We start from the raw sequence: 144,179 nt of genomic DNA on the forward strand, positions 1-144,179 counted from the left end.
GCGCGGTAGGTCTTTGTCGCCACGAGGCGAAAATTTTGACTATAAACACTTTTTGACTGTGCGGAAATTTAAGATCTTCCGCAACTCTAAGAATGACATACATCCATGTGCATGGTTAGATCAATTTATGTACGCACTTCCACCAAATTGGCCACTAAGTCACAAACTGGAATTTATGTGTGGATATTTAGAAAACGAACCGGCGACGCGGATGCGCGCACTCATTAGAGATTGTAATAATCTAAATGATTTTTATCATGCATTTATATCGGCATATTGGTCCGAAAACACGCAAGACAGAGTCAAACACAGTCTTATTATGCAGCGTAATTTCAAACAGTCTGAGTTCCGCACGCCAGCAGAATATTTTGAAGACATGATTCGAAAGAATCAGTTCCTGTCCAACCCTTACAGCCCGACTGAATTAATTCGCATTTGTTTAACTAAGCTGCCACAATTCATAAGACAAATTGCTTTAGCCGGAAGATGTAAAGACGACATTGAGACTTTTAAGACTTTGTTGCAAGAACTTGAGTATGACAACGACGACGGGACTTCTTGTAACTTTTTCAGTAACAGTATTTACAATAGATTTTCAGAGAAAAGAGATAGTGATCGGAACGGGCGTTATGTGAGTAACTTTGAGAATGACAGACGTAACAGACAGGACAATAGATACCAGCCTTATGACAATAACAGACGTTCTAACAGAAATTACACAGACAATTATAATAACGGTAATTCGTACCGGAATGATCAATCATACGGAAACAGTAATCGGTATCATCAGGACAGAAATTATTCATACAGTAATAGAAATTCTTACTACAGAAATAACCAGGGTAGTAGATACAACAATAATTTCAGAAGTGACAGTCGAAATTACACAAGAAGTAGTTATGCAGACAGACAGGAAAACAGAAATTTTAATAACAGACACAGCCAAGAATTTGCATCTAACAGACAGGAAGGACCTAATTGGCATCCTCCACGTGACAGAACTTCAGAGAGACAAGTGCAAATCGTAGAAATTGATCCGCGAAATGACGCGAATACTCAAAGACGTGACGCAAACAATCGACAATGACTTGCAGCTTCGGCTTCTGGCAGCAATATAGACGGTTCAGAAAGTAATGACACTACGACTTTACACTACGTACGCCTGGAAGACATGAGAGACATTTTGTTAGATGAAAAGGAAAATAATGTAGACGCATTTTTACATCCTGTTATTGAAGTATGTGTGGGTAAGAATAAGTTCACTGCAGTTTTAGATTCTGGGAGCCCATTGAATGTCATTAGTGAATCAGTTTTTCGTATATGTGAAAGAACTATTGCCTGTCCTGTGTTACCTATTTCTAAAACTACAATTCGAGGTGCTATTTCTGGAAAAAGTGTGGAAGTCAAACAACAGACCAACTTAAATTTCATTTGTCAAGGATACGAATTTTCTGCTAATTTTATCATTGTTCCATTACTCAGTACCCAAATTATATTAGGTATGGAGTTTCTTAACGCACATAAGGCAATTTTGAACTTTAAAGAAGGAAGTGTGAATTTGACTGTTGCCGGAGTGCCGAAATGTTTGAAATTTTTCGAGTGTTTAACAAGATCTGAGTCAGATACAAAATGTTTAAGGTTTCTTACTTCTGATGTTTTCGTTGAGCATTATGACGACAATGTGTTCATTCATGACAATGACAATAGATACAGAGACGCGATGGATGATATAATTAATAGCGAAGAATTAATTAATGAAAAGGTTAAGAAAGCTGAAGTGCCAGATGACGTTGCAAGAGAAGAGCTGCACCACATTTTGACTTCACATGCTACAGTGTTTAGTCATCACACAGGAACTATACAAGGCTTACAATATTTATTTAAAGTAAAAGAACACACACCATTTCGCGGGAAAACGTACGCTATTCCTTTGGCTTACAGAGACAAGGTTAAGAATGAACTTCAGTATATGTTAGATCAGGGCATTATTGAGCCTGCAGTCAGTCCTTATACTAGCCCATTACACGTTGTTCTTAAAAAGGATGGGTCAATTCGTTTGGTTCTGGATTCCAGACAGATAAATAATATCATCATTCCTGAAACTGACCGTCCACAAAATTTAGATGAACTTCTTCAACATTTCCATGGAATTAAAGTTTTATCCGCGATTGATATGCGCGCAAGTTTTTGGCAGATAGAACTCCACCCTGATTGTAGAAAATATACTGCCTTTTTAGCCTTTGGTAACTGTTACCAGTTTCGGAAATTACCGTTTGGACTTACTGTATCTTCAGCAGCATTCATTCGTAGTTTAAACGAAATTTTACCTGTTTATCTTCGTGACAATATTACTTCATATGTTGACGATATTCTTATTGCTAAACATTCTTGGAGTGAGCACAACAAAATTTTGGATTCATTATTACGTATTTTTGCAAGAGTTGGTATTAAAGTGAACTTAGAAAAATCTGAATTTGGTCGTTCTCAGGTGAAATTTCTCGGTCACATTATTGCTACAGAAGGTATTCTTCCTGAGCCAGAGAAACTAGATGCTATTCAGTTCGCAATGACATTCTTTTTAAACGAAAATCGGTCGACAACTCTGTTTGGTTAGTTTGTATTCCTGATGAGTGGGTTAATAAGCTGATTTGGTATACACATTTCAGTTATGCACATTTTGGTCCCAGAAAATGCTTTCACAAATTACGAGAAAATTGTTATTTCAGTAATATGGAAAAACGTATTCGATCTGTTCTGGCCAAATGCAAATTATGTCAAAAGGCTAAGCCGCCAACAGTTTCTCACAGAGCACCGTTGTTTCCTATCATTCCAGCGAAATTAAAGGAGATGGCTGCAGTCGATTTGTTCGGTCCAGTGGTTCGTTCTACTAATGGTTTTGCGTACATTTTCGTAGCAGTGGAGTTGACGTCAAAATATGTATGTTTTACACCTTTACGCAAAGCAACAGCTCGTTCAGTATCTAACGCTTTTATCAAACATTTTCTTAAAGAAGTTGGTCATGTTGATAAGGTTATATCAGATAATGGATCACAGTTTCGCTCTAAAATTTGGCTTCGTACTCTACAGCGTCGTAAAATTAAACCAATCTTCATTTCACTTTTTCACCCTCAATCTAACGCTTCAGAGAGATGGATGAGGAAATCAACAAATTGTGTCGTCTTTATTGTCATCAGAATCACAGAACGTGGGATCAGTATCTTCATATTTTTCAAAACATTCTGAATGAATTCTCTAATGATTCAACTTCTTTACCGCCTATACTGGTATTAAAAAATAAAGCACCGACAAATCGCATATCTGAAATCGTTCCTTTTCCGCCTTCACGGAAACTGCGGCATTCTGAAGTTGTCAACCTGGCTCTACGAAATATTGCATCTGCAGCTGCTAGAAAAGAGAGAAAAAAGAGCTAAACGTCCTGGTCGTTTAAAAATCTTGTCAGTTGGTCAGAAGGTGTTAATTAAGTCCCACCGTTTGTCTCACAAAGGAAAAGGCTTGTGTCGCAAATTTTTTCTGCTTTATAACGGTCCATATAGAATTCGTAAAATTATACATGATAACACTGTTGAAGTAGAAACTCTTAAATCTCGACGCTCTAAAGGAATATATCATATATCTAACGTAAAAATTTTTGTGGAATGACATACTTTAGAGAAACTAACAGCTACATGTAAACACGCGGAGTGTACAAGGATACCGCGCTGTGTTTTGGCGGCGGCACATACTCAAAGCAACAGTCAAGTCTGCGCGCCGCACAAGGCAGTCGTTGACCGCGAACAATTGCTTCCTACGTCACGCGCCTACAGCTGATCGAGCGCTCAGTGCGAATGCACTGACAGCCGTACACAAATACACAGTTTAATTTCTCCGACTACATTCAGTATAAAGCTATAGTGACTTGATGAATTATGTTATTAACATTCAGTATTTTCCAGGATACGGTTCTATAAAATATTTAAGAACTTCAGGTAAATTCTGGGCGTGTCCGACGTTAAGACGTCTTGCTATCGAGAAATTTTCAGGAAGAATGTAATTTCGAGGAAGAAACTAATAAACTAAAAAGGGTAACTATTAATTGAGTTCATTTTTCAGGTAACATATTTCCACTTAGGTACGTACTTTAGACGAAATTTGCTGCTCACGATTACGTGATTCATACTTTGTGCTAATTTCATGTTCTATGAAATTACTTGTGAAGCGACGTGCTTGCATACGTTAACTGATTTTTGTCAATGTTTTATTAATGAACAGGGTTGTTATTTGTACATATTATTCATCGCTTGGCTGCACTGCTTTTTCACTGATGTCATATTTTTTTTATTATGTGTCTGCTGTGCTTATTTATTTAAATTATAATTGTAACCTGATTAATTGTGCTGACTGTGATTATGTATGTAAGTTATACTTTGTGATTTATCTGCTTGCGCCTTCATGTTTACTTATTAAGATGACATATGAACATTTATTTGCTTATGCTGATATGATGCTAATGACCTGTTTATTATGTTAGATAACATATGCTTGCTGCTATGCGTATGGATTGCATATTTATACATATCTGTTGTTGTCATAACTACTCTTTAATTTGGTATATAGCAATGCTGATGTACAGTGTACGAACATAGAGTTTAGGTTACAGTATGGTGTTAATTATAGATTGTTTGCTTGGCAGAGCCTCGTTGTAAGGATTGTGCTGCATCCACTTTTTGACATTCTGTTCTCTACTGGTATATTTACTCGCTATTGCTTGTTTTGCTTACGCTAAGTGCCTTATATTTTTAAGATAAGGAAATGAACTGCTATAATTCGACGAACGACATTAGTACACGAAACTTCATAGAAGTCACATGAGCTGGAGGTTTTATGGAAGCTGTATAACTTTATGCTAATAGGAAGGAAGCTAACGACATGACATACCATTACTAGGTTTACACCATTAACAGTTATTACACTGCATTTTTCGTGAGCAATTGAAATAGGAAGTGACACTTGATACAAGAAATACTCCACATGTTTGCTTCTGCCATAATTCTTGAAGTGGTGTACACACTGTGAAATATTGTGATCATTCACATTCCATAATCGTACTTAATTACTGAGAGTTATTCGATCTAAGTCTGTTAGAGGTCATGTATGCATTTCTTTTGTTTATAATTCATAATGAGTAGAAGATTTGGCTCAGATGGATTACACAGAGGTTGTGTGTTGACAATGTGTCTTCGGATTGCATGGGATGATGAGGTTTGCATTAGGATTTTATCTGTACTTGTTCGAGGAGACTGACTATAGGAAAGAGTTGTTATGGAAGTGAAATGATATTGGTAATAAGGTTTATATGTATCGACGCACTGAAGAGGTATTATTGAGGTATTATTGAGATTGTGTGAAATTGATGATTATTGGAGTTTTGGTGGATAAGAGGTAAAGTAAGTGAGGAGCACATATTGGCAATAAGGTTTATACACTCCTGGAAATGGAAAAAAGAACACATTGACACCGGTGTGTCAGACCCACCATACTTGCTCCGGACACTGCGAGAGGGCTGTACAAGCAATGATCACACGCACGGCACAGCGGACACACCAGGAAACGCGGTGTTGGCCGTCGAATAGCGCTAGCTGCGCAGCATTTGTGGACCGCCGCCGTCAGTGTCAGCCAGTTTGCCGTGGCATACGGAGCTCCATCGCAGTCTTTAACACTGGTAGCATGCCGTGACAGCGTGGACGTGAACCGTATGTGCAGTTGACGGACTTTGAGCGAGGGCGTATAGTGGGCATGCGGGAGGCCGGGTGGACGTACCGCCGAATTGCTCAACACGTGGGGCGTGAGGTCTCCACAGTACATCGATGTTGTCGCCAGTGGTCGGCGGAAGGTGCACGTGCCCGTCGACCTGGGACCGGACCGCAGCGACGCACGGATGCACGCCAAGACCGTAGGATCCTACGCAGTGCCGTAGGGGACCGCACCGCTACTTCCCAGCAAATTAGGGACACTGTTGCTCCTGGGGTATCGGCGAGGACCATTCGCAACCGTCTCCATGAAGCTGGGCTACGGTCCCGCACACCGTTAGGCCGTCTTCCGCTCGCGCCCCAACATCGTGCAGCCCGCCTCCAGTGGTGTCGCGACAGGCGTGAATGGAGGGACGAATGGAGACGTGTCGTCTTCAGCGATGAGAGTCGCTTCTGCCTCGGTGCCAATGATGGTCGTATGCGTGTTTGGCGCCGTGCAGGTGAGTGCCACAATCAGGACTGCATACGACCGAGGCACACAGGGCCAACACCCGGCATCATGGTGTGGGGAGCGATATCCTACACTGGCCGTACACCACTGGTGATCGTCGAGGGGACACTGAATAGTGCACGGTACATCCAAACCGTCATCGAACCCATCGTTCTACCATTCCTAGACCGGCAAGGGAACTTGCTGTTCCAACAGGACAATGCACGTCCGCATGTATCCCGTGCCACCCAATGTGCTCTAGAAGGTGTAAGTCAACTACCCTGGCCAGCAAGATCTCCGGATCTGTCCCCCATTGAGCATGTTTGGGACTGGATGAAGTGTCGTCTCACGCGGTCTGCACGTCCAGAACGAACGCTGGTCCAACTGAGGCGCCAGGTGGAAATGGCATGGCAAGCCGTTCCACAGGACTACATCCAGCATCTCTACGATCGTCTCCATGGGAGAATAGCAGCCTGCATTGCTGCGAAAGGTGGATATACACTGTACTAGTGCCGACATTGTGCATGCTCTGTTGCCTGTGTCTATGTGCCTGTGGTTCTGGCCATGTGATCATGTGATGTATCTGACCCCAGGAATGTGTCAATAAAGTTTCCCCTTCCTGGGACAATGAATTCACAGTGTTCTTATTTCAATTTCCAGGAGTGTATGTATCGACGCATTGAAGAGGTATTATTGAGGTATTATTGAGATTGTGTGAAGTTGATGATTATTGGAGTTTTGGTGGATAAGAGGTAAAGTAAGTGAGATGCATATTTTTTTTGTTGGTCTTATGGAACAAGGAGGATGAAGATAGCAGACTAGAACACTAAAGTAGAAGGAAGATAGTCTATACACACACTTTGTTAAATCACTAAGCAGTATATATTTTTTTTGAAGAGAGGAAGTATTTGCATATCTTGGCTCACTGACAGTTGTTCAACAACAGTACATTTGATCTGGCTTGGCAAACATTGGTCTTGACATGATGGCTATGACGTTGACCTAACTATTATTGACTGTTATACATTGCTGCCACTACTGCTTGATACACATGATGAACATCAGATTTTGACAGAATTACATTTACACAGTTAACACCATTCAATTACACAGTAGTACTTAATGTGGATGAAAGATGAATGAGTGTGTTTTGTGTGTTTTCCTTTCCTAATCCTACCCACCTATCTCGTAAATATTATTTTATTTGTTTGTAGTGGCTTGCACTGACACCCATAAATATTATAGGTTTACTGATATTTGAGTATTTGTAATTGTTAATATGAAAATTATCTGACATCATTTGTGTGTTTGTTATGATTTGTATGTTTAGTGTAAAAGCATTTGTATGTGCATTCAAACTATTGTTCATGCCTGAACTGTCTGATTAGTGAGGGTAAATATTATGAACTGTACCTGCACTTTTTCAACATAATGTGTGACACTTAGGAATGATTAATTTCTGCTGATGAACTGTGTGATCAGTGATAGTGAATATTATGGACTGTTACTTGTACTTTTTCTACATGATTGGTGCCACTATGACATGTTTAATTTCTGCTGATGAACAGTGTGATCAGGGACAGTGAATATTATGGACTGTTACTTGTACTTTTTCTACATGATTGGTGTCACTAGGACATGTTTAATTTGTGCTTATATACTCTGATGAACAGTGTGATCGGTGATAGTGAATATCATGGACTGCTCTCTGGACCTGCTCATCATTGCTAGGTGTAACTGATGGACTACTTGTATGGAAATGAAGTCACTTGTTGCTGTCTGCACCTACTCAACATTGCTGGGTGCCACTGATGGACTGCTTCTACTGAACTAATGTGACTTGTTGCTGTGTGTACCTCTTCAACTTTACTGGGTGCCACAGATGGAACTGCTTCTACTGAAATGATGTCACTTGTTGGTGTCTGCACCTGCTCAACATTGCTGGGTGCAACTGATGGACTGCTTCTACTGAAATGATGTCACTTGTTGGTGTCTGCACCTGCTCAACATTACTGGGTGCCACAGATGGAACTGCTTCTACTGAAATGATGTCACTTGTTGGTGTCTGCACCTGCTCAACATTGCTGGGTGCAACTGATGGACTGCTTCTACTGAAATGATGTCACTTGTTGGTGTCTGCACCTGCTAAACATTGCTGGGTGCAACTGATGGACTGCTTCTACTGAAATGATGTCACTTGTTGGTGTCTGCACCTGCTCAACATTGCTGGGTACAACTGATGGACTGCTTCTACTAAAATGATGTCACTTGTTGGTGTCTGCACCTGCTCAACATTGCTGGGTGCAACTGATGGACTGCTTCTACTGAAACGACGTCACTTGTTGGTGTCTGCACCTACTCAACATTGCTGGGTGCCACTAATGGAACTGCTTCTACTGAAATGAAGTCACTTGTTGCTGTCTGCACCTGCTCAACATTGCTGGGTGCAACTGATGGACTGCTTCTACTAAAATGATGTCACTTGTTGGTGTCTGCACCTGCTCAACATTGCTGGGTGCAACTGATGGACTGCTTCTACTGAAATGATGACACTTGTTGGTGTCTGCACCTGCTCAACATTGCTGGGTGCAACTGATGGACTGCTTCTGCTGAAACGATGTCAATTGTTGGTGTCTGCACCTGTTGACCATTGCTGGGGTGGAATTATCAACTATTTGTTTTTTTTTTTTTTTTGAATAATTAAAAGTATTTTATGTGAATATTTGTATACACTGATTTTTTGTGTATTGTGTAAACTCTTATGTAAAGTCACATGTATGAAAGAATTTGTATTGCCTACTGTATTTTATATATTAGGTTATTGAAAGGTCAGTGCAAAGCCAAAATTTTAACTAATTATGTGATATTTAGGTATTAATATTATCTTTTATTTTTGTCTGTGTTTTTGTGGACGAATTTGGTGGTATTTTCACCACCAATGCTGGCAAAAATACCATCAAATTCTGGCCTGTGGAGGAGGGGCATATGAAAGGTGGCTACACTGAGCCACTGCGCCAGAGATTGCGCCAAAGAGTATTATTAAGCCGCCTGCACAGTGCTTGTCGAGAGCTCGTAGTAGTCAGTGCCTGTTAAGAACTCGTAGAAGTCAGTGCCTGTTAAGAACTCGTAGAAGTCAGTGCCTGTCGAGGTCTCGTGGTAGTCTGTGCTGAGATGTTGTAGCAGAGAGTGTTTGTTGAGATGTGCTATTAGGCAGTGCTTGCTGAGATGTGATATTGGAGAGTTCTGGTTGAGATATAATGTAAGGATTAGAATGATTTTCATCAATATAAATGAGGTAATTACCTTCGTTTGTTTTTATTTCAGTTTCCTAAATAATGCGTCATTACAGGTTCAGTCAACAAAGCATCTGGCGTGTGTTCTTGTATTAGAGTGTAATTCTGCTTTCCTCACGCAATTATCGTATTTCTAATTTTCTTTTATCACGTCAGTATAACTGGTATTTAAAAATTCTTGTCTTGTTGAAGAAGAACCGTGCCAGATGTGTACGTTGAGTCACACTCCCACACACAGAACAATTACATTTGTGCTTGGGTTTTGTAGGTTTTATAGTTGCTGGGGACTTAATTAATTAATTGTGTTAACGAAAAATTTCATTTCATTCTTGTTGTTGTTCTTTGCAGTCAGATAGCGTAATAATACTAGTCAGGGCCAACCGTTTACGAGACACAGCGTAATCGGACTAACAGCAACGAAAAACTAAAAATTATTTTCAATCATATTTAATTAAGCCCCCATGCAACCTTATTGTGAATAGCAGAGTAATCACGTAGATGTAGATATGCAGATAATTTAATATGTTATTCTACAAGTACAACTTCGCTATTATGAAGCCATCGCAAAACTGTACGTCGTTAAATTAAAGCACGATTTCCATTTATTTTGTTGTTGGTCTGGTGAATCCAACAAAACATGTCCCAGATGTGTATCTGCTGTAGTTTTCCAGAACATCCAGAGAAGCAAAGATTATTATACAAGTAAATTTGTTTAATTTACATTAAGAATGTAGAAACGTTATGTCATTGTTGGCAATCGTTAGTGAGTTGTTTCAGTCGTTATCTGACCTTGAAATTAGTTTTTTTTCTGTATTGTTTAGTGCAAGAACATAACAACAGTGTACAAATTGAAATCACATAGTAACTGTTGTATTGTAGTTTGTAGACTATTTATGAAATAGGGATGCCTTTCAAATTTACGACAGAGGAGTTCGCTAATGTGGTGTTATTTATTGCAAATGTGATGGTAATGCTACGGCAGCAGTTAACGAATATCGCGTCGTTATCCAACTTGGAGGTTTCCGATTGCACGCACCATTAGCGGAGTATTTCGATAGTTACGGGAGACAGGTTCTCTTCTAGTGTTCATAATCACTATGAGCGCTCGATACGTGAAGACGATGTTGAGAATATTATGGATGCTGTGTAACGTAGCTCGAGTACCAGTACACACCGTATCTCTCAACGATTAGGCATTTCACACACCAACGTATGGCGTACACTGAAGTACAATAATCTGTATCCGTACCATAAACAAATAGAGTTGTCCAACTTGTTAAATACTAATGGTGGTTACACAAATACATTTTATTTAGTGATGAGGCACAGTTTACTCGACATGATATGCACAGTTTACATAACGAGCACATATGGTCTGAAGCAAACCCACGTGCAGCAGTGCAACGCGATTTCCAGCAGCGATTTACCATAAATGTGTGGTGTGGTGTAATCAACACGCACTTTATTGGACCATTCGTTTTCCCAGGACGTCTAACTGGTGAAACGTGCTTACAATTCCTTCAAGAAGAAATGCCCTCTTGCTCGAAGATGTTCCACTTGCTACGCGATTGAAAATGTATTTTCAACATGACGACGCGCCACCACACTTCACCAACGCCGTTAGTACACATTTAAATGAACATTGTCCCTAGAAATGGACTGGTCGTGGTGCTACATGACTGTGGCCATCCAGATCGCCCTATTTAACACTAAAGGATTTTTATGTATGGGGATGGATGAAAGACATAGTTTATAAGGACAAAGTCAATACATGTGAGGCATTACTTGCTCGCATTATGAAAGCAACATACAAAATTAACAACAACCCCGTGAAACTGGAACGAGCATAAAAATCTGTTCATAAACGTGCAGCTAAATGCATTGAATATATTGTGAAACTGTATGTACACAGTACAATTTCCTTAACACTGAGCTTTGTTTTTTACAGTTTAACATGAATTCACGTGTGCTATGGCATTAATTAAAGCAAATTCTCTGACACATTCACACAGTTTCAGCTAACGTTATTACCATCACTTACTCAAAATTAAATTCTCTACAACTTCTGTTGAAAATTTTGTGCCATTGTATGGAATTTAAAAACCAAATTGGGCTAAGTAGTTAATAAATTAAAAATTTTACGAAACTACGTCTTTGCTTATCTGGATGTTCTGTAAAACTACTGCAGATGCTCGTCTGGGACATGTTTTATTAGATTGCCGGGCGCTGTGGCCGAGCGGCTCTAGACACTTCAGTCCCGAACCGCGCTGGTGCTGCGGTCGCAGGTTCGAATCCAGCCTCGGGCATGGATGGGTGTGATGTCCTTAGGTTAGTTAGGTTTAAGTAGCTCTAAGTCTAGGGGACTGAGGACCTCAGATGTTAAGTCACATAGTGCTGAGAGCGATTTCAACCATTTTTATTAGATTCACCAGATCAATAACAACAAAATAAATGGAAATCGTGCTTTGCTTTAACCTCATACAGTAATGCTATTGCTTCATATTAGCGAATTTGTTAAATTTCAGGCAAAATCTTTTATTGGCCGTATCTCCGTAACTAAACATTTGAGAATCTAGTTCATCTGAACTTTTTTCTTTAGTTTTACCTGTAGAATAACATATTAAGACATTTTCATATCTTCATGAATCGCCCTATGTACTCTGACGGAGGTTATTTAGCGGTACCATTCGATAACTACTTTAACTTGCGGCAACATAAATCAGACTGGTACCTTCTCGACTTAAACTAAGTTAGTTTAAGTTGGATTAAATAGTGTTTAAGCTTAGGAACTGATGACCTCAGCAGTTTGGTCACATAAGACTTTACTACAAAAAAAAAAAAAAGAAAAAAAAAGACGCACGTGCGATAGAATTATAGTGTCACAAAAAGCTTGTCCGGTGATTGTACCATCTTCAAAGATTTGGCACTCAATACGCTCATGCAGTATCATAACTCGCCACACCATAACACCTATTCAATTATAGCCCACTTTGTCCTGATTGAGATGTTATAATGTCTCAGAACTATCCTGTGTAAACGCAGAATTATTGAAAAGCTGGTTTACAAAACGCTTCCTCCCGCGTAAAGGTGAAGGAAGTACTTCGTTTAAGTTTTGATAAACATATACCTGATTGACTTATCCTTGATCTTTTGGAAACAGCCGAATTGAAAAGTATTGCTTTGTTGTGTCTGCACCCGCAAACTACGAATTATTCACAGCCATTTGATACAGCGTTCTCCATATCAGTAACTCTTGTTGTTACGTAACTCACAGAGAATTGATGAAAGGTTACCCGGAGAAGGAAGCTAGGATGTTTGCACTTTAGTGAACTACTAACACAGTGCTAGGGGAAGTCATCGAATCTGAGGTCAGTATGTGTTTATTCTGTCAAAAAGTTTCATAGTTAAATAAAACCACGTCAGTTCGAATAAAATCCTCGGGCTTTCGAAGGGTTAAGGAGGGAGAAGGGTAAAGAGAGGTGGGAAGTGGCAACAGGCAACAGGAGGAACAGGCCTAGAACTTTGTCTGACAGCTTTATGGTGAATGTGGAAAATAGATTTGACCTGTTGCTTCAGTTAGAAGCTGGTGAGCCTCAAGCAGTTACAGGTGTAGACAGGGCACAACAAACTTTCAGCAGCAAATTGAAAAGTAAGAATGTAGGGAAATCAGTAAAGAGAAAGAAAGTGTTGTTGTTAGGTAGTTCCCATGGAAGAGGTGTTGGCCAACTCCTGCAGGATGAACTAGGATCAGAATACCAGGTCACCAATTTTTTTAAACCTAGTGCTGGTCTGGAGCAGGTGACAGAGGATTTAGGATCACTTTGCAAAGATTTCACTAAGGAAGACACCGTGGTTATAGTGGGTGGGGCAGGTAACAGTATTGACAGAGATCCTGGGTACAGCATAGAGTGTGACCTGGCGAAGATTGCATCAGCATCGAGGCATACCAGTGTTGAGTTTGTATCTGTTCTTGGGCGCCATGACCGACCTCATTTGAACTCTTCTGTCAAGAGAGTTAATTTGGAGCTGGAACGGCTGCTCATGTCGGGTGCGGGGTCACACATTGGTGTGGTTCATGTTGATTCTGTCAGTAGGTGGGATTATACTAGGCATGGCCTTCACCTCAACAGGAAGGGGAAGGGTAAATTGGCTGGGGAAATAGCAGGAAAGTTAAAGGGGGGAGGCACTGTCATGAGTGGTAAAATACCAGTGGTTATAGGATTCAGAAAAGACCCTTTTTTAGGGTAGGGAGGACAGAAAGAAAACAAATTTTAAGAGAGGTTAGAACTGAGACAAACCTTCAGTTTGAGAAAGAAATCAAAAAACATAATTCCAGCTTATTACATCAACATAAACAGCCATTGGTTAAGAATTTTCAACTGTCAGCAGATATTTTAACTCCATCCAATTTTAAGTCAGTCAATGTGAAATGTCAGCTATCTTTATTGCATCAAAATATTCGAGGACTGAGAAATAAAATTAATGAATTAACTATCTGCATAGATGAATTAGAGTCTTCAAACCCAGCTGACATAATCTGCCTCTCTGAACATCATGTGACCACTGGTATAGAACTTTTAAGTGTTACAGGGTTTAGGTTAGCATCTCACTATTGTAGATCAGAAATGGAGAAAGGAGGAGTTGCCACATTCATCAGGAACTGTCATAAATTTAAGAACATAGACATTCATAAATTTTGCCTAGAACAGCATATGGAAGCATGTGCAACAGAATTAGAATTTCACAAAAAATCTTTCATAATATTAAGTGTATATCGAGCACCTGCAGGTAACTTTAATCTGTTTGTAAACCACCTTGAAGCTGTACTGGCCCATTTAACAACCAAAAACAAAGAAATAGTGGTTGCTGGTGATTTCAATGTAGATTTCCTTAAAGACTCTCCCAATAAGAACCTATTTGAGTTAGTAACACTATCATTCAACTTAATTCCCACAGTAAAGTTCCCCACTAGGATAACCACTTGCTCACAAACAGCCATTGATAATATCTTTATAGAAAAGTCAAATGAACAAAATTATATTACAAAACCAATAGTCAATGGCCTCTCAGACCATGACATGCAGTTCCTTCTGTTAAATGTTAATACTGAACAAGATATAAAATCTGTTAAATCTGAGCTCAAGAGGGTAATCAGTAAGCCAAAAATTGATTATTTTAGGACACCCCTCAGAGACATTCACTGGACTGATGTTTACAGTGCTCATGGCATGAATGAAAAATATAACATTTTTGCTAATAAAGTGCTTACCTTATTTGAACACTGCTTTCCCCCAAAACTTACCAAGGTTAGAGCAAAGTCTACAAAGAAGCCATGGATTACTCGAGGAATAGGGGTATCTTGTAAAACAAAAAGAAAACTGTATCTGTCAATCCGAAACATTTCCAATGTTGATGCTATAGCACATTATAAGAAATACTGCAAAATATTAAAGACTGTAATATGGATGTCAAAGCAAATATATTACAAGGAAAAGATAGTCATATCAGATAACAAAATAAAGACAGTATGGGATATAGTGAAGGAGGAGACCGGTAGAACCAGACATGAAGAGGAACAAATAGCATTAAGAGTAAATGATGCATTGGTGACAGATGTGTATAGTGTTGCAGAACTTTTTAACAAACATTTTATAACTGTTACTGAAAAGATGGGGTTGTCAGGTTTGGTAGATGCTGCTATGGATTACCTTAGACCAGACATTTCAAGTAACTTCCATAATATGAATCTGACCCTCACTACCCCAACAGAAATAATGTCCATCATAAAATCTTTAAAATCAAAAACATCTAGTGGGTATGATGAAATATCAACAAAGTTAATTAAAGAATGTGATTCTGAGCTAAGTAACATATTAAGCTATCTGTGTAACCAGTCGTTTATCAGTGGAATATTTCCCGAATGGCTGAAATATGCTGAAGTTAAGCCACTGTTTAAGAAGGGAGACAAAGAAATAGCATCAAATTTCCGTCCAATTTCACTGTTGCCAGCATTCTCAAAAATTTTCGAAAAAGTAATGTACAGTCGTCTTTATAACCATCTTATCTCAAATAACATACTGTCAAAGTCACAGTTTGGATTTCTAAAAGGTTCTGATATTGAGAAGGCTATCTACACTTACAGTGAAAATGTACTTAATTCATTAGACAAAAAATTGCAGGCAACTGGTATATTTTGTGATCTGTCAAAGGCATTTGACTGTGTAAATCACAATCTCCTTTTAAGTAAACTAGAATATTATAGTGTAACAGGAAATGCTGCAAAATGGTTCAAATCTTATATCTCTGGCAGGAAACAAAGGGTGTTATTAGGAAAGAGACATGTATCACGCTATCAGGCATCATCCAACTGGGAACTAATTACATGTGGGGTCCCACAAGGTTCCATTTTGGGGCCCTTACTTTTTCTTGTGTATATCAATGACCTTTCATCAGTAACATTACCAGATGCCAAGTTTGTTTTGTTTGCTGATGATACAAACATTGCAATAAATAGCAAATCAAGTGTAGTCTTAGAAAGATCAGCCAATAAAATATTTGTAGACATTAATCACTGGTTCCTAGCCAATTCTTTGTCACTAAACTTTGAAAAAACACACTACATGCAGTTCAGAACTTGTAAGGGGTGTCCCAAGAGTATATGTCTAACATATGATGACAAGAAGATAGAAGAAGTGGACGGTGTTAAATTCTTGGGATTACAGCTTGATAATAAATTCAACTGGGAGGAGCACACCACAGAACTGCTGAAGCGTCTTAACAAATCTCTGTTTGCAATGCGAATTTTGTCAGACATAGGGGATATAAAAATGAAAAAGCTGGCATACTATGCTTACTTTCATTCCATAATGTCATATGGGATTATTTTCTGGGGTAATTCATCAAGCCAAGCTAAAGTTTTCCGGGCACAAAAACGTGCAGTAAGAATTATATGTGGTGTGAACTCAAGAACATCCTGCAGAAGCCTGTTTAGGGAACTAGGGATACTAACTACAGCTTCCCAATATATTTATTCCTTAATGAAATTTGTCATTAAAAATATATCACTTTTTCAAACCAATAGCTCAATTCATGGAATCAATACTAGAAATAAGAATAATCTTCAGAAGGATTTAAAGTCACTTAGTCTTGTACAAAAAGGTGTGCATTATTCAGGAACACACATTTTCAATAACTTGCCAGCAGCCATAAAAAGCTTAACAACCAATGAAATTCAGTTTAAGAGAAGCCTAAAGGATTTATTGGTGGCCAACTCCTTCTACTCCATTGATGAATTTCTGAGGAAAACCAACTGATTTGTATATAAGTACAACATATCTTCTGCACAATTTCAGTGCAGTAATGTGTTCACTGAAAATTTGTGTGTGTGTGTGTGTGTGTGTGTGTGTGTGTGTGTGTGTGTGTGTGAGTATAATCTAACTTCTGCACCATTTCAGTGCAGTAATGTGTTCATTGTAAATAAGTATGGTACATTAGCTTATTTGTTTTAGTTTAAATATTTGTCATGTATTGTTGTTTTTCTGACATGTTCCACATCCTGGAGGACCTCCTCACTACGGATCAATTGGAATGAAAGTAAATCTAATCTAATCTAATCTATCTCCTCCATCGTCGTCAGGAGTTCACTGACTGCCGGGGCTCGCCAAGGATCTTCAGTGGGGGATGACTTCAAGCCGTGTGTTTACGGAGTGTCCAGCCTTGCGGCTTCTCTTCCCGAGTCTGAGTTGGTGAGAGAGAAGGACTTCGCGGTATGTTTGTCTTCTGGGCGATCTGACTGCCGGGGCGGTTGAGTTGGTGAGAGAGAAGGACTTCGTGGTATGTATGTCTTCTGGGCGATCCGACTGCCGGGGCGGTTTTTTTTTTCTTTGTTGTTATTTTGCACCTCATACAAGGTGGGCTGGCAGCGGAAAAATGTTACTCTGCTCTTCAGCCACAAGCAGTACAATAAAAGAGAAAACCAATGAAGACAGAAAAGTAACATAATGGTGGTTAAAAAACAGTAGATACAATAATTAAAAAACATGAAGCCGTTCACATGCGACGAAAAACAAGAAAACTGTCGGCACAGTGCACAAACACTGATGATTTAGACGACACACGTGAACGAAGGAGTGTGGGCAGCGAAAAACACTGAATCACAAACACAACGGCACGCACGAAAAACTATGGCGATGATCTCTGGCGCGCGAATGTCCACTGAACGTGTGCGAGTCCAGGGACCTGCCAAGAGGGTAAGAAGGTGGTAAAGAGGGGAGAGCAGAGATGCCAATGGCAGACAAGATGGTGGGAGGAATGAAGGTATGGGGGTATGGGAAGCCTGGGGTAGGAGGGGGGAGGAGGGGGCAGGAAGGGAGGAGGGAGGGAAGGGAGAGAGAAGGGAGGGAGGGTGCCCTAAGGAAAAAATACAAGCAGTGGGAGGGGAGGATCAAAGTTGATAGGAGGGGTAGATGGAGTGGAGGAGGGCATCATCAGGGAGGGGGAGCTGGCAGAAGCCACCTTGGGAGAGGGTAAGGAGAGTGGAGAGATAGAGAGCAGGTGGGATGTGGAAATACAGGCACGGCAGCGGACGGGGGCGGGAGAGGATGTGAGAGACAACCGGGTGAGGGGGATCTAGTTTATAGGAGATGTAGAGGAACCGTATTCATTCGAGAAAAGGAGGAGGTGGGGAAATGGAATGGGATAAGGTCGTACAGGATCCGTGTGGGGGAGGAGAGACGGATATGATGGGTGAGGCAAAGAGCATGGCGTTCGAGGATTTGAAAGGATTTGTAAAAGGTAGGAGGGGTGGAGATCCAGGCAGGTGGGCGTAGCAGAGGGTAGGGCGGATGAGGAATTTGTAGTTGTGGAGGATGGTGGAGGGGTCCAGACACCATGCACAGTCAGAAAGGAGCTTGAGGAGATGGAGTCAGGAGCGTGCCTTGGCTTGGATTGTCCAGAGATGGGGGGTCCAGGAGAGGCGACATTCAAGGGTGACGCCATGGTACGTAAGGGTGGGGGTGAGGGCGATAGGACAGCCATAGATAGTGACATAGAATTCGAGGAGGTGAAGGAAGGGGTGGTTTTGCCTACAATGATCGCCTGGGTTTTGGAAGGAATGACCTTAAGCAACCACTAGTTGCACCAAGTTGTGAACCGGTCAAGATGGGATTGGAGATGGTTTTGGGAGCACTGCAGGATGGGGGCAAGGGCAAGGAAGGCGGTGTCATTGGCGTGCTGGAGAAGGTGGATGGGGCATGAAGGCGGCGGCATGTCCGCCATATACAAAAGGTACAGAAGAGGGGAGAGGACGGAACCTTGGGGCACATCAGCGGAGGGGAAAGACATGTAGGAATCCATGTTATGGATGGTAACGTAGGAAGGACGTTGGGAAAGAAAGGACCCAATCAGACGGACATAGTTGATAGGAAGGGTGAAGGTTGGAGCTCAAGGACGAGACCAGAATGCCACACATGGTCATAGGCGCGTTCGAGGTCGAGGGAGAGGAAGATAGTGGAGTGACGGGAATTGAGCTGCTCAGAGAGGAGATGAGTGAGGTGAAGGAGAAGTTCATCAGTAGAGAAGGACGGCCAAAAGCCACACTGGGTAACGGGAAGGAGGTAGTGCTGGCAGAGATGCTGGTGGATGCTTTGGTTAAGGATGGATTCCAGGACCTTGCTGAAGACTGAGGTAAGGCTGATGGGATGGTAGGAGGAGACAGCAGATGGCGGTTTGTCGGGTTTAAGGAACATAAGGATGCAAGAGGTTTTCCACAGGTCAGGGTAGTAGCCGGTGGACAGGATAATATTATAAAGCTTGGCCAGTGTGGAGAGGAAGGAAGCAGGAGCTTCACGAACATGGCAATAGGTGACACGATAGTGACCGGGAGCAGTGTTGCGTCTCGTGCGAAGTGTAGCGATGATATCCTGAGTAGTGATGGGGGCACTGAGTTTGGTGTGTGCAATGTTGTCTAAGTACTGGAATCCAGGAGCGAGGGGAGGGACAGAGGTGTCAGTTCGATCGTGGACATTTGGGAAGACAGAGTAATCGAACTGGGGATGGTCTGGGATGGTAAAGACATGAGAGAGGTAGGAGGCAAAGTGATTGGCCTTACTAAGGTTGTCAGGGAAGGGTTAATTATCATGAAGGAGAGGGTAGTAGGGGGAGGGGTTGGATCCGGTAAGGCAGCGGAAGGCTGACCAGTACGTGGACGAGTTGATAGGAAGTGTAGCATTAAGACGGGTGCATGTCTGTCGCCAGTCCCAGCGTTTCTTAGCCGTGAGCAAGTTTCTGATGTGTCGTTGTAATTGTCAGTGGTGTCATAGTGTGTCTGGGTCACATGTGTGAAGGAAGGCACAGTAGAGACTGTGGGATTCAAGGAGGAGGAGGACGGCCTATGGGGGTAAAGTAGGACGGTGGGGGTGGATGGCGATGGAAGGGACGTGGGCCTCCATGGCCTCAGACAAGGTCTGCTCAAGAAAGGAGGCGGCATGGGTAGTCATCAGGGTGGTGGTAGGTGACGGGGTGGCTATCGACCTGGGTAGAGAGGGTATCCCAGTAGGCATTCCAGTCGGCACGGGAATTATCATGGACGTATTTCAGGGGAGGGTCATTACGAGGGTCGGGGCGGGGGCGACGACCATCTGAAATGGTGAGAAGGACAGGGAGATGGTCACTACCAATGGGGTCCAGGACATCCACCGCTATGCGGCCAAGGAGGTTAGGGAAGGAGAGGATGACATCGGGATTGGAGTTGGATTCAGGGCTGGGGAATGGGGACGAAGTCGCCTACCAGGGTTGTTACGGTTTCTCGCTTATATAGGCAAGATGACATCAGCAGCAGCCAATCAGATCGATCCAATGTGGCGCGCGTGCGTAAGTCGATCCGGGCAGCTAGCAGAGCTATTGCCCTTGGCAGCATCGGTGACGTCAGGTGGCGCAAGGGGCAGGTGTCACGTTTGAAATTGCCACTCCCGCGTCGCGCATCTGTCTCTGCTTTCTTTCTATGTCCAACGCTCGCCCCCATGCCCTGCTGAGTGTGTATCCCTGGTCTCAGTTGAAACTGTTGTTGTTTAAACGAATCTCAGCCGCTTCCTTTATAACGGAGTCATAATATGTAGACGCATGAGTCAACACTTTTGTATTTTCGAACTGAATTTCATGTCCGTTTCCTAGGCAATGCTCGGCTATGGCCGACTTGTCAAGCTCCCTTTGTTTTATATGGCGCTTGTGCTCAGTACAACGCTCCACAACCGTGCGAATTGTTTGTCCAATATACGTGTTCCTACATTCACAGGGTACACCATACACACCGGACACTTGAAGAGCAATGTCGTCTTTAACATGGCGCAACATATCTCGTATCTTGGGGGCGGGCCGGAACACTGGTCTTAGTCCATGTTTGTGCAGCAGACGTCCTAACTTACTGCTAGTTGCTCCACAATATGGCAGGAATACAGTTCATTTGGCCTCTTCTACTGATTCAATCGGTGTCTTTCATCGGCGGCCCTTGAAAGCGTTTGCGATGTCTCTTTTTCTGTACCCATTTTCCCCGAAAACACGTTTTAAGTTCTGCAGTTCAGACTGAAGGTGGTCGTCGTAAGAAATAATCTTGGCTCTATGAACCGACGTGTTCAGGAGAGCTTTCTTGTGTACAGGGTGGTGGAAACTATTGACGTTCAAGTACCGATCAGCGTGTGTTGGTTTCTGGTACACTGAATGACCAAGCTGGCCTCCTGCCTTCCGCTCAACGAAAACATCCAAGAATGGAAGCTTGCCCTGCTTCTCCATCTCGACAGTAAATTTAGTGTTGGGATGGACACCATTCATATGATCGACGAACTGCTGCAGTGTATCTTCACCATGAGGCCATATCAGGAAGGTGTCATCAACATATCGTAGAAAGCAAGATGGCCGTAATGTCGCAGTTTGCAGAGCCTGCTCCACAAAGTGCTCCATGAAGAAATTTGCGACTGCTGGAGACAGTGGTGATCCCATGGCTGTGCCATCAGTCATCTCATAATATTCATCGCAGTACAAAAAGTACGTTGTCGTTAGGACGTGACGGAACAACTTAATGATTCCAGATGGAAAATGTTGGGCCAAAAGATCCAGCATATCTTGTAATGGCACCCTCGTAAAAAGTGACACACTCAGCAGGGCATGGGGACAGGCGTTGGACATCGAAAGAAAGCAGAGATAGATGCGTGACGCGGGAGTGGCAGTTTCAAACGTGGCGCCTGCCCCTGATGCCACCTGACATCACCGGTGCTGCCACGGGCAATAGCTCTGCTAGCTGCCCGGATCGACTTACGCACGCGCGCCACATTGGATCGATCTGATTGCCTGCTGCTGATGTCATCTTGCCTATATAAGCTAGAAACTGTAACAGCCTCGGCCCTACTCCCACAACCAGGCCCACTTTACCTTCACCCACCTCGACACCCTCGTTTAAGCCCGTCTCCCCTTCCCGCACCCTTCCCACCTCAAACCTCCTGGCGCGTCAACAGTATCGTCTCTTCTACCTCAACATTCGCTCCCTCCCTGCAAACAAATACCTCTTCATGCATACCATCTCCGAACACCAGGTTGACTCATTCATCCTTAATGAAACCTTCCTCCAACCCCACAATGTTGTCCGCACCTCCCCCTATCTCCTACATTGCACTGACAATCCCTTACCCCTAGCCTGAGGCAGGGTTGCTATAGGCCATCTCAGGCATCTCCCTGCCCGGCCACAACCCCTCGTCAATGACCTGACCAAACACCTCCTCAGCCTATTTTTTCCCTCCCTCACCATCACCTGTGCCACTATCTATATCCGTCCCGCAGCTCCTCTCCCCTTTGACTTCGTTTCCCATGTTGACCGTACCTTCTCCACCTATGTGATCGCTGCTGACCTCAACATCCACAGCCGTGACCCTGCCACCCTTCGGAGGTGGCATCAGTTCCTTGCCACCCTCCATGGTGACCTTGTTCCTCTTCCACAGCACACCCATCCTGAAAGTAACTCCCCCCTCGATGTTATCCTCGCTTCCCCCAACCTCCTTGGTCGCATCGCCGTTGATGTCCTCGATCCCGTTGGTAGTGACCATCTCCCTGTCCTCCTCACCATCTCCTCTACCCGTCCCGCCACTGCAGCTACCCGCCCAACTGCCCCTCCAAAGTCTGTCCATGACTACCACTGTGCCAATTGGGATGCCTACCGGGAATCCATTGCCTTACAGGTCGAAAGCCACCCCCTCACTATTCACCACCCTGATGACCTCACCCATGCCTCTTCCTTCCTTCAGAAGACCATCACTGACGCTGTGGAGGCTCATATCCCTACCAAACTCATCCACCCTCACTGCCTAACGCTTCCTCCACAGGCCGTCCTTCTTCTGCAGGAATCCCACAGGCTCTGCTGCTCCTTCCTCCGCACTCGTGACCGGGATACTCTCACCCGCCACCAGCAATTACAGTGACATATCCGGAACCTCCTTACAGCAAAGAAACGTCGGGACTGGCGCCAGACCTGCACACGCCTCAACTCCACCCTCCCTGTCAACTCCTCCAAGTACTGGTCAGCCTTCCACCGCCTTACTGGTAGCCATCCCACCCCACATTACCCCATCCTCCATGACGATTGACCCTTTCCTGACAACCTCAGTAAGGCTAACCATTTTGCTTCCCACCTGTCCGAGGTCTTCTCCATTCCTGACGATCCCCATATTGATTACTCCCTCTTCCCCACCATCCTTGACAGCACTGACACCTCTGTCCCCTCGCCCCTAGCTTCCAATACTTGGATCGGTTACCCCCCTCAGACATCAACACTCCCATGACCGCACAAGGCATCACACTCGTCCTCTGCTCCAAACGCAACACTGCCCCTGGTCATGATGGCGTCACCTACCGCCATCTCAAGGAATCCCCTCCATCCTTCCTGTCTGTCCTTGCTACCCTGTACCCTCCTCTCCACTGGATTTTACCCCGACCTGTGGAAGACTTCCCATGTCCTGCTGTTCCCTAAACCTAACAAACCCCCCTCTGATACCTCTTCCTATCGTCCAATCTGCCTCACCTCCATGTTCAGTAAGGTCTTCGAGGCCATCCTCTCTTGCCACATTCACCGCCATCTTAACCAGCACCGCCTCCTTCCTCTTAGCCAATGTGACTTCCAGCCTTCCTTCTCCACTGACGACCAGCTCCTTAACCTTACCAGTCTTCTTTCACTCAACTCCCGTCACTCCACTATCTTTGTTTCCCTTGATCTCCAGAACGCCTATGACCGTGTCTGGCATCCCGGGCTCCTCTTCAAACTCCAGACCTATGTTCTCCCCATCAACTTCGTCCATCTTGTTGCTTCCTTCCTCTCCCATCGTCTCTCCTATGTGACTGTCCACAATTCCAACTCCCGTACTTTCTATTCCTCTGCCGGTGTGACCCAAGGTTCTGTCCTTTCCCCTCTCCTCTATCTCCTGTACACTGCTGATATGCCCAAACCTCCCCTCCTGTTCATCTTCTCTAATTCGCTGGTGACATCACCTTCCTAGCCCTTTATCCTACCCTTCAATGGTCCCAACGTACCCCCCAAACCCACCTTGACCAATTCACCGCTTGGTGCAACCTGTGGTTCCTCCGTGTTAGTCCCTCCAAGACCAAGGCAATCATCATAGGCCACACCATCCGCTCCTTCCACCTCCATGATTTCTACCTCACCATTTATGGCCATCCTATCCACCTCACTCCTACCCTCAAATACCTTGGCCTCACACTCGAACGCCACCTCACCTGGACTCCCCATCTCATTACCATCCAAAACAAAGCTAACAACCGCCTCCGCCTCCTGAAACTCCTGGCCGGCCGGACGTGGTGTCTGCATCCTTCCACCATCCTTCACACCTACAAATCCTTGATCCGCCCCATTCTCTGTTATTCCAGTGTAGCTTGGATTTCCGCCCCTCCCTGGTTCTATAAAGCCCTCCAAACCCTCGAACGCCATGCGCTCCGCTTCGCCTTCCGCATCCGCCTTCTGTCCCCCACGCACATTCTCTACGACCTCATCCCCTTCCCCCACCTTCTCCTTTTCCTTGAACACATCCGCACCCTATAATTGTCCGCCACCTTGATCCCCCTCACCCCCTGGTGTCTCCCTTCCTCTCCACCCCAACCAGTTGCCGCACCTTTACCATTGTGTCCCACCCTCTCTCCATCTCCACACCCTCCATCTCCTTTCCCAATTCAACTTCCACTGTCTACCCCTCCTGAATGATGAGCTTCACCCTGACATCTACCCTCCCTACCACCTCCAACCCCATCTTCTTAACTCGTCCTCAGAGCTCCCTCTCCTCCCCCTCCCTCCTCCTGAGCGGCTTCCCCCTCCTACTTCCCCTCCATCTCTTGTGCCTCCTTTCAGTGTCTCTGCACTCCCTCCTGCCCTGTCTTCCCTCTTCATCTCCCACCCCACGTGTCTCCTGCCTCTTTGTGTATCTGCTGACGCCCCTACTCTCTTCATCCCGCCGCTTCCCCTACTGCCCCTTGCTCTCCCATCCTTTTCCATCCTCTCTGGCCTGTCCCTCAGCAGGTCCCACCTGGCAGTTTTATTCTTCGTCGTGTGTGCTCGAAGTGGGTTTTAAATGTGTTGTTCCGGAGTGTTTTTACTACTGTGGCCGACTTTTAACGTGTGCATGTCCATTCAGTGTCTTCTCCGAGTTTTGAAGAATCGCCAACTGTGTTTTTTAACTTTCTGGTGACTTTTATTTTTAAACTCCGTGTTAGTCTATTTTTTTACCTCCATTTTTCCCCATTATTATGTTTTAAGTTCCCCTTTATCGCCTTATGTATGTAACATTTTATTCTTATTTTAAGTTGTCATGCCACTCGGCTGAAGAGCAGCGGATTGTGCCACTGACAGCCCTCCCCTGAAATCACAATAACGAAAAAAAAAAATGATGGCCATCGAAAGCTCGAGGATTTTATTCGAATTGACGGGGCTGGAAAACCGAGAACGTATTATTCATAAGTTACTTGTATGACTGGGTTCCGCTGTGATAATGCAAGCACTAGTAACGTATTTTCTTAACTGTATTCAGATTGATAAAGGATACACTGATAACGTATTTTGACACTGAGGTTATCTAGATATTACCATATGTGAATTTTGGGCGAACGTTTTGTGAAGAAATCATCTTTATACGCAATATTCCGGACCAACGTGCTCTTACAGTTAGACTGGCGAATTTTATCATTCTGATTTTGTGCTACCTGTTGTTGATTAAAGAAAGGAAGATGTTCTTCCTTCGTAGCCATGGCTAGTAAACTAGAAAGTTCTATTGACCTACGAGAAGCTTACACATATAAATTATAACACATGTATCGTATGGTTGTTAGCTGACAGATGTGGGTTAAATCTGAACTGCCTTCATTTACGAGTGATGAAGAAACAATATTGACATATATATACACTGTGTAATAAACAATATTACTAGAAATGTACGAGAAATTTATTAACGTAGTAGTGTTAACAAACAAACAACATTATTCTGTAATTGAGTTTTAGTCAACAATGAAACTAAGAGTGCGTACAAGACTACACTCCATGAAATAAAGTTTAGTGGATACATTACGAATTATTAGATAATTTCATGGAAGTTATTAACATTATATTTAAGTTTGCGATCACTCTTTTCAGTAACGTTTATTTTTGGACAAAGGCAATGCCAAATGGCGAACGCTTACCGTAATCCGAGGGGCCGGTGCCATTGTAGTCAAAATAATAGAAGTGAACAGGTACACTGCTGGAGTTCGCCACCACCCTAGCGAATGAGTCCGCTGGATGAATGAAGTACAGATCGGATAACAGCTGCAAATAGTGAATTTGTAAGAACAGACATTTAATTTGTAGAAATATATAGATATCAGTGAAGTTTATCATACAGAACAGTGTTTCAGAGGATTAACCTTGTGGTGTCTTCCAACTAATTTATAAAATTCTGGCATGTGTTTTCACTTGTGATAACAGCGGTAGAGAAACAACGGTTTGCCGATTGCAATTGTGTGATCAGAATGATGGTAGTCCTGTAAGCCACACATCCGATTGGTTTGCTTCACAGTTCTGATGTAATAGAGCATGTGATAGGCAGATACACCATAGGAATATTAACGATCCAGTAGTTTACTCCCTCAGCTAACCAATTTGCCTAGACCATACAACCAGTGCGTCATCATTTTATGTGTTGAGCGTTGATTCCGTGCTTCGTAACTACCTTTATCGTCCTATGTAATTGACATCACAAGCTGAAGATAAAGAGATAGAGAAAGTGTATGAGGATATTGAAAGGGTAATACAGTATGTAAAGGGGGATGAAAATCTAATAGTGATGGGGAACTGGAATGCAGTCGTAGGGGAAGGAGAAGAAGAAAAGGTTACAGGAGAATATGGGATTGGGACAAGGAATGAGAGAGGGAAAAGACTAATTGAGTTCTGTAACAAGTTACGGCTAGTACTAGCGAATACTCTGTTCAGGAATCACAAGAGGAGGAGGTATACTTGGAAAAAATCGTGTGATAGGGGGAGATTTTAGTTAGATTACATCATGGTCAGACAGAGTTTCCGAAATTAGATATTGGATTGTATCGTGTACCCAGGAGCAGATATATATTCAGATCACAATATAGTAGTGATAAAGAGTAGGCTGAAGTTTAGGACATAAGTCAGGAAGAATCAATACGCAAAGAAGTGGCATACGGAAGTATTAAGGAATGACGAGATGCAGTTCAAGTTCTCTAAGGCTATAGATACAACTATAAGGAATAGCTCAGTAGGGATTACAGTTGAAGAGGAACAGACATCTCTAACAAAGGCCATCACAGATGTTGGGAAGGAAAACATAGGTACAAAGAAGGTAACTGCGAAGAAACCATGGGTAACAGAAGAAATACTTCAATTGATCGAAGAAAGGAGGAAGTACAAAAATGTTCCGGGAAACTAAGGGATACAGAAATAAAATCCGCTGAGGAATGTTATAAATTGGAAATGCAGGGAAGCTAAGACGAAATGGCTGCAGGAAAAATGTGAAGACATCGAAAAAGAAATGAGTGTCGGAAGAACAGACTCATCATTCAGGAAAGTCAAAACAACCTTGGGTGACATTAAAAGCAAGGGTGATAACGTTAAGATTGCAAAGGAAATTCCACTGTTAAATGCAGATGAGAGAGCGGAAAGGTGGAAAGAATACATTGAAAGCCTCTATGAGGTGATGTGATAGAAGAAGAAACAGGATTCGATTTCGAAGAGATAGGGGACCCAGTATTAGAATCAGAAGTTAAAAGAGCTTTGGAGGACTTCACATCAAATAAGGCAGAAGGGATAGATAACATTCCGTCAGAATTTCTAAAATCATTGAGGGAAGTGGCAACGAAACGGCTATTCACGTAGGTGTGTAGAATGTATAAGTCTGGCGACATACCATCTGACTTTCGGAAAAATATCATCCACACAATTCCGACAACGCAAAAGCTGACAAGAGCGAGAATTATCGCACAATCAGCTTAACAGCTCATGCATCCATGCTGTTTACAAGAATAATATACTGAAGAATGGAAAAGAAAATTGAGGATGCGCTAGATGACGATAAGTTTGGTTTTAGGAAAGGTAAAAGGATGAGAGAGGCAATTTCCACGTTGCAGTTAATAATGGAAGCAAGACCAAACAAAAATCAAGACACATTCTCGACCTAGAAAAAGCGTTCGACAGTGTAAAATGATGCAAATGTTCGAAATTCTGAAAAAAGCAGGGGTAAGCTATAGGGAGAGACAGGTCATGTACGATATGTACAACAGCCAAGAGGGAATAATAAGAGTGAACGACCAAGAAAGAAGGGCTCATATTAAAAAGGGTGGAGGTCATACAATATGTACAACAGCCAAGAGGGAATAATAAGAGTGGTCGACCAAGAACGAAGTGCTCATATTAAAAATGGCGGGAGACAAGGATGTAGCCTTTCGCTCCTACTGTACATCGAGGGAGCAATGATGGAAATGAAAGAAAGGTTCAGGAGTGGAATTAAAATTCAAGGTGAAAGGATATCAAAGATACGATTCGCTGATGACATTGCTATCTTGAGTGAAAGTGAAGAAGAAATACGTGATCTGCTGAACGGTCTAATGAGTGCAGAGTATGAAATGAGGGTAAATCGAAGATAGACGAAGGTCATGAGAAGTAGTATAAATGAGAACAGGCAGAAACTTAATATCAGGATTGATGCCCACGAATTACATGAAGTTAAGGACAATAAAGTAACCAAAAACGGACGAAGTAAGGAGGACATCAAAAGTAGCTAGCAATGGCAAAAAGAGCATCCCTGGCCAAGAGAAATCTACTAACATCAAATATCGGCCTTAATTTGAGGAAGGAATTTCTGAGAATGTACATCTGAGTGTACAACACTGTGGGGTAGTGAAACATGGACTGTGGGAAAAGCGGAAGAGAACCGAAGCATTTGAGATGTGCTACAACAGCCGAATGTTGAAAATTACATGTACTGATAAAGTAAAGAATGCGGAGGTTCTGCGCAGAATCGGAGAGGAAAGGAACATGCGGGTAACACTGATCAAGAGAAGGGACAGGATGATAGGACATCTGTTAAGACATGAGGGAATGACTTCCATGGTACTAGAGGGAGCTGTAGAGGACAAAAACTGTAGAGCAAGACAGACTGGAATACATGCAGCAAATAACTGAGGACGTAGTTTGCAAGTGCTACTCTGAGATGAAGAGGGGAGGAATTCGTGGCGGGATGCATCAAACTAGTCAGAAGACTGATGAAAAAAAAGACAGAGAGGAGACATATGGAAAGTCGTTTTTCTTTTATTCTATTTGCGTGTGGAACAGGAAAGGAAATGAAGAATAGCTATAAGGGGTAACTTCGCTACAAACCGTAAGGTGGAGTGTGGAGCATCGATGTAGAGGTAGATGCAGCACAGAACGCGGCAAGCATTACAAAGCGGTGTTTATCGACAAACGTGTTGTTTTTGTTTTAGGGCGCCAAAACGACTAGGGTCATACACGCCAATGTCAAAACTGTAGAACAGCTGAAAACAGAGACCTGGAGAAAGGTCTATGACGTACGCCATATACACTCCTGGAAATGGAAAAAAGAACACATTGACACCGGTGTGTCAGACCCACCATACTTGCTCCGGACATTGCGAGAGGGCTGTACAAGCAATGATCACACGCACGGCACAGCGGACACACCAGGAACCGCGGTGTTGGTCGTCGAATGGCGCTAGCTGCGCAGCATTTGTGCACCGCCGCCGTCAGTGTCAGCCAGTTTGCCGTGGCATACGGAGCTCCATCGCAGGCTTTAACACTGGTAGCATGCCGCGACAGCGTGGACGTGAACCGTATGTGCAGTTGACGGACTTTGAGCGAGGGCGTATAGTGGGCATGCGGGAGGCCGGGTGGACGTACCGCCGAATTGCTCAACACGTGGGGCGTGAGGTCTCCACAGTACATCGATGTTATCGCCAGTGGTCGGCGGAAGGTGCACGTGCCCGTCGACCTGGGACCGGACCGCAGCGACGCACGGATGCACGCCAAGACCGTAGGATCCTACGCAGTGCCGTAGGGGACCGCACCGCCACTTCCCAGCAAATTAGGGACACTGTTGCTCCTGGGGTATCGGCGAGGACCATTCGCAACCGTCTCCATGAAGCTGGGCTATGGTCCCGCACACCGTTAGGCCGTCTTCCGCTCACGCCCCAACATCGTGCAGCCCGCCTCCAGTGGTGTCGCGACAGGCGTGAATGGAGGGATGAATGGAGACGTGTCGTCTTCAGCGATGAGAGTCGCTTCTGCCTTGGTGCCAATGATGGTCGTATGCGTGTTTGGCGCCGTGCAGGTGAGCGCCACAATCAGGACTGCATACGACCGAGGCACACAGGGCCAACACCCGGCATCATGGTGTGGGGAGCGATCTCCTACACTGGCCGTACACCACTGGTGATCGTCGAGGGGACACTGAATAGTGCACGGTACATCCAAACCGTCATCGAACCCATCGTTCTACCATTCCTAGACCGGCAAGGGAACTTGCTGTTCCAACAGGACAATGCACGTCCGCATGTATCCCGTGCCACCCAACGTGCTCTAGAAGGTGTAAGTCAACTACCCTGGCCAGCAAGATCTCCGGATCTGTCCCCCATTGAGCATGTTTGGGACTGGATGAAGCGTCGTCTCACGCGGTCTGCACGTCCAGCACGAACGCTGGTCCAACTGAGGCGCCAGGTGGAAATGGCATGGCAAGCCGTTCCACAGGACTACATCCAGCATCTCTACGATCGTCTCCATGGGAGAATAGCAGCCTGCATTGCTGCGAAAGGTGGATATACACTGTACTAGTGCCGACATTGTGCATGCTCTGTTGCCTGTGTCTATGTGCCTGTGGTTCTGTCAGTGTGATCATGTGATGTATCTGACCCCAGGAATGTGTCAATAATGTTTCCCCTTCCTGGGACAATGAATTCACGGTGTTCTTATTTCAATTTCCAGGAGTGTAGAAACGGAGGTCGAGAACTAAAAATTAAATGGCTTTCGTCATATTGCTACGACGGATAAAAAGTAAAACGAGGTCGACAGCCTGTGCGTCTTTTGCTGAAACGGCCGATAACTCACACGGAAAACACAAACGTGGTCAAGAAAAGGGCATTCCGTAAAGATATGGCGGATCGTCAAAAGTTGAACGCAGTGTGTACGAAGTGGTGGGGGAGCACCATTTAACAAATGGCGATGGCTAAAAAGACAGTGTCCAATACGCAGCCTAGTTAAAGTGTTAAAGTGATCTCTCGGCGAGAGGTCATAGAGGATGTCGTCCAAGCCTCTGGGAGAGGCTTAATAACCCTGACTCTTCGTTCTCCGATAGATGTCTACCAGCGTTTGTCCTTCAGATAGCCAAGGAAAGAATAATAACATGTTGGTTTTCTTTGGACGCATTTAGTAATAACATTCCCACATCTCAAATTTCCGAATTTGCCGCTCGGATGTCAGAAAACACGAATGCCACACAGATGCCTTGCCTACATATCGGTGCTTATACACCCGCATTGGAGATGCGCTACGTTACCGATACGCAGCAGCAACGCCCTCAAATGGACACTTTTTGATCGCCTCTTATACAGGAGACAGAGACTGTAGCCAATTCGACACGATATGGCAAGTATCCGCAGCCATAAGAGAATGTGTTATAATTACATCAACCACTGCCTGCATCTGATCCATGGAGAAGCCCTCGTCCCCGAAGTAGAATTTCTCCAGCTGCTCCGCCGCACGAGTCCGCTGTTCCTCCGTGGGCAGCGGCAGCTGGGAGCCGATCAGCGCCGTGAAGTTCTCCTTCATGTCGGTTTGCCCCGCTTCTGTCAGCAGTTGAGACACTGGAACACACAAACAGCTCTCCAGTAACAGCCAGCTTTTGCGAGAATGACACTTTACAATTCCAGGTAAGGTGCATCTAGCACGTTCTGCTGGCTAATGAAACGTACACCACAAATTCGCGTCTGTTTTAGTATACACTAGCATGTAGTACTTATCATCAGTTGATGTTCGTAGCAAATTTCTCATCTGTGTGCAGAGAGTAGGCACACACGTTCATTAAAATCCCTGTTGTAGAATACGCCTATACTTACACCTTATAGTGTTACGATAACTGAAAAAAATCAGTGGTCAATCTTTAAACCCATGTTTCTCGGTAATTAATTACGCTTCTAGCCATGAAAATGGCAACACCATGAAAATGGTGTGCAACGAAATCCATGTTTCTCGGTAATTAATTACGCTTCTAGCCATGAAAATGGCAACACCATGAAAATGGTGTGCAACGAACGTCTAACTGGCAAGTCGTGCATTAGCTGCTTGGGGTAGCAAATGAAAAGCATTTCACCGCAACTGAATCTAAGGTAAGGTTTTCTAATTCCGAAATCGCATTTCAGCGTTGGTTATTTGTGAGAAGATCGTATTATGTCTCGTGGAAGATGGAGAAAAGTCTACCAGCTCGCATCGAAATTCGATAACTGCAGGATCGTTGACCATCGAGACTATTTTATCGTCCCGCGATATCGCTTCACGTGTTGGTCGCAAACTCACGTTTGTCATGCGTATATGGAAGTGACAGATTCAGAGCGGCCATAATAAGAAGAAACAGAACCCCTCGACGACTAGAGATAGAACGTTCATATTAGCATTTGAACTATGTCGACCCGCTGGTTCATGGTCAACATCGATATCGCGACGCAACAGCACATACCGGTAAAATGTGCCTGTGGCTCTCGTTGCCGCTGTAAACCGAAACTAATGGATCAGTGTGACTTGAGCAGAAGTGTAGGATGACTCGCAGACGCATGCGCGATCCGGACTGTCAAATTATTTAGTCTGAAAGAGGTCGCGTTATTAGCATGAGAGAATTTGATGGATTCATCTGGCAAATTGCTGACCCGCCAGGGTAGCTGAGCGCGCTAACGCGTTGATTCCTGGACTCGGGTAGGCGCGCCGGCCCCGGAACGAATCCTTCCGGCGGATTAATGACGAGGGCCGGTGTGGTAGCCAGCCTGGATTTTGGTTTTTAGGCGGTTTTCTACATCCCGCTTCGTGAATACCAGGCTGGTCCCCACGTTCCACCTCAATTACACGACTCACAGACATTTGAAAAACGTTCGAACTATTTCATGACTTACACTCGACACAGACAGCTGGGGTACACTACTTCCGTCCCGCGGGGTTCGAGGTGGCGGCAGGAAGGCCATCCAGCCACCCTGTGCCATTAATACTGCCAAATCTGTCATAACAAAGCCGACCCCGCGTTGGAGTGGGACACAGGCCTGAGAAAGAAAGAATCTGGGAAATTGCTGCTCTTGTAGGACGAAGTGTCTTGGCATTGGAACAGGTGTGTACAGAATGGTTCACGGAAGGCCGGAGAACACGACAAGATGGGTCAGGTCGCAACACCCAGATCACCCCGCCCCCCCCACCCCCCAGGGAGATCGACACCTCATCCGAATGGTATTGCAGGACACATCTGCGTCTTCCTCGGATCTGGCCCAACAGCACACACAGTAACACATCTTTAAGTATCAGAGGTGACAGTCCATCGCCATTTATTACGGCATGGGTTACATGCCCGTCGTCCAATTCTCCTCATACTTTTGACGAATGTGGAGAAACATGTTAGTCGGAAATGGTGCATGGAATGACGTCAGTACAGACAGAAATGGCATCAGATAGTGTTTTCGGACGAAACCAGTTTCTGTTTCTTTGAAAATGATGGCGACATTTTGGTTCACCAACAGGAGTGGCATCGCAGTGACTGCATTCGCACCAGACAACCAGCACCAAATCAAGGCCTTATCGTGTGGGGTGCTTTTGGGTACAACAACAAATCACATTTGGTACGTGTCCAAGGTACTGCGACAAGTGTGACCTACATAAATGACCTCATGTGACTGGTAGCCATAACGTTTCTACACAACGCTCCAAACGCCATTTCTCAACAAGAAAATGCACGACCACATGTGTCTACACGAATACGTGCCTTCTTCGTGTCACAGGATGTCAGCCTTTGCCCTGGTCCGCCAGATCACCATTAAAAATGTGTGGCATATTATGAAACGATAGGTGTAGCTATGTGACACAATACTAACTACCACAGATGAACTTTGGAATCAGGTGAATGCAGCATGCATGGATATACACTACTGCCCATTAAAGTTGCTACACCAAGAAGAAATGCAGATGACAAACGGGTATTCATTGGACAAATATATTATACTAGAACTGACATGTGATTACATTTTCACGCAATTTGGGTGCATAGATCCTCAGAAATCAGTACCCAAAACAACCACCTTTGGCCGTAATAACGGCCTTGATACGCCTGGACATTCAGTCAAACAGAGCTTCGATGGCGTGTACAGGTACAGCTGCCCATGCAGCTTCAACACGATACCACAGTTCATCAAGAGTAGTGACCGGCGTATTAGGACGAGCCAGTTGCTCGGCCACCATTGACCGGACGTTTTCAATTGGTGAGAGATCTGGAGAATGTGCTGGCCAGGACAGCAGTCGAACATTTTCTGTATCCAGAAAGGACCTGCAACATGCGGTCGTGCATTATCCCACTGAAATGTAGGGTTTCACAGGTATCCAATGAAGGGTAGAGCCACGGTTCGTAACACGTCTGAAGAGTAACTTCCACTGTTCAAAGTGCCGTCAATGCGACCAAGAGGCGACCGAGACGCGTAACCAATGGCACCCCATAACATTACGCCGGGTGATACGCCAATATCGCGATGACGAATACACGCTTCCAATGTGCGTTCACCACGATGTCGCCAAACACGGATGTGATCATCACGATGTTGTAAACATAACCTGGATTCATTTGAAAAAAATGACGTTTTGCCATTCGTGCACCCAGGTTCGTCGTTGAGTCCACCATCGCAGGCGCTCCTGTCTGTGATGCAGCGTCAAGGGTAATCGCAGCCATGGACTCCGAGTTGATAGTCCATGCTGCTGTAAACGTCGTTGAACTGTTCGTGCAGATGGTTGTTGTCTTGCAAACGTCCCCATCTGTTGACTCAGGGATCGAGACGTGGCTCCACGATCCGTTACAGCCATGCGGATAAGATGCCTGTCATCTCGACTGCCAGTGATACGAGGCCGTTGGGATCGAGCACGGCGTTCCGTATACCCTCCTGCTAACAGTCATTGGATCTCGACCTACGCGAGCAGCAATGTCACGATACGATAAACCACAATCGCGATAGGCTACAGCCGGTCGGGGTGGCCGAGCGGTTCTAGGCGCTACAGTCTGGAACCGCGCGACTGCTACGGTCGCAGGTTTGAATCCTGCCTCGGGCATGGATGTGAGTGATGTGCTTAGGTTAGTTAGGTTTAAGTAGTTCTAAGTTCTAGGGGACTGATGACCTCAGAAGTTAAGTCCACGAGTGCTCAGAGCCATTTGAACCATTTGATAGGCTACAATCCGACCTTTGTCAAAGTCGGAAACGTGATGGGACGCATTTATCCTCCTTACACGAGGCATCACAACAACGTTTCACCACGTTTCACTAGGCAACGCCGGTCAACTGCTGTTTGTGTATGAGAAATCGGTTGGAAACGTTCCTCACGTCAGCACGTTGTAGTTGCCGCCACCGGCGCCAACCTTGTGTGAATGGTCTGAAAAGCTAATCATTTGCGTATCACAGCATTTTCTTCCTGACGGTTAAATTTCGCATCTGTAGCACGTCATCTTCATGGTGTAGCAATTTTACTGGCCAGTAGTGTACTACAGGACGCCATTCGGCCCTTTTAAGCTTCGATGCCCTCAAGCATGGAACAAGTTGTCAGGACTCCTGACGGACTCTGCATCTATTAGGCAACAGGACACATGCTGAACAGAGGTGACTGAAATATTAATGTTTTCTGCAGAACATAGTAATGTAGATGTGTTGTGAGTATGAAGAGTCTATCTCCAGTCGTTCAAGGCACTGTTCCTTCTGAACATGAGTGTATAAGGAAGAGTATCCGTTTGTCTGTTTCTTTGTAATTCAAACACTTATACGGCTTTACTCCGGTCTTGATGAAATTTTGCTCACTTCACCTACAAAATAGGAGGAAGATCACTGTATAAATAAGATTTTGAAATCTGATTTGAAAAATATGTGTGTAATAAATAAAGGGGAAAGTTTGTTACCAAAAACCTCTAAAAGTTCTTGATCGATCTACTTCAAATTTCTACACGAGCCCTTAATGAACATTTGGCCTGGCATATGCTATGTATAGTATACGCAGATTGTAAATATACGTATAAAATATATAGAAGGGGAAACGTTGTTGCTAAACATCTATCTCTAAGAGATCTTTGAAGTAGTTTACTTCAAAGCCCTTGGCCGATTTACTTCAAATATCTGCACTGAAAAGAAAAAATGAAGAAAATTAATGAAACATTAAATGCCTTAAAAACGAAATACATCGTGGTAAACTGATTGTAGTTTCCATCGCTTTATAGACTTGTAAAGCCATCTGAAGGTCAAAACCAACGGGAAAATAATTTAGACAGCGCACGTGTATGGTGCGAAAAGTGGCAACTGACGCTAAGCAATGAAAAGTATGACGTCATTCACATGAGTAAACTTTCGGTTATATGGTAAATCACACATATTTAAAGGCTGTCAACTCAACAAAACAACAGGAGATAACAATTACGAACAGCTTAAATTCGAACAATCCCGCACATAACGCTGTGGGAAAAGGGGACCAAAGATTGCGGTTTATTACTTTATTGCAACTTCGAACATGAAACAAATCCACTAGAGACCGCCTACAATACTACTACTCTCTTTTGCTCGAGTATTGTGCGGCATGAAGTTACCAGATAGCACTGACGGAATAATTCGAAAGACTTTAAAGGAGGGCGGATCGCAAAAAATTGAAGAGTGTGCCACGATATGATACTCGAGTTCCAATATCATCATCATTTTCATCGACTTTCATCGCCGAAGTGGCGTTATCTACAAAGACTTGCAATACTGCAGACGAACTCCCCAGAATGGGGCCTCCCGGCCAACAATGCCATACGATCATTTCCATTTTTTTTCCAACAGCAGTCATTTAAACAAAAAGTCGTTTTCAATTGCGGCAAGACATTTTCGTGAACTTTCGATCTCCACTTTTCTCCTCAGATTGCGAAAGTATTTTGCTCAGGCCCACTTGATAGGGAGGATTGATTGCTGGCCGGGGTGGCCGAGCGGTTCTAGGCGCTACAGTCTGGAATCGCGCGACCACTACGGTCGCAGGTTCGAATCCTGCCTCGGGCATGGATGTGTGTGATGTCCGTAGGTTAGTTAGGTTTAAGTAGTTCTAAGTCCTAGGGGACTGATGACCTCAAAAGTTAAGTCCCATAGTGCTCAGAGCCATTTGAACCATTTTTGAGGATTGATTATGGTAATAAAACAAATCAGAGCTTCCATGATATGATTTAAGTTTTCGTTTATCCTGCGAGCTGTTCGAGTGTGAGATGGCACAGAAACACTGTGAAAGTGGCTCGATGAATCCTCTGCCATGCACTTAAGTGCGAAGTACAGACTAATCATGTAGACGTGGTAGATGTAGAAATTTGCTGGGTAATTTATTCTTATATGTAAAATGTGTTACTCCTGCCTGCTGGAAAGTTAATCATTTACACATCAAAGCAGGTAAAATAGATGTTTGTTGACCGCATTCCTCCATTAATGCTATTGTAAGGGTCACATATAGTCGTGGGACACTACGGTGTGTCGCGCTTAAATTGGTCCTCATCCGCTATGTCAAATCAATACACCATTTTCCACATAACTTCTAGCCACAGTAGATATCACAACATCCACATCAGTTCGTGTTCGGTTTGAGATACAGGGACGATGTATTTGGCTAACTACCGTTCTCAAAAGCGAGTATATTTTGCTGTAGGTTAATACTCGAAATTGTGTTTTTACGTACCGTGACAGTCAGGCTTCTCTTAACGATGTACCGCACTTCTTGAAATGTTATTTGATAGTTGATAAACCGGTGGTCACAATAACATGAATATATGGATGGCGATACGTTTCAACACTGGCGTGTGGGCTATCGTTTCGACATTTTAATCTACCTTTCCTCATGGAAGTAGCCAATGACTTTTAACATTAGATTTTCTCTTTCAAGACGCCTAAGGTGGTCTTCAGAACGCAAGAAGCAATGTAGCTTTTTTAAACCAATAATATTTAAACAAGTAACTTGTAAGAAAGAACAATCAAAATTTATTTCTGGCAGAAGTAGAGCCATAAAAATTGATGTTTTAAACCGAAATTCACCACGAGAGAAGAAGGACGATGGGTATCCCACATAGGAATCGATAGAAAATACTTTGAGAAATGAATGTTTCGTGAGAAATACACCGAATACGTCATTACTTCGTTAAATTCTGACAGCAGTTTTAGCGACCCTATAAACATCAGTGAAAATGAACCACTGTATTAGTGTAAAGCATCCGTTGGTAGACAAACTCTTCACCAAAAATTCAGTTTTGTTCTCTACATACAATTTCTTTTTGGTTTATTATGAAGACTCATCTAATGGATACAATTCGCCTTTGTAATCGTATTTACGGTATTGACGTATCCATAACAATGGCTAAATCTGTTACTCTTACTGGCACTACCCCTAAGACCCTATGCACTGATGAAGAAGACTGAGACAACAGTTTCGGAAGTGAATGTTTTTTTTTCAGTTGCAGTCCGCGATCAACCATAGTATTATTGCGTGAGTATGTGGCATCCCAGCCAGCCGCATCGCCGCCCACGTCCACTGTCATCTGACGAACCAGGTTTATTTATATTCGAGCTAAAGAACAGTTTCAAACTTCAACGACTAATATGCTTGACGTAATATGAACGAGTGTCTAAGGTTTGTACTAGAATGTGCTGTATTCACACATTCTAAGGCATAGAGAACCTGACCCACATGACGTTGAATTTACCTGCGTACCAAAAAGGACAAATAGAACGATGTTCAAATTGAACCTACAACAAAAGTTGCAAGTGAGTCAAATGACTGAAAGTGACGGAAGTGGAGTCAGATTTTGTTACGTACTGAAGAGTCCGACAATTCCTTCTCCGGAAGTGACGCCCAGTATGATGGGGACCTGGTTGTAACTGCCGGCCCTGATGATGTCAACTGGAGGCTCGGTGATCACTGCAGAGTCTGATGCTGGCTCCACGACTGGGGGGAAAGCTATCTGCCCTGGGCAGCGCTTCTCCTGCACAGTGAAATCAGAGTTAATGATAGTACAACATATGTTAGAGATTTGTGTCTCTAAATAATATTCGCCGTAACTATACACAAATTATCAATTGGACACAAATTTCCTAAATTAAAATGGAAAGACGAAAGGTTATACAGGATGTTACGGTACTACGAGAACTAGGTTACAGCTCTGTGTGCGCGAGGCAAGCTTGAAAAAGAGGGAAAGCTGCTCGGCAGACTGTGATGTTCCGGACGCTCCCCTACCCCCATTACCGCCATTGTGTAGTGGGAAGGACAGCGTGGTAGCGTATAGTTGGTCTGCAGGGTCAGTGGCAACATACAGCGGTGAGGACAAAAAGATATATGCCGCAACATGACGTGAGTTGTCAGATGCTCGAATAACGAAGCACAGAATGAAAAATGCCCCAATCGTAGCACAAAAGAAAGGCGATTAAGTCGTGGGCAGAGTTAGGGATGTAAAAGAAGGGAACTAGCTTTTGGACATATTTGGCAGCTTTGGAGACATTTAAATCAAAACATCTTGACAGATATGAACTTTTTTTACCTCTTAGTATTAACATCCTCGTCATGTAATGTAATGCACCATGTCCATTACACGTGATGTTACGTCATCTGATATGGCACATGCTATCATGTCATCCATCATGGCATTTGTCATGTCGTGCTAGATGGCATATGGTCTCATTAAAGTTTAGGATGCATGCATCCCCACTCTGGGATACCTCATATTACAGAAGTACCCCCTCTCCCAAATACTTCCTATTATAGATGTGTCACACTCTCTAGCAGCAACCAAATTTGTGTCTTTTTGTTCTTACACCGCTCATCATACATGTAATAGGGGGTGGATACAGGGGAGAAATGGTCCCGTCGGGGAAAAAAGTCAACTCCCCTCACACATAAATCAAAAATTGTTTTAGCTTCCCACCAGGAACAAATCCAGCCACAGAAAAAAATTTAAGGTAACATTTTATGCACTTCCGCCACATGGTATTATGTATTCTTTACTATGGCTGAGAAAATCTTCTGAAGTTCTGGGCACAGGATCAGAGATTGAGGCCTATAAATTGCAAGATTCAGTTGTACTAAAACGGTGCAGCTCAGAGAGCTCACTGTGTTGGGGAAATAAGGTTAACTCGTAAAAATGTGTGAATATGTCAAGCTTTTCATACTGGTTCCCAACTCTCACTCTACCATAATTCTGACATTAGCCCGCCATAGCTTGCAACCGATGTAGACTTTTGTTGACTCTGGCGATGACTGACTCGGTACAGGTTTTTTTATTGTCTTTCGAACCTTGTGCCAATGGTTAAGGCTTTAACAAAACAACAGGACGACAGTTGATTACATGTATTTCTCTACCTTCTTACAGAATTCGTACCGATTCGCACAAGCTTGAAACATTGAAGTGACGTGCTTCAAACACCTCAAACACCTGTTGGCGCGCGTAAAAAAATAACAAAAAGTGTATTTTTTGCACTTAAAATCCGAATGAAACTAGAATTTTGAAACAAAGTTTTCAGTTTTATCGCACTAATGCGTTTTCATTTGTTTGATTCACTTCTAACCGTTTCCACACATTCAATTCACATAAGAACTAATCTTGTGTGCTATGTTTAGCTAGAATTTAAACCATTGTATCTCGACAACGGGTAAAGATTATTAGACAAAAAGTTTCGTTTTGACTTTCTTCATTTATCTACTTTTGTGCAAAGTTTGAACCGATTCGTACATGTTTAAAGTATATAAGTGGCGCCCTTAAAAAGCTACCTAGAAGAAGAGGGCTACATCTAGCTCTACATTTAATCATCGTTTCTCGACAGCAGATAACGATTGTTGGAAGATAAAAATTCGTTTTCACTTGATAATTTGAACCGATTCGTGTAAGTTTGATGTGTAGAGATGGCGCACTACATAAACCTCCAATAAAACATGTTTGTTTGAATGTTTCTGCACGTAAAATCAGTACCTTACACATACAAATGGAGCCATTAGCTGAGCATTAATTTTAGTCCAATTAAAATCTTTTACAATAGGAATTAATTGATTCGTACAATTTGCCTGGGCGTTAGTTCCCTTTCGTCGTTCAAACCTTGCCTAATATGTTCTAACATAGCTACAGTAAGACAAATGTTTCAATGGTTGTACAAGCGTCCGCTGGTCCGGGTTATACCAAATGCCTGTACACCCCATGTACCCAGCTCAAATACGAACCGAGCACCAAGAAACACTCCCCCCCCCCCTCTCCACCCCCCAGACCACGATTATGCTCGCGGTCTTTTGAGAAATATTAGTTACAGCGCGCTTGAAATGGGGACTTTTACAAATGACCTATTTTGATGAGTAACTCTATTTTTTGGTACGAGAAAGTGACCTGATTTTGCAGGTTGAAGAATCTGAGCCACCCAGGAACATATAAGACAGTCCAAAGACGAATTTTGCAGATTTAATAAAGAAATTTGGAAAGTCTCCTGTTGGAGGACACTGCTACTATACCTGATTTGACGCATGAGTACGTCTGCTGAAAAGTCGCTAAGGTTTTAGTCATGAGGTAAGCAATGGCAGTCAGCATAATACGTAAAATTTAGTCTCAAATGCACATCTTTTATCGTACCACAACCGGTTGCACTGTCTTCTTCAGTTATCATTTTAAAATAGATTTGTATGTCTAAAATCGGTTGCGATACAATAAAAAAGGCTCAGTTTTTTTTATAAAGTGTTTCTATAAGGAGCTGCGTATTCCCAAACTAGAAAAAACAGTTATGACAGTCAGGTGGAGTCATAGCTGGTAGACGCCTTGTGTAGTCTGACCTGGTCACTGACATGCATGCAGACTGCCTTTCTCCACGAGCAGTTTGGACATTGCCCGAATGCCGATTCTGACAACACACCAGCTGCACACTACCTGGGAATGAGATTCACGAAAGCGTTCGTATAAATGTCTGCTTGGCACGGTTCTATCAAGTTCATAGCAGTAACTATCACCCAGGGAACTAACTATGAGACTTTATTTAATACAATGATTTTACTACGTTTTCTGATCAATCTCAGTTTCTTTATAGAAAGAGGTTATTAATCCTGTTAGTTGATGCTGATTTCAAATACTGTAATCATGTGTAATTTTTATAGTTAACAAATGTAATCAATTCATAGCAGGATAGCAAAGTATAAATAGCCACATAATACACTTCCAGTGCAACTGCACACAGTGATCCACAGACCACAGAACTCTCCAATTAGATCAATAGATGTTTGACAGTGTTTGCAGGCTAAGCTTCCTCTTGGTTACTACTTTTATTGCTCACAAATGGCTGAAGCATATCCAGGAATGTATGCAAATAATTTCATTTACACTTTTTAGCTAGGCAGAATAGTTACAGTACATAAAAAACATGAGTTGCAGTTAGATTTTTCTGACTGCAAGAGGACTAACGAGGAAAGTAACTGTATAATTTGCAGCATTTTATATATATTATGCTCATCTTTTAACACTATAAAACGTCATATACACTCTAAAGACGTATAACGAAGGATTATACGAATGGGATGGAAATCCTCACATGCGAGGTACATGTACAGACAAACAAATGATTAAAATTTCGGAAGAAATAGAATGATTTGTTCAACAGAAGGGGCTCCAGGAACTGAGCAAGTCAGTTACGCGTTGGCCCACCTCTGGCACACAAGCGAGTAGTTATTCAGCTTGGCGTCGTTTGACATAGTTGTTGTATGTCCTCCCGAGGGATATCGTGTCATATTTCGTCCAATTGGCTCTGTAGATCGGAGCTCAATTCGAAGCGCGACTGATCGCCGATAACAATTAAACTCCAGTCAATAAGATTCCAGGGAGAACACCTTCAAACATTTTGTCAGCTAAAATAGAGCCGTATGAGGTACGGCATCAGCTGCTCTGATTTGTGGTTTCCGTAGCTGTAGAAATCGATTTCAACGTAGGAAGTATGGATATAGCGCAGCTGAAGGTGGAGTTGCCCAATAATTATGTCAACGTCAATAGCACCGTCCTCGACGGACGGCTCGAGGAATGGTGACCATGTTACCAAACAAGGACAATGCAGCAAACACACGTCACACACGTCGCTCTGAATGCTGTGCTTGCAGTGACTGTTAGGACTGATCATTGCACGACTGCCTACTTCTGGGAAATTCAGGGAAGGGCGAGGTTAAAGCTTCATACACCTGACATCTCTACGCTGCAAGTACTATTTTCTACCGACTTTATGCGACGATTATTTTTAAGACATTATGGATGTCAGTAATTTGTTTTTGCCAGAAGCGATATTTCATGTGTAATTAGGTGATAAAGTTACATAGAAAATATCCTATGCACTGAACAGTTGGAGCACTTACGAAATCAGAGAGAGCGATATCGGAGTCACCGGCGATGTCTGAGTAGTTGGCGGCGCGATGGAAGGCAACCAGCCGCGCGTCGTCGTTGTCAGTGTGGTTATCGCTGTGTGCCTGGAAGCCGAGCGCCTCCGCCATCCGGTACGCCCTCTCGCGGGGTTTCTCTGTCAGTGCCCAGGGGGTCGTCGCTACCCCACTCTCCATGATCACACCGCTGAAGAGACCTGCCGACAAAGTTAACCTTTAACATTAGAGCTACACCGACCCTATGGTGTCATAATTCCGAACGAAATTCTTTCCCTACAGTGATGTATCAAATGTACAGCACAATCGTAAAAAGAAAATAAAGCTTCAGGCTATTATTGTAAAACACATTCCGACATTTCGTGAACAGCACTCTTTCAGATTGTATGAATGCGTGGTGTCTGATCTATGGGATACGTCCAAGAGAACTGAAACCACGCATTCGTATAACTGATTCGCCTCTATGGGCACGAATTGACCCACCTTTAGTGTGGATGCACAATTACGTTCGACGACCTCCAGGAATCTTACAGTAGCGAGAATGGAGGAAGGGGACTGCGGATAGGTGCGACACATACTGTGCCCGTGTAGCGCAGTGCTTAACGCAGCTGCCTAGTAAGTAGGAGACCCAGGGTTCGAGTCCTATTACAGCACGTGCTATTACTCGTTGCCACTGATTCCGCACAAAGCCTTGACCAGATTATTTCCTCCCATTTCCCTTCCTTTCTCCCTCCTCAATTTGCAGAACATGTTCCAGACTGGCCACGTGAGATAACGTTTTAAAATGAAAATAGTATCGACGCAGGATTTCATCGCAAATATCTACCTTTTGCGAGTAGTAATCTTCCACATCAACCAAAATAAGAAAGTACTTTAACCTCCACCCCTCAGCATTCACTATAAATAATCTAGGGCAATTATGCAAATCCTAAACCGTAATTAGACGCGAAATGATCCCACTACTCCCGCATACGAGAACATCTACGATGTCTACATGTGAAACCGGCTTCCCTCAATGTAACAGCTCGTTTAATTTCGAAAGGTGGTGTCCTCAGTTTGTACCAGAGATATAACTTGGATGGGTTGTATTGTATGTTAACCGGGGACCTAAAAACGACGAAGAGGCTCCGTCCCTGTCGCAGCCGCAGTGGTCCACAACTTCACGACGACTACCGCAGTCGACTTCACCCAACCGCCGCCCCACACCGAACCACTCTTTCAGGGTTATTGTGCTGTTCGTCCCCCGGTGGATCCCCCCCCCCCCCCCCGAGGGAACGTCTTACACCAGACGAGGGTAGCCCCTGTGTTTGCGTGTTAGAGTAATGCTGGTGTACGCGACCATGGAGAACTTGTTTGTGCAGCAATCGCCTACATAGTGTAGCTTAGGTGGAATAAGGGGAACCACCCGCATTCGCCGAGGCAGATGGAAAACCGCCTAAAAACCATCCACAGACTGCCCGGCTCACCGAACCTCGACACAAGTCCGCTTGGCGGATTCGTGCCGGCGACCAGGCGCTCCTTCCCAATCCGGAAAGCCGTCCGTTAGACCGCACGGCTAACCGGGCGGGCTTGGATGGGTTACTCATTTACGAAGAGCGTGGTGTAGCTCGAGCCAGGACGGTTGTGTGCTTTGTAGCAGGAGCCGTTCAAGAGAGCCGAAGCACAAGGACACAATGAAGATACACAACATTGTAGTACATGGCTAGAAAAGTCTTAAAGTTATTAATTACTTTTCAATAGCCTTTCACGATTCAAGCAATAGTAATACTGTGAAGATTTTAGAGTGAATTTTATGAAAGTGATTTAGTGGTGAATCAATATGGCATTTGAAATGTAACGCGCTCGAGACTGGTTACAGTGAAAACAACTTGGACGCTATACGACAGAAAAGAGTAAGAAACTGAGAAAGGCACCGGATTGTCGCTCTCATTTGATTAATCTGTGAATTTTTCTACAATATTCAAGTAAACGGCAGCTTCCAGTTGACTCACTGCGAATAGTAGTCTTTTAAAATCACGGATTTAACCGCTCCATTGTTTTAATCCAACTCCTGTGCTACGTTTTAAAATTTTTATTTATCATCATAAGTCTAAAAAAGTTCTGGAATAAAATTACTAACACACGTACCTATTGTGCAGTTTTATTTATTACAATCAGATTCAGCTCTCATATTCACAAACCACGAATGGTGCTCGTTATAACAAAGGAAACAAAGAAAAGTTGCGAGAATAGCTGTACATCTGTTTGCTTAGCGTACATCAAAACTGTTCATTGGGTTAATATATCCTTGGAGTGAGCTTTCAGATGCGTCTTCAAAGGGAAAACCAAGGACTGGCGAGTACGAGAAGATAAAGCTACCAACGAATGTGGATAAAAGAGAGGAGAAACGTACATAGCCTACAGAAATGAGATCCTGCAGCGAGGGTAGGACAGGCCAGTATTTCGCAACTTCTAATTGAAAACTATTCGCAACATTGTATTCCTCCGAGATATGGAACACGTGATTACGCGGCGCTCCACCGTGGCCGTGCAGAGAACTACGACGTTATCATAACAAGCAGTACACTGCGACAAGAGGTCACGTGTCATGCAGACTGGAGCAGAACGCGGTTCTAAACATTATAATACTTCCGCAGTGTTTATTACCTGCGCACCTAACTATCATTTGGAGAACAGTCGTGCAAGTGGACGATGAATGTTGCAACCAAACAATGAAAAATTGAAATGATTCTGATTTACGGAAAATATAGGAGAAATACTGAGGCTGCTGCCGCCTTGCAGGCCGAACGTTTTCCAGAGAAAACTCTCTCTCTCTCTCTCTCTCGTTGGTTCTTTTACAAGGTCGTGAACGCCTTTATGTCTGATGGCAGCGCACTGACCAGCAGAAGCAAACAAAGCAAACGTGTTACAGGAGAAGCTAACGAAGTAACTGTACTATCGGCATTGTACCACAATCCTCGGATAAGAGCCCGGCAATTACACCGCGATAGCGGTATGTCCGTAGGTAGTAAGTACCATCCATACCCCCTGTCTCAGCATCAATAACTTCATGGCGCCGATTTCGATAACCGGGTAGAGTTTTTCGAATGGGTACGTCAACAAATACAAACGATCCCTACTTTTTTCGCCGAGGTACTATTTTCCGATGAGTCTACATTCACAAACAATGGTTGCCTTAACCGGCGTAACTGGACTGTCTACAATTCCCACTGGTTACGGCAAGTTGGCCGTCAGCATCCCTGGTCGGTTAAGGTATCGTGAGACATGTTACACATCCACGAGGATCTCCTCAGTACGGATCTATGGAACGAAAAACTAATCTAATATAATCTAATCTAGGGAAGAAACTCACTGGATCATCATTTATTGTCTGCAAACAAATATCGAAAATTTTTGTAACAGGGACTATCGGCACTACTGAACGACGTTCGACAACATATATGGTTTCAGCTTGACGATTGGCCGGCGCATTACGCAACTGAAGAACGTTAGGTATTACGTTGTGTTTACACTTGCCGGTGGGTCGGCAGCTGTGGCCCCATTAGTTGACCCACAAGGCCGCCGGATTTGATTTCTTTCTGAGCTGATATTTAAAAGAGGAAGTGTTCCAGCAAGTGCCAACAGGCCGTGAAGAAATAGTGGACCGCATCAGAAACGCCTGTGCTGACATTCCCGCAATTATGCTTCCGTCCTGTGCACGGTCACGTGAAAAGCAGATCACTAATTGTATTGAAGTCGGCGGTACTACGTTTGAATACTTACTCTAATTGGAAAAGTAAAGTAGGTTTCTCCTCGAGCCACGACCACAGTGGTGCATCGAGTAGTTTCCTGTTCGATAAGTCGAGGGAATACAACGATGCCAATAGGGTGTGCAATTAGAAGTTATGAAATGCTGGCCTGTCCCAACCTTGCAGCAAGGAGGTGAGGTCTCACGTGTCATTGGATACTCAAGGGTCACTGAGTAGCATGTCTTAAATTAAGATTGTGTACCCATGTTTATTCCTCCGATTACAGCGCCATCTGTGACGAAACGAAGAAAATGCTTCAAAGAAAACAGATGTAGATTTTGCCGTTGAATTTTAACTTGCAATAAAAATAAGGAGATCCCACTGAAAATTTCAAAATAGCCCCCCCGCCACCCACGCACGGTGTGGGGACGGGGTTCGTGTATAGTATCAATGGACGTCCCCCTCAGAGAAAAAAAATTGGAATTCTGATTTTTCTTGATGCAATATGTAGTTTTCGAGGTATTTCAAAGTATTCAGTTATAATGGACACCCTGTACTGCCATGCCATGTTATAAAACTTGGAAACGCCGAAATATTCAAATAACCGACAAACTTATACGCACTAGTCGGTTGGCTATGGAGAATCGGCGTTACATCAGCATCTCAACGCTAGAACAACAACGTAACAGTGCTATTCGGCCCCTGGAAATCCATAGAAGTCGCAACGGCAAACTGGGACACAAGGCCTGCCGGAAACCCACCCCCAACAAGCAGTACTTGTACGCTAGATCCCACCATCATGCGGCTCATATGTTACGCACGCCAACCCCCGAAACCACCGCATCAGTGCAAAAAACAACAGCAAACAAGAACTGAAAGAGCCATCGGATACGACAGTAACACAATAAGATCCACAAAGTTTAGGAGGAAGCCAGGTACAGAAAATGGAGTAATAGAACAGCTCCCCGTGGCTCACTTGTCACAAGTTAAGGGCGACAGTGATCGAGTAGGCAAAGTGCTTCACCATGGAGACATCAGACCAGTTTTGCGGAGTGGTGGCAGCATCCAGGATATGGTTGTTTGGATTTGGATGCAGTCAAAGCATTCAACGACGCAGATGCATACGAGAAACGGTTAGCACCCTAGCCAAGCGGTCTAAGGCGCTGCAGTCATGGACTGTGCGGCTGGTCCCGGAGGAGGTTCGAGTCCTCCCTCGGGCATGGGTGTGTGTGTTTGTCCTTTGGATAATTTAGGTTAAGTAGTGTGTAAGCTTAGGGACTGATGACCGTAGCAGTTAAGTCCCATAAGTTTTCACACACATTCGAATTTTCGTTAGCACCCGCATAGGAGACGATGGGCGCTCTGTTCGGTCCATGTAGCACAACAGATCGGCACTAACGGTGTACCGTCGCAAGTGAAGAACGAGTACTTGAGAGACGGTCGTGAATGCCCATTTACGGAATACAATTAACGACTGAGGTCTTCAAACACCTTGACACCATCAACAGAGAAGACGGATGGCTCCTGGTCGCAGGAATAACGGTATAACAGGCCGTGTATGATGGCAGGGTAGCGACCTAACTGGTCACTGGTGTGACCGGGTAAACGATGAGTGCACGCACGATGTGTATGAAAAATGTAAGTCATGGATTATGTTCACAAAAGCAGTGTCTTTATTCAAAATAGTCTCCACCTGAATCAATAAACAGTTAGACTTGTTTTAAAAGTGTACTGAAACAGACGCTATAGTCCTTTTTCGGAATTATAGTTAGTACTACGGTACAATTTCCTTGGATGTCCTGACTTGGATAGTAACTGCGACCTTTCATTTCCAACTTCAATTCGAGGAACAACCAGAAGTCAACTGGGACCAAATCGAGCGAATACAGCAGGCGATCAAGGACTGTGGTGCATCTTCTGGCCAAAAACTGAAATAGCCAACGAATACGACAGTAAAACAATGATATCTACAAAGTTTTGTACGAAGCCAGGTACAGAAAATGAAATAATAGAACAGCTCCTAGTGGTCCAGAGCATTGTCGTGGAAGAGTGACCAGGAGTCTGAATCTAGGTATTCGTGTCAAACTCCCGGAATTATCGCCCACAAACGATGGAGGACTCAAACAACTTGATGTTGCATGAGTGCTCCACTGCCGTTTTCCGAAAGATGTCAGACATTTGTTGTTACATTCGTGGCAATACGCCAACTGCAGTGAAGCTAGACCTTCTACATGGCTGTCGTTAAAATTTTAAGAATCGTAATGTCACAACTCGCCATGAAATAGCATTGCAGTGTGGAATTTCACACAAGCAGTCCTAATGGAAAAGGGAGACACTGAATGCAATTAGCGTCGATTTCCCATAACTAATTCTTGGAGAACACCTCTCAAACCCTTCCCTGCTGAAACTCGTCGCTGATTCGTAGTCGATTGCCAACTGGTGGTAAGCTGTGTTATCCATAAATAGTCTGCCATATAATCCATCCCTCTGTCCCAACACAGACCGGTAGTATTTAAGACTCAATTAAATTTAAGAAATGTGACGTCGGTGGTGTTGTGTCACTTCAGAAACGCTGTATGTTGAAGCATCCATCCTTAGCTCGTCTTTACCTGAAGAAGGTTGCTGCAACATGGCCAAAGATCAGCTGTATTAGTAGTATTTCATTGTTTTACATATTTAATAAGAGGCAACGCCAGTACATCTAGAATATTTTTAATGTAATGCTCCAAAGGGGTTGCAACGAAAAAAAAAAAAACCGAAAGCTGTGCGTTAATTTCTCAGCTATGTTAATATATCTGCTTTCCTTAATTTCCGTATCAGTGTTACAGTTCCTCAATGAATACACACAGTATTTGCTCTTGACAGTTTAAGGAGTGCTCACCCCCAGTCGCCGGCGAGAGGAACAGGTGTGACGTGGCGGCGCCACCAGCGCTCGCCCCGAAGATGACGACCTTGATGGGGTCCCCTCAGAACGCCGCGATGTTCCTCTGCACCCACTGCAAAGACAGCACCTGGTCTTTGAGGCCCGCGTTGCCTGGGATGTCGTTGTTCTGCAGGCTCAGGAAACCTGCCGAAAGCCGACACAAAATTACGATTTGTCGGAACCTGCAGACTACCAGACGTCATCGATCTTGTTTATCCTACAGACAAATTACTTAAGATTCAGTTTCTGATTTTTTTGTTATGAAACAAAGTGTCTAAAAAAATATACGTTGTGTATGATTTCAAACGCAACGGTAAGGAGAGGTGGGCTACAGAGTGGTGCTGCGACCGTCGTTGTAGGAAAGCTGGCAGGAGCAAAAATAATTAGCGTACATTAAAACAGCAAAGAGGAGATATATTTCTCCAAGCGAATGAAGACTTGTTACGATTAATGCAGGAAGGATTAGTGAGCTCATACAGTAGAACCTAGGATGAGGCTCGCTGTACTACAATGAACGGTGGTGATGTAGCGATGAGACTTCAAGTGCAAGTGGGTTGAGTGGCTGCCGCTGGCCGCTTTATATTGCGCTGGCAGAGGGTGCCCGTAGTTCAGAGCTGCTGGAGACATGGCTCAGCGGGTACGCGCCATTGGGTCCTCCAGATCCCGCGCGACAACTACCGGCGTCCAATGGAAACTTGCAATTCCATTACCAACTTCAGAACGCCAGTGAGGTGGTATCGATACATGACACGATAATATACAGGGTGGTTCATTGATAGTGACCGGGCCAAATATCTCACGAAATAAGTATCAAACGAAAAAACTATAAAGAACGAAACTCGTCTAGCATGAAGGGGGAAACCAGATGGCGCTATGGTTGGCCCACTAGATGGCGCTGCCATAGGTCAAACGGATATCAACTGCGCTTTTTTAAATAGGTACCCGCATTTTTTTATTACATATTCGTGTAGTACGTAAAGAAATATGTATGCTTTAGTTGGACCACTTTTTTCGCTTTGTGGTAGATGGCGCTGTAATAGTCACAAACGTGTAAGTACGTGGTATCACGTAACATTCCACCAGTGTGGACGGTATGTGCTTCGTGATACATTACCCGTGTTAAAATGGACCGTTTACCAATTGCGGCAAAGATCGATATCGTGTTGATGTATGGCTATTGTGATCAAAATGACGAATGGGTGTGTGCTATGTATGCTGTTCGGTATCCTGGACGACATCATCCAAGTGTCCGGACCGTTCGCCGGATAGTTACGTTATTTAAGGAAACAGGATGTGTTCAGCCACATGTGAAACGTCAACCACGACCTGCAACAAATGATGATGCCCAAGTAGGCGTTTTAGCTGCTGCCGCGGCTAATCCGCACATCAGTAGCAGACAAATTCCTCAGGAATCGGGAATCTCAAAAACGTCGTCGTTGAGAATGCTACATCAACATCGATTGTACCCGTCCCATATTTCTGTGCACCAGGAATTGCATGGCGACGACTTTGAACGTCGTGTACAGTTCTGCCACTGGGCAGAAGAGAAATTACGGGACGATGACAGATGTTTTGCACGCCTTCTATTTAGCGACGAAGCGTCATTCACCAACAGCGGTAACGTAAACCGGCATAATATGCACTATCGGGCAACGGAAAATCCACGATGGCTGCGACTAGTGGAACATCAGCGACCTTGGCGGGTTAATGTATGGTGCGGCATTATAAGAGGAAGGATAATTGGCCCCCATTTTATCGATGGCAATCTAAATAGTGCAATGTATGCTGATTTCAAACGTAATGTTCTACCGATGTTACTACAAGATGTTTCACTGCATGACAGAATGGCGATGTACTTCCAACATGGTGGATGTCCGGCACATAGTTCGCGTGCGGTTGAAGCGGTATTGAATAGCATATTTCATTACAGGTGGATTGTTCGTCGAAGCACCATACCATGGCCCGCACGTTCACCGGATTTGACGTCCCCGGATTTCTTTCTGTGGGGAAAGTTGAAGGATATTTGCTACCGTGATCCACCGACAACGCCTGACAACATTCGTCAGCGCATTGTCAATGTATGTGCGAACATTACGGATGGCGAACTACTCGCTGTTGAGAGGAATGTCGTTACACGTATTGCACTGAGGTTGACGGACATCATTTTGAGCATTTATTGCATTAATGTGGTATTTATAGGTAATCACACTGTAACAGCATGCGTTCCCAGAAATGATAAGTTCACAAAGGTACATGTATCACATTGGAACAACCGAAGTAAAATGTTCAAACGTACCTACGTTCTGTATTTTAATTTTAAAAACCTACCTGTCACCAACTGTTCGTCTAAAATTGTGAGCCATATGGTTGTGACTATTACAGCGCCATCTATCACAAAGCGAAAAAAGGGGTCCAACTAAAACATTCATATTTCTTTACGTACTACACGAATATGTAATAAAAATGGGGGTTCATGTTTTAAAAAACGCAGTTGATATCCGTTTGACCTATCGCAGCGCCATCTAGCGGGCCAACCATAGCGCCATCTGGTTTCCCTCTTCAAGCTAGACAGGTTTCGTTTGTCGCTTATTTCGTGATATATTTGGCCCGGTCGCGATCAATAGACCACCCTGTACGGGATTCTACAGATAACCATAGAAGTTTCGTTCGATGTATCTGAGAGACAACTGATGTACTGAACCATCAATTTCCTAAATTCACTGCCTTAGAAAAAGAATTGAAGTACCCTGGAAGAGAGGAAGAAAAGAAATGAAACCTCTCGAGTCAGGAGGGAATGTGATGTTATTTCAGCGATTACAAAACTGTCAAATTTACAAAAGAAATTGGCAGTATGGTGTTGTATTGCCTCTGGCCTTTATTCGTTCACTGATTGGGTTGTAAAGTGTGTCGTAAAACCTTTGTATCTTTTGCAGAGATAAAATGGCCCTCAACTGTTGCAATTCATCCTTCATATCCTGATTAAGGGCACTGTGACTGAGTCGACATCTGACCTGGACCTACACATGTGCTTTTGGAGACTGAGGTGTGGGTCTTGCTGGCCACTGGAGCACATTTACATCGCGCAATCAGTTCTTAGAGACACATTTTGTATGTAGAGGAGCATTATCCTTTTGAAAAATGGCACCAAGAAACTGTCATGTAAGAAATAGCACATGAGGACACAGGATTCATGTGTTGTCCATTTGTGCCATTGGAGTATTCTCAGTCACCACTAGTCGTGATACCAAACGGATACCTGCGCCATGACACCAGGAGTAACACTTGCTGGGTCTCCCTAAAACAAAGAAAGAATTGGAGCTGTCCTAAGCTCACCACCGAACTCGCCGGCCATGATCATGCTGATTGTGCAGATCCACGATCCATAGTTGAACACAATAGCCGCTTTCTTCAGCAGTCCATGATTCCAGGTCACCACACGACTCCACAGACGTTTATGTTGCGGTGATAATGGCAGTCTACACATGATGCGGTAACTCCGTAGTGCTGCTAGTTTCCGACAAATGGTGCGCGATGACACAGAATGTAGCAGAGAGTCGATTACACGTTCTCGGATGGTAAGTGCACATGTGACGATGCTACGATGTGCACGGTACGCAGTATGGAGATCCCCCTTTGTAGTGGTCAGACGTGGTCGACCGAAACTTTGAAGACGCGTATGTCTTCCCTGAAGTTCATATATAAGCCGACGTTGGGCCAGTGTTACATTCGAAAAACTACGAAAATCTGGATATTACATGATTTGACGGTGTGACCAAATGGAGACCCACAGCGAGGCCCCTTTCAAACTCTGTCAGATGCTGATAACGCTTTCTCAAACGACTACACGGCAGTTTCGTGTTCTTCACAGTAATCACTCTACATCGAGCCCTGTTAACGCCACTTATGTACCCTACCACACCAGGTAACAACACACTAATATACCTCTGGCTAGTCTATCTGTCACCTGTCATGCACATGCGACTCTGATCATTTACATACCCACCGATGAAGTGCACGTGTACGAAGTTGTATTGACATGTCTTCTTTGTCTTTTACTTTTTTCTCAGACAATGTACATTGCTTGAACACGGTGGACATAATAACTCAGTAAGGGACCCCCTAAAGCTTACAGTCAGGTCTGAATTTACAGTAGTAATTGAAAATGCGAGGAGCCTACAAATGGTATGCGTATAAATCGCCTCTTGGAGTAGATACCAATCAAACGGTTTGTTTACAAATTTATCTTCACAGCAGAACTGTCAGTGGTTGCTGAAACGAGCATATCATAGGGGATTAGAAATTGTCTGGCTTCTGCTCATTCACATGCGTTCTTATAAGCTCTAAAATACTAGCTTCTACAATTGCGTCACGTTCTTCAGGATGAAAGACGTATATTATGGCATGTTTGCTATTGGTTATTTTTGTAAAGTGTTTGAGTTTCATTTCATCGCCTGGACACAGAATCATGACTCGGTAGTATCAGAGGGAGTTTTCTGGCATGATTGCTGGTGACAAAAATTCCGGTATATAGTTATGCTCCGACATGGTGTATAGGCAGCATAAGGGCGCTTGAAAACTTTTGGGGCAGACACCATTTGGTGCGCAGTAGGCGGATTTTAACCAGCCACGCTCGAGGCAAAGCTGCCAATCGTTTCAAGATTTTCTTACATTCTCCCAGTCATGTTTCGCACACAAAAGCATCTTACGACACAGGCCACGGCTTTCGAAAGGCCGTTTTTGTTGTACAGTAACTGTTAAGATATCTTATATGAATACTGCTGTACCACATCACATAGAGCTTAAAATCATGTATTCTGCAGCTTTTTGAAAAAAAAAAAGTTGTAATATGTTTGTAGATAAGTACCTGAACGTCTGGGAAATTTTCACCTTTTCTGATAGTACAGTTTATTTTCATTTGTGTGTGTATGAGAAATCTGGCGACATATGTAGGTTTCGGGGATCGGCCGGCATAGGTGACACTCCAGCAGTCAACGTGTGAGGTTAAACTGTTTCCTGAAACTTCCCCTTTGAACAATTATACATGACTGTTCTTAAACTGACACACAATATTTTGTTAGCGCAACGCAATCTGACTTTCAAAATTCCCTACAAAAGAATGGCCCTGACTAACATTAAACTATACCTTTCACAAATCACTTACCTCACAAAAATCTTCGCTGCTCAAGCTACTGCAATACAGCGAGCCCCACTACTGCCAGCTAAATAAAAGATTCAAACTATGGAAGGTACTAACTACTGATAGGGATAGTTAGCAATTGAAAGATATTAATAGAGAACAAACAATGTATTTACCTTGATATCATCATATATAAATATAGCAGTTCATGACAAATTTCAAAACTCCGCCATCTCTCTCCCCACATCCACCACTGCTGGCGGCTCACCTCCAACTGCCCAATGCTACGCGTTGTTCACATCCAGCTGCCGCTGCCCAACACTACAATGGCGAGTATTACAACAATGCAAGGCAGCCGCAGACTGCACACAGCACAGCCAGTGATTTTCATACAGAGGTGGCGTTACCAATAAAAAAACCTAAACAGCCTACTTACATAGCCCCCATGCTCCCCACAAAAAATTTTACAAATTGGATTGGGCAGTGGCCAATACAGATTTGAAAATTTTTTTCATAGTTACAATAACAAAGAAATCAAATGCACACACTTATTGATACTATGTTGGTCAAAAGCTAAAATTTCCTCACAGTCCGTAAAGATAGTCCTGATCATTCATCATAATAGTAATTACAGGTTTTTTTTTTCACAAAGTCTCATTAGTACATAGCCCCCATGCTCCCCACAAAAAATTTTACAAATTGGATTGGGCAGTGGCCAATACAGATTTGAAAAATTTTTTCATAGTTACAATAACAAAGAAATCAAATGCACACACTTATTGATACTATGTTGGTCAAAAGCTAAAATTTCCTCACAGTCCGTAAAGATAGTCCTGATCATTCATCATAATAGTAATTACAGGTTTTTTTTTCACAAAGTCTCATTAGTACATAGCCCCCATGCTCCCCACAAAAAATTTTACAAATTGAATTGGGCAGTGGCCAATACAGATTTGAAAAAATTTTTCATAGTTACAATAACAAAGAAATCAAATGCACACACTTATTGATACTATGTTGGTCAAAAGCTAAAATTTCCTCACAGTCCGTAAAGATAGTCCTGATCATTCATCATAATAGTAATTACAGGTTTTTTTTCACAAAGTCTCATTAGTAAAAGAAATTGCACACAGAAGTAGTGGATTTCCATGCAGTCTTGAAGAAGTACTGTTGTCCTTCCAACTGAAAGACAGTGCTGACTCTTGACATGCTGACAGGTAATGGGCCACAACAGAGCAAACCCACAGCAGAGTCATTCGACAGTTTGAAGAAGATTGGTAGGTAGGTCATCACAGAGCAGACCCACTGTAGTCCTGGTAGAGAGTATGGTATTGGTGGGCCACCAGAGGTGCAGACCCACTGCAGTCCTTGTAGAAATAATGGTATTGATGGATCATCAAAGATGTAGACCCACTGTAGTCCATGTAGAGATAATGGTACTGGTGGGTCATCAAAGATGCAGACCCACTGTAGTCCTTGTATAAATGGCCAGCAGCCACTTGTTGCGACTGTGCAGGTGCACAATCACCATCGAAGAGTCTTGCGGACAATATAGCAAGTCCATAAACCACCACTTGTGCACTCACAAAGTTTTTGAAATTGTCCTTCGAACCAGTAATGCTGTTATCCAGTCCCTTGCTGAATCATTAACACACGTGCAAACACTATCAGTCCCTACTTCTCACATATTGTCCATATACTATGACCAACGGAAATGTGTGCAGTGAAATGAATGCTTACATGTTACTTAGTTTGATAAACTGGTGTCAATTACAATTTTATAACATGAGAATACAATAACAAAGGTACAGAATACATCATTAAAGAACATAACAATACAGATAACATTTGTAGCAAAACAGGCTTTACAAAAGAATAGAAATAGACATATACATCTGTGTTACAGGAATTATGACATAAGTAGATACATAAAATATCAGAATAACTTTTGGAACATCAACTTTATACATGAGCATTAAAACAAAACAGAATAAATAATGTCTAAGCAAATTTACAAGGTAAATAACATATTATTAATGCAAATTATATTTGAGGATAACAGTATTCCTCATCATAGTGAATGTAGCTTAGTATTAGAAAATTTCTACAAAATAAGTCTTATCAGATAAACATATAAATACAGGAAAAACATAAATACCCAAGGGTACACAAACATATAGCGGAATAATACAAGGAAAGGACAGGGTTTGTTTTACTGCAGTATTTTGCAAACAAAACTTTCTTTACTTCTTGGAGATCTCCCTTCGTTCTTCATTATTTCCAAAAGTCCTATCTATACCTGCTTTCTGTACTTTTCTCGTATAGCCTCTCAGTGCATTTCTTCAAATTCATCGCAACTCATTCTCTTATAGGCTACCCCCTCTTAAGCTAACTTAAATCTACTGAGCTCAGATGCTAAACTAAGGGACGAGGCAATGCAGCAGCACATAAAACAATTAATATAAACAGCAATAAAAAAAAATGGAAAATCGCAAAGCAAGCTACAGTAAATCTAAATTACCAACCAATGCAACATTACAACTAATATGAGCCAATGTGCAGTAACAAGAAAAATAAGTCAGTAGTAAAACTAGCTTAACAGAATAATACAAAGTCAAATTCAATAACACTATGCCTGGCAAACAGCAGCAACTTATACCTAAACATGACATAGCTCAAGCAGAAAAAATATTACAGTAAAAACAACAATGCAGATAAGGGAAATGTATATTCACATCTTAATGTCTAAGTAATTAAAGTGGTGCACCACAACAACTTATTGTAAAAGAAATATTACCATGTACTTGAAAAGAAAATTATGTGTCCAGTTACTGTTACTAGTCCCTTCTTATTGTTCTTTCCTTTCCAAGTGCTCCTTTTTTTTAAAGAATGTGGATTACAAAATTATCATTTAATAGATCTGTTGACAGAAAGTGTTCACATTAGCAAATGCATCTAAGTTTATTTTATAAAACTAATGCTGTAACACAGCTGAAAAACAGGTATCAAATGAAATAAGCAATTACGCAAACCAAAGCATAAAAATATCATTCAATAGTCATGTGACATTTCATAAGTTAGTAGAAATTCTCTCAACTCTCGTAGAAAGACGCTTGTCGTAATCAGGTGTGCAGATGTAAAAATATTTCTCGTCATTTCATTAGGCATTTCAGTAAATATCAGAAAGTACGATATGTTTCCAAGTAATTAGCGTGTCGGATTTGCGATGCTTTCTCTAAAGGAATGACAATGGCCAGGATAATGGCCTCCCTTTTTTTTCTTTTTTTCTTCCTGTGCTCTGAAAGGCTAATGGCTTTTTTTTCGGGCAACTGTCGCCCAGGTGGGTGCACGCGACGCATTACGTGCAGGTGGTCACTTAACTTTCTTACGGAAATATTTACGACAGCAGTTTCCGCTACAGTGACAGTCTCACATAAAAATATTTCACAGGTCAAGAATTAGCGTTGCAAATCTGTAGAAAGAAAATCCTATAAATATGTGTCCAAATAAAATATTCGTCAGCATTGTGATACAGTCACGCATTTACGCACATTTCATAACTCTTAAAGCATGATTCTTGGTTTCCAACATACTTCTTATTCCTCATATACGGTAGCATCATCTTATTGATCATAAACATATCTCAACAGCATAGTACCCATCGTCGTCGTAATAATAACATCATAACACCTCAGTCAAATCTCAAAAACGTCGTAGCTTTCTGCAATAATTTCAAAACCTAAAAAAAATTCTCTGCTCATTTCAATAGTGCCATCTACCTCAAACGTACTTCAAAATCGTGCTCCCTTACCAAATACATCATTCAAAGCTCTCATAGTATCACAATGATTCCGAAAAAATATGAACAGTTTACAAAGTACAGACAAAATACAGTTTCATAAGTGTGAAGTTACCCAACTGTGTATTGCGTAAACATGTGTCACTGATGTAGTAAAAAAATGTTTATCTCTCAGTTAAATGATCAGATAGCTGTGTAATTTGTGTGTTAGAGAAATATGGTACTGATGTGTAAAGTTGTATAAGCAAATACCATATTAGCTAGGGTTCCTTGTGGTTGCCACACACATGGTACACAAAGTAAGCGTGTACCCCCCTGAGGATTAATGTAATTATACCCTCAGGTGTTACAGATTACAGCAATGGAATGAAATGTATCACGGAAAACTTTCTTTGTAATTCAAAAATCTTTAAAAATAAATGTTTTAAGTACAAAATTAATCACTCAAATACGTGTACTGTAGCGCTAAATGTTCGTCTTGTTGCAACATAATCTGTGTGGAAGTGTCGTAGTTATCGTCCTCCGAAAGCTAAGTTCTGCAGAAGTCAATATACTTACCTCATAATACACAAAAGTGAAATGCATTGCGTATAAATGTCTTAGTTATTACGCTTATTGCCGTGATGAGGAAAGTACTGTGCTGTAACGTATTGTTGTGCTACGGAAAAGGCAGTCTCATTGTAGCTATACCACAAAAGTTACTACTAAAACCTGTTTTACTTTCCAGAATAAAACAGAAAACTGTGCAGATATAAAACAGAAACACTGCAAAAGCAACATTGTAAATTGTCACTCATTAGTAGCGTCGTGATAAAATCGTGTAGCTGTCACATAAACTAACCACTGTGCCATCTGGTATCTCACTGAAAGTACTTTAAATCCAGAATATATTTTCAAGTAAACCAAAATGTTGCATTAAAATCTCATTAGCAGTACTGGTAAATGTTCTAAGTATGCAAGCCTTATAGTCGTTCCATAATCGTGCAACTAACAAGCAAGAATGTACACACACAATAACACTGTGACTTCTGTCCACTATAACAATGCATTCGTCATTTCTGTTTCAATAAGTTCTCTTGGTTCTTGACTGGATATTTAACTTCAAACATTGTTGCATGTTAACAGATTCTAAGTCTGACAACCATACTAGTAATGTAAAGTGAAAAGTTTTATGGCAATGACAAAGTTAAAAAGCAGATTATCTTTCAATAAACGGTTTTACATGTGAAATGTGGTGTAAACCTTTACTCTTCCTAGTACGCAGAGTTTCAACTTCAACGCAATCATCATGTGGTATACGTCGGATTCTGTAAGGTCCATTGTAAACTAGAAAGAATTTGTGACTCAAGTGTTTCTTCTTATGTGACAATGAATGAGCTTTAATGAGAACTTTCTGACCAATATATAATTTCTTTGCATTTGCTTTACCGTATAGTTCTCTCCTTTTGTCTGCTGCAGATTTTATATTTTTAAGAGCCATATCAATTATGTCTTTGTGTCGAAGTTTACGTGTATTCGGGAAAGGTACAAGCTCTCTGATTCTGTTCGGTGGTTCTTCATTCTTCAGTACAAGAGTAGGTGGTAAAGCAGTGGAATCATGAGGCATTTCATTCAGCACATTTTGAAATAATTGTAGATATCTGTCCCAATGCTGATGCTTTCTGTGACAATAAAGTCTGCAAAGCTTATTGATTTCTTTCATAATCCGTTCAGACGGGTTGCAATGTGGTGAGTACAATGAAATAAAAACAGGTTTGATTTTATGATTCCGAAGCGTGCGTGACCAAACAGCAGATCTAAATTGCGGTCCGTTATCTGAAATGACTTTAGCAACGTGGACAACTTCACGTAAGAAATTTTTAACAAAGGCGTTGGAGACAGATCGTCCAGTGGCTTTATGTAACGGAGTGAAAGAAACAAATTTTGAAGTAAGTTCAACAGCGACTAGAACGTACGAAAATCCATTGGATGTTCTGACAAGCGGTCCCAAGAGATCAACAGCAGCAAATTCTTTTAATTTAGAAGGAATAATAGGAAACAACGGAGCACGATGTGAGACAGTAGATGGTTTCGCCTTTTGACAAAGTTTACAAATAGACAAGACTCTTCGAATTCTTTTTTCCATATTGTTAAAATAACAAGTCGTTCGAAGAATATGATAACATTTTCGTGGACCAAAATGTGCGTAGCTGAAATGAATGTACCAAATGAGCTTATTAACAAAATCGTCAGGAATGCAAAGTACCCATAGCTTGTCATCAACAGTGCAGCGTTTGAACAGTATGTTGTTTCTAACCAGATAATAATGCCGAATCTGTGTGTGTGTCTTTTCATGCCATTTGCTCTTGATGTCTTTCCAAATCGGATCTTTATCTTGTTCATGAGCAATGTCCTTTAAAGATGTGGTGATGAAGTTTTCAAAGGCGACTTTCTGAATGTAAAGAATACTGAAATTTTTCTCGAGGTTGCCTTCTGTGGTACTTTTCTCAAGCCCAGCCGGTGCGCGTGACAGTGCGTCCGCAGCAATGTTCTCCTTGCCGGGAATGTAGACTATTGTGAAGCGGAATTCTTGCAGAAACAATGCCCAATGTTTTAACCTGTCATGATTTAATTTTGAAGACATAAGAAATTGTAATGCACGATGATCATTGTATACTTTTACGTGCTTACCAGAAAGAAAGAAACGGAATTTGTTAAATGCCCAAACGATAGCTAAAGCTTCTAATTCAGTAACGGAATAACTTTTTTTCAGATTTTGTTAGCACTCGTCTAGCAAAAGCAATGGTTTTCTGAATGGTAGTGTCATTTTCTATGGCTTCTTGAAATAAATGGGCACCAAGACCGACTTTAGAAGAATCCGTGCTAAGGCAGAAATCTTGTGACAGATCTGGATGAGCTAAGATTGGCGCGTGAAGTAACGCTTCTTTCAAAGAATTGAATTCCAATTGTGCTTGTTCGTCCCAGTTCCAAATAGTATTTTTTCCAGTGAGAGAACAAAGTTTTGGTGTAACAAGAATTTGCATATTCAGAAAACGACGGTAAAAATTTACGAGACCTAGAAAACTGCGGATTTGTCTTTTTGAGGATGGAACTGGAATGGCTCTGATTGCTTCTAACTTTTCAGGATCCGGCTGAATGCCTTCAGAAGAAATAATATGTCCCAAAAACTTCACCTTTGTCCTACCGAATTCAGACTTTTCCAAGTTAACTGTAATTCCAGATTCTGCAAAAATACGTAACAAATTGTTGAGGTTGCGATTATGTAGTTCCCATGAAGCTTCTGCTATTAGAATATCGTCCACATATAAGGTGATGTGACGTTTTAAGAACTCAGGTAATATGGAATTTAGCCCGCGAATGAATGCTGCTGAAGAAATGTTCAAACCAAAGGGAAGTTTCCGAAACTGATAACAAACGCCGAAACAAAGGAAAGCTGTGTATTTTCTACATTCTGGATGAAGTTCGATCTGATAAAAGCTGGATCTGAGATCAATGGAAGACAACACTTTTACACCATTAAAATTTTGAAGAAGTTCTTCCAACGTTTGCGGCCTGTCTGTTTCAGGAATAATGATCGTATTGATTTGTCTCGAATCTAAGACAAGCCTGATCGATCCATTTTTCTTCTCAACAACATGTAATGGATTGTTGTATGAGCTTACTGCAGGCTCAATAATGCCCTCGTCGAGCATAGATTGTATTTCTGTTCTAACACGGTCCCTATAATGTGCTGGAATTACATATGGTCTAACACAAAATTTAGTATGCTCACGAACACGAAATTGGTATTGAAATCCCTTGATTGTTCCTGTTTTATGAGTAAAAACTGTGGAATGTTCTTGTAAAATCTCAAAAAGGTCCTGCCTATCAGTGTCATTACAATTCTCAATTGTTTGAATTTTATTCGGAATTAACTCATTAATTTCAAATATGCCGTCGATATCATCCCTGTCAGTTCTTGCAGAGTGATTGTTAGTGTCTAGTTCCGTAGAAAATTCCGAACTGTTGTCCAACAGAAGGTAAAGCCGATTGATTTCTTCGTCATGGTTTGAGAGCCAATCTTCAAATTTCAAAGCTATTGACTTACCTTCCTTCTCTAAACTTATTTCAGCATCGTGAAAGTTTAAGATTGCTTTGAATTCATTCAAAAAGTCTACTCCCAATATAATTTCCGTCGACAATAATGGAACAATAAGAAAGTTCGTAGAGAAGCTGTGGCTTTGACAAAAGAATTCTAAGTTGGTTTGTTGGCGTACATCTACACTTTTTCCAAAGATTGCACCTTGTAATTTAATCTTACGTAACGGAAGTGTGGGGCAATCGTTCGATTTGTTGCATTTGCTAGAGGCTGTTTCACTAATTACTGAGATGGGACTGCCAGAGTCAAGTACTGCCTTAAATTTTACGTCATTTACAGTAATGTGAATCACAGGATATGCAATGTTGTTAAGTTTTACGTCGTGTTCCTGGAGTAAGATGTCCCTAATGTCTTCCATTTTTACGTAATTACTAGCTACGGCAGCTGCGTCATCAGTTTCATAAGTACGTTTTGTTGCTGCCAGCGGTGTGAGTCATTGCCTATTGTCTCTTTGTTGGCGCGCGTCGTTATTGGGATTTGGAGACCTAACTTCTACAAATTCACCGTGACGAGAGGGCCCTGCTCTGTTTGAATCCCGCCAGTTCTGATGCAATTCAGGTCTGTCGTTACGATCATATCGTCTGTCGTCATGTCGGTAGATTCCATAGTTTCTTTCTTGTCGGTCACATGGTGGAGAATTTCTCCCTGAATCGTAACTGCGCGCTGGTCCGTTGCGTCTAAAGTTATTCTGTCTCCCTTGATAGTATTTATTTTGGTTCCCATATTGTCTGTTTCTCTTATTGTCTCTGTGATAGTCATTACCACGGAGAGGTGATCTTTCCCTGTAGTTATTACTACTCTGCCAACGGTTGTCATACGGGTGGTGTCTGTTTTGGTCACGATTTGTGTTGTGAGAATAGCCTTGTCGTGTCAAGTTATTACTTCTTTCATCGCGGAATTGCGACGGATGTGACCTGTAATTGTTGTGTTCCTGGTTTCGCGTTCCGCGATTGTCAGTGTCAATTTCTAATTCTTGTAAGAGTCCCTGAAATGCTTCAATGTCGTCTTTGCAACGTCCTGCCAAAATAATATGTCGTAAATGTTCAGGCAGTTTGATTAAGCAAATGCGGATGAGTTCTGAGGGGCTGTATGGGTTTGAAAGATACTGATTCTTATGCAACATGTCTTCAAAATATTTCATAAGACTGGAAAATTCAGATTGTTCGAAACGTTTCATCATTATGATGCTATGCTTTACTCGGTCTTGTGTGGCCTGAGACCAATATGCTGAGAGGAAGGCATGGTAAAACTCTCCTTCACTGTGGCAATCGTGAATTACCGATCGCATTCTTACAGCTGGTTCATTCTGCAAGTAGCCACACATAAATTCTAATCTGTGTTCTAACGACCAGTTGGGAGGAAAACAATGCGAGAATTGATGGAGCCATGCTTGTGGGTGAATGTCGTTGCCAGAATTCTTAAATGTTTTGAATTTACGTGTAGTAATGAACAGCTTATAGTCAAAATCATCATGTCGGCGAGTCGCATATCGGTCATTGTTAGGTCGTGTCGGCCGTTCCATCTCAAAATTCGGTGCACATTGCCAATTTCTTTCATAACTTCCGAAATGCCCTGTGTTATTATTTTGTGGCTGTTCCGTATTTCTGTGTCCCTCTTCCCGTATTGGGGCGCGAGTATCCTCTGAAATACGTAATTCTTGTATTAACTGTGTCAGCTGATCTTGTACTTCCCGGATTTCTCTTTGGTGTTGCGTATTAATCTGATTCTGATTTTGTTTGAATTTCCTAATTTGTTTGCACTCTTCTGTGTCATTCAGATTATCATCTACCTTCGTAGATAGATTAGTGACCTGATCCGAAAGTTCGGCTACTTTCTCCGATAGTGTACTTATTTCCTCAGTGTGTTTTTCTGAACCAAGTTTCAGAGTGTCCATTTGTGTTGAAATCGTATCTACTGTGTCCTTTAAGTTTTCTTGAGTTTTTGCAAGTTGCGTAACCGAATCGGTAGATGCAACTGAGTCAATTTTAGCTTGCAAGGTGTTGTGATTTTCATGAACAATAGTTTGCAGTTCTTTTATGGCTGCTTCATGATTCTGTAATGCATTTTCATGACGCGAAAAAATAGGTTGGAAATGCTCACAAATTTGTGTTTTTACGTCATTACAGACTTTTTGACATTTCGATTCGATGTTATGTAACTCAGTAGTTAAATCTTCACGTGTTTGTTCAAGCGTGGTGTGAAGATTTTGTTCCATTGCGTCTAACTGTTGCTGTGTTTGTCTCTGGTGTTGTTCCATTGTGTCTAACTTTTGAAGCTTTTGCTGTGTTTGTCTCTGATTTTGTTCCATTGTGTCTAACTTTTTAAGATTTTGTCCCATTTGTCTCTGATTTTGTTCCATTTGTTGCATTAATTGCAATAATAATGTATTAGTGTCTGGAATCTGTTTCTCTACGTTTTTCGGCAGTGCATTTGCACCGGCCACGTTCACATTTTGACAAGCAGAAAATGTGTCTTGACTTATTTGAGAAAACGGTGATGACCCAAAACCTGAATCTACAGTATTTGCGAAATTGTGTCCTGTGATTTCGGATTCCTGAGGCGAGCTGTTGCCGACCGATCGCTCGATAATGCTTCCCTGTTCACTACCTGTTTCACTGTCTACGCCATTGTTTGCAGCCCGCTCCATTTCCCTATGCACAGTTACCAAATTACTACTTTGAACATCAGTTAATTCATTACTCGGTGGCGCTAACACACTGCTTTCATTTTCACTGTCATTTCTCAGTTTACTTTGGAGCCTAGTACTACGTTTTTCACACGCCATTATTGTCACAGTATTTCACACGACAACACAGAAAAACACAATTTGAAGATCAAAAATAAGAGAACACATTAACATAGCACTGAAAATAATATCTAGTTAATTGCAGCTGCGAAATACTTGGTGCAAATCTACATGCATGCCACAACTGTTTTACTCTACAACAATGAAAGACTGCAACTACAAAGGAGATTCTCTCTACAATTACGCGCTAGCAATAAACAAAGTCTACACTAATTACACAAACTACTACAAAAAATCAGAAGATTACAGTGAGGTATCCTCGGCTAAGGGTCGACATATGAAACTTCCCCTTTGAACAATTATACATGACTGTGCTTAAACTGACACACAATATTTTGTTAGCGCAACGCAATCTGACTTTCAAAATTCCCTACAAAAGAATGGCCCTGACTAACATTAAACTATACCTTTCACAAATCACTTACCTCACAAAAATCTTCGCTGCTCAAGCTACTGCAATACAGCGAGCGCCACTACTGCCAGCTAAATAAAAGATTCAAACTATGGAAGGCACTAACTACTGATAGGGATAGTTAGCAATTGAAAGATATTAATAGAGAACAAACAATGTATTTACCTTGATATCATCATATATAAATATAGCAGTTCATGACAAATTTCAAAACTCCGCCATCTCTCTCCCCACATCCACCACTGCTGGCGGCTCACCTCCAACTGCCCAACGCTACGCGCTGTTCACATCCAGCTGCCGCTGCCCAACACTACAATGGCGAGTATTACAACAATGCAAGGCAGCCGCAGACTGCACACAGCACAGCCAGTGATTTTCATACAGAGGTGGCGTTACCAATAAAAAAACCTAAACAGCCTACTTACATTCCGAATAATATTCAGTAAATAGAATTTGCTCACGTGAAAAGAGTAGGCAGTTCGTATTGTGCTCTTTTTCGGAACATCCTTAGCCATGTAAAGTTTTTGCACTCTAAGGGATTACAGTGCGCTAGTTTCATTCAGTACTCACTGTTAGGATTAATATTCTAACGGGGTACATTTGTGTTTCAAAATCAACATAAATTTCTTATGCCTTTTAAAACATCATCATATGGAATTCTAACTGCGCATAACTTCACTGTTTCGACTTTACACAGTATTATAACGGTAATGCTGTGTACAAACTATAACTGATTAGAAAGCCGATATATATAGAGACAAAGTGAACGTAGGTGAAGACGCACGTGATTGGTTAATCAACTGCGACGCCATGTTAAGTCCATGTGTCTCTTCCGATGTGTTGGTAGTAATTTCCGGTGTTGGAATATTGTTTTCGACGTTTTGCGAATGATTTCAATGTACTTTTGGATTTGTTACGCACTTTGTATGTGTTTGCACTTTGGTCAGACAGCAAATTGTGTAGATTTTACGTCTGTGAGCATAAATACGAGCATTTATCTGACAATGTGACCTTACAGACTGGCAATCTTTCACTTTATTCATACTTGTAACGTCAGAAAGTTAGTGCCCGGTAATCAGTTTCCAAAAGCAGAACGCTGCAACTCTAAAAAAAGTCTAAAAACCTCCTTTGATGCTTAAAATATTTAAAAAATACGAACATAACATCGGTAGTTGAATGCTTCGTGTCAACGTCTGGTGATTGTGAAGTATCTGGTTCAGATCTCGTTTTTTACTTTTAATCAAATTCTTTGTATATCATGAAATAGAAACGATAATAAGCAATTATATACCCACAATTTTGTTTATAAAAATAGCTATACCTTTTCCATTACTGCCGCTAAGAAAATAAATTAAAATTTGATCCAGACAATCGAAATATCTTATTATAAATTAAATACAATATTGAACAATCTTAAGATATAAAAAAGTGTATTTCTTTCCTTGTATTTGACGTTTCGCACTTTCGTATCGAACTTTTAATCTACCGTGAAAATTCACATTCTCGTATGATCATTAATTAAAAATAAAAGCTACTTTTTTATTAAAAAAAACGATTAAATATATTTTGATGAACACTTCCATTTTCAATAAACATAGAATGTAAATGAAAGGAAAAAAGTTGCAAGGTGGATTTAGTAGGCTTGTATTTCCACGGAATGAGGGAAAAAAAGTGAACATTTGCAGTGAAGAAAGGAGATATAGCTCACATACGCAAAATAATGCATTTGCATTCCACTAACCTGTCTTTCTGGGGAACATGAGAGAAGCCTCCACAAAGGGTGTGTGCTGACAACTAAGCCTTACACATCCGGGCGTCCCCTGGGCGTCTAGGTATACCTAGACGGCTGATTCTCTCACACCAGAAGCAAACAAACATGGGAGTAAATAAACGGTCCTTATCAGAGCCAACTTTAACTATCATAACTATAAATATTGAAGACATATAATCAGCCAAAGAACATCTGTTATCCAACCTATGCCGTGACAAAAAATGCGACGTCCTGTGTATACAAGAGACGCATAGAGATGAGCGACAGAGACGACCAAAAATACCGGGCATGAAACTAGCTGCAGAAACACCGCACTCTCAGTATGGAAGTGCTATATTTGTAAGACCAGGGCTTCAGATAATCAGTGCTCACTGCACTGTAGAAAATAACATCGAAGTCATCTCAGTGGAGCTGAGTAACTGCGTGGTTACCTCTGTGTATAAGCCCCTTTCGGCTACATTTTCCTTCACACCACCCAGGAACTTCCATAACAGCAAGACGTCTGTAGTAATCGGTGACTTTAACAGCCATAGTCATTTGTGGGGATACTCTGAAGATGACGAAAATGGGGAGGCAGTCCTCTCCTGGGCTGAATCCTGCCAGTTGTCTCTTATACATGACAGCAAGCTACCCCCTTCCTTCAACAGTGGCAGGTGGCAACGTGGATTTAACTCTGACCTCCTCTTTGTGAGTGAAGACATCACACAGCTCTGCTCCAAATCAGTGTGCTCGCCCATACCAAAGACGCAACACAGGCCACTACTGTGTCAAGTTCTTCCAGCAATAAGGCCACAGGAGGAGATACAATTTCAAGAAAGCTGATTGGAAAAAATTTGCTAAGATGCTGGACAAGGAGATTAAGTCTGTGCGACCTATTCCTGAAGAGTATGGCAGCTTTGTTCAAACTGTCAAACATTGCTCCCGGGCATCAATTCCAAGAGGGTGTAGGACAATGTATCTGCAGGCTGTGACACCTGAAACAGCTGCTCTGCTGGACGGATACTATCGACTATATGAAGAAAACCCTTATAGCGAGGAAACTTATCTGGCTGCGCAAAATACTCTCTCCTCAATCTCTGAGGCGAAGAGAGAACAGTGGATTAAACTGATGACAGAAGTAGAAGTAGTCAAAAGGCCTGGAGATTGTTACGACACCTTAACAATGATCCCTCCCAACCCAATACGCATACAAATGTGAAGGCAGACCAGATCGCACACCAGCTTTTGAAAAATGGTAAACCTGACCATACCAGTAAAATCGGGAGACGAACCCTGGAAAGGGAGCTCGAACAAGAGGGAAACATTCTGTCTCGACCATTCATTTTGAATGAGCTCGACTCAGCTCTAAATAAGTGCAAAGTCGGAAAAGCAGCAGGGGTAGATGACATAAGAAGTGAACAGACCAAGAACTTTGGTCCAGGCGCAAAGTGCTGGCTACTCGAGCTAATGAATAATTGTGTCAAGAGCGGCAAGATACCAAAATCTTGACGGAAAGCAAAAATTATAGCTATACATAAACCAGGGAAAGACCGGGATGACCCCAAAAGCTATAGGCCAATCTCCCTCCTATGCCACCTGTATAAGGTATTGGAAAGGTTGATCCTCCAAAGAATTACAGATATGATACAACCATTACTGATCCCTCAACAGGCAGGATTCAGACAAGGGAAGAGCTGCACAGCACAGGTGTTGAATTTGACACAGTACACAGAGGACGGCTTCCAAAGGCGGCAGATAACAGGAGCGGTGTTTATAGATCTTTCAGCCGCCTACGACACTGTCAACCACAGACTCTTGTTGCTGAAGCTATACATCCTCACCAAGGACTACAAACTAACCTGTCTAATTAGAAATCTTCTGCAGAACCGAAGATATTTTGTGGAATATCAAGGACAAAGAAGCAGATGGAGGCAGCAGAAAAATGGGTTGCCACAGGGCAGTGTATTGGCACCCACCCTCTTCAATATATGCACTAACGACCAGCCGTTACCAGAAGGAACACAAAGCATCATATATGAAGATGACCGAGCAATCACAGCACAAGATCACAGCTTTGAGAGGATGGAGCGGGAGCTAACTGATGCTCTGAAAGAATTAACTGCCTATTACAGGGACAATCAATTGAAACCAAATCCTTCTAAGACCCAGACCTGTGCTTTCCACCTCCGAAACAGACAGGCTAGTAGAACCTTGCAGATAGATTGGGAAGGAACCTCTTTAGAACACTGCAAGACTCCAAAATACCTCGGAGTCACTCTGGACCGTGCTCTTACATATAAGGAACACTGCTTAAAAACAAAGCAAAAAATGGCTGCCAGGAACAATGTGGTTAGGAAGCTGACTGGAACAACATGGGGAGCACAGGCAGACACAGTGCGCACATCCGCATTAGCCCTCTGCTACTCTGCAGCTGAGTACGCTTGCCCAGTATGGTGCAGATCTACACATACAAAGAAAGTTGATGTTGCTCTGAATGAGACATGTCGTATCACTACGGGTTGTCTAAGAGCCACACCTGTGGAAAAACTGTACTGCTTATCCGGCATAGCTCCCCCGGACATCCGAAGAGATACAGCAGCACGGAGTGAAATGAAGAAGGCATTAACATCCGAAGCCCACCCACTACATGGCCACCAACCGGCATAGCAAAGACTTGTGTCTAGAAAGAGCTTCCTTCACAGTACAGAACCACTCGCTGACACTCCACATCAACACCGGGAGAAGAGATGGCAGGTCAGATGCCAGCATCTGGAGGAGTGGCTGATCCCGCAAGAAGTTCTTCCCCCAGGCCACACAGAGAAATGGTCCACATGGAAATCACTCAACCGCCTGCGCTCTTCTGTCACAAGATCCAAGAGTAATCTGGAGAGGTGGGGCTTCCAGGTGGACTCTCTCCAGTGTGACTGCGGAGCTGCTGTGCAGACATCAACACATCTACTACAATGCACATTACCTCCAACTGTGTGCACCATGGAGGACCTCGTAAACGCTACACAAAGTGCACTGGACGTTGCAAATTTTTGGGCATCCACTGTATAGATTAAAATCACCTTATGTTTGACAACACAATACGTGTCTAATCATTTATTTTATTCTTCACTAGTTTAATTTATAAACCATAAGGTATGTATGTATGTAGTAATGTATCTAATATTGTTTTTTTTAGTCTGCTTCTGACACGATAAATAAATAAACCTGTCTTTCTGTGGACGCTGTCCTGCCTTTTGGATCTATTTTATGTAAGAACAATTTATTGCCTGACCCCTACGAGGGCCACCTGTCATGATAAATGTTTGCTTTTTTATATCACCCACAGTGACTCGCAAAGTCCCAGGTGACTCTTTCAGTGTTTTCTTGTAAAAATCACTAGCACTACCAGGTGGGACAATGTACTGGTTTTTTGACGCACTGCATTTCTTTTAATTTTCTTGATTTCGATCATCGGGTTTCATGATACAGGCTCTCTATTCCTGACCAGCCTGTAGTACTATCTACTGGCTATTCGTATAACTGAATGAAGTTTGTGATCTACAACATTTTACAATGTAATGTTTAAGTTCTTATCCAGATCTCGAATACATGCTGACAGAATGTCATGAAAATGTGAAGCCAACGTTTATTTTCAATCTAAAAAATATTGTGAACACTGAAGATTGGCTAAGATTCAAATAGGCATTGTCGAAATTTGAAATACTAATTGTTTACGAGAGAAACAATGAACGCAAAACACGACTGAGGTCAGCGGTGTGCTGTAGCTACGAATAGGGCTACTCTCAACACAAAATTTCAAATAGTGATAATCATAGAATATAACGAAAGACTTCCGAAACTAACGTTGCAGTTTAGGGCACGTTATTTTAACTCTGCCAGCCTCCAGTTCCTCTGTGCAGGATAATTATTAGATATCTGGGCTATTATTAATACTTAAACTGTTGAACTGAAGATTGGAGTAACATAGACCTATCTGCATACTATTTCGCATAGAGTATCGCTCGTAGCAGCTTTTACTTTAATTTGAATAGTGTTGTGCATCTATGTTGCGTTTACGTAGTCCGTATCTTTCATTCCGATTACTGTGCTATGTACTTAGATGTATGCGATTATGAAAGTGTACTTGAAGCCTGTATATTCTGACACTCATAAGTAAATGCAATTATTTTTTTGATCTTGTTTGCTGCATTCCGCATGACATGACATTATGCCACTGTATGAAATTGCGTTATGTAACTGTGCCCGTGTTTGTGCTCTGTGGTTATTATTTTGTCTTCTTCTTCACAGATGCACTACAATGAATTCCAGTACCTGTTACACGTAACAGTAGGTAGTCGATAACGTAGTAAACATATCTTTAGAGCAACTCTGAGAAAACATGTGTCATTGCAACGCAATATAATATGCAGTAAACTCAGTTCTAAACAAAGAAGGGAAAGCAGAAAGGTGGAAGGAGTATACACAGGGTCTATTCAAGGGCGATGTACTTGAGGACAATATTATGGAAATGGAAGAGGATGTAGATGAAGATGAAATGGGAGATACGATACTGCGTGAAGAGTTTGACAGAGCACTGAAAGACCTGAGTCGAAACAAGGCCCCAGGAGTAGACAACATTCCATTAGAACTACTGACGGTCTTGGGAGAGCCAGTCCAGACAAAACTCTACCATCTGGTGAGCAAGATGTATGAGACAGGTGAAATACCCTCAGACTTCAAGAAGAATATAATAATTCCAATCCCAAAGAAAGCAGGTGTTGAAAGATGTGAAAATTACCGAACTATCAGTTTAATAAGTCACAGCTGCAAAATACTAACGCGAATTCTTTAAAGACGAATGGAAAAACTGGTAGAAGCCGACCTCGGGGCAGATCATTTTGGATTCCGTAGAAATGTTGGAACACATGGGGCAATACTTATCTTAGAAGAAAGATTGAGGAAAGACAAACCTACGTTTCTAGCATTTGTAGACTTAGAGAAAGCTTTTGACAATGTTGACTGGAATACTCTCTTTCAAATTCTAAAGGTGGCAGGGGTAAAATACAGGGATCGAAAGGCTATTTACAATTTGTACAGAAACCAGGTGACAGTTATAAGAGTCGAGGGGCATGAAAGGGAAGCAGTGGTTGGGATGGGAGTGAGACGGGGTTGTAGACTCTCCCCAATGTTATTCAATCTGTATATTGAGCAAGCAGTAAAGGAAACAAAAGAAAAATTTGGAGTAGGTATTAAAATCCATGGAGAAGAAATAAAAACTGTGAGGTTCGCCGCTGACATTGTAATTCTGTCAGAGACAGCAAAGGACTTGGAAGAGCAGTTGAACGGAATGGACAGTGTCTTGAAAGGAGGATATAACATGAACATCAACAAAAGCAAATCGAGGATAATGGAATGTAGTCGAATTAAGACGGGTGATGCTGAAGGAATTAGATTAGGAAATGAGACAAAGTAGTGAAGGAGTTTTGCTATTTGGGGATCAAAATAACTGATGATGGTCAAAGCAGAGAAGATATAAAATGTAGACTGGCAGTGGCAAGTAAAGCGTTTCTGAAGAAGAGGAATTTGCTAACATCGAGTATAGATTTAAGTGTCAGGAAGTCATTTCTGAAAGTATTTGTATGGAGTGTAGTGAAACATGGACGATAAATGGTTTGGACAAGAAGAGAATAGAAGCTTTCGAAATGTGGTGTGCAGAAGAATGCTGAAGATTAGATGGGTAGATCACATAACTAATGAGGAGGTATTAAATAGAATTGGGGAGAAGAGGAGTTTGTGGCACAACTTGATAAGAAGGAGGGACCTGTTGGTAGGACATGTTCTGAGGTCTCAAGGGATTAGCATTGGAGGGCAGCGTGGAGGGTAAAAATCGTAGAGGGAGAGCAAGAGATGAATACACTAAACAGATTCAAAAGCATGTAGGTTGCAGTAAGTACAGGGAGATGAAGATGCTTGCACAGGATTGAGTAGCACGGAAAGCTGCATCAAACCAGTCTCAGGACTGAAGACCATAACAACAACAAATATTAGCCATACTAGTAAGACTCGATTTTTCGAATAGGTTTGTATCACGGCAATTAGTCTTCGACATGCATTCTTACGTATACTGTCAATAAATCCTAATAAGATTATATCCAATCTTAACAAATAAATTTGCTGATACAGGCACTGACAATTTAGTTGTTTCTGATGTGGAGACTTCAGGCCATCACCACATATGACCTTTAGGCATACAGGTTCTGCACTGTGAAGCATTACTTGTGAGGTTTTTCATGACTGATATCTCCTAATTTGTTAATTAATGAATATCACCTCCAGTTGATACTACGTTCTTTGTTTTAATCCACCATTGGTTTCATTTTTTATATTAAAGGCATTATCTCATGCAAATCCGAAAATGGTGCTATAGTGAACCAAGTGTTGATTTAGTGTCATGAAATGGCTTCCATGTTGGCGCAACAGTCTACTGGAGCTCAGAATATATCTTGCCAAAGACGAAAGTTAACAATAATGTTCAACTTTAAGAGCTGCGTTCTTATTTTATCTCCCTTATAAGTAGGAGTACGGTGCGATTATCTCATGTCGTTTGATTTCCGTGTCGTAAATGTAAGCTATAGTAGTGTGAGTCAGAGAGAGAGAGAGAGGGATAGAGAGAGAGAGAGCAAGAACGAGAGAGAGGGGTGAAAAAGAGAGAGAGGGGGGCGAGAGACAGAGAGAATTTCTCCGCAGGAAATGTAATAGTTCTGTATCGGTAGTGACCGCGGCTGACGAGTGTCTGGTACGATAAATGCGTGGCGTCACGTTGCTTTATCGCGACCTGGCCCTCAATGCCCAGTACATGGTTCACTCCAACTTGGGCGTCATGCAGACACTGTCTTTTCCACTGGCCACTGTGCCCAGGGCGTGTCAGTTCGGAGTAAACGGGAGTGCTGCCACTGGCTGTCGCTGGCAAAAAGCTGTTCACGGTGGGTCGCCTCTAGTCAGGCCAACTGCAGTGGATCACTTGTCAGTTCAGTGATGGAACCGAAAAACTGGCGAGCAATCGTACAAACCAGGCCTATCTCCTCGCTAACAGGTGCTGGAACCTCTACGCCCTCGTGTGTGCCGCTGATCGCTACAAGCCACGGAGCACAGACTTCGCCACTAGAGCAGACACCGCCACTGGACGATCGAAAATTAGGAAATGGTTGCTTTGAACCATAAGTTCCGGTGTAGGCTGGTGCACCCTGAAGTCTAGGTACGAGTGAGTAGGCTACGCCAGGGTACAAGTACATCCGAACTATACGAAGAAATACAGTTTCCTTACGAAACGGTGATAGCATAGCGCGACCTCCAGTGTAAATGGTTTTGTTTTGTTGTGGTCTTCCTTCCAAATATCGGTTTGATGCAGATCTCGACGCTAGTGCATCGTGTGAAATTTCCTTTCTCCCTACATAACAATTGCCACCTACATGTATTTCAACCTGTTTACTGCAGTCACGTCTTAGGTTTCTTCTACAGTCTTTATCTCTCGTACTGCTTCCATTAAGAAATTGATGATTCTTGATGCCTCAGGATGCACCGTATCAACCGAGTTCATCTTCTAGTCAGTTAAGGCTGCAAACTGCTTTTGTTCTCAATTCTATCCACTAACTCCTCACTAGTTATTCGATCACACATCTAATCTTGAGCATTTTGTAGTAGAATCGAGTGTTAAAAACTTACATTTTCTTCTTGCTTTAAATGTCGATCGTCCGTGTTTCACTTACGTAGAAGAGAACTATACATCTAAAATATTCATATAATTGTTCAGAATACTTAAACTTACATTTGATATTAACAAATTTCTGTTTCTAACAGGATTTTCTTCCTACTGCCAGTCTACATTTTATGATGTCTCCACCTCGGCCAAAGTCAATTATTTTGCTGCCTAAATAGCAAAACTCGTTGACAAAGATTAGTGTCACTTCCTAATCTAATTCCTCCAGCAATCACCTAATTTGATACGACTTTATTCCACAACCCCGTTCTTTACTTTTGTTGATATTCATCTTACAATCTCTTTTCAAAAATCCGTTCCTCTCAACTATTCTTCAACTCTTCAGCCTTCGCAGTTTCAAAGGATGTATTCCAGACAACAGTTCCCGAATCTTTTGCTAAATCTATGCTATAAGCGTAGGTTTGCCTTTCACCTGTATTCTAAGAAAATCTGTCAGTACTGCCTCGCGTTTCCTCACATTTTTCCAGAATGCAAACTAAAATGCCGTGTGACTAGAGCCTCCCGTCGGGCAGACGGTTCGCCGGGTGCAAGTCTTTCGATTTGAAGCCACTTCGGCGACTTGCACGTCGATGGAGATGAATTGATAATGGTTAGGACACCACAACACCCAGTCTCTGAGCGGAGAAAATCTCCGATCCAGTCGGGCATCGAACACAGGCCCTTAAGATTGACATGCTGTCGCGCTGACTACTCAGATACCGGGGGCGGACATAATCCAAACTGATCTTCCATGAGGACAGTGTAAAAAAAAAATTGTCAGTGTTTTTTTTACAAGTAGATCGTAATATTTTAATTTTTATAGCGATATGATTTACATCAAACCAGGCTATAAACCGTCAACTGCCTTCTGTTAATACTACAAAAACTTTTGCATTTATCTGAAATTTTTTTTAGTTAATGACTAAATCGTGACTGCACCCCATAAAAGCGTAAACGAGAGGACTAACTCACCAAGAGCACCGAGACGATAGGTGGTTGTCACCATTACAACGCCCTTCTCCACAAAATAGTCTGGAGTGCCGCTGGAAGACGACCCAGCTTCGAAGGCACCGCCATGGATGTAAACCATGACGGGGAAAGGACCGCTCCCCGTGGCCGGCGCGTACACGTTGAGGTAGAGGCAGTCTTCGGAGCCGACAGGGGGTCGCAAGCCGAGAGCCGATGGCTGGGCACACTTCTCCGCGAAGGACAGCGCGTCTCGAACTCCGGACCAGGAGGTCGCATGCCGCGGGGCCTGCGGACGTCAACACACGAGCTAAGGGGAGCTGTCTGACATGACCAGTATCTCGTCAATGGACGATGTATTTTTGTAAAAACTGCAGTACTAATCAGCTAAAATATCTTAAAGCAAGAAAAATTTCAAGGTTTATTCATTTGATTTTCTTCAAACGTTGGATTGCGGACTCGCGGTCTTCGCTAAAATCAGGTCACACAGCTTACAAATTACTGTGAAAACATATTTATTTTCAAGCGGTAGTGGCGAAGTAAGACATACCGATGAGCCAAAACGGTACGACCACCTGCTTAGGACACTGACAGAAAAAAATAACACCAAGAAGAAATTATGCGAGATGGACGAAAGTTGGTAGACGTATTTCTACATCTGAAAGTTGGTGTCTATTTTAACACGACCGTGTATTTTAAAGGGAAGAGAGACTTTATTCAGTCACAAACACGCGACCGCAGACGCACAGGCGGCGGTTGGGATCGGGTCAAATCCGTGTTGACAACTGAAATTAGCTTGTCAGGAGCACATGGAAGGCCAGTTTCACACTATGCTCCACAGATGGGGTTATCTCAGCACTTCCACTGCCCGCTAGGGCGACCCCGTGACCCGGGAAACCCGACCGTTGCGCAGCACAATGGCTCCTCGTTTCTCATGACTGTGTTTCGCGTCGAGTGCAAAATTAAAGCTTACCCCAGAATTAATAAAGACTGAGCCATATCTATCACTGATGAACCGATATTTCGGTGGGAGAACACCCCGCCATTTTCAATTCAAACTGCAACGGACAGGCGATTTACATGCAAATGTAAAACCTCGGTTCTCGGAATGATGTAGGAAAGATAACACACACACACACACACACACACACTGAACACTAGTGCCACCAAAGATGACCAAACTCAGAGATATCGACAGTGAGACTAGGAACTCGCAGGTGAGGTAGCATTAACTCTCCCCCTCCGTTTTTTGACAAGGGAGAGAGCCGTATTCCAAACCGAGTTCAAACAAAAACCTCCATCCCTGTTAACGAGGTTGCTCGCTAATTTAGTCTCAACTGCCTGCTTTCTAACACTGTCCCAATAGCTGGACGTGCATGCCAAAATCTCGGTGTTATTATATAACATGGGGTGACCAGTGACCAAGCAATGTTAGGCAATAGCAGATCTACTTGGCTGCTGTAATCGTGTGAGCCGTTTATGTTCAGTACATCGGTCCTCCACGGTCCTGATAGTTTGCCCAACATGTGCCATGCCGCAGCTACAAGGAATGTGATATACACTCCCCTTACTCAGACCAAGATCATCCTTAACCGAACTCAAAAAGCCGGCCGGTGTGGCCGAGCGGTTCTAGGCGCTTCAGTGTGGAACCGCGAGACCGCTACGGTCGCAGGTTCGAATCCTGCCTCGGGCATGGATGTGTGTGATGTCCTTAGCTTAGTTAGGTTTAAGTAGTTCTAAGTTCTAGGAGACTGATGACCTCTGCAGTTAAGTCCCATAGTGCTCAGAGCCAGCCAGAACACAAAAGCGCTCTAATTTTAGATGGAGGACGGAAAACACATTTCGCATCGTATTTCAGTAAAATACGACCGATCTTGTTGGAAGTGTTTCCTACGTGAGGTAGAAAGGCAGTAGACTTAGGTATCGACTTGGAATTATCATCAGTCACCCAATGTACAGTTGGTCGATAGCGGAAAATGGTTATAGTGATAGACAGATTGAACGTGAGTTGCACTGTCGACCAACTGGGGCTGGCGACCGTTCGATTTTTCATTCGTATATGAATTTTACTACTTTCATGAACCCCAAAGTTAAAGCCTGTGTATTTTTTCTGTTAACAACACTCTACTCAAAATTATAGTCCGATACCTTCATCCATTAGACACAAGCACGTTCAAAACTCAAACTCCTCCGAGAGGGTAACATTAGCTTATGTCACGGTAGGCTAGTGTTATAAGCTCTCCAGGAAAAGGATGTCTGAAAGTAACATCATAATTTTTAGAAAAAAACCAATGATTTTTGTAACTGTAGTAACGTATGACATGCCAGCAAATAATGGAAAACTAATAAATATTATAAAAATACAAAATTGTGACCTGTACTTAACAAGCTACGCTGCGTATTATAATTGTGTACAGCGAATATTAAAGGGTACCCTATTGTTGGATAAGGCGTTACTGTATATATCTACCAAAATAACCTCAAACAACCTCAATGAAAGAAAGGTGGTTGTTAGTTTTATGTTCCATGGATAATTTGTACAACTAATCGCCATGATATGGAACAAGTCATTTTACATTTTTGTTACACATTCATATGTGCATATTCGTATAGCAATAAGATGACCCTTCTAAAGTTTTTAAATAGTGGTATGACATTGTTTAAAATAGTTATTACAAGTGGAATTGATTTCCCCGCTACAGATATTTGTCATTCTCAGATTCAAGCTTAAGGTAAAGTGTTCCTAAGACAGTATGAACACGCTGTGTGTCATACGGGTTTGGACCAGGTTACGTTATTGGTTAAATAAAGTGTTACAAGTGCATGCATCGTGTATTATTGTACAGGATGATAACATGGTTTAAGGCTTTCATTTTTAGTACTCACGCGGAATCGAAGATCTCCCAGAGGTGGCGTGGCATAGGGTATGCCCTGGAACTGGTTGTAAAGAGCGCCATTCAGTGATGTTGCCACTACACCCCTCAAGGCACCGTTTTCTACAGTCACGAATACGTCATCTCCCTATAACATGTTCTCAAATTACCATCTACACATACACACACACACACACAGACATTACGCATTTGAAGAAAGCATCAACGAGATTCAATCAGCATCAATTGTGGGGAGAGGTTAAAAATTTAACCCAATAATTAATCGGCATCGTTTCGTATCCCACTGTCGGTGACAGTTTCTACCACTATCATTATTAAAATCCCTGGGGAGGGAAGAAAGGAAATTCAAGAGGCACTTACTTGATTCTGTACACCGCCTATGAAAAAAATAGAAAAGTCTCTGAGAAAGGGAATATTATCCCCCATAAAGGGAACATTATGTTACTTTAATGAAATTTTAAGGAACTAACTGTTCAGAGAAGGGAGTAATGTTTGAGTATGGATATAGCGTAGATAAAGTGCATTCTGCATTTCGAGAGGAGCAGACTTCATACCTGATGTAAAATAATTATTGGTTTCTCCCAACCACTTGAGGAGACATCTAGAACGGTTTTCATAGTTATTTAATAAGGCGTTGTTGTCTTCGAAACTGCTAAGTAGGGAGTTAAACCAGTTCATTTGCAGATAACTGCAGTGAACCAAAGTTTGGCTGCCGTTGAATGAAAATGAAAAAATATTTTCGAAAGCATAAGCCCACAAAGAGCATGTCTTTCTCGCACTCAATGAAACTGAAAGAACTGTGACAACATGTTTGAAACTTACTTCAATGACACTATCACATTACTGACATTTTTCCTTTAAATGTTGAAACATCTTCCTCTGGGAGGGGTGGAAGAACCAGATGTCGAACCGTACGGAACTCACGCACAGCCACCACTTCAAAGCTCCCTATGTAAAGTCAAGGAAGAGTTTCACGCTTAGAATCACACCCATGATATACAGTCCTGACACATATTCGATGTTGCTGGAATATAGAATTTGTCACCTAAGGAAAAAAAAAGGGCCGACTTTCGCCATTTTCCATACGCCTGGTGAAATGAAACGAAGTAATCTGCTGGCATCGTTGACCGAGAGTCCCCTCATGGGGAAGTTCTGCCTTAAATCTTCTAATTTGATGCCATATTGGGCGACTTCGTGTCGGTGATGATGAAATCAAGATGATGACAACACAACAGCCAGTCCTCGTGTGAAAAACATCTCCGACTAGCCGGGAATAGAAGCCGAGTCCGCTGCGTGGCTGTCAGACGCGCTGACAACTCAGCTGAAGGGGCCGACGTACGCTCGATAGGTTGAGGACTGCAGGAACACCATGGTGAAACGGAATTACAATGACATCATTTGCGACTGAAGACAAATCTAGACTCCTATAAATCCCAAATCTATGCGAATCTGTTAACCAGAAGACTGTTTTCATCATACGATAATTCTACAAAAGCTGCGTAATATCTGGAAACTATTTAGTGCTCTTTGTATTCGGAGAGTAAGGTAACAGTCTGAACTGCAGCTATGTCTCTTATCAATTAGCTACCTACAATTTTAACTTTGCTTCCTTCGACGTCGATTATCGTACCTCTTGAACGATGGGAAGGCGTGGGACAGCCGCTACCTTCGTGGAGAAGGCAGCAGCGACTAGCAGCAACGCAGCAGAACGCATGTTTGGCTCTGAGCGGCAGCAACCGTCCCGGCAATATATATACCCACAGATCGGAGCGGAGGTATTTATCATTTGATCCGTAATGAAAGAAAGGCGATAATTAACTATAGTTCAAGTATTTCTCGACTGGTTCAAAGAAACACGCTGCGTCATAAATAATGTCTGTATATTATCGCCAGTAAAGTATCGCGCTGCAAAACATGATGAAGCTGTACACCGCATAACACATGCAGTATAAATCACACATGGGACTAATACGGATTTTCATTTTAGAGCCCATGTTTACTGGACGTTTTTTCTTGTTTTGGTGCATGCTACAGCCACTGAAAGTTTCCTACCCTACAGGAATACTGACACATGTATTTCATTGTCAGAGGCATCAGAACGATTTTCGCTTATACACTATGTGCTGAAAAGTATACGGACACTCCAAAAAACATAGGTTTTTCATATTATGTGCATTATGCTGCCACATACAGACAGCTACTCCTATCAGCGACCTAAATAGTCATTATACATCGTGAGAGAGCAGAATAGGGCGCCCCATGGAACTCACGGACTTCGAACGTGGTCAGGTGATTGGGTGTCACTTGTGTCATACGTCTGTACGCGAGATTTCCACACTCCTAAACGTCCCTAGATCCACTGTTCCCGACGTGATAGTGAAGTGGAAACGTGAAGGGACACGTACAGCAGAAAAGAGTACAGGCCGACAACGTCTGTTGACTGACAGAGACTGTCGACAGTTGAAGAGGGTCTTAATGTGTAATAGGGAGACATCTATCCAGACCATCAGACAGGAATTCCAAATTGCATCATGATCCAGTGAAAGTACTATGACAGTTAGGCGGAAGGTGAGAAAACTTGGCTTTCAAGGTCGAGTGGCTGCTCATAAGCCGCAGATTACGCCGGTAAATGTCAAACGCCGAATTCGTGCCAGGCCTCAACGACCGATATCGATACCTCTCCTCAGTGCAGTACTCCGTGAAGAACGGACAGCCATTTCCCAAGAAACCTTCCAGCACCTGATTGAACGTATGCCTGCGAGAGTGGTAGCTGTCATCAAGGCTAAGGGTGGGCCAACATCATGTAGAATTCCAGCATTACCGATGGAGGGCGCCACGAACTTGTAAGTCATATTCAGCCTGGTGTCTTGATACTTTTGATCACGTAGTGTAACTTTCGACTCGTTCTTGGGGCCCTTGCCTCAAATTGATAAATGTATCGTACTCCATCATCTATGAAATTTTGTGACATAATCACAGAATCACACTGTATAGAGTGTTTTACAATTCATGTTACTCACTTCTAGAGGTTGCACAGGGCTTAGTAGATCAAGTTTTACATAGGAACCCATTTTCGCAAACGTTACCCAACGACGTCGAGGAGCGTCAAAGTTATAGGTGCCGGCGCCTGTAAATTTATGTGCATATAGGATGATTCCGTATTGATGTTACAAACTTTCGAGGATGATTGAAATGGATAACTGCGTCAATTTGAGGTAAGGGCCCCTGGTTCAGAAACGAACGAATCGGAACCTACAAACGAAAGTAACTATGATACCTCTGAAGTGGAATGCATCTGCCGGTACAGTTGTTGCTAGGCATGTACGACAAGCAACTTTCAGAGTTGGCAGTATGGAACAAGACAAGAAAAAATACCACTGGTTGAAAATACCGCTTCAGTTGCAAATTTCGTTTGCTATCCCACTACCGGTTTCGGGCTGGTTCAAATGGTTCAAATGGCTCTGAGCACTATGCGACTTAACTTCTGAGGTCATCAGTCGCCTAGAACTTAGAACTAATTAAACCTAACTAACCTAAGGACATCACACACATCCATGCCCGAGGCAGGATTCGAACCTGCGACCGTAGCGGTCGCTCGGTTCCAGACTGTAGCGCCTAGAACCGCACGGCGTTTCGGGCTGTTATGAGACCATCTTCAAGTGTCGTAGCTGTGCTGTAGCCCCAGAGCGCCGCGGTGGACGTGTACTAGGCGCATAGCTCTTAGGGTATGCATATAGGAGCCCATGTTCACTGAATATTTTTTCTTGGCTTAGTCGACACTACCACCTCTGAAAGCTGCCTACCCTACATGTTTAGCAACAACAGTACTAGTACATATATTCCACTGTCAAAGGTATCTCAACGGATTTCGCTTATAATTTTCGACTTGTTCGTTTCCGAACCAGGGATTCTTACTTCATATTGATATATTTATCAGTTTACATCGTCCTTGAAAGTCTGTAACATCATCACGGAATCGCCCTGTACGTACATACATTTACAGACACCGACGCCTATAATTTTGGAGCTCTGTAGCGTCGCTGAACGACGTATTCGGACAGGGGTTCGTATGTAAAACTTGATCTACTAAGTCACCTTCAGAAACTTTAGAATTGTGAAAAACCCTGTCTGTACATACAAATACAGGCGCTCTGTCGTTGGATGACGTTTCTGGTCGCAAGTTCCTGTCTTCATTTTTTCGTCAAGATACACACACAAACACACACGCACACACACACACACACACACACACACACACACACACACACACACACACACACACACAGACATACACAGATACAGGGTGAAGCGAAATTCGTGCACTCGGGCTTCGAAGCGCGACTCCTCACACGTCAGTCATAGAAAAATGTCTCTCAAAAATTTAGTCCATCGAGTAAATCCGGCAGGAAAAGAATGTTAAAGAGTGGCAATCTGGCAACACTGTAACCACATGTATGTTAATCAGCTGTGCAAAAGGATGTTGGTTTTACTGTACAGTTGGTACAGTGGATAGCGTTTTGGGTTAGCATGGAAGAGGTCGATGGTTCGGTCCTGGGTCGAGGCATATGTTTTTCATTTGGTAAATGTAGTCCAGGTGGTGCGGTATCTAGCATCTTAATCGACAACAGCGATTGCAGCAGGTCCTCTGGAAAACATTTGCACTGACATACTACAATCATAGAAATGGAAGATTGGTCTGCTTTGAAAGAAGTCCCTTTCCACTTCGTCGACGTGAAGTTATTCGTACCGCTCCATCTACTAGATGCGAAACCTGTTTTCTTTGTACCCTCCTCCAGTGGTCCCATAGATTAGTACCAACAATTATTCTTGCCTCGTTCAGGTCTATTACATTTCGTTAGGGCCTTACGTTACCCGTAGGACTAACAACATGCTTTGTGAATAATGCCCAAACTCGATTACTATTTGTATTTGTTATCACCATTGTCCCATTAATTACCCTTTCAACACTGAGTCTGGTAACCGCATGCTGTTTAATACGTATTTCAATGTATTATTATTATTATTATTATTCTATCGATGGGACTGTGGAAACATCACGTCTATTACTGTTAGGGACGCACTGTAATTAGAAACAAAACATTTCACAATTAGCGGTGTCGGGATGAATCATGCAGAACATTATCTGTCAGGGGGGTAATGCGCGTTAGGTGGAACAGGTCATTTGTTTCAAGTGTTGTTCTCCACGACACCCCAGACAAGTAAGCGAGTTAATACTACATTGTCATCCAGTTCTGAGCTGCGTTTAATATTTAGTCTCCATCTCATTGGGAAGTTAGTTGAATATCAATTCTATGGAACGGTCAAACATGGAAAAAAGTGATCTACACACATCAAAAAAGTTTCGCATCACCCCGGTTCCCAAGCCTCCAGAAGATAGACGTTGACTGTGGGTATTGTACCACAGGCAAAGTCCCTTTGACTGTTCAGAGATGTCACTAAACCCGTACTAAGATGTAAACAACCATGCATGAGCAGCTCCTATTAGACGGAGGGGTGCGGACAGCCGATCAGTACCAGTCATTCCACCAGGAAGGACGTACACGGCTAGTGTTGTCTGTAGTTCAACCATGCCTAAACGGTCAATACCGCGGTTCGATCGCGTCCGCATTGTAACTTTGAGCGAGGAAGGTCTCTCAACAAGTCAAGTGTCCAGGCGTCTTGGAGTGAACCAAAGCGATGTTGTTCGGACATGGAGGAGGTACAGAGAGACAGGGACTGTCGATGACACGCCTTGCTCAGGCCGCTCAAGGGCTCCTACTCCAGTGGATGACCGCTACATACGGATTATGGCTCAGAGGAACCCTGACAGCAAAGCCACCATGTTGAATAATGCTTTTTGTGCACCCACAGGACGTCGTGTTACGACTGAAACTGCATGATGCGCAACTTCACTCCCGACGTCCATCTTTGAAACCACGACGCCATACAGGGCAGTACAGATGGGCCCAATAACATGCCGAATTGACCGCTCAGGATTGGCATCATGTTCTCTTCACCGATGAGTGTTGCATATGCCTCCAACCAGACAACCGTCGGAGACGTGTTTTGAGGCAACCCGGTCAGGCTTAAGGCCTTAGACACACTGTCCAGCGAGTGCAGCAAGCTGGAGGTCCCTGCTGTTTTGCGGTGGCGTTGTATGGTTCTGCTGTACGCCGCTGATGGTCATGGAAGGCGCTGTAACGGCTGTATGATATGTGAATGCCAGCTTCCGACAGGCGAGGCATTCGTCTTCATGGACGACAATTCGCGCCCCCATCTTGCACATCTTGTGAATGACTTCCTTCAGGATAACGACATCGCTCACCTAGAATGGCCAGCTTGTTCTCCAGACATGAACTCTGTCGAACATGTATGGCATAGATTGAAGAGGGCTGTTTATGGACGACGTGACCAACCAACGACTGTGAGGGATCTAAGCCGAATCGCCGTTGAGGAGTGGGACAATCTAGACCAACAGGGTCTTGAAGAACTTGTGGATAGTATGCGTCGACAAATACAGGCATGCATCAATGCAAGAGGACGTGCTACTGTGTACTAGAGGTACCACTGTGTACAGCACCTCTAAAGGTCTCGCTGGATGGTAGTAGAACATACAATGTGTGTTTTCATGAGCAATAAAAAGGGCGGAAATGGTGTTTATGTTGATCTCCATTCCAATTTCCTGTACAGGTTCAAATGGCTCTGAGCACTATGGGACTTAACATCTATGGTCATCAGTCCCCTAGAACTTAGAACTACTTAAACCTAACTAACCTAAGGACATCACACAACACCCAGCCATCACGAGGCGGAGAAAATCCCTGACCCCGCCGGGAATCGAACCCGGGAACCCGGGCGTGGGAAGCGAGAACGCTACCGCACGACCACGAGCTGCGGGCTCCTGTACAGGTTCCGGAACTCTCGGACCCGAGGTGATGCAAACCTCTTTTTGATGTGTGTATTAAAAATGCGTTAATTATCGGCTTACGATGTGATAACGCGCGATCGTCATCCTGTTGGCCACAAAATAAAGGTTTAGAATTATTATTCGATACCAGAGTAGTGTGCATTGGAACTGTCATGCCTGTTATAGGCTCATTGATTGGCTGTATGATTAACGCACAATTGTGAAAGTTATTACAATCATATACCTGGGAAAGTAGGTCATGTCGATATGTGCAAATCACGAATTACTATAATGTTCTATAACACCTCATCGAAGATTCGATTATACTAGTACATTTTTTTACATTTATATTCCAGATCATGAGTGATAGCTTCCAATTATATTTTGTAGTCTGAGAGTTTTTAACCACTGCTCCTAGCTTTGATTATGACCTGCTCCATATATCAGACATTGTGCTGTTCAGAAGTAGTTCCAATACAACCACATGAGTAGTGGCATCAGCATCAAGGTCTCATCCGTTCACTTCGGTCTTCACACATGGGAATTTTTTCGGAAAATGAGTAATTATTACTACAGATTCTCTATTCCGAAGAAGCTTTTATTTTTATACTTGTGTTATATAGGTGTTGCGCCTAAAATTTAAATCCAAAGGCAAAGCATGAAATTTAATTCAAGATCAAACATTATGTAAGGTCTCATCTTACACGTGAAGAGGTGCCCATGTGTGTAATACTAAACTGAAATTCCAAATAAACGATAGAATAAACTAAATTTCTCAATTTTAGCTCAAATTATATCTCAAGAATTCAGTGTATGTAGTTTTCCTGATTTGTACCAGAACTCGAAAGAGCCTGCATTATTTTCTGTCACGTTTATGTAAACTGATGCACTGAGGACATCATTGTATGGTCTTGTAACCGCCAAGAGCCAAGCCTGATAGCAGGCTGCCCACAACTGTATCTGTGAAGTACGCTGAGACAGCATAAATTAAGTTGCTAAGTCGTCAGTGTTGCGGGAACGATTAAAACACAGGCAGATCATTGTTCTCCCATAACACTTTTCAGTTCCACTCAAGTAATGCTCAAGTTACTTTCGCATCTAATTTTCTGTGGAAGTATCGTTGCCTATCCTAAGGTCACTGTATCGCAACAGCTTTTGTAGTTACATAGGTCGCCATATCTCGAGTACTACACTCTGTGATACATATATTTGCAAGTTCCTTATTATCTGCAGATGAGAGAGCGTGGAAACACCACCTTGACTCCACCATTTCCTGTCTTGATTACAATTCTTGACGTTATGTCTAAGTTCACTGACATGACTGAGCCTATTTCATTGACTACCTAAAGACTACCGCTCGTGGGCATATCGGTTGGACCCCAGACTGATGGAAAATGGTTCAAATGGCTCTGAGCACTATGGGACTTAACATCTGAGGTCATCAGTCCCCTAGAACTTAGAACTACTTAAACCTAACTAACCTAAGGACAGCACACACATCCATGCCCGAGTCAGGATTCGAACCTGCGGCCGTAGAAGTCGCGCGGTTCCGGACTGAAGCACCTAGAACCGCTCGGCCACAGCGGCCGGCTTCTGATGGAAAACCGTGGCCTGATCGGATGAGTCCCGTTCTCTATTGTTAAGAGCCGATGGCAGGGTTCGAGTGTGGGTGGCGCAGACACCACTAAGCCAGCAAGGCACTGTTGTCAGTAAGCTGGTTGTGGCTCCATAAAGGTGTGTGTTGTGTTTACATGGAATGGACTGGGTCCTCTGCTCCAACTGAACCGATCATAGACTGGAAGAAGTTATTTTCGGCTGTTTGGAGACCATTTGCAGCTATTCATGGGGTTCATGTTCCCAAAGAATAGTTGAATTCTTATGGATGACAAGATGCTTGCGCTTGGTTTAAAGAACGATGTAGATAATTCGAGCGAATAATTTGGCGACCCAGATTGCCAGTCATGAGTCCCATAGAACATTCGTAAGACTTAATCGAGAGGTCACTTCGTGCGCAAAATCTACACCGGCAACAATTTCATAGCCGGCCGGAGTGGCCGTGCGGTTCTAGGCGCTACAGTCTGGAACCGAGCGATCGCTACGGTCGCAGGTTCGAATCCTGCCTCGGGGATGGATGTGTGTGATGTCCTTAGGTTAGTTAGGTTTAATTAGTTCTTAGTTCTAGGCGACTGATGACCTCAGAAGTTAAGTCGCAGAGTGCTCAGAACCATTTTGAACAATTTCATAAATATGGACGGGTATAGGGCAAACATGGCTCAGTAATTCTGCAGGAGACTTCGAACAAGTTGCACTACACCGGTCAAAATGAGGTGCGGCCCGATATCAGGAGGTGCCCCATGACATTTCACATCTCAGTGTATAATCTTGACCGGAAGAATTAGCTTTATTGAGTGATTTAAGTTGTCACAATACACTGGGGATATCTACTCCTAAGTTACTCAGGTTAGCAGTTGTTCTTGATCCGAATCCTCGAATATTGACTTCGTTTCGTTTGGTGAAGGGCTTTCGAAAGATGTTAATTAGTAAGTCCACTTTAATGGCACTATCATCGGTAGCGTTACCATTATATCGCGCAGTGAAGATATTGACTGTCTCTTGCCGCTGGTGTTCTTTACATTAGGGCACAATCTCTTTGTTTCGGGAAAAGTGATCGTCGATCGACAAAACGTGTTGTTAAGGTAAGAACCCTGAAGAGATGTCCTGGATACGTAAGTAGCAGTTGATCGTTGCTTTTAAGTGATATTCTGGTTTAATGAATGTCACTGCTCCAAATAACGCTATTCATATTACACGGAGTAAGCCGGACTGTGGTTTGTGAGGAGTGCAGTTCAAATCTCTATCACGTCACCATCATTTATGGTTTACGCACGTATCCTAAAACAATTTAGGTGAAAGGATGGTTGCTTTGAAAAGTACATGACCGATTTGCGTATCTTCCTCATCCGACACGTGTTTATAGTCCCTATCTTAAGACGTTAACATTTTCTGAATAAAAACGAGTCCTCTGTAGGAATCGACATAAATTACTCATAGACCGATCATTTTACAGGCAAATTGTTCTTCTCATTCACGAGATCCAATAGGAATCTTAAGTTAGTGCGCTGTTGCTTGAGTTGCAGAATGCGTTAGATATAATTATGCACTGGCGCCAGGTGAATAGAAAAAGTGTACATGAAAAATCTTGAGAGATCTGGTTGAAATGAAGAATTCTTTGTAAAAACAAATTAGTACGTCGACCGTAATGGTGAGACATTGTGAGAAGCAAACCTGCTAACAGGACGTTTTAAGGAAGAGAAAAATTACTGTGGTTCTTCAAGGATTTTGTATATTTTCATAATAATGTAACTAAGATTTACTCACGTTGTTTCCAAATTACCCTTGTTTCCGTTAAGATACCTTTAAAAGAGTGAAAAGGCCTGTAATCTGTAGTTAGCAACACGAACAACACAAAGCAAAGAACAATGCATCATCCCTTGTCTGCAAAAGTTCTTGCTTGTGGTTGCCAGCACTGCGGTAACAGCTGACCACGTCGTCGTTGTGCCACTCTTCGTTTGCATTCAGGATTAAAATGGTTTATGGGCTTGAAGGACCTGACTAGCTGCCTGACCCTGTGGATGTTACGTCTTAATGAATCTGTGTGGGCTATAGAAAACTCGCGGTAACGCCTATGGCGTCAGTCGGAAGGTGTACACAGTAGACTGTGTTACCATTTTTACGGATGAATGGCGAGAGCCGCAGGAATATGGCCTAAACTTTCAGCGGTTCTCAACGCAAACACAGTTCTGTGCTCACGATGGGATTCTACATAGACAGACCAAGAATGCAAGACGTTTAGCCATACCAGCAAGTTAATGCGAAGAGGTACTGAGGCAGGTCCACGATTCTATCTTCGTAGGGCAAGGGATGTATTGCAGAGAACTACAGGTGGCGAATTCGCAAGTTTGTCAAGGAGCTATACGTGAAGAACTGTGTACCCTACACAAAAAGGACGGTGCTTGTCAATCAGCAGGTTCCAGTGCAGAGACTAACAGAGGCCAACCAATCGTTGGATATTCCTGGACCCATCGCGCACTTACCAATGGGAAATCGGTACTTTTATCCTTCATTGATAACTTCTCACACTATATATTCACGATTCATATACCAAATAAACTAGCAGAAACCGTGACTCAAGTTGGGGTTAACCATTGGATTTCGGTGTTTGGAATACCTGAAACTTTGCTAACAGATCAGGGAATAAATATTAATTATGACGATTACTGCCAATTCAGAAGTTACAGACAGCACTGCATCTACAACCTAGTGCAAGAACAGCGCTAGCGCACAAGATGATCATAAAGTATTCATTTGCCGCGCGGGATTAGCCTAGCGGTCTTAGGCGCTGCAGTCATGGACTGTGCGGCTGATCCCGGCGGAGGTTCGAGTCCTCCCTCGGGCATGGGTGTGTGTGTTTGTCCTTAGGATAATTTAGGTTAAGTAGTGTGTAAGCTTAGGGACTGATGACCTTAGCAGTTAAGTCCCATAAGATTTCATACACATATGAACATTTGAAAGTATTCATTTTCTATGTCAACAGTAACCAAACGGAAAATGTTCAAATGTGTATGAATTCCTAAGGGACCAAACTGCTGAGTTCATCGGTCCCTAGACTTATACAATACTTAAACGAACCTTTGCTAAGAATAATAGACACACCCATGCCCGAGGGAGGACTCGAAACTCCGGCGGAAGAGACCGCGCAGTCCGTGAAATGGCGCCTCAAACTGCGCGGCTAAGCAAACGGAATGGGAGGCTTTGCCATCTTATGAAGTAGCAGCATACGATAAAAAGGTGCATGATAGTGCAGGACGGTCGCCATATAACGTAGTATATCTGCAGATAAGGCGTTCTCCTTTCGAATTCTGTGAACTACCCCCTTGGGAGGATGTCAGCCGTCCGTGTGTAACATAACGCTTATGCTGATGAGATATTCAGCCACCTGAAGGTTTTGGGATCTTGGGATTGTAAGATTTGGCTGAGCCGCTGAGGCGAGGGCAGGCAGGTGTGACACCTTCAGTAGCCACCGACGACAGGTAATTGGTGTTTTTTCCCAGGCATAGAAGGGGTGAGGTGAGCGTTGTCATGAATGCCAGCACATAGAGGAACTTACAATCATTGAACTTAATGGAACTGCTGAACTTTGATTATTTTCGGCTGCAAATCTGGAATAATTATTAAATACACTGCGGGAGTCGACTCTTGATTACGCTAACTCTGATATGTTGGACGCCAAAGTGAGCTTTAATTACTTATGAGCTGGGTACTATTTTATGTATAATAGACGAAATGTAACTTTTTCTCTGACCATTGCTGTTAAGATAATAACTGTGGAACCTGCTACAATTTTAGATACTCAATCATACAAACATCACTGCATTTGTTAATTTTTGTAATTTTATTCATGGTTTAACAATATTTGTGGAACCATCATATTAATTTGTGTGTGCTTTTTTAACTGTTCGGATGAACTATCACATCATTGCAATATAAACGTTTTGATGCTGGCTATATCAATTACTCACGATACCTTAATCGGTTTTACGATATTGATTAGCATTTATCCTAATGCATCTTGTATTTTGCATTTATGTTACGTGCTTAGACTTCCACAACCTTTGACCAAAGGATCGCAGGTTAGTATTATTTTTGCAGCGAGATTGGCCGCTGGGCATGGAAGCATCTAATGCTAGCCCCTAAGACAATGTGGAGCCTATATTCGAAATAGAGCACTTAATCTCGTCACCTGGACTTTTTTAATTGAACAGCAATGGTACTGGTGCAACGAGTATGGATCTTTAAAAAAACTAAGGCACGAGTGGTCTCAGGTATGGAAGACAAATACAAAAGCCCCGGAGAGGCAAGCGAGTTCGTAAAACGAGGAAAACAGGCTACCTGAATTCCACAATGGACAATGGAGGATGCTAACCAGTCCTTAAGGTTAAAACAAATTTATTATACTGTGTCAGCGATCTCATTAGGTGATCGAGATGTCCAGAGTCTGTCTGATGCTACAGCTAATGATGCATGCTACCATGTTGCAAGTGGATTGGGTCCGTCCGCCAAAAATGCCCCGGAACTCCGTCTCAGGTGCCAGCATCTACCTAGAACGAGATGAGGTACTAAAAAATAAAGGTAAAGGTAAGGCAGCAACGCGTGCGAAGTCCATCTGAAGTTTCATATGCTCTTGCATACGCGAGGTAGGCCGTAGTAGATGTGAGAAAGTTGCTGGCATATTCACTGCTTTACTTACCCGATTATGCTTCTTTCTAGATACTGCCCAGTGAAAAGCTAAAATAGCAAACAAAATTTTGGACTCATAACTTCTCTCCTTCCTGTATCAAGCGATAACAATTCAGAATTTTCTCATTTCAGTGGAACTAATACTCTGATACAGGCAGTATCGCAGAGAGTATCAGTGTCGACTCCTTAAATTAAGAACTTCTGGCAATTCTTTTTGTCTTCATCATTATGGGTGACAAGAAAACAGGGAAAACCCAAAGGAGAATCTGTAATTATTTAGTAATTTGAGTAATGTATATATAACAACTGATTCATCAGTACCTGCAAGCCCAGGAAAGTTGCCTGCCTGTACAAACAATAAAGTGAAATAGTGCTTGTTGTAAATAGGTATCCGAAAACTGTGTGCGGTATGAACAGTATATGAAGTCTGCAGTCATAGTCCAGACAGTTACAGGTTCAACAGCAGCAAGTAATTTGGGGAAGAGTTCTTTAAAGAGGGAATAAACGTTGAGCCGCTGGCTGGAGCAACTCACCGCTCCAGTAACCGAGCTGATTGCAGACCTGGCTAAGGCTTCACCTTCATGACCGTTGTCGGTATATCATCGCTCCTGTAACGTTGCAACAGTGGAGGCAGGTGACGCCTGGGGACAACTGCATGTCGACACGCCTCGGCCTGGCGTGTGTGAGCACTGGCCGCCCATCAAGCGAAGCGCTTCAAGTCGGCGAATGTTGTGGTCCAGAGAAGCATTGTCGCTCTATCACCATCCACTGGTGCAGTCACAATGGATCGTCATCCTACAGGATTGGCTGGCGTAAGATCCAGCATCAGCTCCGATGGGCCAAGGGTGAAATTTCGACCCTTCTAGCTGCCGTCCTGCTCAGTATTTTCGTCACCCGGCCTCACAGCGAGACATCAGGGACTGTTGTTGGCTCCTTGGTGTGCCATAAGCGTTCACCATGTACCCCAACAACATCATATAGTTATCGCACCTGCATCACTGACTGAGAGTCAACCGCACCGTGTGACTGCCTACCAAGCCCCCACCATTCCGGAGCCCATTGCACTGTTTACCCCTGTGACCAGGATCCTGGGAGCTACCGCTTCCAAGGACCATGGGTTCGACGCTCACTCTGGTCTGCTGGACGAGAGCATCCTGTCTGTGATGTACGCTGAACCAAAGAAGTGAATCAGTTCCAACCTCAGTGGATTTGATCCTGCTCCCATTGGATATCTTGCCCGCTTGCGGTGAGAGGGTCATACTGGTCGCCCTGCTATGTCTGCTTCTGACCCCCCTCCCCCTCCAAAGGGATCCACGTTACCAAGCACCGTCGACCCCGATACATTTTGTTCAGAAGAGCTAGTGAGGGCTACATTTCAAATCGACCACCGAAGACATGAAAGATAAAGACTACCAATGGCTGGGCCAGCAACAGTATTAATTATAATGGTACAGTTGACTGCCGATTGTAATCGTTGCGTTCGCTTGTAGGGTCGTTTTTTACCCTCTCTCTTCTCTTGACGGTATTATGATTGTAATGGTTTCCCGTTTGGCTTCAGGTAGAAATACATTCTGAGCAAGGGGGTATCTGGTAATAAAGTTGGTGAGGTGTCTGCTCAGGAATGGATCCCACACTTACTTGATCAAAAGCGAGCAGACAGTTTACAATTGCATAACGAACTACACAGGTTGTGGAAGATGAGAAGGGGAGAATCCTCTCCTCTCTACCCATCCTAGACACTAAAACCGAGACATTAGCTCCTTCTTTCTTGCGTAAGTCAGGAGAAGATATTTTGACGTTCATGGACAACGTACACACGATCGCAAAGTTAGGAGGATGGGACAATGAGCAGGTGTCGAACATGGCTCCATCAAGGTAACAGGGGATACTAAGTTAATTGTTATGTCATGAGAAGTTATAGTTTGAATTAATTGTTTATTTTGAGATAATAGTCTTCCGCTAAACCTGGAAGACAATCATTTTTAGTTGGAGTACTTATTAGTTAAGTATTTTTACCTAAGACTAACTAGTAACCGAACACCTACAGCACCTTTCTGCAGTTTCATAAACAGCAGTCCCTATGTAGCATATCTGGCTTAGTATAAGAAGGTAATTATGCAGCTCCACGAAGTCACACGACGGTACCTACACTTCTCAATTATTTAATGAGAAGCTATCGTTCTAGCTAGTAAATATTTTCGAGTGAATAATTGAATATTTTGAATCCTTGAAATTTTAATCTGAGTAACAATATTCTCCATCTGCCAAATGGGTGCCAAAATTCCACAGATGTAATTGATGCTGTTATATCATCATCGAAGAAGGACTGTAGCATCGCCAATGATTACGTGTTGATTGCTCCATAATTGTCCTCAATTTGATATAAAACTGGGAGTCTTTATCCTTGGTGGTATCTTCGCTTCTCCCCATTGCCCCAACTGCTACTTTCCATTATAATTTCTCTGTCATGGACGTATGCAGTTTCTTCTTACCTTCCTCCAATTTCGAACGAGGGGTACTGATGCCCCTTTTCTGCTCCATTATCATTGTTCTTATGACTCAGTTCCTTTAACGTGAAACCATTTACGATTTACGACAAATCCCACTGATTTCGACCTTATACCGGCACTTAGACATCATTTTCACTGAGAAAGTTAAATTAAAATCATTTAACGTTAGTAGTATCATATTACAGAAACAGTAAATCATATGACTCACAGTAATACGATACGTTTGTCTCGATGAAATTTCAGAAACAAGTAGTATCATTTACATGAATGGAATTGGTGTAAGCAATCTACTTCATCTAATTTTCTAGCATCTTTTTAGCAAGACAATAACGCGTGTTAATGGTAAAAAGTGCTTTTAAAAGCATTTATGTCGTTTCCATTAGTTATATGTTCTCTTATCATACGTAAAATTAACTCTGAAGCACCTTCATAGTTAGGAATAAAATGCCCTTCTGTTAACAATTTAATTCGAAAAATAAGCTCTACTCAACGCAATGTTTCTTATGAAGGTAAAATATTTTAACACAATCTTATAATAATCGAGATCGCAATTTTGTAAGTTCAAGCGAGTACTGCGTAGTTTGAGTTCATTATCCCGCCATTTTCTTTTCGAGCATGTATGTCTGTTGTAACGTGAGACAGAGCCACAACGTCTTTATTACAGTAGTATATCACACAAGAGGACGGTATGCAATAAAATAACATATAAGATATTCGTAAAACATCAGATGAAAAAGACCATTGTCAGACTACTCACTGAAATACTATATTAAACCTGTGAGAGTAAAATTAAGCTAATAAAATATTTTCAAATCCTTGTCATGTGTTTACATCGTTCAACCGTCATTATGGAAGGACGATGTGGCTGCATTTGTCTCCAAGCAATCGCCACCAGCATGTTACAGATGACATTTACTGGTAATCTTATCTTCCCTATGGGCTGTGATAACGTGTCGATAACTGCGACAAGTTCAAAAGCGAGTACAAGCAAATCTGCGTCATTAAATGCCTTTGGTTCTCATGCACCGAAAAAGTGGGTCGATAACGATCAACTTCCAGTCAACCTTTTACCTAGAAATAGTAAGCATGACGAGGCAGGTGCTTGATTACAATCGTTTCATCACACCCCTGATGAAAGCCTCTGGAAAGCGATGTTTCTTGCAGCGTAGATAACCTTTAAATATACTTGATGGGTCCAGTGGTAACCGTGTGCACCACGTTCATATTGTTTTCAATATATTTTCGATAAAAGGCAGCATCGATTGTAAATACTGAAATCCTTTATTTTGCAGATCGATTTCAGTCACTGTGTGATCATCTTCAGTACCAAAAGTACACAAGAACCGTCAGACATGAGGATCTTAACATAAATGTAGCCCTGTTTGTGACCACCCTGAAAAACTACAGAAGCAGAAAATATATACAAATATACAGATTCTCGTTCATACCAAATTATTCTAACCATGTAGGCTCGTATCACATTAACACAACATTTTCTACATGGCGCAACATGTACTGCGATGATTACTTCCAACAAATATCTTCACTTTTACTGAATACAATAATTTTAAATTTACAGAAGATCTTGAAGCAGCTGCCGATCCAACGTACAGTAAGCCTTGTAGTTTACACAGCCAACTAACTAAGCTCAGTAATGCAAAAACAAGCATCATAGTGCCCTCTATATTCCAAAGCGTACAACCAACCAGGCATCAAATACCATCAATAGATAAACCAAAGCTTATGTAAATAATAAAGTCACATGACGACTTTTTTCCCCATCAGAAGCTATAGCAGAACTATAAATACGCGGTACAGGCATAATAAAAAAATACAATTAGGTTACGTCCTCTGACGTAAAGTACAATATAAAATTTTTATCGGAATATACCTAATGTGAAAGCGCATAGTAATTTCTTAAAAACAAATACAGAAAAGTTAACATCAGAAACAGCCTTTTTACATTTCCAAAAACATTGATTACATATTAAAACATTAACGGTGTACATTGAGTCGTTACCGCCTCTCTTATCATACTCTTTGAGTTGACCAACCTAATGACTGACATTATCAGCGTAAATTCGTATGAGACATTTAAAAAGTAATAAAAATACATTAACAAAAACACAATAGTCTGCCATATGATATACCAGACCTGTAATATAACTATTTTTCATGTGAGCAAGTGACGTTAAATTTCAATAACGACAGAGCGAGCGACTCTGGTAACTTCAATGACTAGACATACATATACTAAATACACATTACAAATACCGCTCAAAAATAAACTAATATCCACCATTTGCTGTTAGGGAACATGTTAAAAACCTCATAGCAAACATCACTGAAGAAGAGGATTGCCAAACTGCGCACCGAGCTTACACTTATATCGTGAAACAGCGTGTTAAACTGTATAAGAGCGTGATACCGGCTAATATTCCTTACCGCTATGATCACGAAGTTCAGTCCTAAGGTCACGGAAGCAGACGTGTTGGCGCAACTAAACGCCTACCGCATCTACAATGACTCCGGACGCACCTTTCTTATGCTTTTCTTCACCAAATCCCCCTCCACCGACCACCCACTAATGCAAGGAGGCCTTATTTATAAGCGCCGTCAACCTGTTGACCCTCTCCGCTTTCCTTCCCAGTCTTACCAGTGCCAAAAGTTCCTAGTCTATAACGTTCACATTACCTCTCCCTGTAAAAATCTCTCACCTGTCCATAGTGCAAAGCCTCTCATTTCCTCAAACACTGTCCCAAACTTGCCCCTTATCCTTCCTGTAATACATGTAATGAAGTCTACCCCACCTATTCCTCTATATGTAAGGCAATCCCAACCCCCAACCAAACCAGAGCTCATCACTTTGATCAACTCCTCTACCCCAACAATTCCCTCCGCCCATCGACCACAGCCGAAGACATCAGCTGGTTCCTTACCATTGTACTTCAAAATATTCACACCTTCTAGTGTCCACGCATCCTCAAGCAGATCTCCCTGACTGCCTGCTCCGTTTTCCACCTGAACACCTACGCCATCTATTCTTCATCTTTACCTGCCTCAACACACTTGTCTAAGCCTTTCTCGCCCACCCACTCCTTCCTCTCTCTCCTTCCTGGCACGATGACAGTATCACCTTCCTTATCCAAATAGCTGCTCCTTCCCTGCCAGTAAGCCCCTGTTCTTGCATATCCTGTCCCAGCACCAGGTTGACGCTTTCATCCTCAATGTAATCTTCCTCCATCCTTACCATATTGTCCACACCTCTCCCTATGTCCTTTACCGTACTGCTAATTCCCACACCTATCACTATTGGCCTCCTTAAGCTTGTCACCGTCTGGCACAGTCCCTTCTTAATGATCCTACCAAACATCTGATTCTCAGCTTTTTTATCCCTACCCTCTCCCGCACCATCAACTGTGCCACCATACAGGTCTTTCCTGCTGTTCCCATACCCTATGAATTCCTCTCCCATATTGGCTGCAACTTCTTCACCTATGTGATTGCCACAGCCATGACCCTGCCACCTGCCAGTACTGGCATCAGTTCCTTTCCACCCTCCAAGGCGACCTTGTCCCCTTCCCTCAGCATTCCTGTCCTGAAAGTAACACAACCTTCAACGTTGTCCTCATGTACCCCAAACTCCTTGAGTGTATCACCATGGATGATAACGATGATGATGATGTTGACAACATTGATTTGGGGGTGCTCAACATTGTGGTCATCAGCGCCTATACAAGTTCCCAATCTTTCCATTCCCAATCTCGCTATGATGTTGACATTATGACAACACAAACACCCAGTCTCCAGGTAGAGAAAGTCCCCATCCCAGCTGGGAATCGAACCCTGGACCCCGTGATCCAGAGGCAGCCACTCTAGCCACTAGACCACAAGCTGCAGAAACCATGGAATTCCTCAATCCCGTTGGAAGTGACCACCTCCATGCGCTTCTCACCATCTCCTTTGTCCATCACCCTCCCTGGCTCCTCACCCTGTCACCCCTCACAAGGTCGTTCAAGACTACCGCCATGCTGACCGGAATGCCTGCCAGGAATCCATCAACACTCAGGTCTTTGGAAGCCACCCCCTCCCCTTCGACGATCCTGATGGCATCACTCACGCCTTGTCCTTCCTCCAGGACACTGTCTCTGATGCTGTGGTGGCCCACATTACCACTAAACTTACCCACTTCCACAGTCCTAACCTTCCTCCACAGACAGTACTCTTTCTTTGTGAATCCCACTGGCTTTACTATTCCATCCACCACACTCTGACTGGGACACACTTTTTTACCACCGTCAATTACAAAGACACGTTCGAAACCTTTTGATAGCAAAGAGACACTGAGACTTCGAAACCTTCTGACAGCAAAGAAACGCTGTGACTGACGCCATATATGCACACGAGTCAATGTCACCCTCCCGGTCAACTCCTTCTACCGCCTTATTGGTAGTCATCCCGCCCTGCATTACCCCATCCTCCATGACAAGTGCCCCTTACCTGACAACCTCAGCAAAGCTAACCATTTTACTTCCCACTTCTCCAAGTCTTCTCCATACCCAATGATCCTCACTTTGATTATTTCCTCTTCCCTGATGTCCTTGACTGCACCAATAACACTGTCCCGAGACTTGCTCTGAGCTTCTAGTACTTGGACCAGTTACCGCCTTCAGAACTGTACATTCCCATCACAGCACATGACATTAAACTTATCAAAAAAATGGTTCAAATGGTTCTGAGCACTATGGGACTTAACATCTGAGGTCATCAGTTCCCTAGAACTTAGAACTACTTAAACCTAGCTAACCTAAGGACATCACACTAATTCATGCCCGAGGCAGGATTCGAACCTGCGACTGTAGTAGTCGCGCGGTTCTGGACGGAAGCGCCTAGAACCGCTCGGCCACCATGGCCAGCCATTAAACTCATCCTCTGCTCCAAATGCAACACCACCCTTGGTCACGATTGCATCACCTCCTGCCAGCTCAAGGAATGCCCTCTCTCCTTCCTCGCCACCCTTGCCACCTTGTACAACACCATCCTCTCTACTGGCCTTTACCCTGATCTGTGGAAGACTTCCCACATCCTGTTGTTCCTTAACCCTAACAAGCCCCCTTCCAACACCTCCTCCTGCCGCCCCATATGCCTCACCTCCGAGTTCAGTAAGGTCTTAGAGTCCATCCTCTCCTGCAGTATCCATTTTATTTGTTTATTTATTTACATGTCAAGTTCTGTAGGACTATATCGAGAAGCGAATCTCCAAGGTCATGGAACGTGTCAGTAACTGAAATTAGAACGTAAAAGTAATAACAAATGAAAATAAAATATTTATGAACCCAAGAAAAGTAAAGTTTAAGTAAACGAAATCAACAATACCACAGGAGAATCAGCTTAATGTTTCAAGGAACTCCTCGACAGAATAGAAAGAGAGACCAATGAGGAAACTCTTCAGTTTCGATTTGAAAGCGCGTGGATTATTACTAAGACTTTGTAATTATAGTGGTAGCTTATTGAAAATGGATGCAGCAGTATACTGCACACCTTTCTGCACAAGAGTTAAAGAAGTCCGATCCAAATGCATGTCTGATTTCTGTCGAGTAGTAACTGAGTTACTTATTCTATGGAATAATCTGATATTTTTCACAAGAAATGACTCTAAAGAATACATATATTGGGAGGCCAATGTCAAAATACCCAGACTACTAAACAGGGGTCGACAAACGATTTGCGAAATTACTCCACTTATTGCCCGAACCGCCCGTTTCTGAGCCAAAAATATTCTTTTGAAATGGGAAGAGCTACCCCAAAATATAATACCATACACATAAGCGAATGAAAACAAGTAAAGTAGATTAATTTTCGTGTCGAACACTCACACATTCAGATACCATTCGCATAGTAAAATTGACAGCATTAAGTGCTTGAACAAGGTCCTGAACGTGGGCTTTCCACAACAGTTTACTATCTATCTGAACTATTCAGTTTCACCAATCTTATGCCCATTCTGTGAAATTAAGACGTCGGGTTTTGTCGAGTTTTGTGTTGGAAACTGAACTTCTGCATGAACTGCGCTATTTGAAACCGAGCCCACACAACATCCTTTACTACCAAGTAAAACAGAAATATTTTAGAGTCACCCATAATGCTAGAGGGCATATCATTTATATAAATAAGGAACAGGAGTGACCCCAACACTCATATGCTGGGCACCCCCGCCCCCATTTGACTGTACCCCGCTCAGACCCCACACCACAGGCATTCTGAACACTGTGAATAATGACCTTGTGCTGTCTGTTGCTACAGTAAGAGGGGAACCGATTGTGAGCTACTTCCCATATTCCGTAATTGTCCAACTTCTGGAGCAATTTTTGTGATCAACACAATCAAAGGCCTTATTTAAATCAATACTCCTGGCGTTAGAAACCTTTTGTTTAACCCATCCAGTACCTCACAGAGAAAAGAAAATATAGCAATTTCATTTGTTAAACGACTTCTAAAGCCAAACTGTACATTTGATATCAAAGTTTGTGATAAAAAAATGATCAATTATCCTTACATACACAGCCTTTTCAATAATTTTAACGAACACTGATGGCATAGAAATAGATCTAAAATTGTCTACATTATCCCTTTCTCCCTTTGTATGAAGCGTCCTTATTACTGAGTACTTTAATCATTCAGGAAACTGACCGTCCCTAAAAGAAATATTACAAATATGGCTAAATACACGGCTAACATGTGCAACACAGTACTTTAATATTCTGCTAGGCACTCTATCATATCCATGAGACTCCTTAGTCTTCAAGGATTTAATTCTTGACTCAATCTCCCCATTGTCTGTGTCACAGAAGAATATTTAAGACATCAATCTCGGAATGGCATTTGCCAAGACAGTTATGTGATTCCCTGTAGAAACAAAATTTTTATTTAATTCACCAGCAAATGCTCAGAAAATGATTCTTAAATACTGTACATATATCTGATTTATCACTAAGAGAAATATCTTGCTACTAACTGACTTTATATTGTCGACCTTGTGCTGCTGACCAGACACTTCCTTCACAATTGACCATACGGTTTTAATTTTATCCTGTGAATTAGCTTTTCTATTTGCATACCACATACTCTTTGCCTTCTTGATAACATTTTTAAGCACCTTACAGTACAGTTTCTAATGGGCTGCTGTAGCTTGATTGTGACTACTTCCAAAATTTTGATGTAATTCCCACTTCGTTCTACATGATATCCTTGTTCCACTAGTCAGCCACCCAAGCTGCCTTTTACTGCTAGTACCCCCTTAGAACGTTCTAATGGAAAATAACTCTCAGAGAGCGTGAGATATGTTTTAAGGAAAACGTTATATTTATCATCTGTGTCATCGGCACTATAAACATCCTGCTACTTTTGTTCCTTGACGAGGTTTAAAGAACTCTCTACTGCCGTTGGATTTACTTTCCTACATAGTTTGTAATTGTATGTAACAGTTTGTTTTAGTGTTAAAATTTTGTGCATCAGGGTCTGAAAGGCCATTTCCCCTCTTACTAACTGAATGCCCATCTAGTAATGAAAAATGAATAAAAATATTTTCTATGGCTGTGCTACTGTTCCCCTGCGCCCTAGTTGAAAAAATAAACATTCTGCAAAAGATCATACGAATTTAGGAGATCTACCAACATCCTTTTTCTTGCACAGTCATATATAAAATTAATATTGAGCTCACCACAATAACTAATTTCTGGTACTTCCTATAAAGTAAATCAAGAATCCTCTCTAGCTTGAGCAGAAATGCATGAAGTCAGAGTTAGGGAACCTATAAAGAACAAAAGCACCAATCACTCCATCTTGTGGCGTGTGGTTTCCAGCCCTCCTTCTCCACCGACGACCAATTCCTTAACCTTACCCATCTCGTCTCCCTCCAACGTAACTGCCGTCGCTGTGGTATTTTTGTTTCCCTTGACCTCCAGAACGTCTATGATCATGTTTGGCATCCCGGGCTCCTTTTCAAGCACCAGACTTACACCCTTCCTATCAACTTCATCCATCTCACTGCCTCCTTCCTCTCTCACTGTCTTTCCTATGGCACCACTCATAATACCAATCCCAGTATCTTCTAACATAACACATGTGTGTCCCAGGGCTCTGTCCCTTCTCCTCCACTGTTTCTCCTGTAGACTACTGAGATGCCAAAACCACCCCCATCCATCCATCACCTTCAATATGTCGATGATACTGCCTTTGTTGCCCTCTGTCCTACCCTTCAACGTTACCATCGCTCCCTCCAAACCCATTTAAACCACTTTACCATTTGCTTCAACCAGTTGCTCCTTCAAATCATCCTTCCAAAACCAAGACAAAGATTACAGAATGTACCGCCCTTCTTCTGGCTCCATGACTTCTACCACACCATCTATGACCACTCTATCCAACTAATACCCATCTTGAGACACCTGGGCCTCATCCTTGACCGTCACCTCACCTGGACTCTCCATTTCCTTACCATCCAATGCAAAGCCTACAGTAGACTCCACCTCCTGAAACTCTGGCCAGACCTTCACACCTACAAATCCTTGATAGTCCCATCCTTTGTTACACCAGTGTACCCTGGATCTCTGCCCTCCTAAATTCTATAAAGCCCTCCAGATCCTTGAATGCCATGTGCTCTGCCTTACTTTCCTTATCGGTCTCCTGTCCCTCATGAGAATCTTCTATGACCTCGTCCACTTCCCATATCCCTTCCTTTTCCTTGAACACATCGATATCTTGCACACCAATCGTCGCCTTGTTCACCCTCACCCCCTCATATTTTCTTCCCTCTCCATTGGCGCCTGCTGCCACGCCATTACCGATATTTCCCACACTCTCTCCATCTCCACACACTCCACCTCCTCTCCCAAAGGAACTTCCAACGTCTTCCCATCCTAGATGATGTGCTTCACCCTGATATTTATCCGTCCTTCCAACTCTGACCCTGCTCCCTTGGGCTCCTTCTCCTATCCTCCCCCCTGCTGTTTTGTCCCTACTACCCCCACTGTCGTCTCACTTATCCTCTCTCAGTCCATGTTCTCCCTCCTAGGCTGCTCCCTCCCCACCCACCCCCTGTCTCCAGTCCCTTGGTATGCTACTGATTCCCGCCCTTCTGCCCATTCCTGCCACCCCCCTTCCTTGCCAACCCCACTTCTATCTTACATCTCTCCCTCCACTCTGACCTCGCCTCCCTTGGCAGGTCTTTCAGATTTCAATCCAATTACGTTGTCGTGTTTTTATGCTTGCCACGTATATTACATCAGTGCAGTCTGCGTTCAGTGTCGTCATCCCGTGTGGCTCTCATTACTGTGAACGACTATTCTAATAGTGCTCTTCGTGGCGCCATTGTTTATGTGCTACATCTTCATCGAGTGTCATTTTAATTACACTTGTTGTTATATGTAGTCTCTTGCTGAAAAGCAGCGAATTGTGCCAATGGCAGCCCATTCCGCCCCACATTGGGCAACTATATGAAATAACAATAAAGGGGAAAAAACCAAAAAGCTAATATTCAGTCTCGTTGCTGATTTTCTTGCCGTGTGCTAGGCGGCTGTCAAAGTGGCTCAGAAATGAGCACTTAACGTCACCTTTCACTGGGTAACCAACGTGCAATTACAAGATTTGAAATAGCAGAAAATCCTCAAGAAAACGAGATATCTGCCTGGTTCTCCCCTATGTAGCAATTTAAGCTACGATGTCAAATTAGGAGGAGCATGGTTCGTATCAATCAAATGTGCCCCAAGTGTGATCTATTGGCAACATCCCTCCTATCCAGCGCAACACGTTCATGTTACCTTTTTCGAATTTTCTCCATGTCTGTCCCACACAAACAGCGTTACAGTCGACACACTGTAATACGCAAACAACTGACTCTCGCAAAAAATTAAATTTGTATATATTATTAATTAGTAATTTATGGAACCTATCTTCAATTGAAAATTAGGAGCGCATACCTAATTTTTTTTTTTAAAAACCAGAGCAATTTTAGTGATAAAAATACCATAGTAAGATAAAGTAACAAACTTTTTCTGTCCATTACTATTCTATTTGGCACACATTCCTGTTCATTGATCTTTATTTACTTGTTATAAATACACTCCTGGAAATGGAAAAAAGAACACATTGACACCGGTGTGTCAGACCCACCATACTTGCTCCGGACACTGCGAGAGGGCTGTACAAGCACTGATCACACGCACGGCACAGTGGACACACCAGGAACCGCGGTGTTGGCCGTCGAATGGCGCTAGCTGCGCAGCATTTGTGCACCGCCGCCGTCAGTGTCAGCCAGTTTGCCGTGGCATACGGAGCTCCATCGCAGTCTTTAACACTGGTAGCATGCCGCGACAGCGTGGACGTGAACCGTATGTGCAGTTGACGGACTTTGAGCGAGGGCGTATAGTGGGCATGCGGGAGGCCGGGTGGACGTACCGCCGAATTGCTCAACACGTGGGGCGTGAGGTCTCCACAGTACATCGATGTTGTCGCCAGTGGTCGGCGGAAGGTGCACGTGCCCGTCGACCTGGGACCGGACCGCAGCGACGCACGGATGCACGCCAAGACCGTAGGATCCTACGCAGTGCCGTAGGGGACCGCACCGCCACTTCCCAGCAAATTAGGGACACTGTTGCTCCTGGGGTATCGGCGAGGACCATTCGCAACCGTCTCCATGAAGCTGGGCTACGGTCCCGCACACCGTTAGGCCGTCTTCCACTCACGCCCCAACATCGTGCAGCCCGCCTCCAGTGGTGTCGCGACAGGCGTGAATGGAGGGACGAATGGAGACGTGTCGTCTTCAGCGATGAGAGTCGCTTCTGCCTTGGTGCCAATGATGGTCGTATGCGTGTTTGGCGCCGTGCAGGTGAGCGCCACAATCAGGACTGCATACGACCGAGGCACACAGGGCCAACACCCGGCATCATGGTGTGGGGAGCGATCTCCTACACTGGCCGTACACCACTGGTGATCGTCGAGGGGACACTGAATAGTGCACGGTACATCCAAACCGTCATCGAACCCATCGTTCTACCATTCCTAGACCGGCAAGGGAACTTGCTGTTCCAACAGGACAATGCACGTCCGCATGTATCCCGTGCCACCCAACGTGCTCTAGAAGGTGTAAGTCAACTACCCTGGCCAGCAAGATCTCCGGATCTGTCCCCCATTGAGCATGTTTGGGACTGGATGAAGCGTCGTCTCACGCAGACGGTCTGCACGTCCAGCACGAACGCTGGTCCAACTGAGGCGCCAGGTGGAAATGGCATGGCAAGCCGTTCCACAGGACTACATCCAGCATCTCTACGATCGTCTCCATGGGAGAATAGCAGCCTGCATTGCTGCGAAAGGTGGATATACACTGTACTAGTGCCGACATTGTGCATGCTCTGTTGCCTGTGTCTATGTGGCTGTGGTTCTGTCAGTGTGATCATGTGATGTATCGGACCCCAGGAATGTGTCAATAAAGTTTCCCCTTCCTGGGACAATGAATTCACGGTGTTCTTATTTCAATTTCCAGGAGTGTATTTCTCACATAATCATCAGGATGCTTTAATTGTCCAGATGACATACATATATAGAAATTAAAATGCGACTACATTGGTTTCAGTGCAACCATCCTCAGAACATGCTCATATGAGACGCAAGTTGAACAAATAGTGCATGTGCCATTATTGATCGTAATATGCAGAGGTGCAATATACTGTATGACATAGTTATTTACTAGTACATCTAGTTTTTGTTCAGCTTCCCTCTCATATGAGCACGGATTGAGGGTGGTTGCACTGACAACTGAAACTAGTCTAGTCATCATATTTTAATCTCTACATATGTAGTAGCTGGTGTCCGCCCCCCGTAGCTGAGTGGTCAGCGCGACAGAACGTTAACCATAAGTGCCCGGGTTTGATTCCCGGTTGGGTGGGAAATTTTCTCCGCTCAGGGACTGGAGGTTGTGTTGTCCTAATCATCATCATTTCATCCCCATCGACGCGCAAGTCTCCGAAGTGGCGTCAAATCGAAAGGCTTCCACCCAGCGCTCGGTCTACCCGACGGGAGGCACTGGTCACACGACATTTACTTCTTTCACTGGGTGGTTATAATTAAACTATCCCTTTTTAACACGTTATAACAACGAAACAAATGACCGCACGAGTACCGAACTTGGTAGCATTAATGTCCAGATTATGGGTGCATGATTTCCAAGCGTCACAGCCCACTGTCCAGTTCCAACCATGGCCGCCAAGTGCCGTGACCAGTCAAAGTGATTCATAGTCTCGCACACTCGACCAGTCGCAGTGCACTTGTCGGTATGTCGACATAAGTTTGGACAAAATGAGCAGGGTATTACTGGTGAACTTCGGTATTATCAATGTAACAGTAACGCTACAGCTGCACTTCGAGAATATCGCCGGCTGGAAGGATTACGGAAGGATCCTCATTCTCCACCTGTTTCGTGGAGCATGATGAAGAAGTTCGAATCAACGGGAGAACTGGGCATCGCTCCAGGAAGAGGCCGGCGACCGGTTACACCACAGGTGGTTGATGAAATCGTTGTTGCTACGGCAGACAAAGCTGCGCGCAATTCCCGATCGTCAGGTAGTGCGCGTGTTGTATCACGACGGTGGTCCACTGTACAGAAGATGCTTCAAACCATTCTTAAATAGTATCCATACTAGATCCATATCGTACAGCAGCTTGCACCAAAGGACACACAACGATGTGTTGACTTCGATTTCCACTTTCTCGCAAGGATTGAAGGTGATGAGAGCTGGTCGTGGACCATCCCATGGACAGAAGAAGCTCCTTTTTGTCTGACGGTTGAGGTGAACACACAGAACTGCCGTGTGCGGGGAGCTTCACCTCCAGTCTGTGTGTATGAATTTCCTCTGTATGGTGAACGTGTCACCATATGGGGTGGCTTCACAGCTACGTTTTCCATTGGCCCATTCTTCTGTGAAAATGATGGTGCTCAAGGACCAGAGACGTGCAGTGTGACTGGCCAGGGTTACTGCGATATGATTCGCCAGCATGTCATACCCGCCCTACAGGAGAGAGACTCATTGAGTTCAAGAGTGCATGATGCACATCGCTCGTGAAGTTCACCTGCTTCTCCGAAACACATTTGCAAACAATCGAATTATCAGCTGATCGATTCCAAATGCTTGGCCAGCAGGATCACCTGATCTCACTCCCTGTGATTTCTGGTTGTGGAGCTACCTGAAGGACAGGGTTTACAAGGGGAACATTCACACACATACTGATCTGAAGCGCAGCGTATCACGAGACGGAGCCAGCATACCTACAGACATGCTTCGTTCTGGTGTGCAGATGAAATTCTGCGCTTTTAGACTCTTCTGGACGCTGATGGGCGCGATATTTGGCCCCTTTTGTAGCAGTAATGGTACGGGTGTGTAATAGTATGATGTACCGTAGCTGCTCATTAAAAGTGTTTTAATTGAACTGATTCTGCATTATTTCTCTTCCCCGTATCCTTGACATTAATGCTACCAAGTTTAGTCCTCGTACGGCTATTAGTTTACGTGTTATAACGTGTTAAATAGTGAAAGTTTAATTATAACCACCTGATGCATAATCTACGCCATTAAGAGATTTTTGAAAAAAAGATTTTTTAAAATTTTAAGCATTGCCATTAGCTAAATGAAAGTTTTAGGGCAAAGGCAACTGACTCTCCCACAGATGATGCTTTTGTGTCTGACTGTTTGAAATAATTGCAGAAAGGGAAAACGTCGTTCTAAATTGATCTTTTAGGCTGTCGGGTGACCTCATTGTTCAGTGGCAGGGGATTCAGGGACCTGCCCAGCAATCAATGGCCACTGAAAGGGACACTTCCTGAATTCCGCAAAACTGCCCTATCCAACAGGGGGCACTCCTGAGAACCACACACGACCTTCTGCCGACAAAAGAGGTCATAGAGACGTTTCGGCGACGCGCCCTTGCAGCATTATGAATGCAAGGCTGCCTTTTGAAGCACACTACTCCAGTATGCTCACTGAAACAACGATGAAAATGCCTCAGAAACTGAATTAATATCAGATGGTGATATGTGACAGTGACAGCACATCGTTACAGTAGCATCATGCAGTATTTAAAGAATTAAAAAAGGGTTGTTTACAAAAGTACAGTTACATATTAAAAATTAACTGAATTTGGAAGTAGTTGTTTTAAAATACAGAAATGAATTGATACTACATTTGTATAAAATTGTATTGGACTAGCATAACGTTGAATGTGACACATTTCATTGTTCCGGGAAAAATGTAACGTAGGAAATATGAGGTAGGAAAGTTGAACGACATGGATTCTGCGACATGTTGTTTAGAAGCAGCGACATTATTCTTTTTTTGTATACATAATATGCAGGATAAAATTGATTTCGTCACATATCTGCTTTTTTATACTGAAATTCTGAAAAACGTTAGTGTGTATGGAGTGCCAATAGATAAGAAATATATATCTCATATGTCATCGGACTCAAGTAACCTTTGTCTGGCCTCTGATTGCTACACCTGAACTTCACGACAAGTCGCGCAAAGTTCATAAACACTGTCACTGTCTTTACTTGCCTACTGATAAAAAGTTCACTCCATAGTTCTGAGTGAAATTACAGACATTTAGAGCTTGGTTTCCGTGCCTTTCCTGTCTCGTTTTGAACTAGGTTTTGAAATTGCCGCCGCTCAACCTCTTATCCAGCTACTGATCATAACTCTTGTTAGAATACGTAGCCGTTAGAATATTCAGTCCCTATCAACTGAGAATGGAGCAGCTCGAGGTTAGGTACTGACTTCACTCAATGGGACACCCTACAAGCAGTTCATCGACATCCCGTTGGCCACACCACTGAATGGAGGCCTCCACTTCGAGGTGAGTTCCACGGTGTGGGCGTCAGTGCATAGAAGATTTGGACTAAATTTCCTTTATAGTGCGTCAGTACTTACCAGATTATTCGTCCTTTGGCATCTTACGTGTGATTTGTGCACATAAAGTTCTGGCTTTCGTTATTCAGCGCTTAATGCAGTAATTGATTGGGAAATGAAATGTAAAATTTTCTTTTTGGCAAACGCTGCGGTTCTTCAGCGATTCTCTCCAATTTTGGGACGTTGTTCAAATGTATGAGCTTTTCTCTTACTTGTTCAATGCCGGCCGGAGTGGCCCTGCGGTTCTAGGCGCTACAGTCTGGAGCCGAGCGACCGCTCCGGTCGCAGATTCGAATCCTACCTCGGGCATGGATGTGTGTGCTGTCCTTAGGTTAGTTAGGTTTAATTAGTTCTAAGTTCTAGGCGACTGCTGACCTCAGAAGTTAAGTCGCATAGTGCTCAGAACCATTTGAACCATTTGAAATTGTTCAATGTGGCAGCAGATTTTCGACGGGTTATTACTGCTTCTTATCGTTACAAGCTGTAGCACTGTCATCAATTTGCACAAAATAGCACCAGACCAAAGAAGTATACACGTGATCATATGGTCTCTCTCTCTCTCTCTCTCTCTCTCTCTCTCTCTCTCTCTCTCTCTCTCTCTCTCGGTATACCCCCTTCCGAATGGTTTCAGAGAGAGAACACACGTAATATAGATGGTTATTTGTTTTCTATGTTATTCAATACATTGTCAGGCTTCCAAATGTACTCAGGTAAAACAGTCGCTAAACGTTACAACATGCGTTTTACAAAGCATCAATTGAAAAATACGTATTTTTAGCCCATTCGCATCAAACCATTATTGTACATGAGACATCACAAAATTACTATTTCAGAATTCACACAAAATGTTCGAATATCCCATTGTCATCTTCAGTTCATCCATGCACTTCTGTTTTGTTGCGTGTCTTAGTGCCTCTGCACGTTCCCTAATGAGAGCAGCGGCGTCCATGATATGTATTCACATTTCTTTTTTACGCGTCAGGCATCATCTTACCCCATTGACAGACGTAGGACAAAACGCATTCTTGTAATTAAACATATATATTGCAGCTAAAATAGTAAACCTTGAGACTATTATGTACAACATAATGGTTGATAATCTGTACAATTTTTGTATGAAAATACGCATCGACATACATTTTATAAGGGTTTGTGTTTTAAGTACCATTGTTTCTATAATGTACTTTTTCTCGTAAACTAATGAAGCAATAAAACTGGAATTTCACAGTTTACATCTGCATAAGAGGCTAATAAAAATTGTGGAACAGATTTTTGTTTAGGGTCATAGTTGCTATGAAATCAATTTTTCAGTTTTGTGTTACCCGGGACAGCCATATTTTTCTCAAATTTCAAAGGAGAAGTTTTTTCAGAGAAAATATAACGGAAAAGTGCTGCACACGATTACTCAGTAAGTAATTCTTAAGAGCTATGCCAAATGCCAGGGTGTTACCTTTTATAGTTCCTGACAAAAGATACATTATAGCTCAAAAAATTCAGTTTACAGCAGTTTGCATTCAAAATTTTTATTTCAATGCTGTCCACATCCATAATATGTAATCCCTTCCTCGTCTTCCTGCAGTAATCTCTTCCCCTGCCTCCGTGTGAATGCACTGCATGGAAGCCTAGTCGCTGCAGGCACTTAATCCTACCTACATTTCCACTCTTGACCACTAGACAGGCATCACATGCAGCTATTTTCACATCTGAGGACACAAATACTATTTTCGGGCAACGCATCCATATAAGGTGATTGGAGCTCTCATTTGTTTACATCTACATCTACATTGATACTCCGCAAGCCACCCAACGGTGTGTGGCGGAGGGCACTTTACGTGCCACTGTCATTACCTCCCTTTCCTGTTCCAGTCGCGTATGGTTCGCGGGAAGAACGACTGTCTGAAAGCCTCCGTGCGCGCTCTAATCTCTCTAATTTTACATTCGTGATCTCCTCGGGAGGTATAAGTAGGGGGAAACAATATATTCGATACCTCATCCAGAAACGCACCCTCTCGAAACCTGGCGAGCAAGCTACACCGCGATGCAGAGCGCCTCTCTTGTAGAGTCTGCCACTTGAGTTTATTAAACATCTCCGTAACGCTATCACGGTTACCAAATAACCCTGTGACGAAACGCGCCGCTCTTCTTTGGATCTTCTCTATCTCCTCCGTAAGACCGATCTGGTACGGATCCCACACTGATGAGCAATACTCAAGTATAGGTCGAACGAGTGTTTTGTAAGCCACCTCCTTTGTTGATGGACTACATTTTCTAAGCACTCTCCCAATGAATCTCAACCTGGTACCCGCCTTACCAACAATTAATTTTATATGATCATTCCACTTCAAATCGTTCCGCACGCATACTCCCAGATATTTTACAGAAGTAACTGCTACCAGTGTTTGTTCCGCTGTCATATAATCATACAATAAAGGATCCTTCTTTCTATGTATTCGCAATACATTACATTTGTCTATGTTAAGGGTCAGTTGCCACTCCCTGCACCAAGTGCCTATCCGCTGCAGATCTTCCTGCATTTCGCTACAATTTTCTAATGCTGCAACTTCTCTGTATACTACACCATCATCCGCGAAAAGCCGCATGGAACTTCCGACACTATCTACTAGGTCATTTATATATATTGTGAAAAGCAATGGTCCCATAACACTCCCCTGTGGCACGCCAGAGGTTACTTTAACGTCTGTAGACGTCTCTCCATTGATAACAACATGCTGTGTTCTGTTTGCTAAAAACTCTTCAATCCAGCCACACAGCTGGTCTGATATTCCGTAGGCTCTTACTTTGTTTATCAGGCGACAGTGCGGAACTGTATCGAACGCCTTCCGGAAGTCAAGAAAAATAGCATCTACCTGGGAGCCTGTATCTAATATTTTCTGGGTCTCATGAACAAATAAAGCGAGTTGGGTCTCACACGATCGCTGTTTCCGGAATCCATGTTGATTCCTACATAGTAGATTCTGGGTTTCCAGAAATGACATGATACTCGAGCAAAAAACATGTTCTAAAATTCTACAAGAGATCGACGTCAGAGATATAGGTCTATAGTTTTGCGCATCTGCTCGACGACCCTTCTTGAAAACTGGGACTATCTGTGCTCTTTTCCAATCATTTGGAGCCCTCCGTTCCTCTAGAGACTTGCGGTACACGGCTGTTAGAAGGGGGGCAAGTTCTTTCGCGTACTCTGTGTAGAATCGAATTGGTATCCCGTCAGGTCCAGTGGACTTTCCTCTATTGAGTGATTCCAGTTGCTTTTCTATTCCTTGGACACTTATTTCGATGTCAGCCATTTTTTCGTTTGTGCGAGGATTTAGAGAAGGAACTGCAGTGCGGTCTTCCTCTGTGAAACAGCTTTGGTAAAAGGTGTTTAGTATTTCAGCTTTACGCGTGTCATCCTCTGTTTCAATGCCATCATCATCCCGTAGTGTCTGGATATGCTGTTTCGAGCCACTTACTGATTTGACGTAAGACCAGAACTTCCTAGGATTTTCTGTCAAGTCGGTACATAGAATTTTACTTTCGAATTCAATGAACGCATCACGCTAACGTTGACATCGTTTAGCTTCTGTTTGTCTGAGAGGTTTTGGCTGCGTTTAAACTTGGAGTGGAGCTCTCTCAGCTTTCGCAGTAGTTTCCTAACTTTGTTGTTGTACCACGGTGGGTTTTTCCCGTTCCTCACAGTTGTTTCCTGTGTTTTCCCATGTACACATTTTTCAGCCGCTTAGGATTGGCTAAGTACCTGAAAGTTGGTTTTATAGCATCTAAAACACCAAGTGGTAAACCATGTTTGTGGATGTATAACTTTCCACTGGCTTCTGCCTGAAGATATTTGCATCATGATGTGTCACTTAGGGGATGTTTACAGTTATCATCTGTGGGAAGTTTGTGAAAGAAACACGACTTGCAGCATTGTTTTCGCACTATGTAAGTTATACCTGATAGCTTTCACATAACGTTTTTGGAAAGTGTGAAGTTCCTTGTCTGTCAGTCTGTTAACACCTCCCAGCGGCTTTCTGTCTTCCAATTTATCCCTTTCATTTATTTCTCAGAAGTATATTTTCTATTCGCTTTTGAACATGCCCATACATTCTAGTTTTTCAATTTTAGTTTGTGAGTCATAAGGATTTCTCTCTAAAACAGTCTTAAAAACGCTGGACTCTTCCTCACCTAGCCACTTTACATACCTAACACCAAATTGTTCAGCTGACGTTTGAAATATTAGTTTCATCCGAGCTGCTGCCACCCCACCGCTTGATCCCTGGTAATTCTTGCTGCACGCTTTCTTCTGTTCCTGCTGCCATCTTTCTCCTTCACTGTCATCATTGTTCCTTCTTGTGTCCCACTGAGAGCAATATTTGCTCTTTACCTGGAAGTTTGAGATTTTCCCTGTATGCACACTAATGATAGATGATGCACCATGAAATGATGCATGGCCCCTCCCTCTTCTTCCAAGGTCTGTCACAAGAGACACACAGACCGGTCTTCACTAGCTGGTGTCCTTCTTCCTCTTCATAGTTAATATCTACAGCTTCCTCTACAGCTGCTTTCATGTCCTCCTTCCACTCAACTTCAAGAGCACTGAGAAGTGGTTTGTTGTAAGCCCTGAATCTAGTCACTGGAGCGGGCATGTTCATCAAGCCACAAAACAAATTTGTGCTTCTCTGCCTACATCTAAGCATTTCATGGCCTAACACAATCTTGTATTCGCCTCATGCATATTCCCACGTACAGCAGACGTCTTGAACTGATCATCATATTTACAAACTTTACACAAAATATATCTGTTACTTACAATCCCAATTTTGTCACCCTCATCGTATAGTCTATGGCCCTTTTGTCCATATTTACCACATGCACATGAAACATTAATCATATGGGCAAGTATTTCTAAGTCAATTAACCTAAATCCACTGGAAAACTCGTCTTTGGCAGTGTACACAGCATCATCAATTGCTTCACTAATTTTCTTCTTCGATGATCTCAATGGCTTCGTCGAAAATTGTTCTTCACACTTAGGAGCAGCATCTGCAATACTATTACTTAAATTTACTGTGCCTTTTAACGTGAAATTCGACATTTCTTTACTTTTTGAATATGCAGAGCACGTACTATAAAAAAAACAACGTTGTAAACAAAGTACAGGGTTATTACAAATGATTGAAGCGATTTCACAGCTCTACAATAACTTTATTATTTGAGATATTTTCACAATGCTTTGCACACACATACAAAAACTCAAAAAGTTTTTTTAGGCATTTACAAATGTTCGATATGTGCCCCTTTAGTGATTCGGCAGACATCAAGCCGATAATCAAGTTCCTCCCACACTCAGTGCAGCATGTCCCCATCAATGAGTTCGAAAGCATCGTTGATGCGAGCTCACAGATCTGGCACGTTTCTTGGTAGAGGAGGTTTAAACACTGAATCTTTCACATAACCCCACAGAAAGAAATCGCATGGGGTTAAGTCGGGAGAGCGTGGAGGCCATGACATGAATTGCTGATCATGATCTCCATCACGACCGATCCATCGGTTTTCGAATGATGGAAGTGCGGTGGAGCACCATCCTGTTGAAAGATGAAGTCGGCGCTGTCGGTCTCCAGTTGTGGCATGAGCCAATTTTCCAGCATGTCCAGATACACGCGTGAAACTTGCCCGCACGCGTTCAAACGTTTCCTCGCTACTGCAGGCCGACCCGTTGATTTCCCATTACAGAGGCATCCAGAAACTTTAAACTGCGCATACCATCGCCGAATGGAGTTAGCAGTTGGTGGATCTTTGTTGAACTTCGTCCTGAAGTGTCGTTGCACTGTTATGACTGACTGATGTGAGCGCATTTCAAGCACGACATGCGCTTTCTCGGCTCCTGTCACCATTTTGTCTCATTGCGCTCTCGAGCGATTGGGCGGCAGAAACCTGAAGTGCGGCTTCAGCCGAACAAAACTTTATGAGTTTTTCTACGTATCTGTAGTGTGTCGTGACCATATGCCAATGAATGGAGCTACAGTAAATTTATGAAATCGCTTCAATCATTTGTAATAGCCCTGTAAAGGTAATCTTTCTCACAGCCTTCTGGACTCATCTGCAGTTCGTTTCTATTGTGTGAACCAAAAATTAACGCTCAAAAAATTTCTAGCATAGAGAGGGTGTGGATGGTAGCATAGAAAGAGAGGGCATGGCAGGCTCAGATGCGCAAACAAACTTCTATAAACATATTTCTAGCCATAATTCGATTCAGAAACTTTGGCGTGTTATTCTTAAAGAACCTAATAAATTACTCAATAAAAAAATTCGAAATTTTTCCCAATATTGCCCTATATCTGCTCTTAACAAAAATCTAATGACCTTTGGTCTGGTAGCTTTAGTTGTCAGTTAACTGTACTACCACGGCCAATCCAACAATTAGAATTAGACATATACACACGCGCTACCAGAGGTGAATGAAATGTACATTAATGCCTTTTATCTCGGAAACAGTGCGGAATAGAGAATATGTATACATGAAGTTTCTTGCTTCAGATATGCTTTTCTATCATATCTCTCATTATCGACCACTGCTCTTGAGACACCCTGTGTATCTGAAAAAGGAGGAGGAATTCGGACTAGTGTTTCAGATATGCAGAAAGTACTGATTAATATGCTTGTAAAGGAGATCATTTGCTTATGGATTTGCATCGATAAATTTTCTTTAGACCATTCTGTCGAAAAGTCCTTTCGGAGATCATAACGCTTATCAAAGTACGACACTTTCCTCGTTTTTATGACAGTATTTGATGACGGCAGTCTGCCTGATTTGTTATAACAGCTGACGTGGAAAAATTAAATGTCATGTAGAACTATCGTTGTATAAGTTCTACCATGATTCGCCTTTTCATACGACTACAAGTAAATGACATACTACATCTACATGTACATCTACACGATTACTCTGCAATTCACATTTAAGTGCTTGGCAGAGGATTCATCGAACCACAATCATACTATCTCTCTACCATTCCACTCCCGAACAGCGCGCGGGAAAAACGAACACCTAAACCTTTCTGTTCGAGCTCTGATTTCTCTTATTTTATTTTAATGATCATTCCTACCTATGTAGGTTGGGCTCAACGAAATATTTTCGCATTCGGAAGAGAAAGTTGGTGACTGAAATTTCGTAAATAGATCTCGCCGCGACGAGAAACGTCTTTGCTTTAATGACTTCCATCCTAACTCGCGTATCGTATCTGCCACAATCTCTCCCCTATTACGTGATAATACAAAAAGAGCTGCCCTTTTTTGCACTCTTTCGATGTCCTCCGTCTATCCCACCTGGTAAGGATCCCACACCGCGCAGCAATATTCTAACAGAGGACGAACGAGTGTAGTGTAAGCTGTCTCTTTAGTGGACTTGTTGCATCTTCTAAGTGTCCTGCCAATGAAACGCAACGTTTGGCTCGCCTTCCCCACAATATTATCTATGTGGTCTTTCCAACTGAAGTTGTTCGTAATTTTTACACCCAGGTACTTAGTTGAATTGACAGCTTTGAGAATTGTACTATTTATCGAGTAATCGAATTCCAACGGATTTCTTTTGGAACTCATGTGGATCACCTCACACTTTTCGTTATTTAGCGTCAACTGCCACCTGCCACACCATGCAGCAATCTTTTCTAAATCGCTTTGCAACTGATACTGGTCTTCGAATGACCTTACTAGACGGTAAATTACAACATCATCTGCGAACAACCTAAGAGAACTGCTCAGATTGTCACCCAGGTCATTTATATAGATCAGGAACAGCAGAGGTCCCAGGACGCTTCCCTGGGGAACACCTGGTACCACTTCAGTTTTACTCGATGATTTGCCGTCTATTACTACGAACTGCGATCTTTCTGACAGGAAATCACGAATCCAGTAGCACAACTGAGACGATACCCCATAGGCCCGCAGCTTGATTAGAAGTCGCTTGTGAGGAACGGTGTCAAAAGCTTTCCGGAAATCTAGAAATACGGAATCAACTTGAGATCCCCTGTCGATAGCGACCATTACTTCTCGCGAATAAAGAGCTAGCTGCGTTGCACAAGAACGATGTTTTCTGAAACCATGCTGATTACGTATCAATAGATCGTTCCCTTCGAGATGATTCATAATGTTTGAATACAGTATATGCTCCAAAACCCCACTGCAAACCGACGTCAATGATATAGGTCTGTAGTTCGATGGATTACTCCTACTACCCTTCTTAAACACTGGTGCGACCTGCGCAATTTTTACACACACACACACACACGCACACACACACACACACACACACATGGGCGTTTCTGTTGTGATGCACTTACCTGTAGAAATAAAAAAAAAGACAGTGTCTATGTAGATGGCACAAGGCAGCTGTCAATGTTAAAGGTTATCTTCAGATGCAAATGTCAAAGAACGGACATTTTTTAATTTGTGTTAAACATCACCATCCCCTCCGTTTGCTGAAAATCGATGGTATGTGTAGGCTCCTCTGCTGGCAGCCAACTTGTGTGTGCTCTGGGACGCCCTGAACTTCGGCCCCAGTTGCCCGCGGTCTGATGACGTCTCTGAGGATAACCACCACATCAACGTGTACGAGTCAGTTCGAGACAACGGCAGCTTCCCATTACCTGTAATGTTCAACACCTACGGCGGTGGCTTCAGTGATAGCACCAGGACCATCAAGGCGGCAGTCTACTTCGTGGAAAAGGGTGTGCTCCTAATTACTTCCAACTACTGCATCGGTGCCGGCCGGAGTGGCCGAGTGGTTCTAGGCGCTTCAGTCTGGAACCGCGTGACCGCTACGGTCGCAAGTTCGAATCCTGCCTCGGGCATGGATGTGCGTGATGTCCTTACGTTAGTTAGGTTTAAGTAGTTCTAAGTTCTAGGGGACTGATGACCTCAGCTGTTAAGTCCCATAGTGCTCAGAGCCATTTGAACCATCTTTTTACTGCATCGGTACTTTAAATAAGTACAATCACATTCATTCTCATTACCATTCCTAGTCCAAGCCCACCAGATGGAAAAAGGGTAGAGACCTCCATCATTGACATTGCTCTGATATCGTGTAATATTGCCTCCAGTTCTAATAATGCCTCAATTTGGCGATGGCGAAAGTCCACAAGCGTCTTCAGGTTTGCTATTTCCTGCTCGAGTCACTCGCTGATAAGCAGATCACATGGAGCTAACATATTGTTTGGGATGTGAACTGCAAAGTTTCATTCGATGTGCCAAACAGCCTCAGAAATTTTCTACTGGATTACGATCGAGAGATTCCCCATGGACATCATGGTGCATTAGGGTGCCCGAGTATTTGTCAAACCATAAACATATGTGAACTGTTGGATGAATACGACTGTTGTCACCTAGGATGATGGGAGAGACTGTATTATCATAAAGACGTAGAAGAAAAGAGGTCATCGACAGTCCTGAAATAAACGTATTGGTTTTTGTCTGTACTGTTCTCGAGTGACCAGCCAGATGCAATGGTTTACAATATATGGTATTTCGACAGCGTACCAGCGTGCTATTATGAAAAGACGGCTCTCGTCGCTTTGGAGTGCTCTCTATCACCAGTTATGGCAAACTTGTCCATGGACTATTCCGAACGGAAAGTTCTGAAGAAAGCTTCACTGGAGCTCACATACTTTTTTTTAGATATGTTGATGACCATTCGCATTGTAGCCACACCGGATTGACAAACTTCAGAACTTTCTCCAACAACTGAAATTTTTCCGTCGCAGCATCAAATTAAACATAGCTCTGTGGAGTATGCGGACTCCCATATTTGAACGTCCTAGTCAAGCCAAAATTGAACAGAACTATGGGGTACAGTATATGCAGGTAAACCGTTCTCTGTGATTTATATCTCCACGCCTCCAATTGCCGTCATTCTTCACTGTGATGGGGTGTGCTACTTACACTGGTGCACAGGACTCGTGCAACAGCAGAGGAAAAAAGCAAATAATTGGAGCTCAACCACCTTAAGGACATATCCAAGAAGAACGGAGACATATCCGAAGTGATTTCAGGCAGAATCATCAGGCTCAGCAAATAGAACACGACGAGGAGTATAATATAATGGTGTATCTTCCTTGTGCCGACAAAGTCGGCAGAATGTTGGCTCGACGCAATATGAAATGTCTTCTGTTCGCCTCCGGAAACCGCGAGCAAGGTGTATAATGATTTGCGGTTCCATAAACCGTGTGTCTACTGTATTCCACGCAAAGGTGAAGGGGCATTAATCAGGCACACTGTACGGACAGACGAAGAACGGTGTTAGGACCACAGGAGACACAGCGAACTCCAACAATGAACAAAATTTGTGCTTGCGGATCACCGCATAGCGATAGGGAATTCAGCGGAATATGAAAATACTGAAGTGCTAAGGCAGACCTCTTCGTTCTGAGACTGTGTGCTATGGGAGACTATTGCAACACCGAGGGCCGACAGACTGATCAGTAGAGGCAGTGGCTTCATTGCTCTCAGTAAAGCGTGGAATCCAGCGCTCAGCCAGCTGGGGACCCATCAGACGAGAGCGAGTTCCACGACCGACTTGGGCGTCAGAAGCATTGAGCGAACGGAATTTCCGTCCAGCAGTCGGCGATAACGTCTACCAATCACTCTGCCCAACGCGGCATGCTACCAAATTGTGAAGAAAGGAGTGGGAAGCGATAAAATCTACATCTACATCTACATGATTACTCTGCCTGGCAGAAGGTTCATCGAACCATTTTCATACTACTACGCTACCATTCTACTCTCGAATGGCGCATGCGAAAAAGGAACACTTAAATCTTTCCGTTCGAGTTCTGATTTCTCTTGTTTTATTATGATGATCATTTCTCCCTACGTAGATGGCTGTCAACAAAATATTTTCGCATTCGGCAGAGAAAGTTGGTGATTGAAATTTCGTAAACAGATCTCGCCGCAAAGAAAACCGCATTTGTTTCAGTGACAGCCACCCGAACTCGCGTATCATATCAGCGACACTCTCATCTCTATTGCGCGATAGCACGAAACGAGCTGCCCTTCTTTGCACTTTTTCGATGTCCTTCGTCAATCCTACCTGGTAAGGATCCCACACCGCGCAGCAATGTTCCAGCAGAGGACGGACAAGTGTAATGTAGGCTGTCTCTTTAGTGGGTTTGCCGCATCTTCTAAGTGTTCTGCCAACAACGCGCAGTTTTTATTTCGCCTTCCCCACAATATTATGCCCGCATCTCGTGGTCGTGCGGTAGCGATCTCGCTTCCCACGCCCGGGTTCCCGGGTTCGATTCCCGGCGGGGTCAGAGATTTTCTCTGCTTCGTGATGGCTGGGTGTTGTGTGCTGTCCTTAGGTTAGTTAGGTTTAAGTAGTTCTAAGTTCTAGGGGACTGATGACCATAGATGTTAAGTCCCATAGTGCTCAGAGCCATTTGAACCAACCCACAATATTATCTATGTGGTCTTTCCAATTTAAGTTGTTCGTAATTGTAATTCCTTGGAATTTAGTCGAAATGACAGCCCTTAGATTTGTGCGATTTATCGAATACCCAAAATTTATCGAATTTCTTTTAGTACCCATTTGGCTGACCTCGCACTTTTCTTTGTTCAGTGCCGGCCGCGGTGGTCTAGCGGTTCTAGGCGATCAGTCCGGAACTGCGCGACTGCTACGGTCGCAGGTTCTAATCCTGCCTCGGGCATGGATGTGTGTGATGTCCTTAGGTTAGTTAGGTTTAAGTAGTTCTAAGTTCTAGGGGACTGATGACCACAGATGTTAAGTCCCATAGTGCTCAGAGCCATTTGAACCATTTTTTGTTCAGTGCCAATTGCCACTTTTCGCACCATACAGAAATTCTCTCTAGATTATCTTGTAATTGGAATTGATCGTCTGATGATTTTACTAGACAGTAAATTACAGCATCATCTGCAAACAATCTAACGGGGCTGCTCAGATTATCACCTAGATAATTTATGTAAATCAGGAACAACAGAGGCCTATGACTCTACCATGCGGAACGCCAGATATCACTTCTGTTCTACTCGATGATTTTCCGTCTATCACTACGAACTGTGACCTCTCTGAGAGGAAATCACGAATCCAGTCAAACAACTGAGACGATACTCCATATGCACGCAATTTGATTAATAATAGTCGCTTGTGAAGTACGGTATCAATAGCCTTCTGGAAATCTAGGAATATGGAATCGATCTGAGATCCCTTGTCGACAGCACTCATTGCTTCAGGGAATAAAGAGCTAGCTGTGCTGCACAAGTAAGTCATTTTCTTCAAGGTGATTCATAATGTTCGAGTACAATATATGCTCCACAATCCTACTGCAAATTGACGTCAGTGATACGGGGCTGTAATTCAATGGGTTACTCATATTTCCTTTCTTGAATATTGGTGAGAACTGTGCTTCTTTGCAGTCCTTAGGAACAAACCTTTCGTCAAGTGAGCGGTTGTATATGATCGCTAAGAAAGGCGCCATTGTGTCTGCATACTCTGAAAGGAACCTGATTGGTATACCATCTGGACCGGAAGACTTGCCTTTCTTAAGTGATTTGAGTTGTTTCGCAACACCTAAGGTATCTACTTTTATGTTACTTATGTGAACAGCTGTTCTGGTTTCTAATTCTGAAATATTTACTTCATCTTCTTTCGTGAAGGAATTACGGAAAACTGTATTTAGTAACTCCGCTTTGGTGGCACCATCATCGGTAACATTTCCATCGCTATCGCGAAGTGACGGTATTGACTGTTTTTTCCCACTGGTGTACTTTACATATGACCCGAATCTCTTTGGGTTTTCTGCCATATTCTGAGACAATGTATATAAATCAGGTGCGACGTAACGCATTCTTCATGTATCACCCGAAGATTACGCCGAGTTACGCTGTCGAAATATGTTCATTGTAATGACTGACCTTAAGGCATGGCAACAAACACGAGAACGTCACGGAACCACATTTGGCCGGAACTTAAGTCCTTCGATTTGTGCCGTAGTCGAAGCGGTGCAGCAATTGAAAAGAGGCAAATCTGCGACTGGGTGGATTATTTTCCACGCTCTAGTCATCTGTATTCCAATTTATGTGTTGTTAACCGGTTGAAGGTGTGCAGCGTTGTGGCTCTGTGAGATATTGCCTTTTGCGAGGTGCACCATTCCAGACTTCCATAGTATGCTGTTCGGTTCGTAACATTTGCTTCGAAAGTCGTCGATACGGACCTGTTTTCAGATACAGCGGAAATCATTATTGTATTGTTAATCGACCACCAAACACCCGATTTTCTAAAGAATGTAACTACCATGTACTCGTATGAAACAGATTCAAACGCCTGACTGCAATTTTGTTAATGTGTTACATGTATCCTTTTAAGCATATAATCGCCGGCCTGGGTGGCCGAGCGGTTCTAGGCGCTACAGTCTGGAACCGTGCGACCGCTACGGTCGCAGGTTTGGATCCTGCCTCGGGCATGGATGTGTGTGATATCCTTAGGTTAGTTATGTTTAAGTAGTTCTAAGTTCTAGGGGACTGATGACCTCAGAAGTTAAGTCCCTTAGTGCTCAGAGCCATTTGAACCATTTTTTTAAGCATATAATCAAGAAATAGTTTGGGAAACTTTAGAAATTGCGCTTAAAGTGGGTTAGAAGTCGCTAAGTGCTCTCTTTATGAAGCACTTAATGAATACAAACTGGATAATTAGCGGTTAATTTGAAGCGAAGTTAGTTTTTCACGTATCTCAGTGTTTACGACGTCATATCACCTAACTATATGCCGTACAACGATGTAATTTTGCAGGTGCGTTAAATAATATATGTAGACACTGTACATAAAGTGCGTTGCGAAAGTGTTAGTAGTAAAGAAGTAATAACTTAAAATACAAGCCTGGCGTTGATGTTTTACTGAGCTGCATTTTAAGCAAAAGTTAGTTTTTCACGCAACTAAACGTTTATAATCTCCTGAACTATGTTTCCTGAAGTGATATATCTACATCTACATCCTAGATAATCCGCAAGCCAGCGTACGGTGCGTGGCGGAGGGTACCCTGTACCACTAACTGTCATTTCCTTTCCTGTCCTAATCGCAAATAGAACGAGGGAAAACTACTGTATGTATGCCTCCGTATGAACCCTAATTTCTCATATCTCATCTTCGTGGTCCTTAAGCTCAATGTATGCTGGCGGCGGTAGAAACGTTCAGCAGTCAGCTTCAAATGCGGGTTCTCTAAATTTTCTCAGTAGCGTTTCTTGAAAAGAATGTCGCCTTCCCTCCAGGGATTCCCATTTCAGTTCCCAAAGCATCTCCGTAACACTTGCGTGTTGTTCGAACACACCGGTAGCAAATCTAGCAGCCAGCTTCTGAATTGCTCCGATGTCTTCCTTCAATGCAACCTCGTACGGATCCCAAATACTCGAGCAGTACTCAAGAATAGGTGGCACTAGCCTCCTATATTCGGTCTCCTTTACAGCTAAACCACTCTTTTCTAAAATTCTCCCAATAAACCAAACTCGACCATTCGACTTCTTTACCAACACGTCTCACATGATCGTTCCACCTCATATCGCTTTGCAACGTTACGTCCAGATATTTAAACAACTTGACTGTGTCAAGCAGGACACTAGTAATATTGTATCCGAACATTACACGTTTGATCTTCCGACTCATCCGCATTAACTTACAAGTCTTCACATTTAGGGCTAGCTGCCATTCATCACACCAACCAGAAATTTTATCTAAGTCGTCTTGTGTTTCCCTATAGCCACTCAACTTCGACACCTTACCGTACACCACTGCATCATCAGCAAACAATAGCAGATTGCTTTCTATCCTGTCCGCCAAATCATTTATGTGTATAGAGAACCACAGCAGTCCTATCACACTTCCCTGGAGCACTCATGACGATATCCATGTCTCTACATCTACATCTACATGATTACTCTCCAATTCACATTTAAGTGCTTGGCAGAAGGTTCATCGAACCACAATCATACTATCTCTCTACCATTCCACTCCCGAACAGCGAGCGGGAAAAACGAACACCTAAACCTTTCTGTTCGAGCTCTGATTTCTCTTATTTTAATTTGATGATCGTTCCTACCTATGAAGGTTGGGATAAAATATTTTCGTATTCGGAAGAGAAAGTTGGTACTGAAATTTCGTAAATAGATCTCGCCGCGACGAGAAACGTCTTTGCTTTAATGACTTCCATCCCAACTCGTGTATCGTATCTGCCACACTCTCTCCCCTATTACGTGATAATACAAAACGAGCTGCCCTTTTTTGCACCCTTTCGATGTCCTCCGTCAATCCTACCTGGTAAGGATCCCGCACCGCGCAGCAATATTCTAACAGAGGACGAACGAGTGTAGTGTAAGCTGTCTCTTTAGTGGACTTGTTGCATCTTCTAAGTGTCCTGCCAATGAAACGCAACGTTTGGCTCGCCTTCCCCACAATATTATCTATGTGGTCTTTCCAACTGAAGTTGTTCGTAATTTTTACACCCAGGTACTTAGTTGAATTGACAGCCTTGAGAATTGTACTATTTATCGAGTAATCGAATTCCAACGGATTTCTTTTGGAACTCATGTGGATCACCTCACACTTTTCGTTATTTAGCGTCAACTGCCACCTGCCACACCATACAGCAATCTTTTCTAAATCGCTTTGCAACTGATACTGGTCTTCGAATGACCTTACTAGACGGTAAATTACAGCATCATCTGCGAACAACCTAAGAGAACTGCTCAGATTGTCACCCAGGTCATTTATATAGATCAGGAACAGCAGAGGTCCCAGGACGCTTCCCTGGGGAACACCTGATGTCACTTCAGTTTTACTCGATGATTTGCCGTCTATTACTACGAACTGCGATCTTTCTGACAGGAAATCACGAATCCAGTAGCACAACTGAGACGATACCCCATAGGCCCGCAGCTTGATTAGAAGTCGCTTGTGAGGAACGGTGTCAAAAGCTTTCCGGAAATCTAGAAATACGGAATCAACTTGAGATCCCCTGTAGATAGCGGCCATTACTTCGTGTGAATAAAGAGCTAGCTGCGTTGCACAAGAACGATGTTTTCTGAAACCATGCTGATTACGTATCAATAGATCGTTCCCTTCGAGATGATTCATAATGTTTGAATACAGTATATGCTCCAAAACCCTACTGCAAACCGACGTCAATGATATAGGTCTGTAGTTCGATGGATTACTCCTACTACCCTTCTTAAACACTGGTGCGACCTGCACAATTTTCCAATCTGTAGGTACAGATCTATCGATGAGCGAGCGGTTGTATATGATTGCTAAGTAGGGAGCTATTGTATCAGCGTAATCTGAAGGGAACCTAATCGGTATACAATCTGGACCTGAAGACTTGCCCGTATCAAGCGATTTGAGTTGCTTCGCAACTCCTAAGGTATCTGCTTCTAAGAAACTCATGCTAGCAGCTGTTCGTGTTTCAAATTCTGGAATATTCCATTCGTCTTCCCTGGTGAAGGAATTTCGGAAAACTACGTTCAATAACTCCGCTTTAGCGGCGCAGTCGTCGGTAACAGTACCATCGACACTGCGCAGCGAAGGTATTGACTGCGTCTTGCCGCTTGTGTACTTTACATACGACCAGAATTTATTCGGATTTTCTACCAAATTTCGAGACAATGTTTCGTTGTGGAACCTATTAAAGGCATCTCGCATTGAAGTCCGTGCCAAATTTCGCACGTCCATGAATTTTAGCCAATCTTCGGGATTTCGCGTTCTTCTGAACTTCGCATGCATTTTCCGTTGCCTCTGCAACAGCGGTCGGACCTGTTTTGTGTACCATGGGGGATCAGTTCCATCTCTTACCAATTTTTGAGGTATGAATCTCTCAATTGCTGTTGCTACTATATCTTTGAATTTGAGCCACATCTCGTCTACTTTTGCATAGTCAGTTCGGAAGGAATTGAGATGTCTCCTAGGAAGGCTTCTAGTGACACTTTATCCGCTTTTTTAAATAAAATTATTTTGCGTTTGTTTCTGGTGGATTTGGAAGAAACGGTATTGAGCCTAGCTACAACGACCTTGTGTCACTAATCCCTGTATCAGTCATGATGCTCTCTATTAGCTCTGGATTGCTTGTTGCTAAGAGGTCAAGTGTGTTATCGCAACCATTTACAATTCGCGTGGGTTCGTGGACTAACTGCTCGAAATAATTTTCGGAGAAAGCATTTAGGACAATCTTGGAAGATGTTTCCTGCCTACCACCAGTTTTGAACAAGTATTTTTGCCAACATATCGAGGGAAGGTTGAAGTCCCCACCAACTATAATCGTATGAGTGAGGTATTTATTTGTTACGAGACTCAAATTACCTCCACCCATACCAATTCGCACGGTGTATCGACGTCACTACAAGATTAACCACTACTGACAGACAATTCTGCCTAATCTATCTTTCCTGGACACCGTCTGAGACTTCTCTGATGAACATTCGCCGTCGACGACAAAATAATTTAAGCAGTCTTCGAGCCACTCGCATATCCGTGAACTTAATTCAGCAATATCATCTGCTAATCGTTTCTGAAGAAGAGAAATTTGTTAACATCAAGTATAGATTTAAGTGTCAGGAAGTCGTTTCTGAAAGTATTTGTATGGAGTGTAGCCATGTATGGAAGTGAAACATGGACGATAACCAGTTTGGACAAGAAGAGAATAGAAGCTTTCGAAATGTGGTGCTACAGAAGAATGCTGAAGATAAGGTGGGTAGATCACGTAACTAATGAGGAGGTATTGAACAGGATTGGGGAGAAGAGAAGTTTGTGGCACAACTTGACTAGAAGAAGGGATCGGTTGGTAGGACATGTTTTGAGGCATCAAGGGATCACAAATTTAGCATTGGAGGGCAGTGTGGAGGGTAAAAATCGTAGAGGGAGACCAAGAGATCAGTACACTAAGCAGATTCAGAAGGATGTAGGTTGCAGTAGGTACTGGGAGATGAAGAAGCTTGCACAGGATAGAGTAGCATGGAGAGCTGCATCAAACCAGTCTCAGGACTGAAGACCACAACAACAACAACATCTGCTAATTGCGTCTGAATACCCGTTGGTGTAGTGAAGTATTAAACTAAAACATCACGTCTAATACTGAAATCTGACTGCACGAACGGAGTCCCGATGTCGGCGAGAAAAGCTTCCTTAGCGTTTTAAAGTTGTGTGTAAGCTTTGCTGAAAGTCGTTAAGTGCTCTCATTCTCAAATGCTGGTCGAATGAAGTATGTGAATTTGCTCGCCGTCAAAAATGCTCTTTCAAGACAAACACACAGTTTGCAATTTAATATTTTTCTTATTGTGTTAAACTTGAGCGTAGCTCTTAGTCAGTAGATTATGACACCATATTGATTTTATAAATTCGGTCAGTAATTACGCGAAATATTGAAAATCGAAATTTCGATGCCCCTTTCCGGTTTCCAGAATAGCATTTCAGTAGTACGTGTGATCCAAAAAGAATGAACAGATTTCAACTGTTGATTTCGGTTGTCAATTACAAACTATGAAAGATACATACACATTGTCCATGTCACTGGATAGAGGAAAGTCCAATGTTTTGTGGTAGGACAGACACTGTACAATACACTCGTCGTGAGCACTATGAGTTGCTCGAAAAGCATCGAAACGGTAGTCCATTTGATTCCAGACACGAATCGATAGATCCTTGTTTACTGAATCGACAGCTTCAATTCGATATCTCAGCAAATCGATTTATTCTTTTTCTGTTCCTGAAGTACTGTGGTTTAAGTTTGAGCATAGTGTAACACGTAAAATTCGTTCTTAAGTGAACTGAATGCGTTGAAACGTTTAAAAGTGAAGCAAATAAATAAAAAATGCATTCTTACGATAAAATTGAAAACTCTCTTTCATTCGGGTTGTACGTGCAAAAAGCGTTTTCTGTGAGGTTTTTCAAGAGCGCTTTTTTATGTGCAAAAAAATACATTTCTGGAAGATTTTTCAAGCGCGTCTTTTGTACTCTCAACCTCTACGAATCGGTTCAAACTTTGCAGGACGATACATAAACAGCTAAAATAAAAACGAATTTTTTCGTCGAAAAATCTTGATCCGTCGTCGAGACCTACGTGAAGGACGTAAAATTCGTTCTCAGGTGAATTGAATGCGTGGAAACGGTTTGAAGTGAATCAAATAAATTAAAAAAGCGTTCTTACGATAAAATTGAAAATTCGCTTTCATAAATCTTACTTCATTCGAATTTTACGCGCAGAAAACATGTTTTTGGTGAGTTTTCTTATGTGCGCTAATTCAGTTTTCTGATTCGTGCGAGTCGTTTCAAATTTTGTAAGAAGGTAGACAAATACATTTAATTAATGGTCGTTCTGTTGTTTTGTGAAAGCTTTACCCGTTACCTCGACATAGCGATCTACAGTTGTACATAAAATGCATGAAAATCTTAAAAACTCCTAAGCTGTCTCATGGAAAATTTATTGTAGGACAAAACAAGTTAGTCAGTTTTCTTATAGGAATGAAAATTTGACCGTATTTCGTCGTGTATACATTGTTTCAGCCAATAATATTCATACTTAATTCGGACTGGTTGTTGCAACATTTTGCGGTAGAAATTTGGTAACCAGAATGTTAAGTGCTCCTATTATAGCACAAAACAGGCTGAAGAGCATACATGTAATAGCGAAAAAAGTTTTTCTAGGGGGATAAAATTTCTGGGGATGGATTTCTTCTTTGGGGTATGCTACCCCTAAAACAGTTTCTTAACTTTTGGGTGGGCGTGGTCGATTTCTTCTCCGAGACCATTTCTCCCCCAAACCCACTATTGATACGTATCAGGTGAGGGGTGTGAGAACAAACAGATACAAATTTATGTGCTTCTTTCGAGTGGCATGCCCCTACAAAAGGAAGTGTCAGGGAGTGAGGATTCAGCTCTGATAAGAAGTATCACAGATTGGGGATGTATGCATCCTAAATTTTAGTGATGCGTCCTGTCATATTGCGCGACATAACAAATGCCATGATCGATAATATGCTGGTATGTGTCTTGTTACACGACGTGACATCTTGTATCATGTTACTTTACTAGACAGGGTGCATTATATAAGACTACATGACATGGGTACTAATACTAAGGCCCGAATATGTAAAGACGTTTTGATTTAAATATATTTGAAGCTGCCAGATAATTTTAAAAGCAAGTTCCCTTCTTTTATACCCTAACTCTGCCTGGGACATATTCAACTTTTTATGTGCTACGATAGTAATATTTTTCGTTATGGTTTCCAACATCTGTTATGCCTAAATTTTAAATCTGCGCGAATCGCACGAATTTGAATTCAGAATGCAATGATGTTTAACTACTGCGACTGGAGTTTTTATCCTACAAGTTTTGACGTTTCCATACATCTGATTTGAAATTGAAATCGTAAATAAGTAATATTCTGACAGCAGACTGCTTTTAGCTATTTCTTTGAAGTGTAGGTGGACACACTGAAAACTCAGTAGCAAGCAACGCCATTAAATGGAAACACATTATTTTAGATGGCTTCTTTTTGCTAACGTGATACATGTGGGCAGTAAGTGAATCAATGGAGTAGAAATACAAGGTTTGTGACTTTAAAGAGCTCGCAGAGAAACAGTAGAATAGTAATGAATGGCGATCGCTCCTCTTGGAACACTTATCAGTTCCAATGAACGGAAATGTTGCGCAAATTGAACTTGACATTCTGGTTTTTCCTGACAGTGTAAGCGTTTTCGTTGCCATATATCTCATCGTATCTGAGCACTACGCCTTACGAGTAACGTCATCGGAGTTGTTACTTATCTATAGGTCAATGAATGTGAGAAGACTGGATATAGCAGGCAGCCATGAATCACTTACTGTCGCGATTGTTTCTGTTGACATTAAATCAAAGTTAATGGACAGTGACTAAGAGCATTTCATTGTCTACAGCCACGGTGCACAACAATCAAAAACTTTGTCAATTCTCTTGCAGGTCTGTGTTGGTCATATGTAGCACACACGTAGTAGCCTATTACACATGGCTCATACAGCGTCAGATACGAAGTACATGTTATATTATTCAGCAGTGTGTCATTGTGTTTTGTATGAATGTTGGTTAACTACAGGTATGAACAAAGCTCTCTGACTACTGAAAGGAGCCAAATATTTTATGTATGCATGACTTTGTGTTTTGTGCATCTCCCTGAAACACGGGGTTCTGCGGCGTACGCAAGTACTTTAGATATCTCAGTTTTCAGAAATAGGCCCCTTAACAGGCCAAGTTATTGTTGGGAGAGAGAGAATAGACTTTACAGGTGTTTTGACATGTCACTCGCTTATAAAAAGCCTCACTTTTCCAAATCATGCTTCGGTCCACCCGCCACAGATATACTGAGCAAGAAGGTGCACCGTTGAAGGAAGCAGACTTGTAGAAATCCATACCCGTCCGCACTAAACCCGAGATAGATTTTCTATGACTCTTTGTAAATTAATTAAAGCACATGTTAGGATGTATGCCGAGTCGAGTTTCACCTCACCTGTGGTGGCATGGGGTGGATGGCCTCCACGCTTTCAGGGTTGGATAGTGGCGTGGATCGTTGTTAGGATGTTAACCTTCAGTAACACATCAAAACTGCGTGAATAGTCAAACGTTTTATTCGTATTCAAACCAAAAAGACTCGTGGCGCTGCTTCACGACGACCTTGCCTCCCTTTGGCATGTGAGTAGAACAGCATATGGAGATGTGGAAGTTCTTTGTAAATCTTGCAGGTGATGTTGGACTTCGGAAGTGGAATGTGCCCTTGTGAGTGAAGGTTTGCAGCCCCAGGATGCCCACACTAGCATAGGATGGTGTGCAGCTGCAATTGCCTGGTCTTGAACAGCTGCTGTCCAGGACACAAATCTGCTGTACCCAGAGTGAGCAGAACGTGGCTCAACAGTGGGAAGGCGCCATGTGCAAGGAGGTAGACTTACATCCTGCGGTCAGACTGCCGGTGGTGAAGACCTAAACTCGCCACAGCTATTATTAGTTTGAATACGAATAAAATGTTTGACTATTCACGGGGTTTTCATGTGTTGCTGAAGGTTAACGTCCTGACAATGATCCACGCCACTACCCAAACTTGCCGAATGATATCGCCCCATAGCCCTCTCCTCGTGGTTGTCGCTTCTAGGCTGAACACTACTAAAGTTCTTTAGATAACTCAGTTTTCAGAAATGGACACCTTGTGGGTGAAATTTTTGTTGAGGCAGAGTATGTAGAGTTCATTGGTGTACTGACATGTTATTCGCTTACAACGAGCATCACTTTCCAAATAATGCCTCGTACAATCTCCATCAGATGTGCCGAGGAAGATGGTGTGCTGTGTCATGTTCAAAATGCAAGGGATGAAACTGTGCAGTGCAGTAAAAAGAAAATACATGGAAGTAAAGGTGCACATTAGGATCAATTTCGAGTCTTCACACACAGTAATTGCTAACATATTAATTACTTAGAATCTGACTGTGAAGATGGTTCTGTGACTCGAGTTCTAGAAGTTCTACAATGTAGTACTGTACTTAAAACAAAGACATGCATTGGTATATCTGGACGATAAAGATATTAAATTAGTCTGTAGGGACAATTTGGATGGTCTGGCTAATAAGCACATAAACATGTTGAGAACTGTACTCACTGGTGAAAATGAGGACGAGCGATTAATGACCGTAATTGAGGAGGAGCTAGACCAAGAAGAAGGGAGGACAGATGTTCCATTGCCAATGACAGAATTAATGTCATGTTCTGCAGAAGATTGCAAAGATGCTGATGATGATGAGTGGGAACATGTTTGGTGCAGCGGCTTTGAAGATGAGGAAGCAGATTACCTATACTTAGAATGGAATACTTTAGAAGAGACTGGCTAAACATTTGACATGTGAGAGAATGGATAGATGCAGTATTAGATTTACTGGAAGAAGAAGAAGGTGATGATTCATGTGAAGATGAGTACAAATGTGTGAATGGAAAAGAAAGATTTTATGGACATTGGGATTCCAGGTGTTCTGATAACAGAGAGGGCAGAAATTATAGCACTGAACAGTGATGATGAGGATTCATGGGGTGATCTATTAAAATTAATAGATGAGCATATACAATAAATACTGGAGGCAGGAGTACATATGAGGGTTGTCCAGAAAGTAAGTTCCGATCGGTCGCGAAATGGAAACCACAGTGAAAACCAGAAACGTTTTATTTGCAACAGTTAGGTACACCTTCCACCTACTTCTCTACTATGTCACCGCTCCAGCTTCGAGTTTTGTCGTAGTGTTGTACCAACTTTCCGATATCTTCATCATATAAAGAAGCCGCCTGTGCTTTCGGCCAGGTATCTGCACTGGTCTGCAGCTCGTTGCCTGTGGAAAAATTTTGTCTTCATAGTCAGCGGTTCTTGTGAGCAGAGATGAGACTCAGGGGGAGCCAGTTACGGGCTGTATTGTGAGTGATCAAACACTTCTCATCGGAAACGCTGCAAGAACGACTTCATTGACCCTGCAGTGTGCAGCCGAGAACTGGCATGAAGAAGGAACTGCTCGACAGTTGTGTTATGTGGGCTGCGTGACACAGGCGAAATCTCTAACCAGGCTCTCATATTTGGCGGGAGACGCTATTCCCTACGCATCTTTACGTGCTTACTGTTTACTAAAAACTGAAAAGAGCGACGCGACACGATGGACGGGCGTACTAGAGACACTGCCCAACACATCTGTGCAAAGCTTTACAGGGTTTTCACAGTGGTTTCCATTTCGCGACCGATCGGAAATTACTTCTGTTCATATTTTCCCTGGTCTCTTCCTTTATTTTACTTCAGATTTCATGTTCGTAATTTTATTTCTCAATTTGTCTCTTAATCCATCATTTCTTTATTCATTCCTGCTTGTTTTAGGTCTTCTTATATTTCATGAAACCAGTTGGTTTTCTGATTGAGCTGCTGACTAAATCAAAAATCCTCTTTGTGAGTTCGGTATTGTTCATTCTGTGTATGTGCCCAAGGAATGTTAATCGCCGTTTCCTGATTATCTGTGGGTCTGTCTGTATGTTCGTATAGTTCTTTGGTTGGCCTCTTCACCCATATACCATCTCTATGAACTGCCCCAAAATTTTTTTGAGGGATTTTACGTTCTATCTTTCCTGTCTCTGTGATGCCTGATGCCCCGATTGTGGCCGTTTCTGATGCATAGAGGGCTTCTGGTAGTACAACCGTATTGTTGTGCCTGAGTTTCGCCTGTCTTGAGATGTTTCTTTTATTGCAGTGAGTCCATGTAAGTTTGTACGCTTTCCGAAGTTTTTCTGTTCGTTCTGTGTTTGATTCCATGTTTGATCCTCCTATTTGTATGTATTCTGTAAGATACTTGAATTTTTCCACTCTGTTATACCATCTGTATTTTGTGTGCATGACTTTTGCATTGTTGTTTTTCCTTTCCACATATTGTGTTTCTCTATGATATCTGCAACCCTGTTTTAGCAGAGACTTCATGTAAAGATTCCAGGGTTTCTTGATCTTCTTCTGTGTTGTTGCTGAGTATTGCTAAGGCATCTGAAAATGCTAGGCATTTTATGATTGTCTTCTTTGCACGAGTTCTTCCTATCTAATTTCCTTTTACTTTTTTCCCACTGCTTGATAATTTTATCCAGGACTATGTTTAATACAAGTGATGAGAGACCATCTCCTTGTCTGATCCCTGTATTAATCTCAAGTAGCTGTGAGATTTCTCCCATAAATTTTATTTTGGATGTGGTGTCTGTGAGCGTCTGTTCTATCAGTGGCCTAGTTTTTCGGTCTATTTTATATTCTTCTAGTGTGTCAAAGAGAGTCTGTCTGTCAGTGTAGTCATAGGCCTTCTTAAAGTCCACGAATGTAGCTACAGTGTTGTTCGCCTGTTTGACCTTCAAGAGTGTTTGCAGATTCCAAATTTCTTCAGTACAGGATCTTCCCTTTCTGAACCCTGCATGGTATTCACCTATCTTTGTATCCATTTGTGGTTCCAGTCGGTTCATAACACCATGGGCAGAATTTTGTAAGTGACCAGTAATAAAGAGATCCCTCTGTAATTATTAGGGTCTGTTCTGTCTCCCTTTTTGTGGAGTGCGTGAATCAGTGTGCATTTAGATTCCTGTGTAATTTTCTGTGTACTTCGTAATTCCAAGAGAATTTTATGGATTTTCCTTGTAATATTTTAGTCTGTGAGTTTCCAGATCCCGGAGATAACTCCATCTTCCCCTGGATCTCTGTTGCTCTTTAGTTGTTTTATGGCTTCATCTACCTATGTGATTGTAGACGGATTCGAGTCTGGGTTTAGTAATGTTTTCCCTAACTATAATTTACTTTGGGCCTCTCACAGTTGAGGAGTTTATCATTAAAGAATATTGCAATTTTCTTTAGCGTTTGTTTCTAGAGATCTATTTGTTCTTCTCAAGCAGATATTTGGAGGCTTATAACCCATTATATTCTCCCTGAATATTTTATAGAAATTTCTCATACTTTCCTTGGAATCTTCCTTTATTCCATTTAGTCTATTTTTGTCGTATGCCCTTTTCACTGCTCTAATATCTTGGACTTTGTGGAAATCCTGCCATATTTCTGCTGTTCTGTTGCTGCTAAAGTTCTTCCATACCTTAACTCTTCGTTCAACTGCCTGATTACAAGTTGCGTTACACCATCTATGTTTGTGTTTCCTGGGAGGCTGACCTCAATGCATTGCCTTCGGAATTGTCTTCACCAGGTCTGTTCAGTTCTCTATTGTACTGAGTTAGGAGAATTTTTCAGAACAATCTCATGGAGATCGAGACTGTTGAGGGCTGCAAATCAAAAAGATGGCAACACATTTCCCACCAGAAGTGGTTTATAGAATAAAGAGAGTTTGAGGCCACACAGAAAAGTCTAAATCCCACAAGTGTGGAAATGTAAACTAACACATGTTCGAACTGAAGAAGAATTTTGATAAATTAAACCTTGGATGACTTCACATGAGATTTGGTACCATTGCAGCAGTATGGACGACGACAAGGAAGAAAGCACCGCACGAGCTATTGGATGAATTTGCTGAGTTAGAATGTCTTGCATGTCGGAGATTTTATTAGGTGCCAATTACAGGATGCACTCCCACAACTGCCGATAGTGTGGAAGCACCGAGCTTTGTTGATTTTCCGGTCTTGATGGAGTGTTGACCAACATTTTTTAAAGAGTGTCACTAGCAAGAAGCAAGGGTAACTAAGAGGGATAATTTGGAGCACACAGACACCTCTTCATTTGCAGGTCTGAGAGTTTGATGAACTGAAGGAGTAGGACATTTTGTGTCATCTTATTACACTTTTCACAAGGAGTACAACTGCTATCTGAGGAAGTCCAAATTGGTAATTATAAATGTAATGGAAAAGAAGAAGCACAGCCCATACAGGAAACGATAAGTGCGGTATAATTTTATTTGAAAGGTAATGTTTTCAAGTTCACAGGCACAGAGATATATATACAAGAAATATAGTTTTCAAATGGAAGATCTTTACAGTGTGGTTTCCATTCTTTTTACCTTACCTACCTTGTGTTACATGTGTTTCTGTTGCTTGTTTCCGGTAACTGTCCATGAATTAGTTTGCACCTCTCTGCTCACAGGTGCCAGTCATATTGCTCAAAGTGCCAACATCTGTATGGTACATTAAATGGAAAAAACACCAGACAGTTTTATTAAGAGTTTTTCTTGAATCATTCTGAATTCTAGGAACAAAGGGATAGAAGTAGTTATGAAAATGACGAGGAACTATCATTAATGAAGAGACTAAAGAAAAATTAATGTGCATGCTGCAAGTGCGGTAGTTAGTCTGACAGTATGCCAGTAAGCATATTAATTACCAAGGTAATAGACAGGATTCCACTAGGTACCAATGGAAACCTTGAGGGTAGATGGATTTCCATGTGGTGCCCATTATCGGTTTGACCACAAATTTGAACACATATCTGCACACCATGTACATTAACCACATCTAGTATTAAAATAAGATTGTAGACATTAGTTTGCACCTCTCTGCTCACAGGTGCCAGCCATAGTGCTCAAAGCACCAATATCTATATAGTACATTAATTGGTAAAAACACCAGACAGTTTTATTAATAATTTTCTTGAATCATGTTAAATATAACCTCATAATATTTTATTGTGCATTTGTTTCATGTGAAAATAATTGTCATTTATGTTGAACATGGTAGTGTTATGCTTTCCATAGTTAAAATATCACACCGACAACGGGGTTTTACAAACTTGTACTCAAATCTTTCTCACATAGCGACACAAGTGATATTGTAGAAGAATTTTAAAATGTTTTGAAATCTATGTTTTATTCTTTGTGTACATAAATTCTAATGATAAGCAACAGCAAGTGACATTGTAAAAGAACTTTTAAAATGTTTTGAAATCCGTGCTTGATTCTTTCTTTATATACATTCAAATGATGCTATATCAATCTATTTGCAAGTGTTTTACATACTGTCTTGATGAATTTACGTTTTTTTTTATACTGTGTTTTTATCACGAATAATATCGCTAAGTATAATATCTAAAAGTGTAAATGATATGTGATTATAATACAGTATAGTAAGTGCAAACGTCTAAGAAACAATTGTTCAGTTGATTTTGAGTATGAGCGAATTTGAGCAACAAGCCATCCCTGTGTATGTAACGCTCTTAAGACAATGTCTATCCTCTGGATTACTGTGAAATCAAATAGTAAAACTGACTGGAATTTTGTGGCCTGGCACTCTACTTTTTACATATATTCCAAACAAAAGTTACCCTCACACCAGGAAATAGGTATACTTATGTGGAGGCTTGTGTTTAAGTGTGAATGTGAATTTTAAGTTGTGGTCTTAACAGGATACCCAAATCCATATGGCACTCCAAGCCATGAGGTACACAGACCCACTGCCCAAAAACGTGGAAAAATGCTACCTAAAACCAAAGTAAAATTTCTTTGATGTACTTCTGCTACAGACATATACATTGGCATCAGTTCCAAAACTGAGGAAGAGTTGATGATATGGGACAGTTTATCGAAAGACGCATCAGTTGAGCAGGCCACATTTATGTATCATTTAAGAATGAAATTCTCACCCTGTAGAAGAGTGTGCACTGATATGAAACTTCCTGGTAGGTTAAAACTGTGTGCCAGACCGAGAGTCGAACTCGGAAACTTTGCCTTTCATGGACAAGTGTTGTACCGTCTGAGCTACCCAAGCATGACTCATGATTGGTGAGGACGGGTTGTGAGTCAAACTTAGGTAGCTGAAGGGATCCTATTGTCTCACATCCATGATTGTTATACGATTTGTTTCTACCCAGACCTGAGTATTTACGATATCATCTGTTGTAAATCCTGCCCACACCACATCTCAAAAGGTATTGGTTTCAGAACAGATCATTATCGTCATTTTTCTTCTAGTTTTGACTAGTACTAACTACCTTTGCAGTAATATGCGACGCTTTTTGTAAACAGCATAAATTTAGAACGTGAGTCTAAGTCTTCCTTTAAATAATATAAATATTCTTGTAGAGACTAAATAAAAAGTTTCACTGGAGAATGAAGTTCAATCTTCATTTGTGAAAGTTTTTATTTCTTATCCCACTAACTAATTTAGTCCCTTTATTAATAGGTCACACTCTATATCTGATTCCATTAGAAATACCCTATTCATTAGAGTCATGGATTCAGACTTAATAAGTGTGATTACGTTTTTGGTAGTGAAAAGTCTGTAAGTGTGCTGCACGTAAGCGGGTATACAAGTATTTCGCTTGCTTGAGATACAGCGAGCAAGGCTAAGAGACCGTGGTAAGCAGCTCTTGAGTTCTTGTAACATTCCGAGAGGGCCTGCAGAATTTCAGCACTATTTATGTCCTTTGCAGATTTCATTTTCCAGTTAAATGAGTTATTAGCGCTCGTTGCAAAGTTCTTCTGGCGAATGCGTGTTTAATCACAGGGGTCGTGTGTTCAGCACTAATTAAGTGGAAGGCCATAAAATTCAGTCTGAGGCTGTACAGATGTTTTACAGTTTAGACACAAGTTTCCGGATTGCTGGACGGAATGTATTTCACAAGCTACTCTAAGAATCAGTTGGAAATTACCTACAACAATTTTCCACAGCCACAAAGAAAGCAAAAAAGGCGCTTACAGTAAAGAAAATCTAGCATGTGGCTCTAAATTCGTATTTAAAATTGGATCTTGTTCACCTGCCCTCAGTCTGATTCTAACACATAGTAATGCTCCAGTTTAATATCTACAAATTCTGTTATATGTGGTAAACACTTTGCAGTTGCAAAATTTGAATTAGTTAGTGCATCTTCTACACTCCTGGAAATTGAAATAAGAACACCGTGAATTCATTGTCCCAGGAAGGGGAAACTTTATTGACACATTCCTGGGGTCAGATACATCACATGATCACACTGACAGAACCACAGCCACATAGACACAGGCAACAGAGCATGCACAATGTCGGCACTAGTACAGTGTATATCCACCTTTCGCAGCAATGCAGGCTGCTATTCTCCCATGGAGACGATCGTAGAGATGCTGGATGTAGTCCTGTGGAACGGCTTGCCATGCCATTTCCACCTGGCGCCTCAGTTGGACCAGCGTTCGTGCTGGACGTGCAGACCGCGTGAGACGACGCTTCATCCAGTCCCAAACATGCTCAATGGGGGACAGATCCGGAGATCTTGCTGGCCAAGGTAGTTGACTTACACCTTCTAGAGCACGTTGGGTGGCACGGGATACATGCGGACGTGCATTGTCCTGTTGGAACAGCAAGTTCCCTTGCCGGTCTAGGAATGGTAGAACGATGGGTTCGATGACGGTTTGGATGTACCGTGCACTATTCAGTGTCCCCTCGACGATCACCAGTGGTGTACGGCCAGTGTAGGAGATCGCTCCCCACACCATGATGCCGGGTGTTGGCCCTGTGTGCCTCGGTCGTATGCAGTCCTGATTGTGGCGCTCACCTGCACGGCGCCAAACACGCATACGACCATCATTGGCACCAAGGCAGAAGCGACTCTCATCGCTGAAGACGACACGTCTCCATTCGTCCCTCCATTCACGCCTGTCGCGACACCACTGGAGGCGGGCTGCACGATGTTGGGGCGTGAGTGGAAGACGGCCTAACGGTGTGCGGGACCGTAGCCCAGCTTCATGGAGACGGTTGCGAATGGTCCTCGCCGATACCCCAGGAGCAACAGTGTCCCTAATTTGCTGGGAAGTGGCGGTGCGGTCCCCTACGGCACTGCGTAGGATCCTACGGTCTTGGCGTGCATCCGTGCGTCGCTGCGGTCCGGTCCCAGGTCGACGGGCACGTGCACCTTCCGCCGACCACTGGCGACAACATCGATGTACTGTGGAGGCCTCATGCCCCACGTGTTGAGCAATTCGGCGGTACGTCCACCCGGCCTCCCGCATGCCCACTATACGCCCTCGCTCAAAGTCCGTCAACTGCACATACGGTTCACGTCCACGCTGTCGCGGCATGCTACCAGTGTTAAAGACTGCGATGGAACTCCGTATGCCACGGCAAACTGGCTGACACTGACGGCGGCGGTGCACAAATGCTGCGCAGCTAGCGCCATTCGACGGCCAACACCGCGGTTCCTGGTGTGTCCGCTGTGCCGTGCGTGTGATCATTGCTTGTACAGCCCTCTCGGAGTGTCCGGAGCAAGTATGGTGGGTCTGACACACCGGTGTCAATGTGTTCTTTTTTCCATTTCCAGGAGTGTATGTAGGCTTCTTTTGTCTGGCAGTAAGACAGAATGCATGAGACGAATTACTGGGTTGGTGTGTTGTTTATTTCTCTCCTCCTCAGGACAAACGTTTCCATTAATGTCCATAAATTACCTTAAAGCTGTTACTCTTCAGCTCTGAAGAATTTTAAAGTAATTGTTGTTTCACAAACAGAAACATTATTGCCATTTATATTCATCAGTACTAACTACCGCCAATCTACTTCATAAACATTCCTTCCTGTCTTTATAAAAGTCAGAATCGAAATAGGAATTTGGTACATTGAGGGCTGGATATGGTGGGAGACTCCCGACTATAGCCGTAGTTTATTGTACCCATTTATGTGGAATATGCTAAATTTACTTGGATTCATGTCCTACTCCACGTTCCTGTACTGATCACCAACCCTCTTCTGTTCTTCTTGCAATCCACTACACTCTTCTGGTGCTGATGCCTTCTTCTTATAGACAACCACATGACCTCCAATCAGTCTTACGGAGCATCTGTCATTATCCAGTGGACATCTGCATTCGTAAGACTGCTTTACGCGTCAGCCACAACTAGTCAATTACATAGCATAGTTTTATGAGTATTAGCGTCAGTGTGTAAATCATGAGTACATTTTACTGCTATAAGGTAAATAAATTACAACAGTAATGCCAGATGTTTTAATACTGATAAATAAGAAAACAGACAATTTTATTTTGACGGAAGATCCAATTTAATCGTGATCTGTAATCATATAGACACATTGCAATAAGCAACCTGTGTGTGTGTGTGTGTGTGTGTGTGTGTGTGTGTGTGTGTGTGTGCATTTTGTACACATACTGTTCCTCTCTTTCACAAAGTACTACTTAGGAAGGAAATTTAGAAGTAAATATGTGCTAATGTGACACATTGCATCTTCACGTCTATGTTGCATTCTTGCGCAGCGAAACGACACATAATGCAAAACCGCAATCAATTTTCATCGTTTGCAGTGATTATGACTGTGCACAGAAATAATTGACTGTCAAAGTACCCACATTACACATCAGTAATTGTTTTAACTAGCAAAATACCATAGGATAAGTGGGTTGTTAAATATTTGTACTTAGAATATTAGGATATTTTGAATTTCCTGACATTTTTGTCTAACACTAATGTGCTATGACGAGATATGGGGTGCAATCTTTTGTCCAGCCACCATCTTGATGACCACTTGACTTTCCGCCACCTTAAATGTTATGTGACATCATACTTCCGCCACTTTGGTAAAATCTGGCAACCATGCAGACTGCACCAGTAACCCCAACCAACAGGACAATTCCTATGTCTACGTTTTTAATTTCCTGCCCGTTACATACAAGGCTACAGGAATGGAGGAAGGAGAATGTTGAGGGGGAGAAGGGGGGGGGAGGAGAAGAGGGTGAGGTGGTTCAGAAAAAAAAAATCTGCCAGGAGGTAGAACTGGCAACAATTCAGGCTGAGCTTGGAGTGGAACACCCCAGTACTGTTGGCCACAGGATCGAACAAAAACACTATTCCATCTTTACTGGCACTTCCTGTTTAAATAAAGTCTCGAAAACAGACCGCAGAAAGTCGAGAAACCATCTTCTTACAACATCAGTACTGTTACTGTTAAATATGGTTGCCCACTTTACGAAAAGAGACTGACTGCCATATCGTGTACGTTCCCTAGAATGGTGTGCACTCAGCCCTGTGATGTCATCTGACGAGCTACTTGACCAAGAAACAGCGACTCGCAAGCCTACAAAGCTGACAATTGCTGAGAAAGGGGTTTGCAGAAATGCTGCTTCCAAACAATGCCATTGACAGAGAAAGACACAGCAGCTGGTTGGCATTGCTTGCAGAATAAATGTTCTCCCACAACTATACACATTATTTTTTTTATTTTTTTAATCTGCCGCGTGATTTGATGAGGTCCCTCTTGTGCCAAACTCTTCGCCCTATGTCGTCAGTGATTTCTTGGACATACTTCTTCTCATACGATTTTTTTTTCTCTCTGCAGCTCCCTCTAGTGCCATGGAAGTTACTCCCTGATAAGACAAGCCTCATTATCCTGTTTTCCTTATGTTCCTTTCTTCGTCAATTCTACAGAGAAACTCTTAATTTCTCGTCCAATTAGTCCACCAAATTTGAACACCTTTCTGTAGCAAAAGATGCCAACCGCTTCGAATATTTTTCCTTTTCCTTTTTTCATTTTTTGTTCTCCCACAGTCCATGATTCACTATCATATCATGCTTTGCTCCAAACGTGCGGCATATGTTTTTACTAAAAGACTTTTTTTGGACAGGAATGCCTGTTCGCTTAAGCTAGCATGCGTTTTATGTATTTATGCGTCCACATTGTGTTACTTTGTTTCCAAGGTAGCATGATCCCTTAACTTCGTCTATTTCCTGGTCACCAACTCTCATGTTAAGTTTATTGCCAATCCCAGTTCTGCTACTCTTCATTACTTTTACTTGGTTCGGTTTACACTTAACCTGTAATCTTTACACATTACACTGTTAATTCCATTCAACTGGTGCAATAATTCTTCTTTACTTACACTGAAGAGCGTGATGTAATGAGTGATTCTCATCATAAACTTTCATAAACTTTCTTTTATTTCCGTCATTGCTTCTTCGATTGAACAGCAGGCGGTAAAGACGCCGTCCTGTTCCAACATCCTTATAATCCAAGCACTTCGTTCT

General features: G+C 42.7%; 1 protein-coding gene across 1 annotated transcript; it reads right to left on the reverse strand.

Moving 5' to 3' along the window:
• Positions 1-31,680: 31,680 nt before the first annotated feature.
• Positions 31,681-94,494, reverse strand: LOC126412955 (carboxylesterase 5A-like). Its single transcript, XM_050082847.1, has 5 exons — positions 94,270-94,494; positions 77,144-77,426; positions 43,711-43,931; positions 39,169-39,334; positions 31,681-31,940 (listed from the first exon to the last, which is right to left on the reverse strand). Exons 1-5 carry the CDS (start codon positions 94,492-94,494, stop codon positions 31,681-31,683), a joined length of 1,155 nt encoding a protein of 384 aa, XP_049938804.1.
• Positions 94,495-144,179: the final 49,685 nt, after the last annotated feature.

The sequence above is a fragment of the Schistocerca serialis genome, chromosome 7 (genome assembly GCF_023864345.2).
Source record: "Schistocerca serialis cubense isolate TAMUIC-IGC-003099 chromosome 7, iqSchSeri2.2, whole genome shotgun sequence".
Classification (NCBI taxonomy): domain Eukaryota; kingdom Metazoa; phylum Arthropoda; class Insecta; order Orthoptera; family Acrididae; genus Schistocerca; species Schistocerca serialis.

Bases quoted from the DNA above. Each gene is read 5' to 3' on its own strand.
- LOC126412955 (XM_050082847.1), bottom strand. From the start codon at position 94,494: ATGACCCTCTCACCGCAAGCGGGCAAGATATCCAATGGGAGCAGGATC. The intron at 43,932-77,143 runs GTGAGTTAGTCC...CTTTGTCGGCAG, and splicing joins CTATCGTCTCGGTGCTCTTG to GTCTCTTCAGCGGTGTGATC. The intron at 31,941-39,168 runs GTACGTAACAAA...TGTGTGTTCCAG, and splicing joins AGGAATTGTCGGACTCTTCA to TGTCTCAACTGCTGACAGAA.